The following is a 144179-nucleotide window of genomic DNA, read 5'->3' as shown; positions in this document are numbered from 1 at the left end:
CCTTCATGTGCTTATAGAGATTATGGAGAGATTATTATGTATACTAATCAATATTAGCTGTACACAGACCAAACACTTGCTAATAAATGATGACTACATTGAGATTGCACAATAGACTATTGGACTGCAGGTTGGTTATGCCTGTATAGATTTATAGCAATAGATTATCTCCTTATGCTTCAGTGCATAATTTATTATAGAAAATGATGCTCTAAAACATAAGGAGATAATCTATAGCTATAAATCTCTACAGGTAAATATATATATATATATATATATATATATATATATACCGCACAAGTATCCTGTAAATTATATCCCTATAAATAGTGCTTAGTGATTCATCAGTTGTAATCACTGCCTACTAAAGTAATTTTTAATCATGACTCTAACATTGTGTATTATAAAAAAAGAAATATAAACTTTCAGGGTATGCATTATTTACAGCTGCATTTCTGGGGCTGCTGCAGCCCCCTCACCTACTCCGTCCCGCTAACCTCTTTAGCATTGGAACTGGTCCAGGGGGGTGCATGGCTTGCATTCTGCAAATTCTGCATTCTGTACAGGTATTGGGCCCCTTATCTGGAAACCCGTTATCCAGAAAGCTCCGAATTATGGAAAGCCCATCTCCCATAGACTCCATTTTAATCAAATAATGCAGAATTTTAAAACTGATTACCTTTTTCTCTGTAGTAATATAACAGTACCTGTAATTTATCCCAACTAAGATATAAATAATCCTTATTGGGGGCAAAACAATCCTATTAGGGTTAATTCATGTTTTATTGATTTTTTAGTACACTTAGGGGCTGATTTACTAACCCACGAATCCGACCCGAATTGGAAAAGTTCCGACTTGAAAACGAACATTTTGCGACTTTTTCGTATTTGTTGCGATTTTTTCGGCTTCTTTACGAATTTTTCGTTACCAATACGATTTTTGCGTAAAAACGCGAGTTTTTCGTAGCCATTACGAAAGTTGCGTAAAATCTGGCGATTTTTCATAGCGTTAAAACTTGCGCAAAAAGTTGCGCTTTTATCGTAGCGTTAAAACTTACGCGAAACTTTGCACCTTTTAAGTTTTAACGCTACGAAAAAGGCGCAACTTTTCGCGTAAGTTTTAACGCTACGAAAAAAGCGCAACTTTTTACGCAACTTTCGTAATGGCTACGAAAAACTCGCGTTTTTACGCAAAAATCGTATTGGTAACGAAAAATTCGTAAAGAAGCCGAAAAAATCGCAAAAAATACGAAAAAATCGCAAAATACCGATCATTACGAAAAAAACGCAATCGGACTCATTTCGACCCGTTCGTGGGTTAGTAAATGTGCCCCTTAAGGTATGGAGATCCAAATTACAGAAAGACCCCTTATCTGGAATTCCATTGGTCCTCAGCATTCTGGATAACGGGTCCTATACTGTACAGGTATAGTATCCATGATCTGAAAACCCATTATCTAGAATTCTGAATTAAGGGAAGACCATCTTCCATAGACTCCATGCAAAATAATTTTTTTCTCTGTAATAAAAAAACAACAGTACCTTGTACTTGATCCCAACTTAGTTATAACAAATCCTTTTTGGAGGAAAAACAATCCTATTAGGTTAATTTCATGTTTATATTATAGTGGACTATCATATCTACTATAGACTTAAGGTATGGAGCATCTTGGATAACCGGTCCCATATCTGTAATACAGAAGTTTTAGTGAGTCATCTGATGTGAGGTCACTAAGCACCCATTATAATTATATCCTTATAATTAGTGAAAGCCCTCAGTTATTCTCAGCTATAAAATATAACACATATATGCAGTTTTATTTAGTGCTAAGACAGTACGCATATATATATGTTTGGGTAGGTTGTTGTAAAACAGGGTGATTATTTATATGTGAAAAGGAGGAATCCATATCCAGTGCCCAGCCATCTATTTTCAGGTGTAATCTTATATTTCCTTTTCCTAGCCTTGGGACCCCTGATTTCCCTTCCAGTGCCTGGAGATGTGATGCTGTGCAAGTACAGAGTGGAAGGGTACCCTGTCTCTGCAGAGGTTTGATAGACAGGAGGCGGGTAGTTCTCTAAGAGGGGTAATTGGGATAGTGACAAGGGGCGTGTTGGAATGTGGGCTATCAGATTCATTACTCATTAAACACAAACAATACCAGGCTAAAATATTATCCTGACAGACTGACAGCTTTGTATGTGAATTGTGCTTTGGAGTATTCTGGTGCAAACTTAAAAAGTGGAGGAGGGGAATGGATAGCCCAACTCCTTGCCTTCTGCTGCTACCTCTTTACTCTAGTACTTTAACACTGGCCCTAATAGACTACAGTATATCAATACTAATAATAGTGTTATTAAAATGATTGCTCCACAGTTCTGTCTATAACTATATTATCTTTTATTTATATAAAACAGGCATAATTCATATCACTTTACAGAAGCTATAAAATGGGAAATGCTGGTTTGTTAAATAGAATGCACTTTTTAGCAGTATGTATGTATGTGACATGTAATATGTTTCTATTTTTCTTGGGTGGCCTTTAAATTGCAATTTCGTCCCATGTGTATATTTTTAAGCTTGACTTAACTTGACTTGATATTTAATCCCATCTGTACCTACTGCAATGCAGTGGAGTTTGCAATCTAAAATTCTTTAATACAGACACACATATAATGTGCCAATTATTCTAACATTATGGGGGAGATTTATCAATCCACGAACGGTACATAAGGCTGTGTTTTCCGCGACTTTTTCGTACCTTGCATATTTTCGCAGATTTTTCCATTATTTAACGCGACTTTTTCGTACTGTGTGTAAAAAAACGCAACAAAATGGTATTGTCGCAATAAGTACGAAAGTTTCAGATTCATTCAAGCTTCGGTATCGTGACTTTCCTTGGGCCAGGTTGGAGCTGCAGAGTGCCATTGAGCCCTATGGGAGACTTTCCTTGGGCCAGGTTGGAGCTGCAGAGTGCCATTGAGTCCTATGGGAGACTTTCCTTGGGCCGGGTTGGAGCTGCAGAGTGCCATTGAGTCCTATGGGAGACTTTCCTTGGGCCAGGTTGGAGCTGCAGAGTGCCATTGAGCCCTATGGGAGACTTTCCTTGGGCCAGGTTGGAGCTGCAGAGTGCCATTGAGCCCTATGGGAGACTTTCCTTGGGCCAGGTTAGAGCTGCAGAGTGCCATTGAGCCCTATGGGAGACTTTCCTTGGGCCAGGTTGGAGCTGCAGAGTGCCATTGAGCCCTATGGGAGACTTTCCTTGGGCCAGGTTGGAGCTGCAGAGTGCCATTGAGTCCTATGGGAGACTTTCCTTGAGCCGGGTTGGAGCTGCAGAGTACCATTGAGTCCTATGGGAGACTTTCCTTGGGCCAGGTTGGAGCTGCAGAGTGCCATTGAGTCCTATGGGAGACTTTCCTTGGGCCGGGTTGGAGCTGCAGACTGCCATTGAGCCCTATGGGAGACTTTCCTTGGGCCAGGTTGGAGCTGCAGAGTGCCATTGAGTCCTATGGGAGACTTTCCTTGGGCCGGGTTGGAGCTGCAGAGTGCCATTGAGCCCTATGGGAGACTTTCCTTGGGCCAGGTTGGAGCTGCAGAGTGCCATTGAGCCCTATGGGAGACTTTCCTTGGGCCGGGTTGGAGCTGCAGAGTGCCATTGAGCCCTATGGGAGACTTTCCTTGGGCCAGGTTGGAGCTGCAGAGTGCCATTGAGCCCTATGGGAGACTTTCCTTGGGCCAGGTTGGAGCTGCAGAGTGCCATTGAGCCCTATGGGAGACTTTCCTTGGGCCAGGTTGGAGCTGCAGAGTGCCATTGAGTCCTATGGGAGGCTTCCAAAATCATGCACTGAAGGATCAAAGTTGGAAAGGTTTTCCTGCATTTTATGATCGTTCGGATACAAAGATTTCATGACTTTCGGATCGCAAATACGATATTATCGTGAGTAATACGATTTTTTTGTAAGCATATTCGTGATATTTGCGATCATCAGAAATTATCGTATCCAATCCGAATTTTTCAAACTCGCATTTTAATGAATCGGCCCCTATGTTTTTGGCATGTGGGGGGGGGGGGGAACTGAACCATGAGGATACAAGCCCCACATATATAGTTCCTCTTCAAAATTGGACCCATGGTCCTGCCATTGGAAGGTAACTGCACTAACCATTATGCCACCATAATAATCTGTGTGAATTTTATAAATATTTGACTGGAAATTACCCACAATCAAAAATACTGAAGAAGGTGTGGGGGCGCACTTGTGAGTAAAAGCCAATTTAATCGTACAAAACATTTGGATCCTGTATTACAATATTCGTACGTGAATGGCCACCTTTATAGTGCTGCCTCCAGAACTTGATCTGATTCTTTGTTGTGTACTAAGCTGAGAGCAAGTCTTACTTGGTTGATTCCTAATAATTTCCAGCTCGCTGTACACAAGACAGCAGCAGCCTTTTTGCTTCTCTAATCTAACCAGTACCCTATAATCAACCCTCAATAAAAACACAAGAATGCGTGACATAGGATCACACGGACATAGCAATTAGAATTTTTACAGCATCAGTTGAAAATAGCTAATTAACCAGTTTCTGAATCCCCAATTCATTAACAAGTTGGTCACAATGACACTGTAACATCCTTTGCTCTGTGCCAGACCCAAAGCACCAGCTAGTTTTTTTTTAACCTTTCTTTTCAGAGATGCATATTACTGGGTTATCGTGGCACGTTATAAAAAGGGACAGTCTAAAGGTGGCAATACTCGTGTATGTTAAGTTGGCCAGATGATCTTAGGCAATACCAGATATGGCCACATTAAATAGTTTGTCCCCTAAGGCAAAATAGCTTCCACTCACTGCCCCCTTATACCTGGAATGTCTAAAAACCCTTTCCAGCTGTGAGTGCAAGAGCTCTCGTCCTGCAGCTAGATCTGCTTAATAAAGCAGTACGTGTGCTCTTTAATAAGTCCTTGGAGGATCATCCATGAAAGCAAGTGGAGCTGCTCAGTAACTATTACTTTCCACAAAAATCACTTTCCATATAGGTAACAGCACATTAGTGCTATATGCAGGTTTGGTACATTGACATTATACTCTTTTTGCATGCAACATTCTTACGTGAAGCACATTTCTAGAAAGTGCAGTAATTGAAAAATAGGCTATTGTCGGAGTTGTATTTGTACCACCCCCAGCTCCACTGCTAGAATTAGCTGGGAAGTATCTGTTGGGAGAGATTTGTTTTTCCTTCAAATTTAGTTAACTATATAGTCAAACATGGGCTACCCCCTAAAGCTGCTTTCCTAGGTATGGAAAATATGGCTGAATAATGAATCCCCCCTTGCCTACACCAAGAAGCATTCAGCACACTTCTTGTGTGTCAGACACATTTTTAAGGTGCGTGTCGCACACTGATGCTAAAAGGTTTACATGTCACGCTAAATTGGTAAGACTTCAAACCACCCACTTTTGTCATCTTACGGTGACATGACCCACCCTCCTAATGCCACCCTTAACACTCCCCTGATCCCCCTATAGAAATTCCTGTATAGGAATTAAGATGAGTGAAACTAGAGCTTACCACACATATTTATAATAGGGGGAATGCTCACTTTTACCCATTGAAAATATGCCTTTAAAAATCCCATAGAAATGATTAGAGAGCAGTGGAATTTCACTGGATTGTGCTGAGTTCTAGTTTTTTATGTGAGGCTAAAATTTCTTTTTTGAGGAAAATGTGACACTGGTTAAATTCCAAGTAGCTATATATAATAGTACATTCTGCAATATTGCCATATAGTGCAAGGCATGTAAGCATGGGCACAAACTGAAATGCATTTCTCAAACATACTGTATATAGAACTCTAATCCTAATTTTAAGGGTTATGTTTCATTTATTCCAATGCAGTACTTTGTGGAGCAAAATACAGAGCAGCTACAGGATTGGATATTGGATACATCTGTAAGGGGCCCAAAAATCAGGGCAGGTTTAAAAATCCTGGTGGGATGAGGAGCACATTGATATGGTCCATGTCCGATGGCCTGTAGCCCGTCCATGTGATTTCATTCAAGCCCCTATAATAACAGTGTACTGCTCATATGCTCGAGGGCCAGCTTCCCAGATGTATTAGAATTCCTTCTTTGGTGGCAGAGAGGAATGTTAATTAGTAAATTAGCTTTTAATTATTTTTAATTTGCAAACTCTAGTTTAGTAGCAGCCCTCAAGAAAGGATTACCCTCATAAATAGGTAGTGTATTAGAAGTGATAATAGGTCGGTATGAATTTTTCATTTTGTATAATCACCGCAGAGCATGATAAATACTGTAATTCTTTTTGTTTTACATTTTGAAAAAGTTGTTATATAAATGTGAGTTTTGGAAATGTTTGATATAGAAGAATGCTGAATGTCTTACAATCAATACCACACACTGGGATTGCTGTTTATATGAGTAGATAAATTCTGCTTTTCAGTCAGTGTCCCACTGGGCCACCCCAGCAGTTGCAGTGTCTGTTTTCTCTATGATTAACTCCCCTGGATGCAGGTTTTTGGTAGCAAAGTTCCCTTCACAATCTATTTGATGTATTCTGCTTCTCAGAGAGGAAAAATGCTTTCACATCCATTCTGACAGTGATTCCCAAGATCACATTTGATTTTAAAAATGCCCCTTCTTGATGACTCTTGCACCTGTTGGCCATTACGAGTGAAACTGCCCTGACTTTGATTAGAAAGATCTAACAGGCTGGACAACCTCTCGGCTTTCAAGCTCTGAAAGAAAAGTTGCCGGGACTGTAGGAGGCCACGAGGCCTAGGCTCAAGTGACTCTCTCAGCACGGCCAGGGGCCTGACATCAGAAGGAAGCTGGGCCTGACAGCTTAACCACAAGGTGACAAAGACAAACATATGCCTTACACTGAAGAGAATAGGAGAGGAAAATAGCCAGCAAGTAGGGGCTACCCTGCAGTATCAATCAAATGAGAAAGCCTTTAATGTGCTCATATTAGTAACAGACCTTTTTGCCTCTCATCATTGGCTTGTCCTGCTGGGGAGCTGTGAACCTCCTCTCCAGGGGGCTGGGGGTACAAGAACAGTGACCAGTAGCAGCCTTTGCCCACGTGACCCTCCATCTGCATGTAGCTTCTGTATACATGCTGGGAGGTTTTTTCAGCTGGATGGGGGTATATACTGTTATCTGTGCATACATTTAGAAAAAAAGGCAACTGTATATTCTAATATATGCATATTTCTTCCAATGTTCAGTAACTTTCCCTTACCTAACTTGCATCTTAAATAAAGCTTATGACAAATGACAACCCTTATATATTGTACAGATTATTCAAGGTTTTTGTGTATACATCATCACCATCATGTATTTATATAGCATCAGCAAATTAAGTAGCGCTTTCCAATAAATTTAAACAAACAGGGATCTTAAAAGTTTAACAAATAAAGGTATACAGAGTAAAAATAGGATCTGAGGGCCCTGCTCGCAAGAGCTTACAGTCTACTGTACATGATAAAGTATTTATAGAGTCTCAAAAACAAACAAACAAACAAAAACAAAATATATGCCCAGTCGGGGCTGGGAAGACATTTAAACTGAGTCAGAGGGAGGTAAATGAAGATAAAAGCACAAAGGCCATATTATATTGCTTTACATTTGGTGGACACTTGGACAATATATGCAGGAGGCATGTCCAACCTGTGACCCTCCAACTCTTGTTTAACCTCAACTACCAGCATTCCACAGACAGCTGAAGCTGGACGGGTTGTTTAACAGCAATCACAGGGCCACAGATTTTTGATTGTTTTTTCCCTTTAAATTGGCTCCAGCCTTCCTGCAGTTACTGAGCCCCCATATATTGTATTCTCAATGTACAATGAAAATGTTTTGTCATTCAGATAAATGTTTGTACTTTTCTAGTGACTAGTGAGATTCTCCGGTTACAGACACTTAGCCATTCTTCTAATCAAAAGCAGGCATTTTCCAGTTTGGTAATAGCCAATGAAAAGCTTGGTATGCACCCCATCAAAAAAAATGAAAAACTTTGCCATGGGTGGATATATCTCCAACCAATCACAAGCTGAGGTAGGATGTAGCCCCCTTGCAGGAATAGCAGCAGTGCATACAGTATTTAATATTTCTGCCTTGTGTCTGTGAGGCAGTAGGAAGATAAACTGTTTATTTACTTTTTTTATGTTGTAGTTTGGACACATTTATATTTTTAATAGTTTTTTATATTATCATGCTTGATCTTATGACCTTCATGACAAACATTTTACTTTCTTTTTTTCTAAATGTTCTGTAGATTTTGAAGATTTTCTATAACTATAGGCTATTTATGCACAGTAGCCTTTCTGGAGGGCTCATGCGATGGCAGCTTGGTGAATAAAGCTGAGTATTGGGTCTAATAAGGACCTGACACTCACCCATACCTATTTCAAGGACTGATTTAAAGTCACATCACGGGGGCACTTGCAAAAGATGTTTTACTAAATGAAAGCAGTTTTTAATTCTAACTCTCAGCATAACTAGATGCAGGGTATGGAGAGTTCGGCTGGATATTGTTTTTATGTTTCATTGGCATTTAACTATTTTTGGTTATAATGGTTAAAAAAAAATAAAGCACAAAAATGCCTGAAAAAGAATGTTGAGCTCATTCACAGGCTTTTTTTTAGGCATTATTGACAATAACCCAAAACTATAAGGGGACTGATTGGATAGGGATATAACTTGATTGTTCTTAACGACCCTATAGCATTAGGGCAGGGGTAAGGATGGCAATTTCTGCAGACCCAGCTCCCATCATGTGGCCAATGGGTGGGAATCTGAAGCTGTGCCACCTAGAAGTGGAATAGGAGGAGAATGACAGAAAACAGATAAAGGCTATATATGTGACATCTAAAATGGATTTCGATCTTTATTTCAGAACAGACATAATGTTAATGCTCTAGATAAACTAATTAAATTGTACATAGTACAAAAAGTAAACAGTATTTTGACAGTTCTATTGCAGCAGGTAACAGATTGGTCTCATCATTTTCTTATGGAACACTCTCAAGGGGTCCTCCTTGGTTCCTGCTCTTCACCCTCTGTAGTCTCAGAATGTCTTTTGCACCTGTTGGTGTTGCACTTTGCTGGAAAATGTGCCAGACATGAAAGTGCTGGGTCGTGTCAAGAAGATGGAACTGTTTTGTTTGATCTTACGGTACTGTGTGTTTGTTTTTTGTTACAGTTCTCTAGAACTAAGAACACATAGCTAGATAGAGAGATAGACAGACAGACAGACGGACAGGCAACCAGGCAGGCAAAGAGAGAGACATAGACAGATGGGCAGATTGGTGGAGAGATGATAGATAGATAGATAGATAGATTGATTTCCGTGGCCAGAACAAATGATCTCATTGTTTTCATTTTCCATTTTGCACACTTTGTTATTAGTTCTAATTTAATATAATATAATAGTAAGGCAGGCCTGGACTAACCATGTGTGGAGTCTGGCAAATGCCAGAGGGGCTGCTGTAAGATGCCATAGACAGTCACTATTTATTGGGCTGGTGGGGGGCTGTTTGGGCCTCTGTGTACTTGAAATGCCAGGGTCTATTATGAATCCCAGTCCAGGCCTGCTGTAAGGTAAGGATCACAGGAGCAACTTAGCCACTGTAAAATAAGGCCCACAGGAATGCTTTATTCACTGTAAGGAGAGGGCCATAGGACCAGCTAAGTCACCCAGCAAGGCCCCAAATAAACTAGAGCTAGCTACAAACTTTGAGCTTTACAGCTGGTAGCTTACTGCCTATGATGATACCTAGGCAATAGAACTGTTACATTTACAAAATCCCAGCAATAAATCTCTAGCATTTTAGCCAGAACCTAATTTATAAAGCATCAGTGGTTCCAGCTTCAGCAGTGGTCAGGGCCGCCATCAGAAATCACGGGGCCCCTCACAACAAAATTTTCTGGGCCCCACCCACCCAAGCCCCCAATGGCCCCTCCCACACCCCCAATGGCCCCTCCCATCAATACAAGGGACACACAGGCATTGGTAGCGAGGGCCCACTAAAACCTTGGTAGCCAGGGCCCCACTAAAACATTTGTGGCCAAGGATTACGTTTTGCATTAGTGCCAGTGCCACTAAAACATTGCTAGCCTGCCCAGGGCCCCCTAAAACATTGGTGGTCCTCCCCCAGTGTCCCCATACAATGGCCCGCTCTCCGCTGCTTCTCGCCGCTCCCCCCCACCACCACCCCCCCACCCCACAGAATCCTCCTGCTTCTTCCAGGGTCCCCCAAGCATCCTGCTGCTTCCTTCAGGGGCCCCCCCAAGCATCCTCCACCTTCCCCAGGGCTCCCCCAAGCATCTTCCACCTTCCCCCAGGCCCCCCCCAAACATTCTCCACCTTTCCCCCAGGCCCCCCCAAACATCCTCCACCTTCCCCCCAGGCGCCCCCCCAAACATCCTCCACCTTCCCCCCAAACATCCTCCACCTTCCCCCAGGGCCCCCCCAAGCATCGTCTGCCTTCCCCCAGGGCCCCCCCAAGCATCTTCCACATTCCCCCAGGCCCCCCCAAACATCCTCCACCTTCCCCCCAGGCCCCCCCCAAACATCCTCCACCTTCCCCCAGGGCCCCCCCAAGCATATTCCGCCTTCCTCCAGTCCTTCCTTCCCCCCCCCCCTGCCAGCATCTTTTTGCATCCTCCGGCTCCTACTCCCCTCCGACAGTTGTCCAGGGCCCGGGCGTTTAAAGGGGGCCCGGCCGGGCTCTGTTACTGTTATTGCTGGTATCCGCTGTGATGTCATGAACTCGTCGCTACATGTGCGCTTTTATAGGGTTGCGCCCCGTGCGTGTGACGTCAGTACGCACAGGGCGCAACCTTATAAAAGCGCACACGCAGCAGGGAGTTCGGGACATCACAGCGGATACCAGCAATAACAGTAACAGAGCCCGGCCGGGCCCCCTTTAAACGCCCGGGCCCGGGACAACTGTCCCCCCTGTGCCCCCCTGATGGCGGCCCTGGCAGTGGTACAAGATGTGGTTTACACTCCACTAATGTTAAGAACTGGATAGTCAGATATGCAGGTAAAAACAGAAGAATTCTATCCCTAGCTCATGATTCAGCATTAACCCACTGCTGATGTTCGGGTGCCTTCAAAGGTGCCTGAGCAAAATTTTCCACCCTGGCCGATCGACAAGACCAAGAATTTTGCCTATATCGATTGGGACTATCAGGAACCACAGAGGAATGTCAAACTGGATAGTACAGCTTCTTGGCTTCAATTAGATCTTGGCAAAAGCATAACAAATATGACTTACCAATGGCCAGTATGTATGATAAATAGAGATGTGGATATGCCCATCTATAGGTAAATAAAGAGAGAGTTAAAATGGAAAGAGATCAACAGCATATGTGTATATTAAAAAAATGCATTGGGATTAAATTTTCAGCTTTAGGTTCCCCTTTAAAGGAATTTGTGCTGTTTCTACCATAGTCATGTTTAGACCTGATCTTGTAGCCATTAGCCCCTTACATTTTAGCTTTATTGTTCCTTCTAACCAAAACAAACAGTGCAAATGGCAGGTTAATTGTAAGGATATATTAGTGTGAGCGAATGCATCGCAGCCTGGGTGACATTACATTGTTTGCAGAGAACCTGTTATTCCTTAGCACTGCCGATGAAGAAAACAATGGTGTGGAGGAAACGTCGGCATAGTGCTAAGGCTTGTAAATAAAGAGAGGGATGTCAGGTGCAGGAAAAGGGGGGCAGTGTGGGAGAAGCAGGTGAAACAGGTTACTTCCTCTAATGTGTGACTCAGAGACAAGTGTCAGTTCCCCCCGTGGCTTTGTCCCTGGCCGAATAACTTGCCCTGACAATAATGATACATATTATGCAAGGTCTCCGTGCAGGTCCTATGTACAAAGTGCTGGAAGTCTCAACCAAAGCTCCGCACAGGAAAGGGGACGGAGGCAGCAAGCATGTGTCAGGCGGCAAAAATGCATTTTGGTTTCTATTATAGTTTTGGAATGGTCGAAAGTGACACAGGAAATTTTAGCTATTCACAATAAAATCAACAAAATGTAAAGGCAAATGACTTTAATAGAGAGTTAAATCCTAATTACTTCCCTATTTAACTGCTATAATGCTGCAAGAGGATCAAATGAGCGGAATAATGTAAAAATGCCCACTATTTCATTACATACAACAGGTGCATGGGCAAACTGTATCGGAACTGGGGATTATTGTAGGTTTTTTCATCATAGTATAGAAGAAATAGAAATAAAATTTGTTTGGGTTAGCGCAACACAAAAGAGGAGATGTTTATTATTATCCTCTATATTGCACCAACATTTTCCACAACACTTTGCAGAGATTATACATCAGTCCCTGCACAAGTGGAGCTTATAGGCTAAGGTCCATATCCAGGCCCATACTGTGTGGATTCTGGAAAATGCCAGAGAGGCTGCTCCAGCAGCGTAACTTGGTAGGGCCTGGCCCCCCTACAGAAAAATCTTTTGAGAGGGCCCGGCGCGACCAGTTCCTCCTTCCCCATGCACCCTCTTGGCCCTGACCATGGCGCACCTCCCAGCCCCAAACACATCGCAATATTTAAGGTAGGAGTGGGACCAGGTAGGGGGGACTAAGGTACAAGTTACGGCACTGGGCTGCTGTAAGATGCCATAGACAGTCCCTATTTAGTGGGCCTGTGGGGGTCTGTTTGGGCTTCTGTGTACTTGGAATGCCAGGGCCTATTATGAATCCCAGTCCTGGTCTGTTCGTATCACATTATAAGGGGACAATAAGCCTGCCAATAGTTCAGTGCTATGATTGGAATCAAGGCTAACCAATGACCTACCAAGTTGCCCAAGCACCTGATGCTCAGATGTTTGCTTCAAAACTAGGGATGCACCGAATCCAAGATTCGGTTCTGGATTTGGCCAAGTTTCAGCGTTTTTCAGCAGGATTCGGCTGAATCCATGCTTCTGACCAAACCAAATCCGAATCCTTAAAATCACATGACTTCTTGTCACATAAACACAGAAATTTAAAATTTTTCGCTGATTGCTTAACATGCGCCTGTCTCTTACCCTTCCTTATCCGTTACATGTGCAAATTAGGGTTTGGTTCGGTATTTGGACAAATCTTTTGCCAACGATTCGGGGTTTGGCTGGATCCTAAAATAGTGGATTTGATAGATCGGGTCGAGTTCCACGACCTGTATAAAAATTCTTTGCCTGTTTTCTTGTGTATGTTTTTGGTCATGTAGCTCCTCCCAGCCCATTGCTTTTGGTGCAAATGCTACTTGGTCGAGGATCTGACTATACAGTAGGCGGCCATACACGGGCCAATTCTAGCTGTCAATATCGGCCCTTTAGACCGATTCATAGTAACATAGTAATATAGTAAGTTGGGTTGAAAAAAGACATACGTCCATCACATTCAACCACAATAAATTAAGATTCAGCAGCTTATCTGCCCGTGTATTATTGGTTAAACTGACCAAATCTGGGCATGTATGGTCAACTTTACAGAACCTTGCATTTATAATTAATATGCAAACATATTAGAACATCTCCGAGCAGCCTCTTTTGTTCAGCAGGCCTGATTCCTGACCATTAATGGTCTGTGTGCTAAATTACATTAGTGCGGAAGTCAAAATACCAGACGAAAAGGAGCCAGTGCTGTTCAACAACTTTATACACAAAGCATACAATGAAGCATTGTATACAAATTATACCGTTGCCTACCATCAATCCAAAAGATAAACTATGTCACTTTGGCTAAGGAAAATATTTGCACACAATCATTTTTAAACAAATTCCTTATGAAATAGAAGGTTATATGTATGGGCATGGAACATTCCATCTCAGCATATTAAGAGAGGGAGATGACATATTGTTTCACTTAGTGTAAACAGGGCCTCTGTCAGAAACTTTGGGGCCCTATACAAGTTATTTATATTGGGCCCCCCATGAACACAAGTGCTCAGTACCAAATTGTTTGCCCACTGCAGGGGGCCCCAGAGCTATAGGAGGCCAAGTGAGACTGATAAACAGCTACAATATGAGACGACTGATATTCAATGCTCCTGCGATATCGGTTGTTTTGTCGATCTGCCATACACGCACCAATTACCGTATGAAACTAGGTTTCATACAGTACTATTGGTACGCAACAAATCATACTTGTCGCAGGCGGCTTATTTCCCCAATTTGACATCCCACCGGCGTGAATGTAAATCGCCGGTGGGATGGCATATGTGGCGCCGCTCGAGGCAACTTCGGTGATTTTGGCAAATCGACGGTGCCGCGTATGCCATCCAACTGGCGATTTACATTCTCGCGGGTGGGATGTCATATCGGGGAGGTTAGTCGCCCGTATTTATAGTTATATATAATACATGAAGTTAATGCTTAAGAGAATCAATTTGATGAGCTTTTTGACCTATACAGGTAGCACCTTAGTGCTAATTTTTTTTTACAGGCAGGTTTTTATACATTGCTGCATTCTGATTCTTGCTCTGTGCTGGACCATATGTGTAAGCAGTAGTACCGCATCTTGAACTGATATTTGCCTATGTAAACAACATTTTGGTATAGCTGTGTCTACTACTGCCCCTACTGGAATGTCTCCCTGGTCTTTACCCCTAAATATTATGTTTCCAAGTTCTGCATGCAATTTTTTTGTTTTTTTACATGCCTATATTCTGCTGTCATTGCAGGTGAAATCAGCAAAAAGGGGGGTTGGTATTTGTCTATTATTTTTTTATTTGTATTTTTACAGCTGCATCATCTCCAAGGTGGGCCCCAAACAGCCTTATGTCTTTAGTCTGATTCCACCTGCACAAAGCAGACCCCCTTAGAACAAATGATATATAAGAACAGCTTCCCTCACTACATTACATGAATAATGTAGCTTTCCAGAATCTGGAGTAGGGCAAACAACTTGGCTAAATATACTGGGACTCTTTGGAAACCCTCTGGGGGAGGCTGAGACTGCAGCACTTTAATGACATGTTTAAGACCACCTGTGGTCCTACTGGGAAATCTAATGTTCATGGTATAATAAAGGCTGGGCTATTGCGGTCACATGCTGTTTTAAGGGATATTTATGCAATACTGTTTAGTTGTTGTTACCACTACCTACATTCCATTGTGCTTTATGATCACCCTTGAACTCTGTAAATGCCGAAATGTCCCAGCCAGAGTATCTACTTAGGAACTATGCTGCAGAAGGAATTTGAAACTAACTTTGATGCCTTTGTTCATGACGCTTGCTGCCAACTGCCATCTGTATTTAACAACATGGGGTTTCTATTGCCTACCTGGTAACAAATACCTGTAAAATGTGCCTTAAATGTATGGATATTTAGCACCTATTCATTTTAAATGTACAATTTGGTGAGCTTCAGTTCTCTGTGGGATGGTATGTAAATACTAAATACAGAAATCTTCCACTTAATGATAAGATCCAGGCTCATAATGGCGATCTGTGGATTCTGACAAATGCCAGAGGGGCTGCTGTAAGATGCCATAGACACTCACTATTTATTGGGCCTCTGGGGGGCTGTTTGGGCCTCTGTGTACAGGTATGGGATTTGTTATCCAGAAAGTTCCAAATTACAGGAAGACCATCTCCTATAGACTCCATTATAAGCAAATAATTCTAATTTTAGAAATGATTTCCTTTTCTCTGTAATAATAAAACAGGACCTTGTACTTGATCCCAACTAAGATATAATTAATCCTTATTGCATACAAAACAATTCTATTGGGTTTATTTAATGTTTAAATGGTTTATTAGTAAACTTAAGGTATGGAGATCCAAATTACGGAAAAATCTCTTATTTGGAAAACCTCAGGCTTTCCAGATAACAGGCCCCATACCTTACTTAAAATGCCAGGCCTATTATGAATCCCAGTCCAGTCCCGACTGGATAGATCAATGGGAACAACTGGAGCACCTTTTCTGCATTTACATTTGATAGGATGCCTTGCAAAACCCTGTTTTTTAGTTAAAAATCACTTCTCCCAAATTAAAAAAAAAAGTTAAAAAGAGAAATATTTGATTTAAAATCTTGCAGTGAGTGGAATGGCCTTGGGGAATTCCTTTTCCTTGCCACCAAAGTTGTTAAAACACGTACAGCCGCAGAGGAAGATCGACATACAATACAGTATTACTTCCACCATTTAACTACATTACTGCCAGGAGGGATTTAGAGAAAGCCTCTATACCTTGTTTGACCTATTAGATGAAGATATAGATAAATACATTTTTTTAAAATTCACCTTATTGTATAATGTTCTTTACTGATACCCCATGCACTAAGGTTAATAAAGGTTAGCTTGATCACTGCAAGATATTGGTGTCACCCAGAAAGTACACAGTGGTACTGCATCATTACACATGGCACCTCTGCACCCTCATAGATCTCCATTGCCTCTCCTACCAGCTCCATTAGGGCATTACTTGGCATTTCAGCGCAGCGGAATATGTTGGCGCTTTATAAATAAATGTAAATAACAATAATAATTTAAGACACAATGGGCCTGATTCACTAAAGTGCGATAAAATGTGCGCTATTTTTAGCGTGCGCTATAAATTTTACCGCGTCTTAATTTTGGCGATTTTTCGCAAGATTCACTATAAGCATACTTGCGCTTTTTTACGCGCGATATTGCATGCGGTATTTAACTCGCAAACACTATTTCAATGCGGTATTTGTCGGTACATGCGCTAAATTACGCACGCGAATAGTCGCCGCATATGAATGGTAGCATAGAAATAGTGTATAAAAATTGTCGCCGCATATAAATGGTGTATATAAATATTAGCCACATATAAATGGTAGCATATAAATAGTAGATGCTTATAAATAGTAGCCGCGAAAAAATTCAACGCACATCCAAAAATTCGCTGCAAATCCATGCCTGGCGAAACATTTCATTACTTGTAGCCAAATATAAATAGTCGCGCAAATGAAGCACGCCATGTTAGCCATACACGCCAATACTTGCGGAAAATTACTGTATTAAAAATGAACATTTCGCTGCAAACTGGCGGCTGCGTCACTCTAGGGGAAACACAGACTTCAATAAATAACACTGCAAAGTCCATATTTTATTGCAAAAAACTAATTTACTGTACTTTTCTATAATTATCGCCTGCCTGTAGTAGGTGTTAATTTTCGCATAGCCGAATGCGATATTTAGCGTGCAAAAGTTATAGTGAATCATGTGATCATATTCTTTTCAGCGCGGAAATTAACGCATGCGGTAAAACTAGCGCGAGAAATACCGCATGCGAAAATGGCGATTTATCGCACGCGATAATACTATGGTGAATCGCGCGCAAATTATCGCGTCTTTTTTACCGCAAAAAAACGTGCGATAATTTTTATCGCACTTAAGTGAATCAGGCCCAATGATTGTTGGATCTCAGTCTAATATAGGAAACTGGCAACTTCGAAGTACTGTATAATTGTTAAAGGAAAGCACTGGCTTCATGCATTACGGTACCAACTGCTACGAGAGAATGCAGACTTCTCCCTATACAGTAAATTATTTCTCTGTCGGGGAATTCTGAAAGTTGTAGTTAACCAACAGCTGGAGAAGAGGGGTTTGTTTTATAAGTAAGCATATAAATAGTTAACGGCCACTGTGTCCTATAAAAAATTTAGAAATTTTTCCGTCCCCCTAATCCACCCCATCTCACCAAAACACATTGGAAATCCCACCTACTTCTGGGGCCTCACAAACTGGGACTGTTCTGCTAACCAATGAAACTTATGCAACTTTGCACTGACCCCCAGCCTGGCATGATAGCTCTATTCATAGTGTAGGAACTAGAGAATGAGGATGATTGGAGTCCAGTGTGGCTGTGCGTCCCTGGGTTAGTACCTTGGCGGTTCCATGGGCTTAGAAATTTTTTTAAAATGAGCCCAGGTATTTTTCTTTTATAGGGAATCTCCACCCAAAGCTTTTATTTACATTATGAAAATGTAATTAAGCAACTTTCCAATATAAATCAAACAAGGTTTGTACATTAAAGTTGTTTATTTGTAAATATAATTGCAGTGTCATCAGTAATTGTTTATCCCTTTTTGTCAAAACAGTTTGTGGTGGAGTTACCGTTTAAAAGTAATTCCTGTGAAGCACTGGAAAAATGTCAGTATGACTTTAATGAGCCTGCCGCTGATTTAAACATCACTTTGTATAAACATGACACACAGCCACAGGCCACTGCTTTGATATTAAATGGAAAGGGGTGGAAAAAATAATGAGAAAGGAATTAATGAAAATGTTGAAAATTAACAGGTGATCAAAATGAATTATTACTTAATTAATGCTAAGGATTATTTTTTTTTCATAAAGGCAGGTTGGACAGAGCAGCCCCTGGCAAGATATCATAGCTGCTAAGGAAAGTCTATCCTTGACATCAATTCCTGCAGCAGCAGCTGAACTACACACAGCTAAATCTATTTAGCTAAACATTTAGAATAAGACATTTTTCATGGGCATAATATTTAAATGTGTATTAGTCAGGGAGTGACTTGGGCACCCCAGCAGTTACATGGTTCCCTTATATTTATGTCCCTGTCCTTCACAAACTCAAGGGAGAAAAAAGGTAAAACTAGAAGTTTTTAAAGTGCTGCACCACACAATCTCTGTGGTTATTGAACATCAGTAGATCTATATTCTAATCAGGAAATGGGAAGGGTAAGTCTGCCCTCTACTGGACACATCATGTATTGACAATCTTCCCTGAAGACCCTGACACATATTTTATTAGTTTATTGATTTGTAAGTTACAAAGAATACAAAAAGACTGTATACACCAGGCCCAAACCAAAAAACAAAATACTGTAGGCTCTTTCATTTAAAGCACTCACAGCTCCTGTCTGTTTGTGCCAGAGAGCGAAGTATGCAGCATGCACATTTATTGTTGCCACCCAGCCAATGTAATTGCCGGTTTATTTGTAATACCCTATAAATCCAGCCAGTAAATCACCAGCTAGGGCTGGGGCCGGAACTACAAATTTACCGCCAATGCAATTGCAGTTTAATTTGTAATATCCTATAAATCCCTCCCTTCCCTGATCCTTTTCACTGCTGGATTTCACCATATAAGGATATTCCTGCCTATGTCCTGCCCATTTTCCTACCCAGTCTGCCAATTTCCTCACCCCCCCCCAAATTCAGGGACATGTCTAGAGAATCCAGTGCGATCACTGCAGCCCTGCAACATATACTTATTAGACATGCCTCTCAATTTTCAAAAAGATCGTTATTCTAACCCAGTGGCAAAACCTATAAGGCCAGAGGGGGCAGATATTCCAGTGGACACCCTGCAGCACTTCCTAGAGGCTTCCCATGCACAAGTGCATCACGTTGTTAGAGCAGGACCTCAGCATTATGTCCCCTGTGTCAGAAAAATTAGAATGGAGCCGTCTGAGCTCTGTCCATAAATACCTTCCCCTCATTCTTCTCATCACAATGGATGGCCTTTTGAAGGCCTATAATGGCTAGTGTCCTAGAGGGCTCTATTGTTAGGGCCCATTCTATTTGTATATAGAAAGTGCTCATGTTACCCTTACAGTGCCTCTTCTCCTCAAGAAACTTACACAATATGCAAAGCCTGTCCTCTTCACTGGAACCTTTTCATTAGGCTTATTAATTCACTAATTGGATAATTCTAGTACTTGTAAAGGCTGGGAATCAGCAGTACATTATGCAGCCAACAATACATCATGGAGTTAATTGTGCATGAAGGACCTAATTATAATTTGCTATAAAAAGCTTAGAAATCCAAGGGAGGCGAAGGTGCATATGTGTAAGAGTCATTTTTAGAATACAATAGGCCTTGGTATAAGTAAAACTGAGCGGACACCTGCAAACAACACTCTTCTCTAGGCAATGGGCTAAAATAGCTGTGATTATTCATTGTTATACCATCAGCGCCTCTGCCGTAATTATTATCTTACTGTGGCTCAAAGGCTGGCACGCGAGCAACACTCCAGACAGTTTAGACCATGCCCTGATCCATTGTGGCTCAGCCATCACCTGGGCCTGTGCAACCCTATTTACCCCACTGGGTGACACTGTGGGGGTGGGGAATGGATGGATTTAGGAAGGCTGTGGGAGCTATATTTTGTGGGAGCAGGGATGGAAGAAAATGCTTTGCTTTGTTTGGCCAGGTGGCTAACAGTGTGCCATAGGGAACAGTAAGCACCTGCCCAAATGTAGAGGAGGAGGGCACCTCCTGATAATACCTTCTACACCAGGGGTCCCCAACCTTTTATACCCATGAGCTACATTCAAATGGCAAAAAGTGTTGGGGAGCATTCCTGGGGTCACTATAAGAGCTATAATTGGCTATTTGATAGCCCCTATGAGGACTGGCAGCCTACAGAAGGCTCTGTTTGGCAATTACACTGGGTTTTTATGCAAGGAAAACTTGCCTTCTAACAAGAAATTAAAAAATAAGCGCCTGCTTTGAGGCTTCTGGGAGCAACATCCAAAGGGTTGGTGGGCAACATGTTGCCCCTGAGCCACTGGTTGGGGATCACTGTTCTACACTATGGACTATCACTGTCCCATATGGCCAGATAGCTACAGATAAATAACAGATTGCCTACAGTGCCAATTTGCCATCAGGCACAATAGGCTTCTGCTGGGTGGGAGAGGGCACCTTCTGCTAGTACCTCCTGTTCGCACTATTGGTTTTGCCTGTTCCACGCTGCCTTCCACTGACAGAAGTAGTGGTTACATGAAACCACATTTAAGCACAATGGCCATAAAGATCATGTATGTATGGGAAGTGTTATAAATCATTTAATTATTATCATTTTTGCACAATTCTCATGTCACTCCAAGGCCCAGCAATGAAGTTTTGCCAGATATGGGAAGCCCTTGAGCTATTCTGCTGTTGTAGTGGATTGCTGATGTGAGCTGGCGATTGTATATAGGAGAGAAAGGGGGTTGGCTGCTCTTCTAGCTTCAGATAACTGCTTGCCATTTGGGGTAAAAAAAATCAAAGCCATTTTGGGTTTAGCTCCCCTTTAATGGGATATTAGATTTAAGAGCTGGCAAGCAGCAGTTACACATGAGTATCATGGTATAGTCAAGTCACATGCTTTGTCACCCAAATGGGACATTGGCTCCCATAAAGCGATGTGCTAGTTAACCCTGGTTATGCTGCAAATGAGAGGCTATGCAGGGTTAGCTCAGGGCAGCGTATATTTGCCTCATTATTTATATAATATGTACTAAGGCTTATTTTATTTAGGGCAGGAGTACCTTGAGCAATGATAGGACAGGAAGAATCTAATGGTTCAAAAACATAGTAGTGAGCTCTACTTTCTATTTTTTGCTGTAGTTTATACAGGAGCAGTGGCCAGCTCCATGTTTTAGCTCCCACCCTTTCCAGCTACAGTCAGGTGATCCCATTGGAGCCAATAAAAGGGCAAACATTCGGGGGTTTTAACCTTGAAAGCAAGCAACTTATGGTTATCATTCCAGGGCCCTTTGAATGCTGATGCTTATAGCTATGTGACATGTTTAATAATACCTTATTGTAATCACACATCAGGTGCCCTTTGTATAATGTCCCATGATCTCTGCACTTACCCTCCGGTGTGAAACTGACCGAAACAAGCAGTCATGTGGGCCCCTGTGCACGAGCTGCCGCTTCCTCTCTGATAAGTGAGAATGAGTGGGTGCCTCTCTGCCGGCTTCCCCTTACGTTACAGCTGAACGCTGCTAGGGGGTTTCCAAACGTGTGTGTGATAGAAACTTGTTTGGCTTAAGTGCATTGAACCCATTAGGGCAAAACCATCATCCACATGTAGCTCACTTTTGTGACAGTGCTGCTACTGCTGATGCTGATGCTGTTGGCGCTACAGGAGCCCTGAGCCCCCGTTTACTATGGGGGAACAGGTACACTTTGTTGAATGGCGTGCCTCCACCCAGGGTAGGTATAGGTAGAACTATAGCTCCCCTCCCTGGGAAACTCTGTAATTTCCTCCTTTGACAGGGACTCCCTGCAACTCCCAGTACCTTGCCCCTTCCTTTGGGGTAGCTGCTTACCAGGCAGTTGAGGATCCTCTGGGTATGAATAGCCAATACACCGGTTGTGATGTTGAACCAGATGAACTTGCTTTATTGAGAGATTACAGGCAGAGCTTCCAGGTTACAGTGCATGGATAGTTACAGTGACCCTTCAACTTTAACTACTCTCTTAGAGAACCTCTCTCAGAGGGCTACTCACGGTACTCCCACCAAGTGATCCTATCTAGGGTCTCTCATACAGTTCTTGCAGTGACATAACTACCATACAGCAGGCTGTATGACTGGGGGGGGGGGGATATGTATAGTAGTCCCACTGGTAGGGGGGATAGTCAGTGGAGATGGTCAGAGGAGGAAGAGATTTATAGGTAGGGTTGCCACCCAAATTTACCGGCAACTCCAAAGGTAGGGTTGCCACCTGGCCAGTAACAGTGGTGCTAGATTCGAATGTCTCTAATAGTGAGAAAACCTAAAACTATTGGAAGGCTGGCCTTTTTATGCAGAAAAGGTTGTAACCCCACCCACAGACCTGCACAGAAGGGACTGTACACTCTCTAGAGCTCCAGGAAGATGTGGGCTGTGAGGCTTAGTAACTCTAACTTACATTGCTGGTTACATTTTTATTTTACTCCAGCCACTGGCAAAATATTAAAAGCTCAAACTATATGCACCTTGTAAAGACCTATTCAACAATGATAAGGAGTGCTAAGATTACTATGTATCATTTAAATAGCTGGACCCCACAGCAAAAAAAAAAAAATCAAAATTTTTAGGGACCCCAAATCTTGGGGAAGATGCTATAAATTCAGTTAAATTGTGCATCAGTTAGGAACCTCGCTGGGCTCTCTGTTTCTGGGTTCCCCAGCTTTAGCCAGGTCTGCTTTCTCTGTTGGTACCCTTGAATGCAGGTCATTAAATACTTGATGAAAGAACCAGATTGTTTGGGGGGATGTAAAGAAGCCAAAAAAAAAGCAAATATGAAGGCTAATTTATGGTATATTTTCCTTCTTAAATAATATGTACATAAATATTTACATTGATAAATGAATAGAGTGGGCACATTGTGCCAGGCTGCCAGTGCATGCTGTAGCCAAGTATTTTCTGCCTGGAAAATCTTTATAATGGTTTTTCTCAGTGATTATCCCATTGCCTGTAGAATGATTGTGCTTTCTAAAAGGAGAATGAAAGGGTTCATCACTGGGGGGTGATTATAATCAGTTACCTCAGGCCAGCGCTCATCTTCACTGAAAAAGGCACTACCTCAGTGAGCACCAAGCCACCATCTTCTTCCTGTCTCTGGGATCTTTGCTGCAGCTCAGGGCTGTGCACATACACAGTAGCGACAAATTCAGCTTTGGTTTTACACTTCTGCACCCAGACTCGCTGCATGGAATCCCTGGGACAAATGAAAAGATGGGGGTGTAGCACTGCCTAAAATAGTACCCTGTTTTTAAGTAAAGAGGAGTGTGCTGGCCCAGGGTGTGATGTATGCAATTATAATAATGGGGCATCCATAGCAAATTGGCCTTTTGTTCTTCTTTAAATACGTTAAATGGGTGGTTCACCTTTGCGTTAACTTTTAGTATGTTATAGAATGTCCTATTCCTAGCAACATTGCATTTGGTCTTTGTTATTTATTTTTTATAGTTTTTTAATTATTTGCCTTCCTCTTCTACATTTTTCCATCTTCCAAATAGGGGTCACTGACCCCGGCAGCCAAAACGACTATTGCTCTGTGAGCCTACAATATTACTATTGTTACTTTTTATTACTCATCTTTCTATCCAGGCCCTTTCCTATTCATATTCCAGTCTGTCATTTAAACCAATCCAGAGTTGCTAAGGTAAACATGACGCTAGCAGCCAGCCGCTGAAATTTTAAACTAGAGAGCTGCTGGGCAAAAAGCTAAAAAACTGAAAAACTAAACAAAATGAAAACTAATTGCAAATGATCTTAAAATATCAGTCTATGTCATATTAAAAGTTAATTTAAAAGGTGAACAACCCTATTAAACCAAACCAGCAGGAATGCTTAGCTTTCCCTGTAACTTAAAGCTTTCATTAATGTTTCCCATTGCCAAATGAGAGTGTACATGCATGATTGTATAAGACTGCTACGGAGTAGAAATGATGGACTCCTCCCTTGATTTCACTGCCTTAGGCGGACTGGCTGGTTCTGCAGCCACCTTATTGCTCCTGAACTTACAGGTTAATGCCAACGTTGGTCTTCCTTTCCTACACAGGAAATATACTGCAGAAGTCAAAGAAGTCAAGGCTATGAATGAAATTATAATCACAATTATAGAGTGAATACTTATTGTCTGATGAAAGCAGTGCTTAGTGTGGTCACCGGTTACATTAGCTTTGCCAGTGCTGTTGTTGTCAAGATAGATGCAATGTGCTTCCTCCAGATCCCAGATACGTACTGGTCCAGCCTGCAAGATCTTTAGCCAGTTTAGGGAACAGCAGCTAAAGGGGTTGCCTTTGATATACAGATGGGTAAGGCTCGAGGCCCAGGCTAAGGCAGCTTTATTATCTAACATACGAAGGTCATTGTTTCGAAGATCCACAATGTCCACATGAGAGCAGTATAAATTAGCGGGTAGGGCACGAAGTTTGTTATTAGACATATTCAGAAATTGTAATGATTTTAAACATGGAAGTTTTGCTTGGGATTCATTCATCTGGTTTCCTTGTAAAGAGAGAAACTGTAGTGATTCTTCCAGCCCTTCCATCGTACTTTCTTCAAGAGTCAATCCTAGATTTTCAGAGAGATCCAGTACAGCTAAAGGCGTATGATGGAAAGCACGGGGTGGAAGCTGTGTAATGTAGTTGTGACCTAAATTCAAATACTTAAGTTTGGGAGCCCTAGAAAAATTTGTACAGATATCGTCTTTTGATGAACCATTAATCATTTTGGGATGGCTCTGTGGGCGCAGAATAACATTGTTGCCTTTGAGATTGAGGTGTTGAATATTAGGAAGAAACTTGAACAACCACTGTGGAACAGTTTGGATAGAATTCCCTTCCAGATTTAGGACCTTTAAGGCGTTCAGTGTCACAGGTATGTGAGTCCAATCTTTTACCTGGCTGGACACAGTAGAAGAAGGCTCTTCCCTCATATATGTAATGCAATTATGAGCCAAATTTAGATTTTCAAGTCTGGTTGCATTAGAAAGGAAGTGAGAAGGGAACGAGGTCAGATGGTTATGGCTAAGATCCAAATCTCGTAGATGGGATAGATTATAGTTTGAATATTCAATAGCACTGAAAAGGTCTAAGCCTTCAGCAGCTTCAAACCAATGGCTACTTTCTACATTCTCCAACGTTGTTTCTGATCCTGGTGCCATTTCAACCAGGTTATTTCCAGAAAGGTTAAGATACTGGATCTTATGAATATTAGGAAGAAATGGGAAACGTTTGAGGTTATTTTGGCTGAGGTCTAAGGTACTAAGCTGATAAGGTGTTTGTGAGTCATTGCTGTAGAAGAACCTTAAGGCATTGGAACTGAGGTTCAGAACTTGTAGCTGTGTGAGATCAAAGCTAGCTATGCACTGGATGAAGTTCCCTGCAAGATTCAGAGTTCTGAGGTTTTGTAAGGCATCAAATGTACCTTCTGTTATCCCTGTGATGTCATTGTTGGCAAGATCTAACTCTGTAAGATGCAAAGCTCCATCAAAGGTCCCAGGGGACAGTGTTACCATCTTGTTACCTGACAGGTCCAGCTTTTTCAAAGAACGACTGCCGTTTAAGTAGAACGTTACCATTTTACTGTCCAAATGATTTTGTGCAAGACTTAGTATTTTTAGATTTGGCAGCGATGCAAAAACCCCGTCATGGCGCTGGTAGTGTTTGTGCAATTGATTAGCAGCAAGATTGAGAGTATCAAGTTGTGTTACAGCCAGGAATGCTCCACGGTCTATTTCTTCCAGCTGGTTGTAGCCTAAGCTCAGACTCTGAAGACTGTGAAGGTGGGATATTGGAGACACAGTGATTTTAGTGATGAGGTTGTGAGACAGGTCCAGTGTTTTGATGCTCCTTGGTAGGTTTTCAGGAATATCAAAAATATTGAGACCGCAGCAGTGAACTTCGGATTCGTTCTGAAAAAAAAAGAATTTTGAGAAAATAATTGATAAAAAGACATTTTCATGAATATATACCACTCAGTTCCGCAAAATGAATAATGAAGGAGGTACAGCCTAATATATATACACAGGGTCGGACTGGGGTGTGAAGGGCCCACCGGGGCTCCCATCCCAGGGGCCTTGCAGGTGCACTCAGCCGGGCACGTCCTCTAACCACCCCACCCCCCCCTGTAGGGGCCCCCCTAACCCCCCTCGCAGGGCCCCCACCCGACGTCCTCCCCCGAGTGCATAAATTTGACGCATCAGGGGAGGAGCGTTCGGGAGGGGGAGAGCCGGCAAGGGTCGGGTCTGGGCCGCCGGGGCCCACTAGAGCCGGGGCCCACCGGGATTTTTCCCAGTGTCCTGGTGGCCCAGTCCGACCCTGTATATACATTCTGGCATATATATCATATGTAAGTCATAAATACGTTCCACTGTGTTTTAATAGATTCATAATAAACCCAAAACAAACTTCTCAGTGTCCCAGCTTTAGACTAGCCGATGTAAGTTAACTCATGTGATGGCCATTTGTTCATTTCTGGTTGTATATATGTATGTGTGTATGTGTAAATGTTATCTGAAATGTAAACCATAGAAACAGATTCATGTAAAATTGCTCAAAGCAATCTTCTGAGCAGTTTGCACTTTACATACTTTTTTCAAGATATTATAGTTTTTACACTGCTAATATAATGCATTTGAAACAACAGCACCACCTGCTGTTCATTCAGACTGGACGCAATCATCAGGAGAATTGTAAAACTTTGCTTTAGTTTTGTATGTAAACTTCTTAAACACAACATTTAAATCATTTACTGCTCCACACAGGGTCGGACTGGGCTGCCACGGCACTGGGAAAAAACCCAGTGGACCCCAGCTCTGGTGGGACCTGGCGGCCCAGACCCGATCCCTGCGGGACACTGCACCGATCCTCCCCCAAAGTGCTGCAGGTAAGTTTCATTTAAGTGCACTAAGGGGAGGGGTGGAAGGGCCCCTGTAGGGAGGTGAGTGAAGGCCGCGGCAGGAGGCATTGGGGGGCGCAGGGGCCCCTGAGGCAGAAGTCCCGGTGGGACCTGCACCCCTCAGTCCGACCCTGGCTCCACATAACCCAGTATGGACCTGTCCAGTCTAATACAACTGACGCACTTTTCAGGTCTCATGACAAAGTAAGGAATGCGGCACATATTTCTGGCTGCACTAAAGCACCTCATTCATTATATGTTTTGGGCATGTGGATTTGGGGATGTTATAGCGCATGTCCCCATCCATTCTGTGAAGTCACAGAACTTGTCAGCTCCCATTGTGAGACGTGGCAGTGTGAGATACAGTGTGTATCCTATCATTCACCTATTGCACTCGAAATCTCACAGCGACCTGTAAGTTAAAGATCATTGATAATAATAAGCTTTGAGTCCAATCAAGTGAATAAACCTATAAAAAATGCATGTTAACGAGCCCAGAAATAGCTATCACAAATACAACCAAACTAATTTTAGCTGCTGTTCCTGTGTCATTCAAGAGTGATATCACACTTCTACATATATCCTTTTTCAGCGGGGGACTAAAACGGAAGCCACAAGCTAAAATATCCTGAGAAATGTGGTTGGTGACAACATGTCCTGTAGGAGCACAGGGTACATACTGTATTACAGAAAGGCAATATTATGTATGCCAACTTATAATAGATACTTATATTTGTGATTAAAGGGGTTAGCAACTACAAATAAACCACAAACAAAAAACCCACTAAATTGTAGTTCTTAACGGTGGCCATGGATTTCAGGTATCTCACAGTCTCAATCTAGCTGGCTGTATTTAATATAACAAATGCAATAGTAGAATACCACTATTGTCTTGTGTCTTGTGCAAGCAGTGGCATAATGTGAGTCAGCCGGACCCCTAATTCATAACATCAGCTATTGCACCATTGTGTGCTCAGGAGCTGCCCTTAAGGTGCTGATTAGACCTCCTTAGAATGATTTGGCAACTGATATGCCCATGTAGGGAGGCCTCCGATGGGCCTACTTGACCAATATCAGGCCAAAAACATCCAGATGTCCATCAGGCAGGTTTGATTTCCCTGCTGGATCAAGATCTGCATTGGCTCATTGATATGGTCCTTGCCCAGACAAACTGTATCACCATTGTTGTAATCGTGGGCATATCAGAGAAAGATCCACTTGTAGGATTGCCACCTGTCCAGTTGTCCAGTTATGATACAGACAGCCCCGTTTTTGGACGAGCTGCCTGGGTCAAAACTGCCTACTCGGTTTTCCAAATTAGGAAAATTGGACAGGAATCTCCATGATTGATGCAGTGATCCGCCGATTGCCACATCATAGCTCCCCACAGTGATGGCACCACAGCATCCCAATGACCAGTGATGAGCAAATCTGTCCCATTTCGCCTCTGCGAAAAATTTGTGAAAATGACAGTAAAATTCGCAAAACTGCAAAAAATCCGCAAAATGTATTTGTTGTGCGACTTTTTTGTTGCCCGCGTCATTTTTTTGTTGTCCGCTTTTTTTTTTTGACATGGCTATGCCCATTTTGATGCGACCGCGCCCGTTTTGACACAACCGCACCCAATTTGACACAACCGTGACCATTTTGACGTGACTGCACAATTTGGGGACCTTGCCAAACAAGCGAATGTTATAATGTATGGTCAGCGAGTAATGTATAGGGCTTTGTCTTGTGGCTAGAAACCTTTTAGCTTTGATTGCTTGTATTTCTCATACAAGTGTGTAGGCAAAACTCTCGTTCTACATTTATCAAGAGAAACTTCACTGATTACTACTAAACATTCCCTAACAGTAAATAAACTGCTGTCAGTTTACCCCACTATGGCTTTTGTTAGCTGTGATATATGTAAATGGGATTACTTTGAACATAAACGGAATGTAGAGACATTTCCCATCAGAATCTTCTAAAATGCACCTAAAAAATGTAAATCCCAAGTTCTAAAATCTGCCGGTGCTTTAATTGGTCAGTTACATACTTTGCTATCAAATGGAGCGTTAAAGGACCCCCTACAGAGCCCCCTTCTAGATATGTACCACCTATACTACTAAATACAGTACATGATCCTAAAAGAAAGAACGCGGCAGCTTGGGCGCTAAGCAGGAGCACGTGTAGTTAAAGTTGATCTAGACCTGCGTATATTCATGTTTGGCTATTAGTAATAAGCAACATTTTTTGCCAGGTTTAGCAAAAAAACCTTTATAGACTCCAATGCCCACAAAAATGTCACGCATTAAATACATTTACAAGGCACGGAAAAATGAAAAACAATGACCAAAAAAACGCCCATTGACTTTAATGCGTTTTGCAATTTTCTTGCAATTTTTTTGCAAATTGTTTGCGAAACGGAACAGGACAGATTCGCTCATCACTATTGACTATCAGTGTCAGGAAGACAAAGTGTCTCCAAGGGTGGATGATGCAGCTACAACGGGGGCCTCCGCAGGGGACCTTTGATATATAGAATACTTTAGTTCCACTTGAAGTTTTGCAGTGCTGTACATAACTATTTCATTGGCCCCATTTTCAATGCAATTTTTAGTAAAGGTGAGCTCCAACCAAAAAAATCTAATTTGTCTTTTGAAAATGTATTTCAAAGTTGCTTTCCAATAAATACAAACTGTAGCAATAGTCGGCTCTCCTTTAGCCAGCTCTCAAATTCTCACAATGCTTTGCACACTGCATCTGTGAGATTTCTGTAGGGGCTGGTTAAAAATGCTGGGAAAGGAGGAGAGTTTTGGCTGCAGAGTAGCTGACTATGACTGCTGCTACATTGTTTTACGTGTACATAGCAGTGCAAAGAATAGACCGGTACAGATAGATACTACTTAGCAATTGCATTTACAAATACAGGTATGGGACCTGTTATCCAGAATGCTCAGGACCTGGGGGTTTTCTAAATAAGGGATCTTTCTGTAATTTGGAACATCACCTTAACTCTTCCAACAAATAATTTAAACATTAAATAAAGGGTTGTTTTGCCTCCAATAAGGATCTTAGTTGGGATCAAGTACAAGGTACTGTTTTATTATTACAGAGAATATTTTTAAAAAAACTAAATTATTTGCTTATAATGGAGTCTATGGGAGATCTGCTTCCTGTAATTCAGAGCTTTCTGGATAACAGGTTTCCACATTACAGATCCCATACCTGTGTTTCTAAAATTATAAACGTTTTTATGAATTTATATTGGAAAGCAGCTTAGAATTTCCTATTTCCTATTTTCCTAGGACCATTTCCTATACTTTCATATATTTTTTATATTATTATTATTATTTGGGTTGCGTTCCACTAGCGCATCTTAAAGTGGTTGTTCTCCTTTGAGTTTACTTTTAGTATGATGCAGAGAGTAATATTCCATGGCAATTTGAAATTGGCTTTAATTTTTTTTTTTATTTGTGTTTTTTTAATTATTTCCCACTTTGTTATCTGGTTGCTAGGGTTCAAAGTACCTTAGCAACTAGGAAGTGGTTTAAACAAGAGACTGGTATATGGATAGGAGAGGACCTGAACAGAAAAATAAGTAATAAAAAGTAACAATAACAGTAGGTCACAGAGCAATAGTTTTTTGCTGCCGGGGTCAGTGACCCCCATTTAAAAATTGGAAAGAGAAGGAGAAGTCAAATAAGTAAAAAAAACTATTAAAAAAAATGACCAATTGAAAAGTTGTTTAGAACTGGCCATTCTATAACATACAAAATGTTTATGGATATGGAGAGGACCTGTATGGAAAAGTGATAAAAAGTAACACCCCTTCAAATGAATCCAGCAAATGGAAGCAGAAGCTAAATTGGAGATAAAATTAAACATTTTCTTGCATTCATATTGCTTTCCGGTTGCTATTGTAATAGGGTTTTGTAATAAAAGCCAGTCAGCTCCATGCAGGATTACTGCCTACTACATAATACCAATGATTGGGTCAATTCTCCAATTGATTATGCAATTGGTAAAATAAAACAAATATTCAGTGTGACATGTATGGGTTTACCCCAGCAATGAAAAAGTCAATGCCAAATGAATTTCATATTGTGATAAATGGTATTTCCATACATAGTAGCCACATTCTGTAGAACATACCTGCCTGCATATGCTCAGAGGATTGGTCGCAGGTTTCCCCCAGCATTGGGATAAAAGGAAATGAAGAAAGAGCAACATTGTGCGTCCCTGTGGCCCCTCATCAGCATGATACTCTGTGCCACACAGCGGCCGGCTCGCTCCATAGTAGTGCTGCTCGGCTGCAGGAAGGAAGCATGTCTGGGAGCATCACTAGGAGAAACATTATTGCCTTATGGGCAGCCCACACATCAACGAAGCAGAGTTTCTTGAGAAAAAAAAAGTTCTACTATAGAAAGGGACAAGGGGAAGACCAAGATGAAAGTGAAATTCTCAAACAGGTCCTTAAATGCAGGGTTACATGCAAATCTCAAACTGAAACTGCTGCAAATGTCAAGTTTATATGGTTAATAGCCCAATTAATGTGGCTTATTATAAGGTTCATAAACAGATGCATTTACCCTCAAGAATATCAAGTCAAAAATCTTTTATTGTAACATGATTAAAGTATATACTAACCCTGTGATCCCCAACCAGTGGCTCGGGGGCAACATGTTGCTCACCAACCCCTTGGATGTTGCTCTCAGTGCCCCCAAACCAGGGAGTTTGTCACGGTCGGCACCCTAAACCAGAACAAATGCCAAGTTCCTTGGTCTCGGCTCGGCTTCACCAGTAATGTGACCGCCTTTGGCTTCGGGAGGAGCCCTCAGCTACTCAGATGCCACCTGGACTTAACGAGAGGAACAAAGCGAGGAGTTCTGGCAAGCAAAGGGGCACGACTGTAGATAAAGTCAGTTAGGCCGAAGATCACGGTACAAATAGGGTTAAACAAGTTCGTCGTCAGGCAGGCTGGGTCGAGGCAGGCGGAAAACAGGGATCGTCAGACAGGCAATGGTCAACCAGATAATCAAGTAGCGGGTTTAGGCAAAATCGGAGTCAAAAGTACAAGCCGGGGTCAGGTTACGGATTTCAGGAAAGTCAGGAGCAGGCCGGGTCAAAACAGGAGAAATACTATCAGAAATACAGGAACAAGAATGCACAAGGCTCAGGAAGAAAAATATCTTTGAAATTCGCGCCATTGCGCGCTGACGTCATCACTCCAGCGCGCATGCGCCTTTAAATGCGGAAGCGCGCGCGCGCCCACTATGAGGAAGCCGGCGCATGAGGAGGACGGCGCGGCGGGCGTCCCCGCTGACGGCGGCGCGGCGGGCGTCCCCGCCGTGCCGGTAAGGCATTTTTTGTTACAGAGTTATTTTTGAATTCCTGACTTGAGGGCAAGTTTTGGTTGAATAAAAACAGGATTTCCTACCAAATAAAGCCCCTGTAAGCTGATAGTGTGCATAGAGGCTGCCTAATATCCAATCTTAGCCCTTATTTGGCACCTCCATGAACTGTTATGATGCTTGTGTTGCTCCCCAAGTCTTTTTACATTTGACTGTGGCTCACGAGTGAGAAACATTGGGGACCCCTGTACAAACCCCACAGATGTCAGCTTGAATGCTTTGGAAGGGTTTAAGGTTTGCAAACTCGATGTATATGTAAAAGCATTTAATTAGGTGTTTGGGCAGTGCTTATGATTGCTAGTTGGGTGGAGGTCAGTGCCAATCATAGTGGCACGATTTAATAATAACACATAATGCATGTATTAGGCTTTGCTGGGGATAGAAAGCCCCATCTACCCAGCACAATACTGCAAGGTGCTCAACTTCCCAAATAAATTTTGAAGTTTCTATGGATGTGAATGGAGGTTTAACCGCGTCAGAGGTGTTTAAAGTAGGGGCGCACTGAATCCAGGATTCGGTTCAGGATTCGGCCAAGATTCTGCCTTTTTTGGCAAGATTCGGAGTCAGCCAAATCCATTCTCCTGGCCGAACCCAATCCAAATCCTAAAAGCCACGTGACAGATTTTTCAGTATTTAATTTTGCAATTTCTTCATGTCCCAGGGTGCATAAACTTCAGTCACACTTTACTGCTGAGCTGCAAGTTGGAGTGATATCACTCCCCTCCCAGCAGCTGATCAGCAGAACAATGGGAAGGGAGCAAGATAGCAGATCCCAGTAGATATCAGAATAGCACTCAATAGTAAGAAATACAAGTCCGACTTGGGAGCAGGGCCGGAACTAGGGGTAGGCAGAAGAGGCAGCTGCCTAGGGCGCAAACACTGGGGGGCGCCAGGCAGGAACCTCTCCTGCCTACTCCTAGCTCCTTTTTCATTGCCCCCGCCGCTTGTCAATACGCGGTGGGGGCAATGAACTATCGCGTAGCCACCGCCCCCCCCTCCCCCAGAACTGCGCATGCGCACTGAAACGCGAGGGGGGGCGGAAGGTGCAGGGGCGAGGTGGCCTACCCGGTTGCCTAGGGCGCCCGGTCGGCTTGGCCTGCCCCTGCTTGGGAGGTTAGTGCACACTGGGCCCTTCTATAGATTTTCTTGCAGGGGTGCACGTTCCATGTCACAAGACTTTGTTTTTTTCACTGTGTCTAGTGGCCTTAATGGACATCAGGTGGCCATGTTTTAAATGTATTATATCAGCAGTGTAAAACTGATGATATCTTGAAAACCTGGAAAAAATGTATGTAAAATGCAATGTTTAAAAAAAAGTGAACAATCTGACATATATATGATTAAGGGTTCATTTTTCCTTTAATGGCAAATATTCAGATCACTTTCAGGAAATGCTCAGAGCAGAGCTATGACCACTATTTGGCTACTCTCTCATTGTGGTTCTAAATCATGCAGGTGGTTTGTAATGAAACTGACAGCTGTAATTAAATTTGCCCCCAGTGAATTAACCCACAGCAACCAATCAATGGTTTGCTTTCATTGTTCTGTTTACAGCAGACTTGCAGACTTATCAAAGCTGATTGGTTGCCATGGAGCTATTGCAGTGAGGCAACTGAACGCATGAGATTGGGGCTGTGCTGTGTATGATTTCACAATGGAACTCAGATTAGAATTCTAACACCAACTGCCAATACCAGTTGTGTAGAACACTGCCAAGGGCCCTGTATGCTAAGTCAACTTTAAAGGGATACTGTCATGATTTTTATAGTATACTTTTTATTTCTATATTACACTGTTCACATTGCATATAATTTACTCTGCCATTTAAAATTGTATTCATTTATTTATATTGGTGTATAGGCACCATCTCAATGCATTATGCCTGAGTCTGAGCTTTCAGAAGGAGCCAGCGTTACACGTTAGAACTGCTTTCAGCTAACCTATTGTTTCTCCTACTCCCATGTAACTGGAGGAGTCCCAAGCCAGACTTGGATTTCTTACTATTGAGTGCTATTCTGATATCTACTGGGAGCTGCTATCTTGCTCCCTTCCCATTGTTCTGCTGATCAGCTGCTGGGAGGGGGGATATCACTCCAACTTGCAGTTTGTGTGTGGGGGGGGGGGGGGTTCCACTTGTCAGATGTGTTTGATAGAATTTATTGAATTGCTTGGAAAAATCCCCTTACAGATAAAAGGGCCAAAGAAAGGCTCAAGACACTTGCAGGGATTATTATTAACATTTATTTATAAAGCACCAACATATTCCGCAGCACTGTACAATAAGTGGGTTTCATACATTGGACATACAGAGTAACATATAAAGCAATCAATAACCGATACAAGAGGTAAAGAGAGCCCTGCCCAAAAGAGCTCAGGATTGAGGGATAATGACAGATAGCTTGAATGGGGTTAAAAGGTGGTGGTAATAGGGGTCATGGGTGAAAGGGTACAACAAGACAGGGGTTCCAGATCTAGATATGGAAATTTAATACACATCATGGAACTCAGTAGTAATATCTTTATTTAGTTTTACATGGGGTACCCTGCTGTGTGATGTTGTGACTTTAAGAGGATTATTTCTTGAACAAACATAATATCCAAGGCTAAGATATTATGCTTGAGATCTACAGTTAGTATAGATATTGGTATATATAGTTTCTATATGTGAGTGTATAGATAGATCTGTATAGGTATGTGTATATATGTGCACTGGGGTCATTTGTGTGTATCCATGTAGTGTAGTGGTTGTCTGGCTTTTTCAGCTTATGCCACCCACCCCCCCAATGCAGAGGCCCCACAAACAGTGTTAGGGTCCATTTAAGTTTGGGTCCCAATCCCCTAGGTACAAATCCATGATTTAGCATCACCTGCATACATCCAACACGTGAGCTGAAATATTTGTTTTTCCTCTGTCCTTCAGACATGTAATCACTTTCTCCCCTAGGTCACTCTATATTCAAATGACTTTGTAAAGCCTAAATATAATAATATTATCAACTGCATTTCCTGAGCCCAGGTTACGGGTTCCTCATAGAAACTGAATGGTTTCATTCATAAAACCACAATGACTGTTATATTTTATTACTTTCACGTTGGCTCTTGTGCCTTTCCAGCCCAGGTCAGTTCCCTACTGCCTTGAACTTGCATTTAATGAAATAAATGCAATGCGTCATGCATACGTGGGCGCATATGCAAGGGGGGGGGGGTGCATGCATGCACAGGGGGCGAGTGCAGGAACAGGGTGCACAACTGAGATGGGGGGCCCCAGTCCGACCCTTCTAGCAAGTAATTGGGAAACAAACTAAATGGACATGCCGGGACACCTGCCCAGCATCTCATTCTGAATTCAAGGGTAATAAAGAAGAAGGAAAGGTTAAATAACATTTGGGGTTGCCAAATATTAGGGACCCCTCCCCCCAGGGATTATAATCAGTTACTTGATACCCCAGGCTTGTGATCCTGCAAAAAAACTGCCAGGACTTCTGAGCTAGCTTCACTGATCAATCTTCATTAGCTTCTTCATTTTTCATTGGCCTTGGGCCAGTGCAGTTTTCTGCTAACAGAAGCACTGACCCAGGGCATCAGGTAAGCCAGGGATCCCCAACCTTATTAACTCATCAGCCACACTTGGATGTAAAGAGTGCTGGTGAGCCACACAAGCATGAAAAAACTTATTTGGGGGTGCCAAATAAGGGCTGTGATTGGCTATTTGGTAGCCCCATGAGGACTGCTAGCCTACAGGAGGCTCTGCTTGGGGTAAAACTGTCTCTGTGCTTCCAAAACTTGCCTCCAAGCCAGAAATGTAAAAATGGCACCTACTTTGAGGCCGCTGGGAGCAACATCAAAGGGAGCGGTGAGCAGCATGTTGCTCCTGAGCCACTGGTTGGGGATCACTGAGGTACACTATTAAAATCAAAGGGGTGTTCCTAACATTTTGCACCCCCAATGATTTAACCTATTTTTCTATAATAATGAAGTTGGTTCCACAAGATGTTAGAATATCATTGGTAGTTGCTGCACAAGAGCATTAGTGAGATTGGACAATGATTTTGAAACCAGAACTCACCGCAATCCACCAGCCTGATATTCCTTTGCTCTTTATTCACTTCTACGGGGCTTTTAGGGACATATATTCATAAGGGTGAAAGTTCAGCCTTGAATAAATACAGTTCTAAGAATTCTATTTACACTCTGCGAGCTCCAGTTTCACTCTGTAATAAATATGCCCCAAAAAATTAGGGAATTCCCTATTGTCAAAAAAAAAATGTCCCTGAAGAAGTGGAGACAGGACATAATATATAAAAAGATATATTTTGATAAAATCAAAATCCCCTTTATAAATGGCAGACATGCATACTGTGGGTGCCCCGGCTAGAGAACTATTATCACATTATGAATTGACACCTCCGCTTAGTGCAGTGATGTTATACTCCTCCAAAATGATAGCATCTGCTATGATGAAATGTGTATCAGTGTAGTAATATGTGTCTCATCTCTTCTGAACACTTTTGCAATTTAGCTTAATTACTTATTTTTCAAGATTTTTACATTGCTAATAGAATGAAAGTGGCACAACAGCACCACCTGCTGGTCAGTTCTGCCAACCAGCCTGACAGTAGGGAGAAATTTTAAGAAAAAAAGGAAAGTCTTCTGATGTTAGATGCCTTTTCTCTACCTTCAGGTTTTGTTTTTTTGCATAGTTTCAGCTGCGAGATTTTCCCCACCTCACAAGCACTTGTTTAGCTGCAACCACTCCCCACTCCAGTGTCCTTTGACCTCAGGGAATCCATGGAAACGAAGAATTAGGCTGGGCTGTATTAACAGCAGGCACAGTCCTAGACACCTGCCTGCAACCTATCCCCTTTCGCTTGGTGCATGTACAGGACAGTCTTTAGTCATGTCCTAACTGGACAGGGGCAGTTAGGTGGGCTTAAGCTTAGGGCAACCTCCCCTGTTCCCCAATAAATGAAAAAACTTAAAGGTAAATTCCACTGACCCCCAATGACTTACTACTACATTGATTAACTATTTTATTAATTATTTATTAACTATTTATATATTATATGAATATATATATTTATATTCATAGAGAAACATTAGCTGTTTATATTGTAATGTATTTACTGAATTATGTGAGCAGTCATCTACATCAGTGCTGTCCAACTGGCGGCCCGCGACCCCCCTCTGTGTGGCCCCCCACCTGTCTGGCTGCTTTGATGGCTTACCTTTGTGTAAGCTTTAAATGGTATCAGAACTGTAATTAACTGCCCCCCTGCATGGTTCTCACCTCAGATTCAGGCTGTAATCAGGCTGTATTGTTTAAATATGTAATCCCCTGTACTGTTCACACCTTTTAATCTCTGCATTGTTCTACCCCCTGCAGTGTTCACACCTCAGGCTCAGGCTGTAATCACACCCATTGTTCACTTCTTCACACCTCAGGAGCAGTAGAAACCCACAAATAATCCCTGCACACTACAAAAAGAACATATACTGAGGTGGTACTGCAATTAAAAAGTTTTTTAATATATAGTTATTGTGCAGACTGTAGGAGCAGTGCCAGCATTGTGTCACTGTAGGCTGCCTGTGTGTGAGCATAGGGCAAGCAGAGTATGGCACACACAGGCAGGGTAGGGAAGGCAGAGTATGGCACACACAGGCAGAGTAGGGCAGGTAGAGTATGGCACACACAGGAAGAGTAGGGCAAGCAGAGTATGGCACACACAGGCAGAGTAGGGCAGGCAGAGTATGGCACACACAGGCAGGGTAGGGAAGGCAGAGTATGGCACACACAGGCAGAGTAGGGCAGGCAGAGTATGGCACACACAGGCCAAGTTTGGCACAAACCAGCCAAGAATGGCACACACAGTGAAAGTATGGCACACGCAGGCAGGGTAGGGAAGGCAGAGTATGGCACACACAAAGGCAGGGTAGGGCAGGCAGAGTATGGTACACAGGCAGGGTAGGGCAGGCAGAGTATGGCAGGTTTTTGCTGTACTACAACCATTAATATGGGTATGGTCATGTGATAACATGGGTGTGGTTTCAAGTGGGTGCGGTTTCAAAAAGGGGAGTGGTCAAAACTGGCTTCCATTATCGGCCCTCCACCACGTAGGTCGGAAAAATTCCGGCCCTCGGTACAACAGAAGTTGGACAGCACTGATCTACATGAACTTTCCAGCAGTGGAATGACTTGTTATTGGGCCCCACAGCAACATCATTGTGACTATAAATATTGGAAAAAAAGGCATTTTTCATAAACATAAACACTGACCCACCAATAGTTCCTGGGCTGCAGGGCCTGCTTACTCTACACCTCTGCTTTCACTAAAATGATTGGTGAGTTTGTACCGTACTAGCAGTGGTAAAAAAAATCCATATCCATCCAGTTCAACCTTTTGTCCTAGCAAAACCTACCTACCTGCTAGTTGATAGTTTGTGTAGCGCACGCAAGGGACATGGCCTAAAATTTCAGTATTTCACATTGCGTTCATGGGGTGGAATTATACATTGATTATATTTATAGTTTTTTCTAGTATTTGAGATATTAGCAGTTTTTGAACAACAACAGCACTCTCTACAGTTGGCTAAAAACGAATTTCCTGAGAAAGTAACATCTAATGATTAGAAAATGAAATGAGTGAGCAGAGAGGAGTCGTCTGACATTTCTCTCATCACTTCTAAGCAGGCAGCATCACAAGAGATTTCCTTTTCTTATCAAATTCATTATAAGCTGGCTGTAGGCAGACATGTGATTCCGTTATTTCAGATTTATTATATTGGCAGTTTAAAAACAAATTATATCTTTAAAACTTGAAAAACTGTCTGTAAATCTATCAACATATTGCCACAACTCCCAGCACTCGGAAGGCCATGGTCAGGACAGATGGCAGACAAATGCAACATCAGTGGGAATCAAGGGACAAACAGACCGGGTCAGAAAACACAAGAAGCAGAATCCTCAGTGTGTGACTTATAAAGAAGCAGAGAGTCAGGCAAGATGCCGGCTATTTATATGCCTGGAACAATAACACAGCTGTGCCAAAACGAACACATCCTCGGATAAGCGCACACAATGCCAAAACAATAACAGTGCCAAAGGGTGCAAAACAAGGCACGTGCCCTGTGTGAAGCTGCACAACCTCTGCCCATCTGTAAGTTTGTCATAAACAAGCCAGCCTAGCTATGGTTGAGTGAAAGCTGTCCCATTCTAGCCAAGGTTAGAATAAATCATAACAGGGCCTGAACTAGGATTCAAAATAGGCCCTGGCATTTCAAGTACACAGAGACCCAAACAGCCCCCACCAGCCCAATAAATAGTGAGTGTCTGTGGCATCTTACTGCAGCCCTTCTGGCATTTGCCAGAATCCACAGATTGCCAGTCTGTTGTTCCTCACATGCAGCCAAATATATTAGCTCAACTGGGTTTATTGTCAGAGACAATCAAGATGCAGGGTAAAGTAATATACTCACAATGCAGATACAGATGCAATAATGATAGTACTCTCTGAGGACAACAAGAGAGGATGCACACCAGTTTATCCCACCTCTTTTTGGAGACTGGGCAGGGTAAATGCACCTGGTCAGCTAGGCACCCCTATGGAAGTTAGTCTGGATAAATATTTTGACCTCAGGTTGAATACCTTCAGCTTCTAAAGTGCTACAGTCGACTGTGGATCAGGGTTTAGATACTGCCTGTCTCAAATGTCTTAACCGTGGCCCTATGCTAAGGCGACAGTGCCTGTATGGAAGGGTAATTCCAGCTATTTACCTTGGTGGAGCCAAAGCTGCTCTTGCTTCCTTCCCTCTCTATCTCACTTTCCTAGAAAGTGCTCCACAAGAGTAACTATCTAACTAGTCCTCGTTCACGGGGTCCCTGTCCCCGACTTCACTAGAGTAGTTGGTGACTGTAGGGAAAATAATGGCTTTACTGGGGCCCTGTTGATCCCAGGCTTAGTGGAGCTTCCACCTGAGACATAAAGAGGCAGCCAAAGAGGACCCAGTCAACTTGTAAACCAATAAGGCATAAGTGCATATCTCTAAACTGATACATGGGTCTTTGCCCAGTAACAGCATAAACTAGGAAGTTGTAGGGTTTAAAGTCATAGGGGCATGTTAACCCAATGGGTCCCTATGATACAATTATTACATGTCCATGTCAGGTAAGGAATAGAATATGCGAGAGAATGGCCAATAAATAGGTCTTCTATCAACAAAGCTTGTGGGAAAAGAGAGATTTTTGTTTCCACTGAAGAGAAAAAACATTTTCTTTTGATAAGTCATCTCTTTTGTCATAGCTCTATAAGTTGTCCGGGGGTACTAGCTGGGGCAACCATTTGCTGGATACAAACGGGAAGAATTCTATTGATGTGGAGAGGTTTAACAGTTTTCTGGGAATTTTCTGCCCTTATTATCACTTGATGAAATGACAGACTGACCCACTTTATCTGGTTTGGCATCTATGACATAGAACTATATAGTATATAAACGGGTTGACTCTGAGAAACCTTTGGTTAACCCCCATGCTCCATATTTAGTAATTGTTACTGCATAACAGCACTTCACTGGAATGCACAGCAGCAGGGATCAATTTCTAACTGTGTAATCAACTTTCGAAGCTAAAGCCATGGATGCCTAAAGCTGGCTGTACACTTACTAATAATAATTAGTGTTATTATCTGTGTGTGTATCCCAACCAATATCCATGTACTATAGAAATATGGCAGGAAATCTCATCTGTCAGTGCCTCATGGGTGTGCATGGTGCACCCATAGATGAGGAACAATAGAAAGGTGGCAATTCAATGCCTTGTCCCTGGTGCACTTTCTGTCCATTCTGCCCATGGACCATGGTCAGAGGCCCTATTGGCCCTTGTATGGCCTATAGATAACCTACATATATAATCATAATAATAACAGACACCAGAAGGCACCTTTGTTGCTTATTGCCTGTACAATACATTTGTCTTGAGTCAGGTATTTCATCTCAAAAATTAAATGTGAGTTTAATGATTTAATGGAACTTCCTTTGGTACTGCCCCCACCCCTTGCCCTTGTATGCCTTACAAACAGAATGAGGTAAACAGTACAGAGAAGTCTTTTCCCCATGGGACATATCTAAATGGCAAAATATTTGTAGTTAAGTTAGTAAATGTCCAGGGGAAAAGCATTGCAAGCGAGGAGACCCTCCCTATGTTTGTATGCAAAGCACAAGGAATCATGGGAAGGAAGTTCAGAAACCCTAAGCTACACTGCTAATAAACTGGACACCTGTCTGTAATTGGGATCTGACCAGTGCTGGAACCAGGAGTAGGCAGCAGAGGTGCTTGCCTGGGTGCAATCGAAGGGTGTAGGATTGAAGGGTGAGCAAAAAAAGGGCATGTGCAGTCTGAGCAGGTTGGGGAAAAGGCAGACAGGACACCAGGTATTACCTTGGGTGCAAATAATTATTGGCCTGGATCTGATCAGTAACTTCCTGACTGAGCTGTAAAACCCAGAGGGTAAACTTTAGCCTATAGGGCAGTGGATTGTAGGCTGTGGGACTGGCCCCTTTGTGGGGCCCAGATTGTTGCCCAGTTGAGGTTGGTAGAAAATGACAATTTTTTTTTTCTGCTACTTACTCCTAAAAGCCCAATTTAATGTTCTGCCCTAGATTTTCATGAAACTGTGACGGAAACAGCAAAGTATGACATATGTCACCTAGTCAAGGGGGGCCCTCACCAAATGTTCCACCAAATAGGGCTTGGATCATAAAGTCAGATAACCCCCTGCTACTATTAGGTATTCCATGAAAACTGACATTTTAGGTATAAAAATGTTACTTTCCCATGGTTTCTTCTACTTGTACACAGGGAATAGTTCTTGGCTACTTTTATATTGTTTAAAATGTGAACATAGTTATATATATATATATATATATATATATATATATATATATATATATATAAAGCAAAACAATGAATTGATAAACATCATATTCTATCTATACATATGTGTATTTGTGCTTCTTTTGGCACACATCTACCCAAAGCTGTAAATACCAGGAACACCATGCCAGCTGTGCCCCTCCTCATTGTGCCCCCAGTGTATGTACAGTATGTGTATCCCCTTCATTATATAATACCCAGGCTCGGTGCGCTTTTTTACAAGACCTGGATAAGAAGAGTTGTTAATAGGAGAATATCAGCTGCCGCAGTCGCTGGGGCTGTTTTCTGAGGACAATCACTGTAACCAGCCTTACAAATAAGCTACAGGGGGAAAAAAATGAAGTTACTTTGGAAATCTAAAACATATTTTAAAAATTGGCAAGTAAAACGTTTCTCAGATCAAAAAAAAAAAAAAGTACATGTACAAAGTATAACATTTAGGAAGCCCCCCAAGGAATACTTAGAAGTAAAATATAAATTGGATATTACAACATCTCTACCTCCTGAAGCAGTTTATTTGAACTAGTTCCTCAGCAACGGAATGGCAGTTACGGCTGCTTTGTAGCTACAGTGAGCACAATATCTGGAAGGAGGGTTATTGGATATCCATGTGTGCTATTTACTCCCGCAACAAAATTCTTCCCTTAAAGTCATACCGTCCAGCTTTTTACTCACTGGAGATGACCCAACACACCTTTTCCCATAGTGTAACCATAAACCTAGCGTAGATTGTACGCCACCTTCCTTGCCCATATCATTAGCAGGGATGGGGTTAAATGGGAGCCCATGTGATGAATCACATAATGACCCCATCATTCGTGCTTGGCACTTTCCGAACATTTCTCAGTAACCAACCGCCAAGCGTTTTTCTTTTTTAAACTTGACAAATATTCATCTTCTGGGAAGTGAAACCCATAAAAACCAAGCACGCCAATGCGTCCTATATGGAGGCGAAATGTCTCTGGTGAACACGGGTTAAGAAACTGAAATCACATAATGGGAATCATATTTCATTGAAAACAGTTGGGCTCATTGGCAAATGTTGATTTATCTTTGGAAGACGATCTTTGTGTCTGTAGATCCTTTTGTGATATGGAGAGAAACTGTTATTCTAGGCAGCACCATTGTAGTTCTTAGGCATGTGGAGGATGCAGGGAATTCTGGTTCAAGATACCATGTTACCTTACTATACTCACTTTCCCAAGGAAGATATATCTGCAGTGCTGTTTTATGTAAGAACCTTCAGTATACAGATATACCCAGCAAGGTGGGCAGGCCCAGACTGGCAATCTGTGGCTTCTGGCAAATGCCAGAGGGGCTGCTGTAAGATGCCATTGGAGGCTGGTTGGGGGCTGGTTGGGCCCCTGTGTACTTGAAATGCCAGGGCTTACTTTGAATCCCAGTCTGGGTCTAAAGATAAGCTGCCCTAATCTCACCAATTTACATTCGCCGAATGGGACTGTTCTCCCCACTGTACAATCACCTTCCATAATGGGTGCTCAGCTCACAGCTGTCCTCTTTATCACATTGAGATGTATATGAGAAAGACGACTCCTGAAGCTTTATTGCATTATCCTAAACTAGGGATGTTCTGAATCTAGGATTCGGTTCGGGATTCAGCCTTTTTCACCGGGGTTCGGATTTGGCAAATCCTTAAAATCATGTGATTGAAAATTTATCACCACAGATAAAGCACGTGGTTTAGTATTCGGCTAAATCTCTTGCAATGGATACAGGGTTTGCTGGATTCTAAAACAGTGGATTTGGTGCATCCCTATCCTAACCACTCTCAATACCAAGATATTGAGCCTAAGGCGATGCCAAGATATAGAGCCTACCCTTAGCGGGCAGGTATGTGTGAGGCCCAAAATGTGTTACGTTCTGTGCCCTGGTGTTCACTGTGTTCACAGGGTTATTGCATATACTCTCCTACAGATGGTAATTGATAGTAATACTCTGAGGACAACAAGGGATGCACACCAGTTTATCCCACCTCTTTTGGGAGTCTGGGCAGGGTAAATGCACCTGGTCAGCTTGGCACCCCTTTGGAAGCAGTCAGGATAGATACCTCAGTCCTCAGGTTGATAACCCCTAGCTTGAGAGTCCTACAGCCGACTGTGGAACAGTGTTGCCTGTCTCTTAAATCTTAACCGTGGCCCTATGCTGAGGCAACATTGCCTGTATGGAAAATAATTCCAGCTACTTTCCTTGGTGGAGCCGAAACTGCTCTTGCTTCCTTCCCTCTCTATCTCACTTTCCTAGAATGTGCTCAACAAGAGTAACTATCTAACTGGTCCTCGTTCACGGGGTCCCTGACCCCGACTTCACCAGAGTAGGTATTAATCTCTGGGGCAATAAGGCTTTACTGGGGGCCTATTTCTGATCCCAGGCTCAGTGGACCTTCACCTGAGCCATAGAGGCAGCCAAAGAGGAAGCCACACCCTCCTGCTAGAGGTGTGGTCAACCCCTAATAACCAATAAGGTATAAGAAAAGGGTAAACATACATGGGTCTTTGCCCAGTAACAGCAGAAATAAAGTAGTAGGGTTTAAAGCCGTAGGGGCAGATTAACCCTATGGGTCCCTACAACTGTTTTTATGGAGTGCCACTTTTCTGGTATCTTAAGGCGAGACGCCTGTCTCAGGTGGTTCTTTACCATCCCTGGCAACTTTAACAAACAAAATATTTTTTTTTTAAACCAGAAATTTATCCCTGTTTTTTGTAGACAAAGGACTGATGCCCCTGGTGATGCCCAGGGAATTGTATTTACTTCCCACCATATACAGCCACTCATTTACAGGCTTTACAACGGATGGTCCCACCAACTGCGCCACCATAAAGTCAGGGCTGTGCAAGTGGAATACAGTATTAGGCAATTATTTCTATTGTCGACAAAAGCAATATTTCAATCAAGTTAGAGATCTCTTTTACAAAGGTCTTTCCTTCTATACCTGTTTCTCTGCTGTAATTGCTGCATTTCTTCCTCGGTACAAATAATAAACAGAGTAATTAGGCTGTTTGGATGAAAGGTATTTGCCCTTGTCACAGGCAGCTGTCGCATCCAATTTATATCGTAATTACACGTCCCTTTGTATCTAAACTACCTGCGCTTGCCTTTTATTTCTGAGCCACCAGGTTGTTAGGGATACACCCTACCATTGCTCGTTTTCCTTTTATAGGGAAATCAAAAGCGAACAGAAAACAGGATATTTTGCCTTTTAATCAATGTAGTTAGAAGAGATGTAACGTAGATTTCTTGACAGAGTGGGCTAGAAGACTATCAATAGTATAGAAAGAAATCCTGTATAGCATTGCTAAAGAAACAATACAGCATTAGCACTGGGCAAACCTCAGGATTTCTACCCTCCTGTTTGCGTCTACAGCTCTCTACAGGGCAGGGACCTCCTTCCTTATGTTTCTTAGCACTTAATCATGAATGCAATTGTATTATTCTATTATGTTATCCCCCATCTATACTTTTAATCTATTTATTTTAGACAGCCCTGCCTGGCCTGGCAATGTGTGGGTTCTGGCAAATGCCAGAGGGGCTGCTGTAAGATGCCATAGACACTCACTATTTAATAGGCTGATTGGGGGTCTGTTTGGGCCTCTGTGTACTTGAAATGCCAGGGACTATTTAGAATACCAATGTGGACCTAAGCTCTGAGTATACATGTAACCCTGGGAATAAACCCAGCGGGGCTTGGCCCTAGTGGGCCCCGCAGGCACCGCCGACCCAGCCCGCTCCTCTCACTCCTGCTCCCCCCACCAGGAACTTAACGCATGAGTGCTCTGACCCAGATCGCAGTGGGGTACGGCATGTGGTGCGGGGGGCCCAGGCAGTGTCCCCAGAGGGCCTCTGCTACCCCAGTCCGACACTGACCCTAAATAAAACAAAGCATACAGTCGTAGCTCATCTACTAGGTTGGAATAATATAGAAGAGCCCCTAGGTGGCACTGATGGGCTGTTTTACTACTTGTGATTTGTCATTAGCTGACAATGGTTTGTGGATTGCACAAGAAAATGAAATTTTAGCTTTGCGTGGGGCATCTTAGGTTTCTACCTCTGGAGCAAATTGTAAAGCCTGCAATTTGTAAGATATGTATGAGTGTTTATTTCTATAGCGCTACATTTATTTGCAGCATTATGCATTAATACCAATCCTAGTACCAATAGGAAGCAATGTGATGTTAGAATATACAGTAAATGCAGTTCTATTCAGGGTTGCTAAGAAGCCAGGAGAGACCATAGGAGGGAGGTCCCGGTCCTGTAGAGAAGACAATTCAGCCTTATTTTTGGTGGCTTAATAAAATATTGAAAACTGAATGTATTTTAATTTCACTTAGTGTTCAATAACTCTATAAAGGGCCAGAAATGATCTCTGTGTCTCTATGAAGATTTTCATTCATCCAGGTCATGGTATATCTAGTATAAATAAATCTAAAGCAACTGGACTTGTTTGGTAATCATTGAAGACCCTGGCTGAGGGTTCAACGTCTTCAATGATTACCAAACAAGTCCAGTTGCTTTAGATTTATTTATACTAGATGATCTCTGTGTCATTCTGCAGTGACTGAGAGACCAAGAACAATGAACACTGCAGAGTGAAAAATGTATTTTTGTCTCCACAACCATGGCGGTGTGTGCCATTTGGGCGAAGCAGAGCTCTGGGCCCCCCTTCCAGCTGCGCTGTGGCACTGCTCCTAGGGAGGAGGAAGGCAGGCTACATGACAAGCAGGATTTTCCCCATATGCAAGTGGGGTGGGACTTGACCACTGGACTGCTGACCATTTTTTAGCCAAGATCTGTCGATTTCATGTGTAAGCCTGTAGCTGACCACCAAATAGAGTGATTAGTCTCATATGAAATGCCCGCCTGGGTGCTTTTAAATGTAGGTGTCACCTGCTTATTTTGTTCATGCCAACTAAGTGAATCATGGAAAGCAAAACAATGTTAATATGAGAAACAACTCCTACTTTATATTTTATTCTTGCTTCTCCAGTTTTTACCCCCACATCTAATATTGAAGTATACTGACCCCAGCTTCATAATGCTTTATAATGGGTAGCACATTCCTTGTACTGGGGTGGAATGGGGCATATTGACTGCCGTGAAGGTATTTCTTTCCTCCATCATATGCTGCGGGATATGGTCACTTCTGCAAGCTACTTTACTATTTTACCTTATTTATTTACTGCCTGCTAAGGTGGCTGCAATTTATCTCTTTGTTAGAGTTTTGGATCAGCAACCTACTATTACCTATTTTAAGCATCATCCAGCTGTACGATACTAAAGCTTTCCATTAGTTATGATATTATAGGGTGAGAGAACTCCTCTTTCTATTTTGTACTGGTAGCCAGATAACTTGCACCAATCAGATTCAGAACTACCTGGCTGCTTTGCCATATCCAATCTTCTTTCATGCAATGTTGTCAGGCTTGCTAATGGGTCAGTTTGATAAAGGGCTGGGTTGAAGCCCGAAACGTTGCCGTGTGCACTTGAGTAAAGTCACTTTTTTCTTCAACATTTCCGGAGTGCTGCTGTTTTTCATTTTATCTTGGATATTGTTTTACCCTGGCTGAGGGTTCAGCGTGCACCTGGGGCTACAACTAGCCGGTTTGTTCATTGTGTAGCACACCTTAATCAATTTGTTGCTAATGGGTCAGTGGGCCTATGGCCCCCCTACACCTGGTACCTGAGTGAATGAACAGGGTGAGCTCCTTCAGACTAACACACAAGCCTCTGGTCACTGCCCCGTGTTACATGCCAGAGAATGAAGCATCCTCATCACTGTGTCTCCTGCGGAAGGTGCACTACTATTTCCAATACACCAAGGGCTCTGCTGGTTAGTGATGTCATCACTTATAATTGGTGCTTAGTGATGTCATTTCTGTCACATGACTATTAGAAGTCAACTCGGCCTTTGGCTTGTGTTTTATATGGTCATGAAAATCCTTGGTGACTTATAATATCCTTATATTTTACAACAGGGGGCACATTATTCACTATATGCAGAACAGAAGCACCTTTTTCTGTATACTTTATGTTTCTTTCCTAGGGGCACAGGCAGGTGTTGGACCCAAGCTCAGATAGTTTGTAATTTGCACATGTATTAAACGAATGTGGATTTCTCCTCAGGTCCCACCTCACTACTGCTAAGGGATGTACCCCAGACAGGTCTAACATTCATGGCAGGAGGGAGTTGCCATGCACATCTTTAGAAAAAAGCCACTTCTTCTGAGAGGACATGATTATTCTTTACAAGGACAATATTGACCAATAGCAGAAGATCTTTTTTCCCATAGTAAAGCTCAACACACCAGAGGCCACCCCTTTAGTCTCGAGGAACAGAACTTCCATTTGAAACAGGGTGTAAGGAAGTGAAATACAATTTGTTTCATTACCTATATAGTTAAGCTAGGGCTGTGCACTAGATACCACCAACCAATAGGGTTGGGCTGTGGGGGAAAGTCCCCTTCGGGAGCATATTTAAAGGGGACCTGTCACCCAGACATAAAAAGCTGTATAATAAAAGTAGTTTTCAAATAGAAACCCAAATTCTTTTTTTTCATTAACACACCCATAACCATTATAGAGGCATTTAAAAATCCCAGCTGTCAATCATATATTGCCTGCCCCGCCCCTAAACCTTAGGCATATAGGCGAGGCAGACTATTACTTTCACTTTCTATTCAGCACTCACTTTTCCCCTTTTTCTTCACCATCTAAATGTGTATCCTGTGCATGGACATGGGCATCGGGTCCCCCATTCTGGCAAATAAACTAGATTTTGGGGTAATGGGGATTTCTTAATTACAGTGCCCACAAAATGGCACCTGCCTGCTTGCTGTGATTGTGTAATTCCAAGACTGAAGGAAACAAGACTTATATTATTTATATATTGTAAGTGACATTTTTTTTTTTGCTTGATAAACACAAGGACAGCCCAAGCCCCAAGAAGGAGTAAGAGTCTGGGGCAGAGCCCTGTAGCAAGTGTGTGCCAGGTAGGAATCCGATAGCATTCAGGTGTAGGTGAGTGTAGAGCCTATGAGTGAAGCATGGGCACTGTATGTGAGAACACCACAGAGAAAGGGGATAAGGTTTATAGAGACAGGAGAGCCCCCTGCACAAAGTCGATCAATGGACTTTTTAAACTGGTCAGGGAATAATTTTTGGAGAGGCTTTAGATGGGAGTTTTCTCCTTCCACTGAATCAACTCACAGTTAAGTTTTATTCAGTCAAAAAGTTTAAACGTTTATATTTTTTCAACCTACGATGTTCTAAGTTAACACAACTTCTCCAGGGAACACAAAAAAACCCCTATTTGCTGATATAACAGATTATAAAAAAACCAATAAAACAAAAGGTGGGCCTGTGAGTAACACCCCCTGGCAGAGATCACAGCCTCCAAATGTTTCAGCCAACAATTTGACTCTGTTCTTGCCGAGAGATGCTTTTCCCACGCTTCTAGGTCACAGATATTCTTTGATTGTTTTGGATGCGCTGTATGTTTGAAATGTACCCACAGATTTCTAAAATATTCAAGTCCGGGGACCATGAAGGCCATTCCTGAAGCCTTAATCTTTCATTTCTTGAAGGTGTTCATTGTTGATTTTGAGGCAATGTTCCCTGTAATATATTTTTCCTGCCTGTGCAAACATTAGGTTTTGTGCACACCTTTAAAACTGTTTGTGCAGAGAAGCAGGTGGGTCAGAATAAGTATAAAATAATGTATTTTCACAGAAAATTCTTTGTGCACTAGACTTAAATTGTGTGTGTGTGTGTGTAATGTAAAACATTGCTTTTGTACCCTCCAACCTCTACCCAACTATCCAAGCTCTTTTTGATTTCTCCAGTGACTGTGAAGCTTCCAGTATTTGTTGATACTTTTGTAGAATCCATTCTGTCCTCTACCCATAGAGGGTATGGAATGTGTGGATTCTGGCAAATGCCAGAGGGGCTCCTGTAAGATGCCATAGACAGTCACTATTTATTGGGCTGGTGGGGGGGCTGTTTGGGCCTCTGTGTACTTGGAAGCCCAGGGCCTATTTGAAGCCCAGTCCGGACCTGCTGGCAGCTATACAACACCAAATGATAAAAGATCCCCCAATGCCTAAGAACTGACGAGGTGATCTTTTCTTCAAATGCTTCTTCAAAAGGTGAAATTGCTCTCTACAATTATATCTAAGTGCAGGTGTTGCTTGTTAAGTTTTCATGGCTCTCTGCCAAAAGCTACTTATTAAATTAAGTTTGGGAAACATTGTATCCTTTTTAGTGTTCAGTGCATGAGACCAAAGGGAAATGAGAGATTTTTCAGTAAGAATCCGGGACTGCGGGCTGAGCTGTTAAAGGAAAAGTAACACTAAATTTTTTTACGTGAAAAAGCTATTCTACCCTGCACCAATAACTGCCCCATCCTGCAAACCCCTTAGTATTTTGAATGCTTTAAAAGAAAATACCTGTTAAAACGTGGCTTCCTGTCAATTGAACTAAGGCGATACGGCGAAGGAAGGAGCAGCATCCACTATGCGACGCTCGATTGATCGAGCCTAGCCTTCTTTCTGTATAGGAAGGAGTCTACTGGAGATAGGTCTTGTTCATCTAGGTCTTGTCTTGACTTCAACATGATGCCACCATCTTTGTACAGCTGCCCCCAGCTTTGTAAGCTTGTCCATCTGCTTGGCCATGAACGGTGAGTGTAAAGCTGCCCATACACGCACCGATGATATTGTACTGGGCTTCAAATAGGCCCTGGCATTCCAAGTACACAGAGACCCAAACAGCCCCCCAGCAGCCCAATAAATAGTGACTGTCTATGGCATCTTACAGCAGCCCCTCTGGCATTTGCCAGAATCCACAGATTGCCAGTCCAGGCCTGGCTGCCAGGGGCAAGATAAATATTATATGGGTAGAGGACAGAATGGATTCTACAAAAGTATCAACAAATACTGGAAGCCTTGAACATCTGTGGAGGGTAGGAACGATCTTTCGTGCCACCAATGGTCACACGAAAGATCGAAAATGGCTATGTGTGTGGCCAGCTTGAGATTAACTCTGTGATACTACAAGGGTTGGAAAATGCATTAAACCCTGGAAATGACTACATTTGACTTTGATTAAGACCTAATGATTAAATTAAGTATTAAGTATAAAAATAACAATGGATCGACTGGAAGGGAGCCCAGACATTTACACCACTTTTTATATTTTCCAATCTGTTGAATTCAGCAAATTAATAGCAACTGCACATTAAAACAAAAATGCACATTTATGTCATGTTTAAGTTTGGCTGAGGTTGGGGTAACGTCTTTTCATGAGTGATTAGCGGCGAGTAATTAGGCCAGGGCTGACCAAACATTTGATGGCTGGGTTCATTTCCCCTTTGGGGTGTATCCAGAATAAACAAATCTAACTGAATCATTTAACTGAAACCATCCATTGCCTTAATCAATTTGGTTGTCTTTTCCTTTTCAAACTTTCTTTTTTTTTGTTTTATTTCTACACTACAGACTGGTGGGACCAAAATAAATCACTATCCAGTTTAAAGTCTTATGCCAAGATTGCAGCAGAATATCTATATGAATATCTATATAGGAGGGCAAGTGTAGTTAAAATCAGGCTTATAAACTGCATAATAAAAGCTGGTCACAGACAACCAAAATCAACTGCTAACTCCAGTGCCAGAACTAAACAACGACATCAAATCTGAACTGTATAAGTGAATAATGCACCCCCTGTTGTAAAATATAAGGATATTATAAGTCAGCCAGGACTTCCATGACCATACAAAATGTATACAGGTCACAAAACTCATATCTAATATCCTTATATTTTACAATAGGGGTACATTTTTTTTTATCGTACACAAGTTCCAGTGAGTCATGTGAAATTACATCACTAAGCACAGGATAGTCAGAGCCCTTCTTTATTATATAGTGAATAATGTACCCGTTGTAAATATGGGGTTATTATATGGGGTTATGATAATTCACCATATAAAGGTACAAGGCTGAGTGCTTTTATACAGGCCATGGAACTGCAAGGTGACTTCTCATATTTACAACAGGGAGTACATTATTATAATACATAAGTGTCAGTTCTGTCATGTGATAGAAATGACATCATTGCTCTTATGTATTATATTATACATAATAAATATATAATACACAAGTATATTAGATTTCACCTCAGGGTTCTGTAACACTTGGGTGGCTTAATAGGGGCATTATTACCAGGCTAGTTTGGACTTAGAGCATGTGTTACATGCAACCCCCTTTCCCAGGATGGGCCTCCGCTATATGGGAGCTATGTCAGGGGCTAGACGGTGTTGTTGAACTACACCCACACTGGTATTGTGCACTATAATAAGTGATAGGACGGCAGGAGCTCTTGCAGAATAACTGGATAATACTTTATTTGACAAGGCACATACAGAATAGTGCAACATGGTATATACTCACAGCCACAGCAGTATAGGAATTGGTCACAATGGAATACAGCAGATGTGACACATTAGGAACAGAATATCCCACTTGGAGGATGCACAGAGGATTAGCTGATACCCGAGATATAGACCTTTCAGAAGGGAGTGTTCCGGCCAACTGTGGTCCAGGGGAGAGCTCCTAACACTGGTACCTGGCGTCTAATAAAACCGGTCCCTAAAGAAAGACAACAGAGCCGGGGTAGGCTAAACCCTTTTACAACTCCTGGTTGGGGCTATTAACTGCCCTTGCTAAATAAGCTGACTATGCTCACCACTCCTAGAGGGTGCTATTAGTAAAACTGACTGTGCTGGATTTACCTCGTTCACAGGGCCCTGTCCCCGACTTATCACTAGGGTATGAGGTCCCCTAGGGCCCAATTTGGCTTCTGGGCCTATGTCCGGTCCAGGCTCAGTTGGGGCTCTGCCTTGGACATAGCATGCAGCCAAAAGAGGAAGACACTCCTCCTTGCAAGACACTATACAGTCCCCAAGGGGAGTGGTCAACCTGGGCTAAACCTATTAGGGGTAGCCTAAGAACTGTAACCTGAGTGTAGAGGGCTCTGCCCTATAACAGTACAAATATCAAAAGTAGGGATATGAATCCATAGGGCACTTAACCCTATGGGTCCCTACATTCACCCGGGGGAAGAATCCATTCCGACCCGGCAATGGTAAATAACAATAAGTACACCTTTCAAGCAATAACAGTAGTGCATTGATTTAGTGCAAAAATACAGTACCCTTACATCCGATTCGGATACCCTCTCCTGAGGAGTATCTGGTACATTGGATAGCTGTAGAGAAAATGTTAAGACACAGAAAATATTAACTGTTTTGTTACTAGTTACGTTTCTGTAAACCATATACAATACATGAGTGTCACTATGGATCACTCAGGCAATTACTTATATAGATCCTTGAAATACCATCTGACTCTGCAACAGAGGTAAAACAGGCAAATACTTAGAGAACCTTGAGTCACCTTCCTGACCACTAACAGGGGTGCTCAGACACACACTTAAGGGATCCTGGATATACCACCTGTAATCTGCAACAAGGGTATAACTGGCATCACTTACACATGGGAATGATCCTGCCTTCATTCAGGTGTCCCAGGTACTTCAGCTTAAAGGAACAGTAACACCAAAAAATGAAAGAGCTTTAAAGTAATAAAAATATAATGCACTGTTGCCCTGCACTGGTAAAACTGGTGTGTTTGCTACAGTAACACTACTATAATTTATATAATAAGCTGCTGTGTAGCCATGGGGGCAGCCATTCAAGCTGGAAAAAAGGAGAAAAGGCACAGGTTACATAGCAGATAACAGATAAGTTCTGTAGAATACAATAGTGTTTTATCTGTTATCTGCTATGTGCCTGTGCCTTTTCTCCTTTGAATGGCTGCCTCCATGGCTACATAGCAGCTTATTTATATAAATTATAGTAGACTTTCTGAAGTAAACACACAACTTTTACCAGTGCAGGGCAGCAGCACATTATATTTTAGTTACTTTTATACACTTTAATTTTTTGGTGTTACTGTTCCTTTAAAGAGAAAAAGATTAGTGCAAACAATAGTTAACTCTTTAGACTTTCATGGCCCCACCCAAACCAACTTTATTAGTCCATTCCTTCCCACCCTAGCTCAGTGTTCATGAATCTCCCGACATGCACTCCGTAGGTGTGGATTAGGCAATGGGTCCTCCCTTGTGAGGTTGAGGTAGAAGTTGTAGTGAGGTGGGGGCCCAGCAGTCTTTTTAGAGCCAACTATGTACACAAATTAATGTCTCAGCAGTGCCTCCTTTTGGGAGGAGAACAAACCCACCACTGAGGGGTAAACGAAGGAAGATCTCTGTCTGCTCAAAACCTGTGAGTCCAGAGTAGGGACTATATCCCAATGCAGAATGAGAGTACTGGCCAGTCGCTCAGTCCCTATTAAATGTTCCTACAGTGCCCAGCCGGTGCCACTGTGGCAAAGTCATCTGGAGACCCCAAACCTTTTGAGGGTTTCATCCAACGACAGATAATAGGAGGGGTGAGGCTTGTCGATCCTGCCTCCTCCTGGGAGTTGAGCATTCATGCTGAAGTATTTATCCTCTTGGAATTTACCGCAGCTTTTTACATAGTGTTTGAGGATGGTCCTCCCAAACCACCACTCATGCATAGTGTTACCAATGAATTCCACATCACGGCTTCTCCTTTCGTGGTCGCTGTGGAAAACTCCTTCTTTTCCAATGTCAGCTCTCCGTATAATTTCGCCATACAGCCACTCCTGTACCTTCTTTTCGACTTCGTCGAAGACCCACTCTGGGGCATAAGGCATGCAGTATCCCCAGAGGTCCCTCACGCGTGTATTGATCATATGCTGAACGCGGGACACTGACCTCATTTTGTCAGGATCTCCCCGGCCTGGCAAGACCCAATAGGCCTGATTCAACCCAGGCACGGCCCCTCTTAGTGGCACAGTGGGTAGCGACAAGGCAGGCTCTGCAGGAGGCTGTTCCGGCATCAAGGTGGCATAACTAGGAGGTTGTTCACTCCTATCCACCCATATGGTGGTGGTCCCGTCGGTGGCCCATTCTTTGGGCTCCTCTGCGGGCTGTTCTTTAGTTGGAGGGGAAGGCTTGGTTGCTACACTCGGTACACGGCCTCTCCCCCTAGCAACCGACCTACACTCCCCTTTTGTGGTTTGGAGCTCCTCCCCCGAGCTGGCTCCAAGCGGGCTGCCTATGACTGTATCCCCAGCCGGGGAAACTGGCCCTACTGCCACACTCTTCTTGGAGGAGGTACTGCACCCCCCTGGTGAGGATGTTGGGGTAAAGGGCTCCGCCTCCGCGGAGAGTTCTGACCGACCAGATAATTTTGTTAACCCTTGTACAAAGGGTCCCGGTACTGGCCTCCCTTTAGGTGGTCTGGATTCCTGGTAGGGGCCTATCCAGCAGTCATAAAAACAGTAACTGCAGTGACTTCTGAAGTCTTTGGCCTCCTCAGTGAGGTCTGTGCCACACCGCCCACAAAATGGAACCAACTCCCTCACCCCCATATCGGTGAGTCTTTCACCATACGTGCCGCCCCATATATAGCGGGCACCCATATCAATCACTGGGGGATCCCTGAGGGTAAAACCTTTAGACTGTGGCTCATCCAAGACCTCCCAACCGTCCCACCCTTTGTCTGCCATGATGGAATAGACGTTGGGGTATTAGTACAAGTTCAGTACAGTTTATCTTGGCCGCAGCCGCAGGCTCAGGTAACAACTGGCAAAAGTACAACCACCCGCTCCAAAGAGAGCCGCCCCACTATGTGGCTTGGCTGGGCGCGGTGGTAACAGGCAGTCTTTTAAAGTTCAGCCGCAGCCGCGGTCTGAGTGGCGAAATGCACAAGTTGATATGCTGGGGTACACCCGCTTGGTCCCTCGCGTCCGCGTAGGGTAGGTGCAGTCCCCAAAAATGGCACAATCTAATTTTGGCCGGCCGCACTATTTGAGCCGCCCCACTATGTGGCTTGGCTGTGCGGTGTATATTATAGCAGGCCTCCTCCCCGGAGAAATTCTTACCCGCAGCCGCGGTGTATGAACTGGAGGAGTTTCGTGGCCGAATGCGCAGCCGCGCAATTTCTGTTAAGGTGTGGAGTAATACTGGATATCCCTCAAGCAGCCACTGGGGTTTTATCCGCACTGTAGCAGGAGCTGGAACAAGCACGTCCGCACTCTACTAAGACGCTCCACAAAATGGCGGCGGTGACGTGAGTCCGAGAGCCGCCCTTTGAGGTCTCGCATCTGGATCTTTCCTTCACACGAGAGCTCCCCCTTCGTGCCAAATGCCTCCCGCGTCACATAGAAAGTGCGCGAAAACAGCAGAGATTGATTGACAGCACAGGGAACCTATGGGAAACGGTCTAAGAGCTCCAAAAGACCGAACCCACGGCCAATTGCAATTTAGATTTTGCGATGCAGGCTAGCCTTTTGCCTCTCGGGTCCGGCAGTGCCTGTCAGTGATTTTTAAAGGCACAGTGCACACAGTGTTTCCTAGCCCCACAAATACATTGGGCGCCAATGTAACACTTAGGTGGCTTAATAGGGGCATTATTACCAGGCTAGTTTGGACTTAGAGCATGTGTTACATGCACCCTTTCCCAGGATGGGCCTCCGCTATATGGGAGCTGTGTCAGGGGCTAGACGGTGTTGTTGAACTACACCCACACTGGTATTGTGCACTATAATAAGTGATAGGACGCCAGGAGCTCTTGCAGAATAACTGGATAATACTTTATTTGACAAGGCACATACAGAATAGTGCAACAGGGTATATACTCACAGCCACAACAGTATAGGAATTGGTCACAATGGAATACAGCAGATGTGACACATTAGGAACAGAATATCCCACTTGGAGGATGCACAGAGGATTGGCTGATACCCGAGATATAGACCTTTCAGAAGGGAGTGTTCCGGCCGACTGTGGTCCAGGGGAGAGCTCCTAACACTGGTACCTGGCATCTAATAAAACCGGTCCCTAAAGAACGACAACAGAGCCGGGGTAGGCTAAACCCTTTTACAACTCCTGGTTGGGGCTATTAACTGCCCTTGCTAAATAAGCTGACTATGATCACCACTCCTAGAGGGTGCTATTAGTAAAACGGACTGTGCTGGCTTTACCTCGTTCACGGGGCCCTGTCCCCGACTTATCACTAGGGTATGAGGTCCCCTAGGGCACAATTTGGCTTCTGGGCCTATGTCCGGTCCAGGCTCATATGGGGCTCTGCCTTGGACATAGCATGCAGCCAAAAGAGGAAGACACTCCCTTGTGCAAGACACTATATAGTCCCCAAGGGGAGTGGTCAACCTGGGCTAAACCTATTAGGGGTAGCCTAAGAACTGTAACCTGAGTGTAGAGGGCTCTGCCCTATAATAGTACAGATATCAAAAGTAGGGATATGAAGCCATAGGGCACTTAACCCTATGGGTCCCTACAGTTCCATAACCTGTATACCTTTTATATGGACATGGAACTTCTCTGTGACTTATAATATCCTTATATTTTACAACAAGGAGTATATGAAACACTATGGATCAGGGGTGGCCAGACTTTTTTTGGTCACGATCGGCCAACGACCAGGGAATGCGGAAGTGCGGCGTGAATGTGTACATATGCAACGCAGCCTACGTACACATTCACACAGCACTTCCACATCCTGGCCTGATTACGGTCCACCAGGAATCCACGGGGGATCGACTGGTGGACCAGGATCAACGTATTTGCGACCCATGCTATAGGTTGTTCAGATTTGACATCACAGATATATATAAAAGAAATGAATACTATTTGGAAAGCAGGTGATAAAGAAAAGCTTTATTTGCAAGTAAAATACAGTACATTTATATAAAAATACATCCTAGTTTATATACATTCTATCTATATATATATAATATATTCAAAAGGCTGACTGAAGATTTACAAAACAGCCCAATATATATGCAGCCCAATGCAAAGCCGGCACAACTCAGTGGTTGGAAATTCAGTGCTGTCCAACTTATTATATGTAATGGGCCAATTATTTCTCTTACAGCACGTTGGAAGGCTGGATTAAATTAATATAATGATGTCATACAGTGAAGTTCATGGAGCCTTTAGCAGATTGGGAGGCATAAAAATCCTTTGGAGGGCCACATCTGGCCCTTGGGCATCCAGTTGGACAGCCCTGCTCTATGTGAAACAATAGCGTACACCTGGGCAGGCCACTCCACACGTCACTTAGTGGGGGGCTTGACTTCTAATGACAACCCTAAACCAGTTCAGCTTCCTCCTCCCTTAAATCCTTGGTGTGAGTATAAGCAGTCATGATGCACAGTGAATGAGGTGGGGGAATTAGAAATCCATTTACTGCAGTGTGGGAAAACAAATACCTGCCTTTCATATTTGTATCTTCCCTCCCTATTAATATAATTGGCATCAAGCATTATTTTTATTGGCCAAGTGGCAACCCTAGACTTGAAAGGAGAATTATCAGTTGGTTGTTTATTATTCTAATGTGGGAACGGTGATACAAGTTGGTGATTTCTATTCACTTCGAAGCTTAGCTTGTTGCTAGCGTTGCTCTGTATTGGAATGTTATTTAGCAACACTTAATATGGCTTTCAACAGATGATGCTTTAATTATATTTTGTTCATTAATCCATATTTGTCTTGCCATTAGGGGTACTGTGAACACACTGGACCCCCTGAACAATATACAAAAAACTAGGGGGGGGTGGGGTCTGGTGGGTCCCCTTCCCCGTCTGATGCCAACTGTTACCCACAGCAAAGGAGCAAACAGCAGCAGCAAAGTTGAAAGTGCAGGAGAGGGGAAATTCCCATACAGTAGACCCCACTATCCGGACCCCTTGTCCCCTGTGGGTCTGCTGTATGGTAGTGACCCCACTGCTTGCTGTCATTTCAGCGATATCTTGATCATTTACAAAAAAATGCAATATTTATAGAAGTTACACAGTCAAAACATAAGGTTCATATGGGGAAGAAAAGTACATTACTGCCAAGTATAAAGTTGGCATGAAGGCTTCACTCCCATATATGGCCTCTCTGGGTTCTCTCTTTAAATATGATTTACTGGGACCCACGGGGGTGTTTTTTACTTATAAACTGGAAATGTACCCACCACATAAACCTGAGATAAATAAGCAAAACCATCACAAATCCACAGTTTTAATGCTGGTAATAAATCTTGTGTTTGCTGCAATACCATCCTATTGCAAGGCAAATGAGGCATGTTAGTAAATATGATCATCGTGCCGCTACAAATTCACAGCCTTATCGGGACCATTCAAAGACAAGTTTATTGCAATTTAGTAAATAGACAGCTGTAACCACCAACCTGTAACCAAATATTGTCAATAATGACCTCCCTCTCACTGAAAGGGAAGCACAGAGGTTGTGAGAAAGATGCAAATAAATAACTTTGTTACGTTGTTGCAGTAATAATGACCATATTGCTACAGAGATGAGGGAATTGTGTCGCTGACATGTAGGGGCATGGAATCCCATGATGGTGGCCAACCTATCCCAGCACCTCTGCGTAGCAACAACAAGATCAGAGAGCAATAGAATAAGAGAGAAAAATTCACTGTTGCACAGGGAATATGAGGTGCAGCATTTACAATACAACAGCCTGAAAAGAGATGGGCCAAGTACAATGCTTTCCTTGTTTATTACATTCATACATTAGGTGAGCGGCACACAGTGTTGATGGATATCCCTACCACCAAATAGAAAGTACCAAGTTCAAATGCAGTCTCCTGCAAGTCACTCAAGTGCACCATATGCCATTGGATCCCCTAATCCTAAAATAGGTAAGAGCCGTGATGCCACTGGCCTGCGAGACTTCACCTTCCCACTCCCTTGAGTGGATTTTACAGCTGTGTCTAACTTACTTACAAATAGTAGAAGACCCTGGAATATAGCAAGATATGAACAAATATATTCATGTACAAAATCCCATTTACTCTCTGTATGTGGATGTGACACCTTATTGGCATGCCGGCAGTACAGGGAAGAATGCACTATTCTTTGCTTGACCTAGTGGAATGCATGGTATGAAATTAATTTAGCAAGGAGCAGTTGACACAATGGAATACCCAATGGGATGGCTTGCATTTAATTATATCTTTCACTTGGGAATGAAATTCATTAAAGCGGATCAGCCTCGCCAATCAATCCCAAGCACACATGTCACCGGTTCTAACTCAGGCATACAGAGCGAGGAGGCTAAGGATCGCCTTCACTTACAGTAAGCCTATACCCACTCACTTTGGTTTACTGCAGATCCACTAATGTACAGAGCCACATTTTTGGATGATAAATGCAGAACTGGTATGTGGGGATGAGATGAAACACACTCAGCGTACCGTGCAGAGAGGCAACATTGGCATATTAGGTCAGTGACACAAGAGCGGAACATTCCAAACACAGCCCGTGGTTTCGGTGGCACTGCAATGCTCCGCCAGTATGATGCTTGGATTGTTGTGTTTTCTTAAATGGCCATAAATGGAAACAAACACTATTTATAAGTATGGTTTAGCTTTCTTTACTATTTCCTTAAATAGACATAAAGTATGTGGGCATAGCTTGTTGTGTGCACAGGAGATTCCTGCTCTGCATTTATACACGTATATTTGGTGCAATCCTGCTGCTGCCAGCTGAGGCATTCCCCGCAGGCACCAAGCCCCATCCACTGCCTTTATACAGGTGCGGCTGCTATTATTGCCCTTAGCAGTGTTTCTCAGGCTACAGGGCTCTCTAGCAATTACTATACAGCCTAAAGGGTTTCTTATTGCCAATTTCCTCTATTCTACTGCTTGGAAATTACAAATTAATGTAAAATTGCTCAAAGCACTCTTTTGATCACTTCTAGCAACTTCATTCATTTTGGTTTTCAAGATTTTATCAGTTTTTATACAGAAAATATGATGCATTTGAAACAACGGTGCCACCTGCTGTTCATTTTGCTCCAAAGGAAAGTCATGTGATGTTACACTGCCCAGAAAATTAGGTTTGTAAGCAGAGAAGAGTCACCTGACCATTCTCTGGTCAGTTCTAAGCAGAACAACTTCGTGAGTTTCCTTTTTCAGCCAAAATGAAGAGCAGACGGTGCTGTTTTAACTTCTTTATATTAATGTATAAACAGTGTATTACATTGACAACTAGGAAACAAAATAACAATAATAATGTAAATCGAATAAGGGCAATATTACATTCATTTGGAGGGATTAGATTCCCACTTGTACATATAAATGTATGTATAAATGCAGATTCAGAAGAGGTTATATATAAGTATAGGTGCTAAGTTGCACAAGTGCAGTTGCCAATAGCAACCAATCAGGTGCTTTTGTTTTCTAACTTGCGGACTGCTTGCTATTGGCAGCTGCACACCAGCCCTCACACTGTGCTTACTGTAACCTAAATGAGGTTGTCCTTAGAACAGCCTGAATGGTGGGGATTTGCAGGCCTGGAAGCAGATATGATACAGAAGCTGTGATACATGCAAATCTGTATGTGTGAAAGAGGGAAGGGGAATGTAATAAACTGCCCCGCAGTCTCAGGTTTAATATTCACATAAATCTTCCGCACAGTTGGAATGATATCTCCAAATGAATATTCATGCAGAAAGCCCCATCCCGCCAAGAGAATGAACAATAAAGCGCAGGCTGGGGAAGAGAAGTATTTGCTTTTGGCTCTCGCTGCCTGGAATCCCTGCCGTTCCCAGTGTGGCCGCTAACACACACTCATGCTTTGCATCACTTGCCCTCCTACTAATTACTTTCTGTGTTTTACACAATATTTAAGAGGGCTGATCTCATAAAGTCGTGGAAATGACATGCGGGGCCCTAACACTGCTGTGCAGCTGCCTCATACACATCCCAGGATCTTCTGGGCTTCAGGGAAATGCTGGGAGCAGTTCAGCTACAGCTGGGGAGTCCTGACATGGAATGGGCTTCAGTTATTGGGTGTGGCAGGAACATCTGTTTCAGCTTCTCCCATGTATTGAGTCAATAATTAGACATACCACACAGTGACAGATGGTTGCCCAGGCGCTTGCTGGTGGTACCATAGGGCACAAGCAGAAAAGGCTACTAAATACCCGAGCATGGCCCTTAGCAGCTACTGCAGCTCATACCTTGCTAAGCATTCTCAGTGCAAACACCACATGGTTAAAGACGGAGCAAGTCTTATCAAGTTTTGCTTTCCCTTTAAACCTTGCTACGTTTGATGGTTTGCAAAGCAAAAGTGTAACATTCAAGCTCCTTATTTGGCAAAAGATACAAGAGCTCATCATTTAGCAGTGCAGGGTCAGGATACTAAGTATCATCAGCATTGTGGGGTGAGCTAGGGAACATGAAAGTGTCCCCCCAGCTTGCTTGTCATTCAAAGGGCCTCATTCTCTCAAGGGAATGTCAACGAAAGGTAATGGAAAAGTAGCCAGAAAAATGCGGCCCCAAAACTGCTCCCGTAAACTTACAGGTATTCTCAGTGCAAGTCTTAAGGTCCTCATACACGGGCCGTGTACCTGCACTACCAACGGGCCTGCCCAACCCATATCTGGCCTGAAATTGGCCAGATATCGATCGGGCAGGTTAAAAAATCTAGTTGGATCGGGGACCACATCGGCTCGTTGATGCGGTCCCCGAACCGACTTTGCCTATACTGACATCGCCAAGCGAGCGGATTTGAAGGTGTATGGCCACCTTAAGGGAGGCACGTTCTACAGCACCCAGCTCTCCAGAAAGTGCCCATGTGCCCTTATATATATTAACTACCTGGCATCTTTAGAGAAGGCTAAAGTTCACTTGAACAGGAAATGCCAGAAAGTTTAGGTACAATCCCTTCTAAAAGAAAAAAAACATTTAATAAAATGCCAGTTTAAGAACAACCCCATTAACACTGCAAGCTTCAGGTCTGAGAGAATAGGGAGAGAATCTGCTGGTGATTCCAACAATATTAAACAGAAGATGGTAACAAACAGAAGGAAATAGATCAAAGAAATAAATGTAATGAATGAGGAATTGGCTTTGCATCATTCCTTGCTGGTCCTGTGGGTAGGGGGTATGGCCTATACTGCCCATACCCGATTCTTACTATATTTACAGATCTCTTTGTACATTACAGGTAAAACAATATCAAAAAACATATATACAGAAAAATATTTACAACATAAATTGGCCAATTAGGGTGCAGATACTTCCTTTAAAGGCACAGTAACAGCAAAAAAAGAAAGCAAATAAAAAGAACTTTTACCCTGCACGGGTAAAACAATGTGTGTGTTTGCTTCACACTACTACTGTACACTATGAGGACTATTTATTATGCTGTGTAAAATGAAATTCACTGAAAAAAAATGGTACAAAAAGAAACAAATTTGTCACCGTATGCTACATTGCATGGCAATTCTGCCCCATAAACCTTACTACAGTTTATATAGAAATTGAGTTAACTAAAATAGGGCTAAATAGCACAACTTAGATAGCAGATAATCTCTGTAGAATACAGTGGTGTTTTACAGATCTTATCTGTTATCTGCTATGTAACCTGTGCTTTTTTTTTTTTTAGCTTTGAAAAGCTGCTCCATTGCTACACAGCAGCTTTGTATATATAAACTATAGTAGTCTTTCTGAAACAAACACACCAGTTGTACCAGTGCAGGGCAACAGTATTTTATATTTTAAATTACTTGAAAACATTTTTAGTATTACTGTTAGTTTAAATCTCCTTTTTAACTTTATGTACAAGGAAGTTAAGAGGATATGGGCAAGTGATAATGGGGGCAAAGTGATAATGGGGGCAAAGTAGAATAAGCCCTGGTCCCATAACCTACTGATTACCTGGTACACCCCAAGGCCACTGTGACAGGCAGGTCACATATGGGTTTGTTGCAGACAACAAAGCACAAGAAAATTAGTAGATTAGCCAAAATTTACAAACTATTACATGAAGTTCACATAAAAAGTAACTGTATTGTGATAATAGAAAACAGGGTTTTTTTGAAACTTTGAGGCCAGCCTCACATGTGAGCGGGAACAGTCTCTATATGCTTTATTGTTTTTGAATGATCAGTACTGCTTTCTACTTAATTATATTGAGATTTGTTTGTTTTTTATGACTTATCTTTCTGTTGAGGAGTCAGTTTGTGGTGCAGCCTCATTAAAAACACCACTGTGTGACTCTAGGGAACAGCTGTGCTGAACAAGTAACTAATGTTCTTAATGAAACAAAAAAGAGGTTGCTTTTAAATATAATCCACAGAGAGAGTTCATATGCATTATATAAGCATGAGGGCTGTGAAGCTTCAGTAGGCCCCATATTTTCATAGCATACAATACAGAAGCTATTCTCTATAGGGTGGTATTAGAGTAAGGATAAACATGGGTTAAATGGAATCCATGGCTCTCTAGGTAGCCATACAATGGCTATACCTCGATGGTATATTAAACTTATTAGCCAATGGGCCGAATAAACAATTGGCATATAGTAGCCATACACACATGCAGGGCCACAGTGTATAGTTTCTTTAATTTGGGCCAATGGCACACACATCAACAAATTACATTTTTTAACAGAACAGATCATTTTGAATGCATGCCCAGACAATTGGCCAGTATATGTCTGACTATATTGGGGCATTATGGCCAGGATGAATGTAATTTTTAGATAAGATAAGGTATAGTGTATTTGCATAAAACCAGATATACCCCCATATATACTATAAGGTACTACATTTGCCCAGGTGTAGTAACACATAACAACCAATAACATGTTTGGTTTTAAACAGGTGACCAGTAAATGCTGACAACTAATTGGTTGCTATGGGTTACTGCTCCTGAGCGAACTTAGTGCCTGTTATTACATAACCCCAATAGACTTTAAAGGTAGATAAAGTATATCACTTTTTGGCTTTACCAGTCTAAAATTGCAACAGGCCTACAGGTACATCAATGAAACCCCTGGATGAGCGCTGCTGAAACATTTACAGCATTCCTACTGTTGCAGTGCTATGAAAGCCCCAGGCGACATCTATATGTCACTCAACTGATCAGTTGTGAGTCTGAATACTCTCAGTGTGCATTCCAGCTTCTTAAAGATACGTGTGCTTTATCTGGGGCAAAGGAGCTGAGGCACCCTGAAAGGGGATGTCAAGCCAAAAATAAAATGTTGGTATTTGCCCATTTTTACATTTCTGGCTTGGAGACAAGTTTTAGAAGCACAGAGACAAGCAGAGCCTTCTGCAGGCTAGCAGTCCACATGGGGCTACCAAATAGCCAATCACAGACCTCATTTGGCACCCCCAAAAAACTTCTTTCATGCTTGTGTGGCTCACCAGCACTTTTTACATCTGAGTGTGGGGGCTGGGGATCCCTGCCTTAAGGTACAGCAAGGTGCACAGAGCCATTGTATCATATTTACGGGTACAGCCATGTACTTTAATACAGCACACTTGCCTTGGGGCAGACAGATCCCCCCCATTCTGTGTAGGTCAATGCAATGGCTCGGGGTTTAGGCACAAGGAAAGGGTGATGCCAGTGTAGGAGCTGATTTTTGGCCTGAGTTTATCTGCAAACTGGGAATCAGCCCTGCGCAGCAATAGCCTGAAAATGAATGGATTTTACCCAAAACATGTTGATTACATTGCCCAATATACACAACAGCCAAAAAAACTGTGCAGTATATCTGTTCATGACTGGTAACCTTGGAGTAGCCTAACCTGTATAAATAGAAAGGGATATAAGAATAAAACGGAGATTTTGCAACCTGTAGCAACTGTAATTTATTAAAAAAATAACCGATTTACTAAAACAAAAACCACGGTACAGTTTACGCTCAACCTAACATTTGTCCATGTAAACAGCAAAAGGAGTCTTGTGGAAAACCCTATGTATGACCTTACCACATTATAGAACATTAACAGGAAATATAAAAATTCAACGTAAACCATACTTACAAAATTGGGGGGGCTAAAGGACTTCTACTGAATGCTGTATAAAACAGTTTATAAAAGGTTTATCATTGGGCAAACATGTATATATACATGAAACTCACTGGTGACCAGTTTTGCATTCCTATAGACTCAATACAAAATAAGTGGCACTGAAGTCTTAAGTCGGCCATACACGGGCAGATTAAAGTTGCTGAGTTGGCCCATAGACCTCCCCTCCTCCCTATGTAAAAATTCTGTAGAGGAGAGTGTAAGGATTGTGGCACCCTGAATTGTAAAGCCAGCGTCACCTCATGCTTAAAGGACTGAACTGGGACGGACATTGGTGATTGTTACAAATTCAAATGTAAGTATGTGAAGTGTGGATGATTAAAAAAACAGAAAGAAAAAAATGCCCATATGTAGGGATGTGTGTGGGGTAAAATCACACTTATATCTTACCTTTATTAGCAATAAGCAATAAATGCAGTTAATATAGCAAATGTTGGTTAAATAAGGAAGTCTACACAACTGTGCAAAAAGCTGTGTAATTGTATTGCAACTGCATTTACATGGTGGCTGAATAGTAGTTGTTTTGGGGAAAACAATAGAGATACAGAGCAGAAGGGGTTATCAAACATCAAAGCAAGTAACACCTCTGTTCCAATCCTGTAAAGAGTGATTTTCCCAGGCAATGTGTGGATAAAAGAGTGTTCTGGACTTAAGCTGGCCATACAAATTAAGATTTCTCTCTCCCTAATGACCAATTTCAGTATGATCCGACAAATCTGTCAAATTATCGTAAGGTTAGTGTGTGCCAAACGATTGTACATCTAGCAAATTTTCAGCAGATATCAGGCAATGAAATCTGCCCCTTGCAGGACCAAGCAGGTAGCTTTCCTGGCTTCAACTAGGAGATATCGCTTGAAATTGTTGTTTTCGTTGATGGTTCATTGATCATTTCAGGATAAACTTTGTCCTACAATAACAAAAAGATCTTTTTAAAATCTTAACATGTATGACCAGCTTTAGTAGTAGGGTTTAGGGACAGTGTTTACCATCTTTCTGTGCTGGCTCCCTGTGATACTATATCATGCTATTGACCATCTATACTGTCCTTTACTGGACACAGCAATAAATATACTTTATTTTTGTATAAAATATTATGAGCCTGAAGATCATTATCATACCCCTAGACACACACAGTTTTATGCTGCTAAATCTGTAAGCAGTAGCCTACATTTCTGACAGAGAGGAGCCCTACAGAATTTCTCGTTGATGTGGACATCTGCTGACAGCCAGCAATAGCATCCACTATGATCCAAATGGCCCCTATTTGTTGGAACATATCTGGCAAAGATTCACTCATTTGGCAATCTCACCAAGAGAGCGGATCTTCAGGTGTATGGCCACCTCTATGGCAACCTGATCTATTACTAACCTTCCTTACTTAACATTATTATGACTCCCAACACCTTGGTTCTGGTGAACCTAAACAGACCTCAGAAAATGGGCTGTTTTTGTCTACATGAATCTGGGAGAAACCCAGGGTGTCAGATGCACTGCAGAAAACTAGGAGAAACTATGAATTTTTTGCACAACTCCCATACCCATTACACGTTCTTTAAAGGAGAACCAAAGCTTAACTAAAGATATAGGCTAGAAATGTTGTACATTATGTTTTGGGGTCCTGTACCAGCTCAAAGAAACCACAGCCCTTTAGCAGGGAAGATCTGTGCCCCTAAAGATGCCCCAGTAGCTCCCCATCTTCTTTCCTGCTGATTTCCATGCTCTGTGCTACTGTCACTTACTGAGCTTAGAGACCGACACACAATATACTCCAGAATATAAATGTAACCGTATAAGACTGATTAGTATTTCGTCCAGATTCACATTATATGGTAGCTCTGAAACCAGTGCAATTAGCATTAGAATGTAATAATCAGCCCTGTAGCATCAGTTTATATGACAGACCAGCCTCATTTTCCGCTTGATAATTTGAGACGACCCCTAAGCTCAGCTTCTCAGAGCATACTGAGCAGGTGCACTGTCCCGGACAGTTCTAACAGAATCCAAGATTGGGAGCTCCTGTGGCAATTGTAACGCCCTATATCATTACTACTATGGCGATGCTGAAACTTTCAGCTAGTTCAGTCAGTTTAGTATATAAAATATGGCATTTCTAGCCTTATTTATCTTTAGGGTTCAGTTCTCCTTTAAATAAAACTTTTCTTAAAGACACATATACTCATTCTTTTCTGTAAAATTTAGTTTTTTAGTTACTCACAGCAAAAGAAATATTCAATTATGTGATGGTGATAGCTTGGCCAAGGACAAATACTTTATAAAACCAAAATAAATATTAAAAAAAAAAATGTAGGTATTTTTAATGTACACTAAAAAAAAAACCAAGGCTTTTAGTACCATAGGTTTGATATCTGCACTGTTAAATCTGAGCTAAGGATCTTCCTTTGGTTTCAGGACTGTAGAATACTAAAGCTGAACAGAGTGAGTATTGATGTATATACGAAGCATGAACGCAAGGGGCGACACAATAACTCAGGTTAGTATCCCAGTGACTATCGGACAAGTTCACCAGCTTCCATGTTCCGTTTGTGCCAGCCAGCTAGTGCAAGAAACATCACATCATGTCTTTAGGAACACTGGCAGAAAGGACCTGCTTCTGAGCAGAATGTTGCAGCTGCTTCTTACAAGGATTTGGGAATCACAGTGTAGCAAAACCAGAACAGAATTCATTGCATTCTTCTCCATCAGGTTTATCTCACGGGCCGGATTTCCTTATATGATCCCGTGAACGTTTTTGTCTCACGTGACAGAAGGACTAACTCCCCAGGCATTTTTGGTGGTTCGGAGAATGGAAAAGCAATCTTGGGGCAGCAACCTCGTGCAGTTATTAATAGGTTTGTGGCTGCCCTGCCAGCCTTATGATCCAGGTGCCTCTCCCAAACGGATGGCTCCAAAGAAAGTTGTATGTTTGCTCATATTAATGGATATATCTGCATGGACCATCTTTACTGCGATCTTTTGCTTGGCCTTTAAAAGGCAGACCCCGGCAGTGTAGCAGGTATTGAAGTTAGTCTTTCCAGGCTCAATGCTGCGAGTGCATTGGAGAAAGGGCTTCTCGTCCACTACCACCTCATAACTTGCTAAATCTGTGAAGTTTATATAGTAAACCTGCCAAAGAGGAAAACAAATCATCCTGTTAGTACATCCAAATGGTTGCTGGTTAAAGCAGAGGGAAGTTCTAGGAAAAATTCCTTTGATTGAGAACAGCGTTTCTAACATAAATAGAGTCTGCGCGGAATTTAAAAGGACATTATAAAGTAAAAAAAAATTCATTTTGCCTGAAATGGTTTAAAAGCAAGGAATTTACTTATAATATGTTCATTATTCCTGTCGCCCAACTGTGGGAATCATTTTCCAATTGGAGCAATGCTGTACTCATTTTTGGCCTGCTGGCCCATTATATGATGATATGACACAAAGAACTCTGTGGCCCTAAGAATCTCCCAGAAGCAGATGGTACAGTGCTAGCAAGTTGCTTTATGGACAAGCTGCAGGTACATTTCTAACTGAATGGAGTTTTTTTTCTTTGGCAAAATTCTAAGAAAATCCTCACAGATTTACCTGGCAAAACTTTATCTAGTGAGCAAACTGGAAGCAAAGCAGATTTTCTTGGTAAAAACAGCGCATATACAGAACAGTTCTGTGGCCTTTGGCACAGCAGAAAAACCACAACGATCTAATGCAACTGCAGAAGTTAGAATAGAATAAGGTTGGCAAAATTTCACGAGAAATCTTTCTCTTTGCTCAGGGTTCACGCTTCATTGCAAAATGCGTTACCACTGGGTGAAGGTGGCCGAGTGCATTTGTAACAGCAGATCTGCTGGTGCTGTTAATGGGGAATTCACACCAGTACCCCTCGCTGTTTTGAGTTGAGAAGATTATATGTAGACAAAACATAATGCAAGACATTAAGTAAAACATGCATACATAACCAGTTACCTTCATGTAGGTGCCTGTTAACAATATAAAGATGAAAAATAGGAGCTAGGTCCAAGACCGTACTCACTTCTACCTGACTATAGATGAGGTAGGTACCATCCACCAACACCTCCAGTTCACCGCTTCGGGTGTGCAGCTTAAACACCCTGTGGTTCATGGCAATGCGAGACCAGTCATGGAGGATTCCACCTGAAAGATCTCAGTGTGAGAGAACGGTAGTCACTCAGTACATGTTATCAAAAGCCAGCACAAGCAGCAAAATGAGAGCACATCATGCAATATACAGTTTGGCTTCAAAAGCTTAAGCATATTACATATACAAAAAAACCTTAACTAGAAATCAATTAATATAATGAATTGTATCAGTTATATTTCCTCAGGAAATTGATGGTATGAAGGAAATATGGCTAACGTTGCCTATTCAGCATGATACCTACTGCTAACAATAGTCTAACGAATATGCATAATGCCCTGGCAGATATGGTGATTAAATCTTTCAACCTGCCCAATTGTAGAACCATCACATATCCCTAGTGCAGGGCTATTGGGTGGGATCGTGGGACCACACACACCAAAAACCGCACAATACTTCACTTCATATGATCTTATCAGTAAAAGTATGGCTTGCTTTAACCAGCTGTGATTGGTTGATCTTCAGTCTAATGAACTAACTGCAGCAACATGGCATTATTTGTAATAATCACAGATATGCACCAATGTTTGCATTTATGTTGACTAAAAATATTGCCAAAAGTTGCTCTTTATTTAAAAAGTAGTTGGCGTGGGCTTGTCAAAGCCTAGTTTTAGATTTCCTTTTTGTGTGATGTAGGCTGTGGTATTTTAACAATCTGCAATTTTTTTTTTTTTAATATTTACATTTTTCTGCTGCAACTCTCACACTTGTCATTTCAAATGTTATTTGGTTTCTGGGATTGCTTAACCCAGTGCTGTCCAACTGGCGGCCACCTGTCTGGCTGCTTTGATGTCTTACCTTTGAGTAAGCATTAAATGGTATCAGTACTGAGATTAACTGCCCCCCTGCATGGTTCTCACCTCAGATTCAGGCTGTAATCCCTCTGTATTGTTTAATCATGTAATCCCCTGTGTTTTTCACACCTTTTAATCTCTGCATTGTTCACCCCCTGCAATGTTCACACCTCAGGCTCAGACTGTAATCACTCCCATTGTTCCCTTCTTCACACCTCAGACATAGGTACTGTAGGCAGAGTATGGCACATACAGCCAGCATAGGGCAGGTAGAGTATGGCACACACAGGCAGCATAGGTCAGGGAGGGTATGGCACACACAGAAAGGGTAGGGCAGGCAGAGTATGGCACACAGAGTGAGGGTAGGGCAGGCAGAGTATGGCACACAGAGTGAGGGTAGGGCAGGCAGAGTATGGCACACAGAGTGAGGGTAGGGCAGGCAGAGTATGGCACACAGAGTGAGGGTAGGGCAGGCAGAGTATGGCACACACAGGCAGCATAGGGAAGGCAGAGTATGGCACACACAGACAGGGTAGGACAGGCAGAGTATGGCACACACAGACAGCATAGGACAGACAGAGTGCTGCCTGTGTGTGCCATACTCTGCTTGCCCTATGCTGCTTGTGGGAGGTGAACCTGGCAGGGGTTTGTTGTGGGAGTTTGTTAGCAGTTGGAAATAGCCATTAAATGGTCCCAAAGGTGTGTAATTATGTACTGGGGGTTGCTGTGCTATCCACAGGGGAGGAGGAGGCATATGGAATTTAAGGGTATATCTTAATATGACATAATTCTTTCACATATGAATGATGGTTGATATCCCCACAGTAAGGACCAAGCATTTGGGATTTTGCTGTGAACCACCATTGTGATAAAATAGGTGTGATTTGAAGTGGGTGTGGTTTCAAAAAGGGGAGTGGTCAAAACTGGCTTCCATTAACGGCCCTCCACCATGTATGCTAGAGAAATTCCGGCCCTCGGCACCATAGAAGTTGGACAGCACTGGCTTAACCTATTAACCAGGTAACAGTTTGGAAGTCAGAAAACAATAGGACAGGGCCATTTAAAAAAGTTAGGTAAATGAAAAGAAAAAAATTATGCATCACAGATTTTTTTTCTTTTTTTAAACAACAAGAGAGCATTAATTTTCTCTTGAAGACTGAGAACAGGCAAAATATGTCCGGTAATAATTTAAAAGCCATATAACAAAGACCAACAGAGAATCTGCTTTCACTGGGTCCTTCTAGATTCTAGAACAAAGTAAATGTTGATAATAAGGTCAATCTGCCATTTTTTCAAGCAACACAAGTGTCACAGAAAAGATCCATTATTGAGCCACTGACCAATGTTTTTATAGAGGAGCGACTATCACATTCTATCAAGGGGTTTCCAACTTTGCAAAGGCTTTCTGTGCCCTATAATATTGCCTATTAAAATGCACCTGAGTGTCATCATTATGTAATTAAAAGCTTACTACAGAATTACTGAGGCATAGCAAGGTCTGGCGGAATCCAGTGAATGACTAGAAAATAGAAACAGGCAGAAATCCAAGGCAGGAAAGACCAAAGCTACTCCTTTGGTAAATAAAGTCTGGTATATGAGGCCCTCTGTGCTAGTAGGCACAACTAGAGAAGATATTAATATCTGCAGAGAGAGTCGCTGTGACTGTCACCCTGCACCCAGACTGTCACCCAGAAAGAAGGACAGTGAGCTAGGCCCAGGCCAGTAACCTGTGGGATACAGGGATAAAACTTTACATTCTAGTTCAGTGTGCAGAGCAGTAACAAATGTACTTGTTATATTGGGACACAATGGGCTTATGTTAGCAGCTAACCCCAGGCTATTTTACTTATGGAACCAAGGATGCCGGGAGATATACTGGTTATAAACACAAATTTAACACTTCTGCAATAAATATGCACTGTATAAATCTCCACTGAAAACATCATACCTGAGACTGAAAGGGTGGGTATTTGTTTGGACAAGAGTTAAAATATATATCTGCAAACATATGAAAATATAACCAGCAGGTTGCAACAACAAATACATATTTTCCATTCAAAAAATAACATTAGCTGGATAAAAATAACTGATACGTCATTTAAATGAACATTTTTTATAGTTAAAGCTCGAATGAACTCCTATAGGGTGAATTGGGATGCTGACTACAAGCCAGGCCTGGTCACCCAGCATTAGTGCCTGCACTGAGCCCTGACCATAACCCAAATGACTGCAGACTTTCCATAATTAATGCCAAAAAAGTTATCATGAGTTTTATCTGTCTTCTTAATAAATAATGTTATTTTTAATTATAGTGTATTACCCACTGTGTATGGCCCTTGCTTTATGTCCTGGAGCTTATTGTGCTGAAGCAGAAAAGGACCCTCCCCAAACTGTAGCCACAAAGCACGGCATTGTGTACTGCAGAGTTAGGTTGGCTTTTACTGGAAGCAGGGGCCTAGCTCAAACCATATAAGACAGTCTCAGACCAAGTCATAGAAGTATGGTTTATCATTCCACATGTCAATTGCTACACTGTCCAAAAGCGAATAACCTTTACACATCTTCAGAAGATGTTTTGCATGGTGATGTTAGACCAATAAAAACTCCATGCTCCTGACCAATAGTCTTGGCATTGCTTCCAGAGACAGTTTGGAACTCAAAAGTGAGTTTTCCAACTGAGACATCATTTTAGAGTTCAAGTACAGAAACGCTTGCTCTAACAGAGACATTTTTTGACCCCCAATCCTATGTATTTCCTACAAAAGCCCTAGAGCCAACCTAAATCTTCTGGTTTCTTCCTGTCATTACAGCATTACTTGGGTGGGTGTGGTCTGGAGAAAATGTGGGAGTGGTTTAGAAACAAATGAACTGGTAATGCTACTTGTAAGTTTGCTTACACCCAGATATCCTGCAATCAGGGGAATTAGGGATACAATTTTACCAGGACCTGTTTAGGTCATTTTATTAATTTTTGGTGGCAACTTGGTATGGGTATGGGGCGAGATTGCTTGGGACCTGGTGTTGGATCTTCATACTTTAACTCTACTAAAATTAATTTAAACATGGCTTTCCTGTAATTTGGAGCTTTCTGGATAAAGTATCCCATACCTTTATGTGTTTCCTTTTACATGCAAGGGGGATCCTGGTACATCTGACTGATACAAAACAAAAACCCAAACAAATTCTGACAAAGATCCAAGGAACAAATGAATGTGTAACTGTTCCACAAGACATATGGAAAAAAAAAAATACTAGTTCTTGGGAACAATGTCTAATATTTATTAGAGTTATTTATGCAGAAAATGGCTTACAGGGGGACACAGAGGGTCCCTGATAAAAGACTGATGTTTGGCCTGGCTATTAATGCATCTGGTGAGTAGGTGATTCAGCCAGAGTGTGATATTTAGATCATCTACACAGGTTTGCATGGAAAAGATCTGAGCACTTACATTTTTAAGGGAATGAAGCAATAATATTGGCACATTTGCACTTTAATCTAATTTATTGAAGGTACAGAGGTAGTGGTTTGTTTTCTGCGCTTCCCTACAGAATTGTTGGCTTTACTTGGAGGATCTGAATCACTTTCATGGAGGAATGTAATCCCTGGTACTCGTGTACATAAGAACTGTAGATCTACAAATGTATTTAAGATTAGAATCAGTGTCCTACAACAATTCCACATCAGTTAGAAAAAGTGTTATTTTAGGAAGAATGGATATACTTAGATAGGGAAATATGCCCAGCACTAATCAGTAGTAGTGCATAAAAAAAAGAAACATTTTGGGCCAAGACCTGGTCAGTGGAAGAATCGGCAAACTATCTACTACATGTAGGAAGGTATAAAGGGAAAGTGAATGCACAAGTATTCCTGCAGGCACCACCCAATGACTGGCTGTCACTGAACAGCAAATGGGTGGCCTATCACAGAACTGGGGCTAAAAAGTAGGCACTGCTTAGGGATACCTGGCAATCCCCAGCGGCAAGCAAAGTGTTTCTTCGAGAACATGGCAGTGTAGGATACATTTATAAATGTAAGTGCAAACTGTTTGAATAGACACTACACTAAAGAGCCCACTGACACTACTCACAAAATGACCTGTCCCAATGCATTCTCTCGCTAATTTGTTTAGAAAATCAAACTGTATGTATATTATGTTCTAAATAGTCAGCTTTTTATAAAAGGAAGTTGTCCACACTATGACCCCAAAGCTAAGTTACAACGCCCTACAACACCCAACACACTTGAGCTAACCATACACATTTTGGATGCTTAAATCTAAAATTCTGCTGTGGCAACTGGTTTCTGCTGGCTGCAATTCTGACATTTTCCAAAGCCTGTCCACTTTAGTTTGTTCTGCTGGATTAAAACAATAGGCAGAAGTATTTAGAAAAGCACTAGCACTGAAGGACTCCAGATCAATCAGGAGCCAAAGCTCTGCCAATCGCTTTTTCTGTGTCCCACAAAAATATTCAAAATAATACAGACTGTGCAGGAGTTATATGCAACAGTCCATGGATTCTTACCATTTTTAACTTGTATTGCAGAACCTTGCCCTTGCAGATGCACAACAGCTGGCTGTAAGACACCAAAAAGAAAAACATAAGTAAATACAACAAAAAGCAGAAAAAAAATTTGAGGGGTTTTTTGTCTAATGGAGGGGTTAACCTGGAGGCCGACAGGGACATTGCAGTTCTAAAACAGTAACAGTGGCACAGGTATCTTAGGAAGTGAGCTAAATGCAATAAATGTCTCAGGATGAAAACACAAAGCAAATGGCCTGACATAGCAGCTGAGGTTAAGGGGGAACTCTGGCTTCTAATCAAAAATTTGTTAAAGAACCCCACACAACACAGAAACCCCTAATATACTCATCACTGTAATCTGTTCCTTCAAAAAGTATAAATAAATACCATTTTTAGATGCTGAAATCCAGCTGCAAACAGGTTCTCTCGTTCTGAATCATTTGAAATCCTGGCAGGGGAGAAGGGACTAAAACATTGATGTTACAAATTGTAACAACTTCTCCACAGCTTACAGACAGCATGCAGGAACTACATAACCCACAATGCATTGCACTGTAATGTTCTTTTCTTTATTGACATCACGTGTGCAGGAAATTGTGGGATCTGGAGGATTCAGGCTGAAGGCAGGCTGAGGACAGTCGACTACTGTTGCATTGTATTTGAGCGGGAGAACAGGAGGCCCGGCTTAGGAAACTATTCCAAACCATATTATTACATTAAAATGAAAAAGCTGCATATTTTTTAATTGATGTATATTGCAAAGTTGCTTGAAATTATGTTTATTTTTAAAAAAGCTAAAGTTGTGTTTGGGCGGAGTTTCGCTTTAAAAAATTCATCATTTTTAACTTTCCAGGATTCCAATTCTAAACGGATACAGAAGATGGAAATTGAAAAACCTACAGAAGGCATTAAGCAATGACGGCATGTAAGGTCACCAGCCCGAGTAAATGATCCCTGCTTGCATATGTGACCTACAGCGCATACTTGTAGCTTGTTAGTTCAGCGCCCTGTCGGAATATCTGTAGCAACATCTTACACATATTACTGGAGACTGATGCTACAAATGTTCCTCCCTCTCCCTATGCACAGCCTGTAAGGGATTCAACTAAATGGCTTTATTAGTTCCATGTGGCAGTCATGCACTATTTAAAATCCATTTAGGGTTATGCAATTGAATTCTTTTTTTACGTTAATTAAACACAGCTCCTGAAATAATTGAGAATCAAAGGCAAGTAAATACTTTTTTCCCCCTTTGTTCTTGCATTTCCTCTCAGATTTATGGTGATATGATGTTCTTGTTGCTTACAGTTTTCTTTTTGTGGTCGTTGGCTAGAGAATGTGACATGGTTGCTATAAAAGTATGCTGCAAATGTGACGTATGCTTCCGAGGGGTTTATGTTCACCTGCCAACATATTACTGGAATTACTTGCCCCCTGCAATGAATTACAGGGATATTAGTAGCCACAGAGGCAATGTAGAGACTAAAACCAGCTATAGACCCTCAAGGCTCTATTTTTAGTAAAGGAACATCTACCAGCCCCAGTCTTCCCTGCGAAATGATTACAATAACAACTTTTCCCCTTTGTATAAATAAACTGAATATGGAGTAAACACTGTAATTAAGACATGGAGAAAAATGTTTAAAAACAAAAGGTGCGGGTAAAAGAGAGAAGGCTCAACTCCCCCTGGTGCAGAAGGCATAGGTGCACAGACCTTCAGCCACTTTTGGAGGCCTTTTTTGTATTAATTTAGTAACTATATGTGCATTTCTGTAACACAGAAGTCTGCAGGCCCTTCACTGCCTTGTGACTCCTTCTGCTTAAAATTCCAAAATAAATACTAGTGTTAATAAGGAGTGCAAAGTATGGAGAAAGCACAATCTTTCATTCAGGTGGGTTTCCCAAGTTAAAGGGGAACTCCACCCAAACACAACTTAAGCTTTTTGAAAACATAACTTCAAGCAACTTTGCAATATAAATCAATTAAGAAATAAGCAGCATTTTCATGCTTTTTAATACAATAATATGGTTTGGAACAGTTCCCTAAGCCCCGCCCCCTGTTCTCTAGCTGATCTGGCTGACTACTTTGTGACTCAAAAAAACAGTAGACGACTGTCCTCAGCCTGCATCCTCTGGATCTAACAATTCCCTGCATTTGTGATGTCAAAGGAAAGGAACATCTCAGTGCAATGCATTGTGGGTTATGTAATCCCTGCATGTCTGTAAACAGTGAAGAAGTTGTTACTATTTGCAACATCAATGTTTTAGTCCCTCCTCCCCTGCCAGGATTTCAAATAATGCAGAAAGAGAGAAACTGTTCTGCAGCTGGATTTCAGCATATAAAAACTGTATTTATTCATACTTTTTGAAGGAACAGATTACATTGATAGGTATATTAGGATTTTCTTTGTTGTGTTGGGTTCTTTAACAAATTTTAGATCGGAAGCCGGAGTTGCCCTTGGTTGGGTCATGTTGGGTCAAGTTGGGTCATGTTTTAAATTTCCCAGCCTAAGGTGACAAAGAGATGCGACCATTAGCAAACACTAGAAAGGAAGCACAGCCATGAATACTGCTGCATTAGTGGGTTATTACAGTGATCCTGGGATGGAAGTCTGGGTGAGCTGGCCTCCGGCTCTGCAGGGTGCAGTTTTAATTAGGGAAATTAAGTATTTATAGCGTTTCCAAGGGGGAGGAGAATCTCATCCAATCCACTGGTCTCAAACTATAATGTGAGGACAGGTTAGGAAATATTTTTTTATATATATCAAAAAAAGGAACATTAGACTCAAACAAATGTCTCCAGAACCTGGTGATGAGGCTGCAGTCATTACAGTCACAATTCAACATCACTGACAGCCTTAGCCCCATAGGTAATAAAGGGCACTAAGTTTGCCAAATGCTACTTGCAAACTTAGCACCTTTCATTACATAATCCCAGTAGTATCTATACTGATGTGCAACATTAATAATGGCAGCAAGACACCACCAGTGGACAGTGAAACGAAAACAGAGTGGGAAAAAGCACATCCTTAATGGCCTACAGTGCTGACAAACACCATTCTATTCATACTTTGAAGGCAAATTAATTAATAGCAATAAACAGGAGTATGTTACATACCTGGGTCTCCCTAGGTCCTGCTTTGTCAGTAGCACCTTAAGAGAACAAATACAAAGTTCAAAAAGAAAGTAGACATTTCCTAAATTACTAAATATATTTTATTACATGAAAAACATACCTGTTGGGCCTTGAATTCCAGGGGGGCCTTGCAGCCCTGGTGGTCCTGGAGGTCCAGGTGGTCCCATCACTGCTGTGCCTGGGATTCCAGGAATACCTGGGATTCCTGGAGGTCCTGGTGGTCCAGGTGGCCCTGTGGGCCCTGGTGGACCTATTGGCCCTGGAGGCCCAATCTTCTTACCTGAGGACAACAAAAGTAATCAGGTTTTTACAAACTATTCAGATTTTTTTTTTTTTTAAATTAAGTCATGGGTTTGCTTTCAAACTGCTAAATTGGCCAGTTGCCAAGAGACCACCCTGGAGGTCAGTGGCAATTTTAATTAAATTAATTTTTTAATAAATATTATTTTGTATTATTATTATTTAATGTGAACTGGGTAAGGAAATCTATTCCTCCACTTATAGTGAGCACGTGTGTAGTAAATATAGTTGCTGGTATAGTGTTTCAAGTGGAACTACCCAATGAACAGGAATGGACCCAGGGGCATATTTATTTTAGTGTGTAAGCCAATATCACTGGTGATGTTGCCCATAGCAACCAACCAGCAATTAGATTTGAACGGTCACCTACAAGCAAGAAAACAAAAGCAAAAATGTGATTTATTGGCAACATCACCGGTGATATTAAATAAATGTGCCTCATAGTGTCACCACAAAGGGGCAACCAGAACTATATTTCTGCTAATATATGAACAATAAGGTAATGGGAACCCTGATTAGGACTTAAACACTCTTTATCAAACTGAAAATATGAAACAGTGACAAACAAATTAAAATTACATAAAATATGCAACAGCCATTTCAGGACAACATTTTGGTGTAAAATCAAGAAATAGAACCAATTTTGTGGGAACACACACACAAAAAAAATGGTGTAAAATGAAGAAAAACTTAAAATCAGGGGATATTAGGCACCATGAGCATGTAACACTCCCAAACCATTAGTAATGTTATGGTCACCCAGAGTACAAGGCAAGTTATTCACATCTTTAATATATGGAACCAACATACCCATGTAGGTTTTTTTTTTTTATAAGGGCTATAAAAAGGAGTAAAGGGGTCTCCTTCTTAACAAAGCACTGATAATTCACTCTCTTTAATACAAAGATTTGCAGGTTTGGTCTACAGTACTCAAAAGAAATGTTATTAAAATAGAGAAAGATAAAAAAAGGCTGTCCAAGTTGGGATTACTATTCTTTGTACAGAGTTGATCCAGGGATTGGTCCAGTTGCCCTACTGGAGAAAGGATCCCACCCTCCATCCATTTTTGAGGTAAACTGGAGTCTGTATTGGGGGTGGGGGAGGTCACCATCATCTTCTTGCTTTAACTCAACTAAGAGATTTACCTGAGTATTTACAAGAGCAAAAACTTAACCAGTTATGTAGTTCTTAATTAATGTGTATATAGTTCTATATAATCTTATTAAGTAAAACACAGTATTTCCCTGGGTTGGGGTGGAGAAGTTGGTGACCTTGGCTAGGCAGCAGCTAGGTCTCTCTTACCTGAGCTCTCCTGTCATACAGTGCTTTAGGTATGGGCCCAACCTTAAAGGAAAACTATACCCCCAGAATGAATACTTTACCAACACATAGTTTGTATCATGTTAAGTGACCTATTAAACAATCTCGCCACACTGGAATATATAAATATTGCTCTTTTACATCTTTTCCCTTGATCTACCATTTAGTGATGGGCTGTGTGCTCCCTCAGAGATCACATGACCAGAAATAATGCAGCTCTAACTGTAACAGGAAGTACTATGGAAGCAAAAGACAGAACTCTGTCCATTCATTGGCTGATGGGGCCTATAGCATGTATGTGTGCCTTGGCTTGTTTGTGTGCACTGTGAATTCTATGATCCCAGGGGGCGGCTCAATTCTTAAAATGGCAATTTTCTATTTAACAGTACCCAATATCACATACTAATAAAAAGTATATTTTTAGGAAAATGGTTTATTTAGATGAAACAGGGTTTTACATATAAGCTTGTTTATGCAATATATTTTACGTTTATAGTTTTCCTTTAAGGGCCATGGCACAAGGGGTGTTCATTACTGCCATGTTTTGCCTTCATAAAATGTTCCCTCAAAACACTGCTAATTTTCCTCCATTGCTTTCGATGAGAATCCACTAAAAATGGCATCACGTGGAGATGTAAGTCATACTGGAATATAAGGCTGTGTGTGTTTTTGGTTAAGAACACCACATCAGTGTGTTTTTAGCATTTTTTTCTCTTATGTTTTTACCCCAAGTACCCCCAATGGGAAGGGAGCAAGATAGCAGCTCCCAGTAGCTATCAGAATAGCACTGAATAGTAAGAAATCCAAGTCTGTGTTGGGACTCCTCCAGTTACATGGGAGTAGGAGAAACAATAGGTTAGCTGAAAGCAGTTCTAATGTGTAGCGCTGACTCTTTCTGAAAGCTCAGACTCAGGCACAATGCACTGAGATGGCGCCTACACACCAATATTACAGCTAAAAAATACATTTGTTAGTTTTATAATAAAATTATAAATGGTAGAGTGAATTATTTACTATTAAACTGTGTAATTAGGAGATAAAAAGATAAAAGTCATGACAGAATACCTTTAAATATATTTCCTTAATTGACACACCAGTGCATTACCTGTTTTTTCTGCATGTCAGGCAAGCATTATTCATGGAGGTCTCTGGACAATTTTAGGCAATTTTTTAAGACAATCGTATCCTTTAATGTCATAACCATCTATTTAAAGGAATGGCATCTTTCTGAGATAATAAGGTTGGACCCCTTTCCTGGTACAAACTAAAATAATTAGTAGCTGGGGCAGAAATCTCATACATCAACTCTAAGGAAATGATTTCCAGATAGGCAACAGGAATTTACTAGCTTACCATTCCTTGGTTTGCACAGATTTTTTTGTTTAGAACTTTCCTAAAATAAGGTGCATGGAGTTCATTTATATGGAATTGCTATTTATTTAGCTGCCCCAAACATGTGATCAAATTCCTTCGAAAGCAGCTATTTACCTAAAAATGCAGCATTACAAAATACTTGTTTGACAGCATGAAAAAGCCAGTGTTGACACTACAACGCGAGGCATCTAAGACTGCAGCAGACTGACGCAATTTACACATGTGCGAATCAGACGTCTCTATAACCAGCACAATGCATTTATTTTATTGCCTATTTGCTTGTGGTATTGAAAGGAGCATCTGAACCTCTTGTATTGTGCTCATTAAAGGGCATCTATCACCTAAAATTTCCTTTCCCCAGTGTAAGTGCAGGCTGATGGAGTCGGCCCTCCAGATAGGAAATTCAGGATTATTTGGAGTGCTTTGTCGTACTTGGGCACACACACAGGCATAATAAGCGAGTGCCCCAGCTTGCTCATTAGGCACAAACCCCTGATCCTATATGACACACATGCAAGTAATGAGCACGCTGAAGCACTTTCTATTATATATAAGGGTGTGCCCCAACATAACTGGCTGCACTGGGAGCTCCACCTATGGGGGGCAGGGTTATAAGCCCACAGCCTGTCTAGGCCTAGGGTTGCCACGTTTTTATAATATCTGTACCGGCCAGGCGGGGAACTGGCACAAAAGTGGATGGCCCGTAACACAACTGGGCAAGGTTATCGTGCCACATGGGGCAGCGACATCAAGGGAACTGAGTCTCAAAAAAAGTCATCCAAAATGGAAAGCTGGAAAGGGAAGAAAGGGCCTGAAATTTACTGTAAAGTACATTGCTGGTAAATCTGTAATACTGGCCCCAGCCATGGCTGTCATTTTACCAGCTAGCCCGGTAAGATACCAGCCAGGTGGCATTCCCACCTTGGACCTCCTGGAAGTTGGGCCCCAACAAATAATTACAAATAACAGGACTAATTATTGCTCCTGACTATGTTCCCAATCAGCGCAGAACAAACCACTCAAATCTGTCAGGCACCAAATGGCAAGAAATTAGAGTGTGTCTGCATGAAAAGGGTCATAGCACAAAGGTATTTCCTTACTCACACAGCTTATAAAGCTCATTCCATTCCATAACTCAAAATGCAGGACGGTAACCTGCACTGACACATATAAGTATCGACAGCTTATTCTGTGAGAGTTTCTGTAGTGATCAGAAGTGTATACATTCTGCACCATGATGCATTTAGATTTGATGGTTGGATGGAATGAGCTGAAAGATGCCGGGTCTTTTCCTTTTCACTTTCAGCCTATATAATGAATATATATTATCACTGTAATGGAAGTAACTTAGAAAATGGAGTTACCGTGTACAACGAAACCTTCTAATGTGTCCCACTAGTACAGTTATGGGATATATTATCTGCAATGATTGCAATTTTTTTCCATAATTTAGATCACCATAGTGCAGGGCTACTAAGAAACATCTGAACAGTAGATAAACCAAGTAGAATTGTTGTGCCACTAATATGGATCAGTGCAGCTTAGTTACGATCAAGTACAAGGTACTGTTTTATTATTAAAGAGAAAAAATAATTTGCTTAAAATAGAGATGGCCTTCCCATAATGCAAAGCTTCCTGGATATTGGGTTCTCGGAGGTGAGATCTCCTGTAAATGTAGTGCTATAAAATAATGTTTTACTATGAATTCTATTAAACACTGAACACATACAGGGCTGCCACCAGGGAAGGGGAGAGGGGGGCAGTTGTCCTGGTGAAATTTTAATTCAAATGTGGGATCTGGCTGTTAAAACTTCCTCGACTTGGCAAGAAACCTTCGTATAAAGAAATAACAAGGCAGAGTAGTATGCCAGGGCAGGTAGATGGGCAGAGTTTAAACATAGGGCACACTCCACCACTTAACCACCAATGACTTAAAAAACTTAAGGTAAGTCAGTCTATTTAATGGGGTTTGGTGGAATTTACTTTATTAGCAAAAATGATTAATTAATGTGCTATTTATATGAACTACTGTATGTACATATAGTATAGTAAGCATCTCATACATGAACTTTCCAGAAATGCAATGACTGGTTACTGGGCCCCACAGCAACATCATTGGGCCCATAAACTTTGGGAACAAGACATTTTCCCCTATAGTTCCTGGCCCTCAGCAGTTGCAGGGTCTGTTTCTAGTTATACCCTGTGATTCTGTATAACTATGTGAACTTGTATCATTGTCGTTGTGGTTAAAAAAGAAAAAAAGTTTTAAAAGGTTAAACTTGATAGGTGAAGTACTGACTGCCCCACCAGGGAACCAGGAAAAATCCTGGTGGGCAGCTCACTTATGAATTCAATGGGCCCAGGTACCAATACTGTGAATAGGCACAGTTCATATTAAATGTATGCTGCTGGATGCTGCAGTGCTAAGGCTATTTATGCTTACTACCTAATGTAGCCAACGGTGACCAGAAACTAACTACATGTTGCAGAGTAAGCACAGTAATTACTTGCTGAACAAGGAGGCAATGCTGTAAAGCCAACAGAGGCTGGCCGCCATCATAGGCTAGCAACACGTTTTATTTTCCAGTTCCACATGATAGCCACAGAAAATCAATCTATCTATTTACAGCAGAAAAACAAACAAATCATGACAGCAAATCAGGGGTGCCCGAGACTCCATGCCCGCTTCAGAGGTAAGGTAATAATTGTGCTTTAAGTACCGCCACACTGGTAATTTGTTAAGATAAAATATGACAGAAAATCTGATATCTACCGGTATATACATTTTGAAGTATTAGAACTTACCTTTTTTCTTGTTTTTGGATGAACCTGGATCTGCAAAATGATGAAAAATGTATTAATTACCAAAAGGTTACACATCTACTTACACTGACTTGGCTGCATGCAATAACTCTCGTATGAATTTGTATTGCATTAAATCTGAACAACAAAGTTCCACTTAACATTTCATTATCTCATAAAAATAGGAAAACTGAGACCAACAGTCAGTTTATATTTGGGTTACTTTGTTAAATGTAATCTGAGATCCTCTATCAAATCTACCCCTATGTTATACTATGCTTACAAAAAATAGGCTATTCTATTGTAAAGATCTAAAAAAAAAAAAATCCTGCAAGACTTTAAAGAGGAACACCGGCTTCTGAATGTTCCTTTCCTTACGGACATCACATGTGCAGGGAATTGTGGGATTGGGAGGATGCAGGCCAGGGCCGGAACTAGGGGTAGGCAGAAGAGGCAGCTGCCTAGGGCGCAACGATTGGGGGGCGCCAGGCAGGAGCCTCTCTTTGTCATTGCTACTTTGTCATTGCCTCCGCCGCTTGTCATTAGTGGCGGAGGCAATGAGCGATCTAATGGCACCGCCCCCCCTGCACCTCCTCCTGTGCTTTGGTGCGCATGCGCCTTTCGGGGGGGCGGGGAGGTGAGCGGAGTTGGCCGACAGGCTTGCCTAGGGCCCCCGGTCGGCTTGGCCCGCCCCTGATGCAGGCTGAAGGCAGGCTGAGGACAGTCGACTACTGTTACATTTTGTTTGAGTCTCAAAGTAGTCAGCCAGATTAGCAGAACAGGGGCGGGGCTTAGGGAACTGTTCCAAACCATATCATTATATAAAAAATTATGAAAAGGCTGCATATTTTAATTAATGCATATTGCAAAGTTGCTTGGAATGATGTTTCTCAAAAAGCTCAAGTTGTGTGTGGGTGAAGTTCCCCCTTTAAGGCTGATGGCCCAAGGAGCGAGTTAGTTGCCCAAGATAGATCTCCCCATGGCAACAAAAGGAGTTGCCAGTAAAAAGGTTTAAACCCAAAATATCACCATAATTAGCTAGGAGCATCTAGAAAGCCAGCTGGAGATCTTCACAAATCTCATCTGGCCTTCACCATGCTGGTTTAATGCAGTGATCCCCAACCAGTGGCTCAGGAGCAACATGCTGCTCACCAACCCCTTGGATGTTGCTCCCAATGGCCCTAAAAGCAGGTGCTTATTTTTGAATTCTTGGCTTGGAGGCAAGTTTTTGTTGCATATAAAACAGTTGTACTGCCAAACAGAGCCTCATTTAGGCTGCCAGTCCACACAGGGACTACCAAATAGCCAATCACAGCCCTTATTTGGCACACATGGGAATTTTTTTTGTACTTGTGTTGCTCCCCAACTCTGTTTACATTTGATAGTGGGTCACGGATAAAAAAGGTTGAGGACCCCTGGGATTAAAGTATGACATGTGGGGCTGTATTGCTGTGTCTATCTGAAATCAGAGGTATGAAATGGTCTCCAAACCAAGGCTACTACCTGCTTACTGACTGCAATAAGTTACAACAACTGGGCAAACTTTTTCATTACCCCATATCCACCTGTGCTACAAGTTGTGTAGACATATCTCCCCAACATACAGGCATCTTCAATTTGGAAAATCACACCCCAACATAATATGGTACTGAAAGGATTTTTTAAAATAGTCCCAGTCATTTGTATTTGCACAGACAAACTCCTATGTGAGACCCAAAACCCATTAAGCTATTCTGTACCTACAAACAGCAGCTACTCTTCTCAAGGATAGGAGGGAAGGAGCCTGACATACACTTATGGTTTTATACATTTTTATACAGTATTTTTCTAAATCGAACTCGCATATCAAATGTTCGCTTATAAGGAAAACCCGTTTGAATAAAAAAAACCTCAAATACCTTGAATTGAAAACATGGTTTGTATGTGCCTAGGACAACTCCCATTGACATCTACAGAAACTCGCAAGCTTTTAGATGGCGAATGTTTACATTTGGGTTTTTTGCACTTAATAAATAAAATAAAAGTTTTAGAACCATAATTCGAATTCCAATTTTTTTTTACCTAAAACTTGAATTACAAAAAAACCCCCAAAACTCAAATGTTGATAAATCTCCCCCAAATTGTGCAAATGTATTTATCTGCACAACCCCAGACTTGACTGCTCCCTACAGCACAGAGCTAGGGATCACATGTATTCTTAAAACATCTTCCTTTTACACGAGCAAAGGGACAAATTTATAGAAAAAAACCTAAGATATTGAATTATTTTAGTAAATCTGGATCCAGTCAGGCATTGATGGAATGCGCCTTTTCATGATGTATTTTCATTCTGCTCCAGACGCTTGCTAGGTACCTGTGGTTCCAATTAGCATGTGAGTATTTGTATAAATTCCTTTTCTGAGGGGTAGCAATCTATCATATATTGTGCATGGGTATTGAGAATTTACCTCACGTTCCTTTTAACGGATTTCCACACAGTTTTGATTAAGCAAAAACTACTCTGGGTTTTGTAAGCTATAGCAACCAATCAGCAGTTACACACTTTTACTACTTATTTTGCTTCTCTAGTTCCATTAAAGAAGAAGAGGATTTACCTCAGTTTACTGATTAAACCAAAAAACGAGCTAATTAACCACATTGGTAAGTGCCAGAAGCCAATGAACTACATGAGAGTATGCACTGCAGCCTGCCAGATTGGCCCTTAAATTAGGGCATGTTTGAAACCCATGTAACTAAGCTTAAATATCACAATCACAACAACTGATCTGTGGTTCCATGTCATCACCCTTTCCCTGTCCTAAGTTTTATTGTAGGCCTACTAATCAACCATTTTATTTTTTTTTACTTTTCTACATCTGCTTCTACCTTCAGTTTATGTTTGCCATATTTTTGTCTAATCTTCCCTTTAGTCATTTGCTTCTTCCAGTTTTCTCTCCTAACATGCTTCTCTAGCCTTTTTTTCTTCTTGTTCCCATTTCCTTAAACGAGGACTAACCCCCCCCACCCTGCCAAAAGCCGCCATCCACTGAGCCTCCATCCTGCTCCCTATCTGCAGAGTCTATTACAATGAAAAGTGGCACTGTTCGTAAAGCTAACCTATAGAGGCAGAATAGTGCAGTGGAGGTCAGATTTTCCATGCATACTGAATTAATTTGACTACTGGAAGATCTGTTATCTCCTAGCAGGGGGCAAACACCCAACAATGGTTTAACAATTCAGCCTAACCACCTTTATGGACATATCAATTTACTTGGGCTCATGTACATTTGCAGTTGAAGTCCCCCAATAGTCAGTTGCCAGTAAAACATTAAAGGTACAATAATGTCAAAATGCTCTTCTTGCATTTCCATACAGTTGCACTGCTGCATCAACTGATGCAGGGGATCCACCTCCTGACCAGGCGGTAGCTCCAGGGTTCCTATCACACCCAATGTCAATAGGCAAACATGCCTAAAGAATTGGCACAGACATCACTTGCAAACTGAAAAAAATAAAATGACACACAATTGCGCACAATTGGCAATAAGGACCACAGTTGCTGTAATTTTGCAGAATTGGATGCAGTGCAATTGTGTACAGATTATCAACCCTCTGTGACCACAATGATATATGTGCTTCTTTATCTTATAATTAAAGTAATTGTGAGCAAATGAACAAACATATTTTAATTGTAATATTTTTTAACCTATAAATGATAACTGTTCAACCAGTTTATTAATTAACCGCTGCCAAGTTATCCAACAAACCGCTACTTGCTGAATTTTTGAGAAAGTGAACATTTTACAAGAAAGCCTTCAAAAGCATGAATTAAATATTACATTGGTTTCTGAAAAAAGGGGGCAGTTTTTACATATACTGCCATATCTCTAAGAAGCAATAGAACATTGCCAGTATCTGTGATGGTGTAATGTATGGTGATCCAAATACAGGAAAACCCCTTATCAGAAAAACCAGTGTTCCAAGCATTGCGGATAATGGATCCATTACATGTACTTAGATATTATTCGGCACATTATGCCAGTAGAATGACAACAGATCGAATGGCTACTGGGGAACACCGAAGTATAGAGAACTTGTGGGACTGCACATCTCATGCACAATTTCATTACTGGTTGTGTGTGAGCCAAAACCATGTAATCTCCCCGCAGTGTTGTAGGGATGAGGGGAGCACAGGTTATTGTGGAAATCTAGTCATGTCACTGCCACTGAAAAGTCCTGCCAAACCATATGCTGCTCAGACTATAATGTCATTAGATCAAAAACTAGCAAAACTACTAATAACTTCAGCAAAGTGAAATTTAAAAAGGGAGGGAACCAATTAGCTTCAGAGATTAAAAAGAGGAGCATTAAAAAAAAGACATGTCAAATTTACTAGAAATGCTGTTACTAAGTATCAGGAAAATTAATTTTATTATTGCTGTTTTACAACAACAAGGCTGAAGAAGCGGAGAAGAAAAAATAAAATCATATTTGGTTCCCTTTCACATCACTCACCCGGAATTAGGAGTATATGGAAAAACTACATTTTGGAATCAGGCTGGAATTTGACAGAATTCTAAGATTGTCTGGATTTGGCCAAACAGAATTAAATACCTTTGTGTTGCAGCATTGTCTTGGCACGTTAATAAAATGATTCTTTCTACTAAAATATGGTCCATCTATGTTTTGTTGGAATTGTTTTGGATTTTGACAATACACAGAAAATGTGACCAAATGCTGAATCTTCTGCAAGACTTAAATATATTTGGCACCGCTGTACTTGACATAATCATCACCATCCACAGACCCCTCCTCAAGCTTGTATAGCTCCTGGGTGCCCATGCCACTGCATGTACCATCAGTTGTTGCACTGTTCCACCTAATTGGTCCAATAATTTAGGTTGCAAGCTAAACTTTTATCAAAACCAGTTTTCTAAATTTCTAAATCTAGTCCAAAAACAAAAAAAAAAAGGCTGGGTGTGACTGGGCATGTCCTATATAGGTATGGTAACACATATAGCATATTTCCTTTTGGGAATGTTGGCACTGCCTTAGAAATTTGCCTGCATTGCAATAAATCACATGTGGTTTTCATTTTCTATTGCTTTTTTTTTTGGGGGGGGGGGGGGAAGCATAAACTACTGAACAAAACTTGAAATCACGCCATGTTTACTTTCCTTTTTATACTGCAGCATGCTTTGGAAGAACAGAAGTATTCTAAGCATTGTTGCCATGTTAAATGCCTATACTTCACACTAAAAGTCTACCTTTATCAAGGTTAAAAAAAAAATATTTGCATTATACTAAATATCGCCATATTCGCCAATTCTGCATCTGCTGATCAACTGAGAAATACAAATAATAATAGAAATGGTGAGAAAAAAAATTCAGTATGGACAGACCAGCTATTGGACTACTGAAACTACCCCCTTTAAGGTGCCACACACATACCAAGATGGTCAGGAGGGAAAAAAACTGGCCAAACTGCCTAAACAAATCTAGACAATTATTGTCACCTTCATGTGAAAACAAAAGTATAAACAAAAGCCCTGTAAAATGTGCTTTGGCTACAGTGGAACATCTGCATCACCGCCAATAAATAAGGTTTATCCTCTGTAAAAAGGCTGAAGGCTTTTATTCATATTGTATGCCACCACTAACCGCTCGCTTTAGGTTTTTCCTAAATGGGACCTGTTACCCTAGGGAATAATTCCAAATTGTTTTGTATTGTGTTCATCAAGCAAAATAAACCTTACATACACTATAAAAATTATACACATGCCCATGCACTGGCTACACAATTAGATTGTGAGGAGGGAGGGGGAAAGTGAGTGCTTAATGGAAAGTGAAAGTAATTGTCCAATGCATAGAGGCGGGGCAGTCAATATGATTGACAGCTGGGATTTTTAAATGCCTTTATAATGCATATGGATGTGTTAATAATGAAAAGGAATTTGGGTTTTATTGTTTGAAAAGGACTTTTTCTATACAGCTTTTTATGTCAGGATGACAGGTCCCCTTCAGGGACTTTGACTTGGCTATTCCAGAACATTCACTTTATTCTTCTTCAACCATTTTTTGGTAGAACAACTTGCACGTTTAGGATCCTTGTCTTGCTGTATGACCCACTGTCTCTTGAGATTCAGTTCACGGACAGACGTCTTGACATTTTCCTTTAGAATTCCCTGGGATAGTTCAGAATTCATTGTTCCGTCAATGATGGCAAGCCGGCCAGGCCCAGATGCAGCAAAACAGGCCCAAACCTGAACACTCCCACCACCATGATTCACAGATGGGATAAGGATCTTATGCTGGAATGCAGTGTTTTTCTTTCTCCAAATGTAACGCTCCTCATTTAAGCCAAAAAGTTCTATTTTGGCTTCATTTGTCCACAAAACATTCTTCCAGCATTCTTCTGGTTTGTCCACATGATCTTTAGCAAACTGTAGACGTTAGTCATTTTGAAATTCCTTTCCACCAGGAAAAAAGGCAATTGCCAATGGAAAGGCCTACACATTGCTTTGGTTTTCCAAAGTCAGGTGAAGTTTCCTTCTCTGGCAACAATGGAAAACGCTAGTCAAAAGGCATTTCGGAGGGATTTGTCACCCTAATCTAAATCACTCTTTGGGACATCGGCCTTATGTACATCAACAACTTTCTTTCTGAAGTCCTCAGACACCTCCTTTGTTTGAGCCATGATACATATCCACAACTGTATTGTATATGTGACCAGGCTTTGCTTTTTCTTTAAATAAAAGAGGGTCTCTTGCTCACACCTGATTGTCATCCCATTGACTGAAAACACCAGACTTCAAATGATCTTATAATTCTAAGGATTCACTAACTTTGGCCACACACAGATAGGTTATTGGATCTTTTTTTTCCCAATAAATACATGATCAAATAGAATAATTTTTCATTTCTTTAAAGGGGATATATACCATACATTTTTACAATGCACTAAACCATGTCAAATAACGTAAAATAGAAGGAAGTGCTTTTATTTTAATACCTTTGGGTTCAAATATGTCCATAACTGCTTGAAAACTGTGCTCTAAGCCAGCTTCCGGTTTAGACTCTTCAGTATATCGCTCAGACCCGCCGGCCCTCATAGACTTCTATGACACCCTCACCTATTTAAAATGAAGTGAATATTCATAGAGTGGGCGGGGCTTAGCGAGCTCACAGACAGTCCATTCCTGCTCTACTCGCTCCTCTTCCCCCCCCCCGCCGCAGCACAAGCAGAGAGACACAGAAGGAGGGAGGGGTTTTCCCTGCTGCTGCTGAGTAAAGCCAGTCAGTGAGGTTGTGTATGCAGCTCTCATATAATGACAGTTTTAGGAGGTAAAATGCTTTCAAAACATCTTTCTTTCTACATCATTTCACATTTTGAGGGAGAATGAATATCATAACTGAATATGAACTTTATATAAAATATCTCCTTTAACTAGTATTTCTTCATCTACTTTTAGGACTTGTTTAAAAATCAGATTTCAGGTCACATTCATATAAAAATATAGAAAATATTAAAGGGTTCACAAACTTTTGAAAACCACTGTATATCTCAAATCAACCATAGAATGTGAAGCTGATCTGTATGTGACTATGTGGCTGGGGTGCAAACTGCTCCCGTATGTGGGGGCCCAGAAAATCTTTTTACTGGGGGGCCTAGATCCTTATATTATGCCACTGGACGTTAAATAAATAACAGATCATTTTTATAAACCATGGGAGAAAGCTTTGAATTTTGAAGCCAAGTATGTCTCTCATTGTGGAGAGAAGAAAATGTTCCCTGTTGGCGAATAAATTCATCCTGACCCAATGTAGGGCTGCAGAAAATAAATTCAAGACAACCATACAGCAAAGCCTCCATAACTTTTGGTAATGCTCAGACAGGCAGAACACTAATCTGTGAAGTCTGCTCTGCGAGTAATTTATGAAAAGCAGACAGCGCCCGACTCTGCAGATTCACCTCTCCCGGCCTTTGCATGGATCAAACACGGAAAGCAATGAATGCGCAGTCTATGCTGCTCAGAATCACTGAAGAGCACGCAGGCAAGCTACTTTGAAGTTTACATCTACATTTCTAAAAACACCAAATATGGATTCTCACTAAGCATAATCTTGGGGCTGTAAACAGTGTAGCAAGAGCAGGGCAGGCAGACTGCAGGCTAAGTTTTGTTTATACTCCAGATCTCGTACTTCTATGATGAAAAACAGTCAAGTGGTGCCTAGGCCATAACTACCTGTCAATTGGAGAGGAGTAAGATTTAAAAGGCCAAGCCAAGTTCAGGTACAACCATGCATTATTCTACTTGTGACACATACAACTGTATCAGTTGGTGCTCATTATGCCACATGTGACCTATAAAAGCAAAATGTTATGGTACAGGTATGGGATCCCTTATCCGGAAACCCGCTATCCAGAAAGCTCCGAATTACAGAAAGCCCGCATAGACTCCATTTTAATCAAATAATTCAGAATTTTAAAACTGGTTTCTTTTTTCTTTGTAGTAATAACACAGTACCTTGTAATTGATCCAACTGAGATATCAATAATCCTTATTGGATGCAAAACAATCCTATTGGGTTTAATTAATGTTTTATTGATTTTTTTAATAGACTTAATGTATGGAGATCCAAATTAGGGAAAAACCCCTTATCCGGAATACCCTTGGTCCCGAGCATTCTGGATTATGGGTCCTATACCTGTACCACCAATTACTAGGCTCTGTACAGTTGCACACTGAGGTGCTGGCCAAATGAAAAGGAAAAATAAACTGCCCTGTTTGACAAGAACTGAGTTAATGCAGAAAAGATGCATAATCACTATCTGCACTTCCAAAAATAAACACAAACATTATCCCATTCCAACACGCTGGAACTTTTTTGAGCAGTTACAAGAACTTTTTGGTTTTCATGGTCAAGCAACCCCCTCCCTCACTTTATTCCATCGTGAAGTGATGGATTCTGGGAATTGAAGCCCCTCTGCTTTCCATAGTGGGTGGTGCATAGAATATCTTGAAAACAGAGGGAATTCAAGAAAGCTAGAATTACTGGGTCCTTTGATAAGCAACCTCCAGTCACTCTGTTTACCTATTATCCCAGGCCAGCACTCCTCTTTCCTACTTCATCATCCCCTACCTACCCTTGCACCTCTTTACATTGGGCATGTGTAGTACAGAACAGAGCAGAAGCACCAGCCTGGGGTAAAAGGTAATCAATTATCATTGGGGGGTTGCCAAAACAAATGGGCACCTAACCCCATTGACTAACACTGTGCTTGTCAGGAAAAAATTCCTGACAGTCAAAAAAGTTTTTTATTCCTTAAAATGTATTAATTTGCTTGAACTTACCCAATTCTTTTTTTCTATTGGGGAGTAGAATTCAGCTGCTGCAGTGAACACCTGGTAGTTCTGTTATGTCCCCAAATTGAATAAGTATTGTAATGTAATGCAAATCTAAGGGAGACCTGATGAATATGTACAATTTTCCATGTACTCTGTGGTAATGTGGAAATCTAAACTTGTTGTTTCATTTTTCTAAGCAGTAACCATCACTTAAAAACAAATACTGTTGAGCTGCCCTTAGATCTGGGCCCCTTGAGGAAAGGTTAAAGAAATCCAAATCAAAGAGAAGTAACGAGTGACATGTTCCATAACTGAATTTTGATACATGGATTATCTTCCATCTGTCTCTCCTTGAATATACAGGTGCATATTATATGGTATTGAATGAATATTCTTTCTCTGCATCTTTCCATATTTTGCATTTACAACTTAAGACCTCTTCCAAAACAAGAGGTACTAATATGAAGTTGTTCCATCTTTCTATTAGATTAGGCCTGGCTTACAGATGGTGTTCAGTTGCGTTAGGTTTGGCTTCTCTGCAGACCAGTCAATTTTTCCCTCCAATTTCAGAAAGCCAATTCTGTACAGCTATGGATCAGTTATCCGAAACCCATTATCCAGAAAGTTCCAAATTATGGAAAGCCCATAACAGAAAGCCAATTATTCTAATTTTTAAAAAACAATTTCCCTTTTCACTGTGATAATAAAAAAAGCAACTTCTACTTGATCCCAACTAAGATATAATGAAGCCTTATTGGAGGCAAAACAATCCAATTGGGTTTAAATGATGTTTAAATGATTTTTAGTAGACTTAAATTATGGAGATCCAAATTACGGAAAGATCCCTTATCTGGAAAGCCCCGCGTTCCAAGCATTCTGGATAACAGATCCTATATCTGTACTTACCTATCACTGTGAACACAGGGAAATATCATGTTCTAAAGTTTCTTCTGCCACAAAGTAGGAAGCACCAAATTATCAAGAATGCCACCGTACACTGTAACACTAAGAGGCCCATTTAGCAACATTCTGATTTTAGTGGTTTTAAAGTTTTTTGAAACCATGAAAAAACTAAATTTCCACTAAAACCACAAATGTCTAGTTATTTATTGAAAGATCTGAACTGAAAAAGCAGGAATGAATCAAAATGCGTAACAAAAATATAAGAGCACATAACCCACAAATTTTTTGTTTTGGTAAGAATTTCAGGCTGCCAAATGGGGGCTACCAATTTGGGGGCTGCCAGTCCCCCCTGGGAATTTTTTTTTATGCTTGTGGAACGTAGGTAAAAAAAAGTTTAGGGTCCCCTGGTCTAAACTGTTGGCAATATTACTACTTGGTAAAATCTGTCCCTTAATCTGTAAAATTAATTCTAGTATGTGCTTCTTGGAGAAGTCAATTGAGAGCAGACATATTCTGCCCAGATTTTCCCTCTGAACATGAGGTCTGGTTAGAGTCCAGAACGTTAGTAATTATCAGCAGCAGGTTTGTGCTGTTTTTTGGATGACCAATTAAGCACAACTTTTCCATGAAAACTGGTTAGCTTTTCCCTTATGTAGCCCACATAATTACGGTTTCTATTCCTGGATCATTAAGAGTTCAAGCCAAAAGACCTGTTTTTCATCCACGAATGCCTCTCATTCTGAAAATGTAGATATTCTCACAAGAAGTTTGTGATTTGACTTGCTTTTTTTCTCCTTTGGTTTATCATTGGCACCTAAAGTGGCCTTGGCACATAATGAGACCTCTGCCTGCTTGCTGATAACTCACATTCTGGCCTGCTGCCTGCCACCACCATCTCCTACTGCAGCCTTTGAAATGACTGCTGTTTTTCTGCTTTCATACCCTACCTCAAGTCAGTTTCAACTTCTTGCTTCTAACCCTGACCTGTGCTTGCTCCTGAAGTATACGGCTGTAGAAAAAATTCCAGAAAATTCCACAAGGCAGAATTGTCTTTAGATAACACTGGATTCTTACACTTATGTTTTTAGCCAGTCACCAAACCCAGGTGAGACTGGTTAGATTACAGTAAATAAATGATTGAAATGTTCTAATGTAAGGCTCTGTCCTAATCTGGATCAGAAGATGAAGACGTGTCTTAGGACCAGACATAGTTCAGATATGATCAGAACCAGATTCCTTACAAGAAACACACGTGGTTCTAGACAAACTACAGGGAAATATTTCATTACAAATGAAACATACAGAAAAAGGCACAGGGTTATTAAGGGGTTTGAAGATTTGTGGTTTTCACAGAAGCAGAAGTTGAAGGTCACATGTAGAAGACAAAGGGTAATAGTTCTCTGAAGAGAAGGCTAGGGTTCAGCACATAGACTTGCTGTAAATAGAGAATTAAATAAGAAAGATTACTATGCAGTCTTGACAGTAAACAAAAATTAAAATAAAATCCTCCTTCTGTCGTGAAGTCTTGTCGGTATTGATGTATTCTGGAAATAACTATTATTAATAGTTTAGATGTGTTAAGTTCTTGCAGTGAGCTAAGCTACAGGGCAGATTTTAGATGCCAGCTTGGTCACTCCTGTTCTGTGTCAGCAACCCATGAGCCATGTCACACATAGGGTTTTCTCCCTGGACAGAGAAACACCACAACTTAATAGGCTTTGTGACATGTTATCACTTATGGGTACGTACAAACACATTCAGTTGTCTTTCTGACTGGATAAAATGCTTGTTGCAGTTGAAGCACAGAAGCATAGAAACAGGGGTACCATAAATTATTTGAGTATGTAATCCCCTGGGTTGAAGAGAAACAGATTTTTTCCCATGTTTTTGTGCTAAACAACTGAATGCCGGGTCCTATGTTTTTTAATTCAATGTCATGTTTGCATAGTTGCTAACAATTTAAACCAGATATCTGGAATGTTTTAGGCCAAGATCAGATCCTTCCAAGCCATGTCTGGATATGCCTCTTATATGCCCAAAACTCTATCCTTTTATTGCTGGAACTGTTGCGGCAAATTAAAATCAGTTGGCGAATATTTTTTTGACACACTAAAAGGCAGCCAGTGACATCTCAATCGATCCCATTCCCCACTCAAGATGTTTTCCTACCAATCTTGCATGCACTGTAGTAGAACAGCAGAGATCTTCTAACCATATATATATTAGCAGGTAGCCTTTAATTTCCTATCTGGCAGAATTTGAAGTACAAGAAGTACTTAGTGAGCCTAGTCTTAACTGCAATACCGCCTTCTGACTTGCTAAGAATTAGCCCTGGAAGTCCTTCACTTCCCATGGAATGGCTAACAGTGTGTTCTGAGACAGCAAAGTAGTATCTGAAATAAAGCAAGAGAAAATTTTGAGTGCTATTGATGTAAATATGCTAATTTTTAGTGAGGTGTTTTGAGACAAACATAAGGATTCAGTAAAATTTGACAAACTGCTAGATGTAACACCTTTTTAAGCCCTCTCTTGGGGCTAGAATTGAAGGAGGCACAGTGCTGTGCTCCTTTCATCATGCTATGCACTGCCCGAAATATGACTGCATCTTTTAAAAGGCACCTATAAATTCAGCTTGTAAAAGATGAAATAATACATCAGCATCTTGCCTTAATTTGTGATGTCAAACTGGTATTTTTCCAAAAGCATCTGACTCTACTCTGTCCCCAAAAAAAAGCTTTATATCCAATCTTCAGAACAAAGAGAATGTCAGAATTAATGGTGCCCACTTGCCATCAAGCCACGGGCCTGTCATTATTAGGGTTTCTGCTGTGCCTGTTTAAGGTTAGCCACTGGAGTGAAGTTTTTGAAAACATACATAGAATTTTCTTTGCTTTTAGTGATTATTTCCCACATGGTCTACTGCAGAGAAATCATGAATAAACCAAAATACCGTTTTAAAGATATTTAGCGACAAAGGGCAAACATAAAGCCTAAGCTCCCTGACAAGGAAATTGCACAATTTGCAGTTACCATTATATACTTTCCCCCTGAAATATGTACGTGGCACATATTAATAAGGAAACATTACTTATTTAATCGGTCATTTGTATTTTTAAAACAAAGTACGTGTATGTGGGGCACTTTCTGAAATGCTTGGGGAAATTATTGTATGTATTTAGTTTTAATTAGGGATAAACTGAATGCATACATTTTGGCTTTGGCGGCACCAAATTATCCACAAAAGGTTATGCCTAACCCTATTCCAAATACAGCACTCCTTTTTGGTAGCAAAATCTCAGGAGCATTTTTTTCCTGTGCAACAATCTAGAGTCCCCAACCAATGGCTCGTGAGCAACATGTTACTCACCTTAAAGCAGGTTATTATTTTTGTATTCCTGGCTTGGTGGCAAGTTTTGGTTGCATAAAAACCATGTATACTGCCAAACAGAGCCTCCTGTAGGCTGCCAGTCGGCATAGGGCTACCATTGGCATGCCAGGAACTTTTTTCATGCTTGTGTTGCTCCCCACATCTTTTTACATTTGAATGTGGCTCACGGTTAAAGGTTGGGGATCCCTGATCTAAGGGTTTCACTTCAGTAATAGCTTCTATCCCTTGCTGTTTACCATATATTGCAAGCTAGAGTAAGGAGGTCTATCAGTAACAACAGAGTGCATTGGTAAACTCCCTTTATAGGGTGTTTTGTGCAATCTGTAGTCTTGGTCAGTTAATAAAAGAGAATATTATATAGAGTCCATTTTCATGAAATAATTATATATATTTTTTTTAAAAAAAAATCTTTTTTTTCTCTGTAATAATAAAACAGTACCTTGTACTTAATCCCAACTAAGATATAATTAATCCATTTTGGAGGCAAAGCAAAATCTGGTATAGTTCATGTTTACATTATTTTTTAGTAGATGTAATGCATGGCATTCCAAATTATGGAAAGATCCCTTATCTGGAAAACTCCAGGTCCCAAGCATTCTGGATAACAGGTCCCATACACATAGTATTATCCTCTGTAACAAGTTATATTATTTTCAGATCCTGAACCCGTTTTGAGCAAAAAAGCTGTATCCTCCAGCTGGACTAAATTTAGCACAAGAATGTTTGCAATTAATAGCCTAATCCTGATCATGATGTGCAATAGGCAGTCACATCAATATAGAAGTGCATGAGATTCACTGTTAGAGGCCACTCACAAATGTGCATGACAGAAAACACACCCTGTTCTGCTTTTACAGTTCTACCCTTGGTATCACCTACAATGACCGATACTTTACAGAAAGACTTCCACATCAGTGACTAAAGGAAGCTGGCCTAGTTATGAACCCTGGGCTCACCCACTAGCTACACTACATAAACCCATTAAGCAAGCATTTGCAATAAATCTTTCCTCTCCTTTAGCCAGTTCTGTACCCATGTATACATTTTATTAGAAATTGTTTTATAGTCTAAGCATGCAATACACCATAACCCATATATTTCATGCATAGCTTTCATGAAGTATATCCTAAATAATGATGCTGCTTTCTATTTTCTTTTAACTCTACTAAAAAGACATCCATAGGCAACCCCATATGGTATCGGATCAATAGATCCACAGGCCAAAGGATACTTACTATACAAAGGGCCATACACAGGATAGCCTGAACAATGAGAACCACAGTGGATGAAGGAAAGCTGCAGCTATCCATAGCCAGTTCAGTAAGCCTGGTCTAAAAACGGCTACAGTTTGATACATTAGCTGCTAGCAGTTCATAGTAGCTGTTTTAGCCTCTACTGAGTGCAGCATATGACTGAGCAATTGGTACACTTTGATAAATTAGTTGCTGGCTTGTATCAGCTGCTGCATAGTTAAGAGTCAGTGACCAGGCTTACTGAGATGCTACAGGAAACATATGAAAAATGAAACCAATCCATTTTTAATCCAATTTTTTATAAAAACTTTATAAAAATTGTACAAAAAAAAATTTTAAAAAAATTAAGCAAATCAAAAGGCAATATTTGTGTTTTATAACCTGAAAATCAGTTTGTGAAGATGAACTACCTCTTTAAAAATAAGTTTGCTACATAATTATCCTTTTTGAATCCCACTCTTACAATACTTTGGTGTCTTTAGGAAAACTAAATCTTAAAAAACAGAAAGCTAGAAATTGCTGCACATATATTTTGGAGCTTCTGTACCAGCCAAATGGCAACCACAGCCATTTAACAAAGGTGCCCCCAGTAGCTCCCCATCTTCTTTGTCCCCATGTTCTTGCTGTCAGTTACGGAGCTTAGGGACTCAAAATATATTGTATATGTTTATATAGGTTATAAAGTTATACTTGACCCGCACATCTCAAAAGCTTCTCAGAGCACACTGAGCATGTGCATGTGACACTGACACTTCTAACAAAATCCATGAGAAATCTAAGGCCTGTATCTTACTACTATAGAGATGCTAAACTTTTAGGCCAGTGCATAAAATTCAATATATAAAATATTGAATTTTAGGGTTAGTTCTCTTTTATTAGCTGTGCCAAACTATTCAGGACCAAGGGGGTTAAAGGACAATGAAAGGTTAATATAAATTAAAAAAGTCTAAAGGCATTCTTTTTAAGTACTTACTGCATATCTAAATTCCCAGATCCCTGCTTGCTTCTCTGAGATATGGTGCTGGCAGCTTACAGCAGTGTGAAGACGACAGTGACATCGCTGAAATATCTCTCTCCCCTTCCTGTAGGCTGCCAGTGGCAGCCTTCCTATTCTCTGAGCATGTGTGTAACTTGATGCTCTCTCCTGTTCTGAGCTATACATACCCACCAGCCAATCAGAAGCGGATCTGCCAGAGGGGAGGGAGGGGGAAGGATTGAAACACATGTGCAGTATGAAGCAAGGAGGGAAAGGAAGGGAGAATACCTTTTTAGAGATGGCTGCCTGTTCTAGAAAATGTGAAGTAAGTGTGACTGAGTAAATATTTGATTAGATGAGCCTAAAGTGTGGCGTTTTTACTAAACAATAGGAGGACTATTGGGCAGTATGTTTTTTAAATTTTGACTTGCATTCTCCTTTAAGAGCAGTCTAAAGAATACATTTGCATTCTTTTGGTCCTTGCTTCACTGTACTTTGTAATTAAGTAGTTTATTTCTTCCTTCCAAAACCAAATGCATTCTTAGCACTGGCATCTTGCCATTCTGAAATTTTAATCATACTATTAAAAGGCACCCACACGCCAAAATGGTTTCCACCATTACTTGCTGCATAACTCAGGCCACTCTCCAGTTGTGGGAAACAATACTGTTGATGTCACCAGAGTTTTGCTTGGACCACCACAGTCTTGTCATGGTGCAAGCATCTATGTCAGTGGACATGTATATGCAGAAAATGCCCCAAAGCCAAGATATGCTCATTAACCTGAAATGGCTGCACACAGTAATGTGCATATCCAATGAGTATCCTGGCTCTGAAGCATTACCTGGATATGTACCAACATGGCTGTGCACACTGGGATATCTAATCTGTCAGCTGCCCCAGGCAAAACAATGACAGTAATATTTCCACCAACTGGAAAGAAGGCTTTGTCAGCCTGTAGCTCCAGTGGGGAAAGCAATTTTGGGCCGATAGGTGCTCTTTAAGGTTGACTTGCTGTTCTTTTGTGAGAAGTTATTATCCAACAATGCTGAAATGTAAACCATTTTAGATAGATTATTCCTCCTTCAAGTTCTGCAAAGGCATGAAAACTTTTAAAGTAAAAATGAACGAATGTTACAAAATAATCTCACATAGCTTAGGTATTCCTTAATGGTCATTAAGGAATCATTAAGTGTCATGCTGAACAGCATGTTGTGCTTCTGTGAAAGGCCACACTGTAAGACTCAAATGTATGTAGAAGTTTACATACCTTAACAGGACCTAAGATAAGAGACATAGTCCATACTGTTTTTCAGCAGTCTTGGGGACTCCTTTTCAACTTCCAAACATTTAACGGACCCCCAAATGCCACTAGTTGTTTTTTGCAATCCGACTGTGGTACCACAGACCAAACTAAAAAAAAAATTAAAAATAAAACTATACATGCATGACTATAAAATAAAATCAAGAATATGAGTTTAGAAAGTATGCTACCTCTGGTCAGGTTTGCAGACCACCTGGGGCCCACATACCTCCTTGTTATCACCACCTAGGGCAAGTGTGTATTAATTAAGTCAATGAAATCTGCAATATTTATGGAATAAAATATATGTAGTAGGGTTAGCAGCTGATAGGTATTCTCTCCGTAAATGACCAGAAAATACTAACCGTTGAACAAATATAAAACTCTATAAAAACTCACTCCGGCCCCATTTCTATTTTTTCTCCCAAGTTGGGCCCTCATGTAGGCTTTAGTGAGACCAAGATTTATGTATAACAACCCACCCTCTGCAGAAGTTAAAAACTGAAATGCGTGACTATTTAAACAGGACAAAGCATCATGAACACATCTGCCACTGCATTGTACGCAAAAAAAATAAATTACATATTACATTTTGTATTGTTTTAATAAAAATCACCCCCAAAAACCTTGCTATGACCGGCCATTCATTTTACTTCCTGATGGCCAGTCCATCTTATCTCAGGGGAGTACAGCTACCAGTTTTTAATAGAAAGGGCACTAGTCAAGTAGTGATACAGCAATATTTTGATAAATCTATACCCTATCACATAGGGGGGTCTCAACCAGATGCTGGACCTCAAAGGAAGACTCACAAATGGCCGAAGCACTGCTTTAAGGCAGCAGAATGCAGATAAGCCAGACCTACTACCTGCTATTGCTTAGGCAAACCTTCTAGTGCAAGAAAGATTACAGCATTTTAACCTGAACGAGTTGTTTTTATTTATATAGTTTTGGATATTTTACCCTAAGGATAAAAATTATAATTGTGACCCTTAAATACACCCTGTAAACTGAAACATGGTATAGCTTCCACTCTGCTATCTCTTAGAATGTGCTTAAATGCAAAATTACAAGTTGTACATATGGTCAGTTTTAAGATATGATTGGTTGTAAGGAAGTGCTTACAATACTATAAGAAGGAGCATAGAATATGTTTTAACATAAGTCCAAAAAACAAGACTTGGCCTTGAAATGGATTGAGTTTATAGCATTATTAGAAAAAAATAATTGTGGGAGAAAAATTTAGTGTAGCTTTTTGTTCTTCAATTTGATGCAGAACTAAAATTCACTGCATTAATGCTACTTCAATGGACATGCCAATTAAGGATACACCGAATCCACAATTTTAGATTCCAGCTGAACCCTGAATCCTTTGCAAAAGATTTGTCCGAATACTGAACCAAATCTGAATGTGCATATACTAATTAGGATACTGAAGGGATAAAGAGAACCGCACGCTAAGGGGCTGATTTACTTACCCACGAACGGGTTGAATGGAGTCCGATTGCGTTTTTTTCGTAATGATCGGTATTTTGCGATTTTTTCGTATGTTTTGCGATTTTTTCGGATTCTTTACGAATTTTTCGTTACCAATACGATTTTTGCGTAAAAACGCGAGTTTTCCTATCCATTACGAAAGTTGCGTAAAAAGTTGCGCATTTTTCGTAGCGTTAAAACTTACGCGAAAAGTTGCGCATTTTTCGTAGCTTTAAGTTTTAACGCTACGAAAAATGCGCAACTTTTCGCGTAAGTTTTAACGCTACGAAAAATGCGCAACTTTTTACGCAACTTTCGTAATGGATACGAAAAACTCGCGTTTTTACGCAAAAATCGTATTGGTAACGAAAAATTCGTAAAGAATCCGAAAAAATCGCAAAACATACGAAAAAGTCGCAAAATGTTCGTTTTCAAGTCGGAACTTTTCCAATTCGGGTCGGATTCGTGGGTTAGTAAATCAGCCCCTAAGTGTGTGGTAAAAAAAAAATTCAACTTCTATATTTATGTGACAAAAAGTCACATGGTTTTAAGGATTCGGTTTGGCCAGAGACATGGAAAGCCTATTAAAAACACTAGGCCGCCTCCAGAGGCCTTCCTTTCCTCACCTGAACTTTACCACAATGGTCAATGGTACATCTACCAGAGTATTGACCTATTCCTTCTTTGGGTGCTTCCTATTGCTTTTATTGTCCAGGACACAGCATTTTGGTACCTATGTGAACGATATGCATTTGTATATGTTATATTCACTTAAATGCTGCAGAACCTAGTTACTTTTTGTAATTTGGAGCAACATCTAAAAACAAAAAACAATACAATTGTTTATCGTCATGTGCCGGTCTATCAATTACAACGCATCATATTATTATAGAGAATCAGAGATTTATATAAACAATATGCTGTAGGTGGTGGAAAAATGTAGAATGTCTTTTATTCCAGCACTGCCAGGGCACTCTGGATAGCTGGTTTTTGAATAATGGATCCCATACCACACTCCAATGTATATAATCCTTCAGGAATCACTTATAATTCTTTCACAGCATTGCACTAATCAGGACATGTTATTGCTTAAGCCCTGATATCCCCTCATGAGTTAGGAAAGCAAAAATCCAGAACATAAAGTCTAAAGCTTATTTTTTTAACAAATAAAACACCATTTGTGTATGCCACATTTGTATTAGGCTCATTAGGGGACACTTCATTGCCTACACATGCTTAGTTTGCAGTGAATCAAACTGGACTACGTGCTAGCACATCACAAATTTACAGTATATATGAACTAAAACATCTTCTGATTTAACATTAATATTGGCTTGGAAATGGTCGGGAAAGCAAATACACTTTAGCGCTAGTTCTGTAATGTCTAATCCTTGTTCCTTGAATAAACACAAGACATATGCTTTGAATCTTCTAGTATAATTATTTAAATACAAACAGCATTATCAGAAGTCATGCCAATATCTTTTGGAACACCGCTTTGTATTTACAAAACTACATAAGGTATAGCACATATACGGTAAAGAAGCAATTTCTCGGTTTCGTGATCCTGGGTTCATTAACTTTCAAAAACAAGCTCTGAAAATGAACACTTGGTTAATGTGTAGACTTGAATTAAACATTCAGCCATTCTAAGGGTGTCTGAGAACGCAAGGATTCAGTGCAAAGGCAGCAAACCTCCTGATCCTCCTCTAGCCTCAATCCAAAAACCAACTCACTAAACTGGCCACAGGCCACTAACAGGGCAGCAACCCGAATGACCTATGTGGCTGCACAACCAACAAAGGGGGCACTACACTTAATATAACCACCCACTGTGAATGGTATCCACAGTTTTTCATCCCGAGAGTTAGGAACCAAAAATTTAGTCAGGCCTGGAAAAAGACATTTGGGGACTTGGTATACTTTTCCTTGGTATACTGTATTTTGTACATGAGTGGGCTTTAGGCAGAGACATTTGGATGACGTGTCAAAAAAACCCCAAAAAACTTCTACACTGCTATAGCATACTGCATTTCATTTATTCAACCAATATAGCATATCACATATAGGACATAACAAGTCTCTGCCCTTTCTGCACCATATGTAGCAACTTAAGGGTTCTCCAAAAAAAAAAAAAAAAAAATCATACAAATGCCAGACCATCCTCTTATCAATATGTGCCCAAAAGCATCCAGTGCAATAACAGTAGTCTAATCTTACCTGAAGCAAAAAGTATCCTTAAAATCACTTGCTTCCCTTTCCTTTTTACCCAGCTGAATGAACTGGCATCATAAACGCCCTGGAGTAAAAGCAACACTTACTCTCAGAGCCTTCACTGCCTTTGTTCCTTTTTGTCCTCCGTAAACGCCTGCTTTCTTCTTCCAGATGCGATTTCACTTCAGCACTCAAGCTATTTAGCAGTGCTACCTGCAAGGGAAAAGGTTAAGGACCATAGTTTAATGTGGACCTGAGACAAAAGATAAAAAAAAAAAACAAAAAACAAACAATGATGGCACCAATGGCAAGCATATGCCAACTGCTTTTAGTAATAATAACAGTCTTTAAACATAGGACTGTGTATATATATAATAGAAAGAGTGCCGCACACATAGGGACTTGATACAAAAGAAAAAGTGGTTTTATTGAAAAAATTCCATTTGGAATTTTTTCAATAAAACCACTTTTTCTTTTGTATCAAGTCCCTATGTGTGCGGCACTCTTTCTATTATATTTTTGTTTTTTGACCTGCACCAAGGGCATTTGGACTTTTATAGAGTGTGCTCCTCCCTGTATAATATATATATATATATATATATATATATATATATATATATATATATATATATATATATATATATATATATATATATAGCTGTGCATATACATACATAGGGTACATATAAAGTACATATAAATTAATGCAATACATTATGATCATTATTTGCTTTCTGTACTTCTGTCCTTATTCTTCTGTCCTTATGGTGCAGGTCATTCTTTCTGGCATTTACCAGAATCCACAGATTGCCAGTCCGGCCTTATGATTTTTGATCAGCAGAGTCCTTATGTCAGTCACAAATTAAAGCCTGGTTGCTACTGTAACTGGACACAAGCAGTGTAAACTACATTAGTAGGGAAAAAAGAAAAGATGCTTTTTTTAAAATAAAAATCATACTAGGGAAGTTGACAAAGCTAGAAAACCAGTCTCTTCAAATGCTAAATAACCCTAAGGCTATTTTGCATCATGCAATGGGCATATGCTACTTTTCCTGTCCCTTTCATGGATCTGATGAGGTGTGACTCAAGATGATGAGGTGCGACTGCAATATAATGAAGGTTACTACCTAAACAGAAACCCTGCCTACTAATATGCCACTCTCTTCCGCTGCTAATTGGCTTCCCTAACACGAACTCTTTTGAAGAAAAAGTTGGCAAAGACTTCAGTGAAGAAAGGTATGAAAGTAAAAATGGCTGTATGGACAAGCCAAAGAGCTCTTTGTCTGAGGGTTTTGCACCTTACATTAATGTATACCCAAAGCAACCAGCAATATACAGTAGCTTGATACCAGAGTGTATATAGAATAGATACAGGTGCGGGATCCCTTATCCGAAAACCAGAAAGCTCTTAATTTTGGAAAGCCTATCCCCATTTTAAAAGGGAAGGAAAGGTAAAAACTAAGTAAGCTTTATCAGAAAGGTCTATGTAAATCCAGCTATAACACTCACATAAATGCTGCACTTGAAAAGAAACACAGGATTTCTTGTCTTCTTTTGTGTAAACATGTTCTTTGGTATCAGACTTTCTCTCTCAGAAAAATCCTTCATTCCCTGGGCCATAGTCTGCAGTTCTCTCCTGTCTCCCCCCTCCCATCAAAATGTGTGATCTGAGCTACCAGCAGCCAGAGCTGCAGCAACGAAGCTACCGAGACCAAGCTAAAATGGCAGCTGCTATCTTAAACAAACAGAGTGAGCTTCTACAGTTGTTTGGTATGGTAAAGCTTTCTGCAAAATAAATAGTGTTCTAGCTTGCACTATTGTGGCTAATCTATTGGCAGTAAAATGCCAAAATGCCTTTCCTTCTGCTTTAATCAAATAATTCTAACTTATTATTTATAACGTATTACTTGCTTTTTCTCTGTACAATTGAAACAGTACCCAACACTGGGTTTATATATCTACTTTTTTTGCAGCAGACTTAAGGTGATCCAAATGATGGAAAGATCTCTTATACGGAAAACCCCAGATCCAAAGTGTTCTGGAAAACAGATCTTATACTTGTATTAGCATTTATGCTTGGGGGCTATAGAAAAGAAAAATTACAATATTAATGGGCCACCATGAGGGACTGTACTGGTACAATGGATTATCTGGCATAACTTTACTGTATGGGTATGGGACCTCTAATCCAGAAAACTCTGAATTACCTTGTACTTGATGGTATCTAAACTGCATAAATCCATATTGTGGCAAAAAGATACTATTTCTTTATTGTTTAAATGTTTTCAGTTGACGTAGGGGCAGATTTACTAATCCACGAATGGTCCGAATGCGTTTTTTTCACAATGATCTGTATTTTTGCGACTTTTTCGTATTGTTGCGCCGAGTACGAAAGTTTCGGATTCATTCAAGCTTCAGTATCGTGACTTTCCTTGGGCCATGTTGGAGCTGCAGAGTGCTATTTATTCCTCTGCGAGGCTTCCAAAATCATGCAAAGTCGGAAAGGTTTTTCCGCCGTTTACGATTGTTCAATACGATAAAGTCGCGACGGCGCCAAAATAGTTACGCAAAATACGATAAAGTCGCAACGGCAACAAAAAAGTCGTGAAAAATACGCAAAGGCGACGAAAAAGTCGCCAAATTTTTGTCGCCAATACGAATTTTTGCCATTCGGGATTCGAATTTGTGCTTTGGTAAATCTGCCCATTAGAGGATGGTGCTCTGTTACATTTTTAACACACAAACAGAAGGTCTAAGGGAGGTTGTGTCCAGAAAGCCCAAGACAATGGCAGCAAAGGCAAAGCTTAAATGGGATATCCATCTTTATAACAGGCTGAGAAAATAAACAGATTTGCCCAATTAAAGGACAAAGAAAGGTAAAAACTAAGTAAGCTTTATCACAGGGGTCTCAAACTCGCGGCCCACGGGCCATTTGCGGCCCTCGGTACAGTATTTTGTGGCCCGCACCAACGCCTTCTCAAAAGCAATGAATGGATCGCGATTTTTATTGCGATTCAAGGGATAATGCAAGGCACGGCGGGCGGGAGCTGCTGATTGCGGAAATGACGTTATGGCCATCATAACAGTTATTATGGGAAGACGTTCTGTGTGCACAATTAGCTCCTTAGCAGCTAATTGTGCACACAGAACGTCTTCCCATAATAACTGTTATGATGGCATAAGTCATTTCCGCAATCAGCAGCTCCCGCCCGCCGTGCCTTGCATTATCCCTTGAAAGCCAATTTTTTGTGAAATCCCTTATGCGGCCCAGCCTCATCCTGACTTTGCCTCCTGCGGCCCCCAGGTAAATTGAGTTTGAGCCCCCTGCTTTATCAGAAAGGTCTATGTAAATACAGCAATAAGCAGCAAAAAGCTGCACTGAGTTCTCTATCAAAAGATTTGTTGTGTCAGTTTTCCTCTGCCAGAGACACACAGCTTTCTGCTCTCTCCCCTCTCCTGCAAGAATGCTAAGAACTCACTCCCCCCTTAGGAATGTGGATCTGAGCCAATCAGCAGGAAGCTTCAGCATAGTCTAACTAACTGAGCATGTACACTGGTCTGGGTCTCTGTGCAGGAGCAAGGCATTATGGGAACTTCCCATAGCTCAGTGTTTTTGTCTTCCTGTTTGGCTTCTGATCATCTGAACAGGTGAAATATGGGGAGACATAAGGGCACTATTGAGAGAACTAAAGGTATGCCTGCAGCTTGAGATTAACTCTTTATTAGCCTTTCCTTCTCCTTAAAATATCTGTAATGTGGTTTCATAATATATGTACGTTTCTTTATCAGAGGATATATATACGAGTCCCTGGTGCTTATTAACTACAGACACTTGGGGTATGAAGGCCTGTTTACATATAATACCTGTGTATAATACTCAGAATTCAGTACAATAAGGCAAGGTAATCAAATCTATTAAGTACCTGGTGTTTTCAAATGTGAAGTTATTTTATAATTCAATAGCAATATGAGCATGGGCTTTTGACAAGGAAGTCTTTATATACGAGTCTTTATTGCTTATCACCTTAGTATAAATGCATTAAAATGTAGTTACATTATATTTTTAGCTATACTGAACATAGAACATTATATTGTGTTTACATGTTTAACATCCTCTTTTTAATATAGTTGTGGGACAAAAAAAACATTATTTTGCATGGTTATCTATTCAGGGAAGCTGCAAGCTTGTATGATTTTTGTACTGAAGGAGAGTTCATAATCACAACATATATCACTTTCAAATAGTAGAACACCAACAATGACTACAAGGTGTTTAGCTACTTTAACATTACTCTAAAATTAGGTTTCAAAAATGTATTTTTTGTATGTGTGTTACAGATTACAGAGTTTTTAAGCAATTAAAATTTGATACAGTCATTACAATACAATTTTAGTAGCAACAATCAACTATAATGGGTTCTAGCTTACAAGCCTAAAAGGTCTGGGAGCATGCTCAGTAGGGGCTGCAGCTGAGCAATATATCAATTAATGTACCAAAGTGTGACAATTTAGAAAATCAGTATCTGACTTAGTGGGGTGCTCGTTATGTAATGTGTTTTCTTTTGGTTTTACAGTTATCCAACTGTAACTTCCTTGCACACAAAACAAACATACTCACAGCATTTAGCATTGAATGTGTCCTTTGGTTATTATACATTTAACTGGCACTGCATTTACCCTATTATGTTCTTGGGAGTGTTATACATTGGAATTGTATCTCGCCCTGGTGGCAATACATGTTTTTTTATTTTGTTTTCAAATTTTTTTATTGCGTTTTTGCAATAAAACATATACGATTTCTTTGTGAATGGATATTATAACAGCATTGCTCTACAATATGTTTAATTCAGCCTCAGCTAGCACAGATATCACCCACCACCAATGGTGGTGCTCTGTTCTCCGTGCTGAGACCATGGGTGTAGATCAAAGAAGTTTTATGACTGGAAATCAAAATTTTGTGGAGATGATTATTTTGGCTGCCACTTTAATCCTGCAGATTAAATAAAAATAATAATTTATATATTTTAAAATTCCCAAAACAAAGACATTCACTAAAATGAATCCAATAACATCACCAATAGATACTGCATTTTTCAAGGCAGCTAAATATTTTGATTAATGACCTCCGAAAAAGTTAGCTATGTGTAAAGGGAGACCTCTTGTGGTTGCATATAAATCAATAATCAACCAGGGGTTTTAATATTGATGCCCCACATAAAACTAGAATCACTTACAGATGTGCTAGACCAGTTTTTCCCAGCCTTTTCTCTGGGTTCCCAGAGTTAGCTTGGCAGTCAGCCCCAGGGTAAGTTTGGCAGTTTTTATCTGCAGACCCATTAGAATCTCTATGCAAGACTAATGTCAATCAACAACAAAGCCATTATTCAAATAAAATTGAAGAGGACACAAATTAAGCGAACAGCAGCTATTTCAGCTGTTAGGAAATGTGAAGGGCTAAACCTCACCTAAATGGAAAATGAGATGTAAAAAGTAAATCAATTTACTGTCTTCAGTCAAAGTGGAGAGACTGGGACTGGAAGCGGTTCTTTCAGTGAGAGACTAAATTGTGCACTGCAAAAGTAAATCATAGAAATTGTACTAATTGTATGGAAAAAGCATGTCGCTGCTTGGCACATACACACCTGTATGTATTAAAGGAACAGTAACACCAAAAAATGAAAGTCTTTTAAAGTAATTAAAATATAATGTACAGTTGCCCTGCGCTGGTAAAACTGGTAAGTTTGCAACAGAAATGCTACTATAGTTTATATAAATGAGCTGCTATGTCAGCACGAGGGCAGCCATTGAAGCTGGGAAAAAGGAGAAAAGGCACAGGTTACATAGCAGATAACAGATAAGCTTTGTAGAATTTAATGGGGATTTATCTGTTATCTGCTAAGTAACCTGTGCCTTTTCTCCTGTAAATGGCTGCCCCCGTGGCTACACAGAAGCTTTATTTATATAAACTATAGTAGCCTTTCTAAGGAAAACACACCAGTTGTACCAGTACAGGGCAGCATTACATTATATAGTAATTACTTTTATACATTTTCATTTTTTGGTGTTACTGTCCCTTTAACATACATGGATCAACTTCTGTATCCTGCTAGCAATGTGCACTGATTACATGGGTTATTGCACTTGCATGATTATAGCCTCTAGATCAGCGGTTCTCAACTTGTGGGTCGGGACCCCTTTGGTGGTCGAACAACCCTTTCACAGGGGTCACCTAAGACCAAAAAGAAAACACATATTTCTGATGGTCTTAGGAATAATTTTATGGTCACCACAACACGAGGAACTGTATTAAAGGGTCAGGGCATTAGGAAGGTTGAGAACCACTGGTCTAGATTTTCCTTCTGAGGCAAAGGTTCATCGCCTGTTTTTGTATATCTTCCCTTAAAGGGACAGTATCCAGCAAGCAATAACAGATACCCAGGGGAGTAAAAGGCTGCTTCATTGCACTCAAGGCAGCTAAGAGAGACATCCTGTAGCCCATTAAAAGGGAACTACACCCAAATACAAATTAAGCTTTAAAAAAAAGTAAACATAATTTTAAGCAACTTTGCAATATACATCAATTTAAAATATGCAGCCTTTTCATGATTTTTTATATGATAATATACAGTTCCCTAAGCCTGGGCCCCTGTTGTGTACTGCTGATGTGCACCGACTGCTTTGAGACTCAAATAAACTTCAAGGGTGAAGACACACAGAGCTGCTAGTAGCAGCTACTTGTTGTGGCTACTAAAATAGACAATGCTGATCATTTACTGAAAATTGTCTCTACGTGTGTTTTAGCAGAGGCAGAGACTAGTAGCTCAGTGCGTCTTCACCCTGAGGGCCGTGACACATGGGGAGATGCCATCCCACCGGCTAGAATGTAAATCGCTAGTGGGATGGCATAGGCAACGCTGCAATTTGCCAAAGTTTCCTTTCAAGGCGACTTCGGCAAATTGCAGTGCTGCGTATGCCATCCCACCCGCGATTTACATTCTAGCCGGTGGGATGGCATTGCGGGGAGTTTAGTCGCCCGCGACAACGGAGATTTGTCGCAGCACAACTAATCTCCCCGTGTGTCACGGCCCTTAGGGCAGTGGCACACAGGGAGATTAGTCACCCACAATAAATCTTTGCTATAGGAAGGAAACTTCAGGCTTTTTCGGAAAACCGAAACGATGCGTATGCCATGCCACCGGCATTTTAAATTCCCGCGGGCGACTAATCTCCCATGTGCCACTGCCCTTAGAGTAGTTGAGTGTCCTCAGCCTGCATCCTCCAAATCCCACAATTCCCTGCACATGTGATGTCAATAAGAAAAAGGAGCATCACAGAGCAATGCATTGTGGGTTATGTGGTTCCTGCATGCTGTCTGTAAGCTGTGGAGAAGTTGTTACAATTTGTAACATCAATATGTTAGTCCCTCCTCCCCTGCCAGGTTTTTAAATGTTGCAGAAAGAGAAGAACTGTTTTGCAGATTATTTCAGCATATAAAAATGGCATTTATTCATACTTTTTGAAGGAACAGATTACAGTGATTTATTAGCTGTTTTGTGTTGTGTGGGGCTTTTGAACAAATATTGGTTCAGAAGCCAGAGTTCCCCTTTAAGTGTTTTGGGCAGGAATGTAACAAATGGGCAAAGCCTGTTCACACAGCACAAAACAATACGTAAGTTTGCACTGTACTGGGTTTTATGTGTAAAATTGAGACCAATCGCAGGCAACATTTGCAATATGCCAAAATCCTCTAAGGGATCCATCCCTCAGCAATTGCTGTATACTACGTTCACCACTTATTTCCAGCTTCTAACTTTTGAACTTTTTCCAGAGTAAGAATATCCAAGCAGGGAACTGCTTAAATATGATGGGAAGCTGCCTCCTAAGACAATATCTTTGTCAATTTATCAAAATGCGTTTCAACACCATTCTGTTCTATGGAGTAACAGTGATCAGCAGCACTGATCAGCGTCTGTCCGAATCCTAGCATCCTGATGCTTACCACATGCAGGGAGAAAGCATTATAAGCAATCATTTTTCATGCTGGAACAAATATTTTAGCTGTGAAATAGAGGCGTTTAAATCTAAAGGGATTAGTAAAGTTTTACCAAGTGGCAAGTAACTTTTTACAGCTAAGTAGTTTACTAAGTAATAATAACTTTGCTCTTATGTTCCCATTTATTGATTACATATAAAAACACCAACAACTTCAGCAATCCCTAGAAATAAATGTTAACTGGATGGAACATTTCGATCTGCAGAAGTACAGTTTGGCAGTGGTCGTAACAGCAAAGTATGCACAGCACCAAATGATCAGATCAATCTAATATTGGGCACTTAAAGGAGGGGTATATCTGATAAATATCCACTTGTTTGGCGACCCCTCCAACGAGCAGATCTTTTACTGTATGACCACACAGAGTGGATTTTGGCATGAAACTGCTGGAGAATCCAATTCCACACTGAAAGCATCTATGTGTGCCTGCTCCTGGCCTGTCACAATAGCTCTGCATTCAGGCACATTTAGAAGCTTTTGGGAGCCTAGGGGTGGTCCACCATGTGTGGCAGGAGTCTACGGGGGGCTTTACAATCATTTAAACAAAGTTTAAATTATTTTTAGAATATTTAAGGTCTGTTGATGCAAATTTATAGAAAGATCCCTTATCCAGAAAACTCCTGGTTCCAAACATTCCAGATAATAGATCCCATATCTATTTTACATTCTGTGTGTGTGTGTAACAATTACAGTGCAAAGAGTCAATACACCTTACACCAATATGCCTATTAGCATCTGAAATTCGGATATCCATACTATTTCTGCCTAAATAGTGTAACAATCACATAATATAACTTAAATCTGCATACACTGCAATTACTGGGTTTTTTTTTCACACAGTTTTTACAAAACACAAAGCTGCAGAGACAAATCTGTAAAGTCGGATCATGAAACGGAATTTGACAATGTGTGTACAGAAAGTTATCAAAATGCACTTTTAATGCAGTGTTTATATTCGAAAACAAGTTAGAATGAAAGATTTAGAGCTGTGGCAGCAAACTGTAAACACAGCTGTTAGGAACTATCCCAGGGCAAGGGCCAGCAATCCAAAACACGTAGATTAGCACACAAAACAATGCCAAATGCACTAACATGTAAGGATTACGTACTCCACACGCTACAATTAACATACTGAAATATCCCATTTGGGTTAGACAGGTTATGGTGAAATACGATCTAGTGCGAGTAATGAAATTAAATATCTCCTGGAGTGAGATTACTAACAGTGCTGTCCTCGGGGCTGACATTTTGCTCAAATGAGTTCCAAACCTGGGTAATACAATGAGTTCAAGTGCCTGCAGAACATGTGTTGCAATGCCTATAAGAGCGCAGAGGGTGTGCCTCACTCCGGGATTAGTTCATGCCTGTGGAGAGACTAGTAAGGTCAACAGTAGTGTTGAATAATGTCACACCTTGCCAAAAACCGATATTACATTTACTACTGTCATGCACTGGATACATCTAAATAAATATCAAGTTACCTGCAATGACATAAAGTGAATCCTGAATTTTACAGTGTGATTTTAAGTTTTCCTGCATTTTACACCATTGTTTTGTGGTCCCACTAATATTTAACACATAATAAACTTCCCTGATTTTACATTTTCCCGGATTTTGCACCATTTTTTTTGGTCCCTTGAAAAACTTAATATGGGAGGGTTCTACTGTATTCATACATTCAAACATAAAAAAAACAACAGTACATCATGCACAGATTAAAGGCAACAAGTCATCCAGACATAAAAAGCTCTATAATCAAAGTTATTTTCAAATTAAACCTGAAACCCAAATTCTTTTTTCTATCAAAACATCCGTACCTGTTATAAAGGTATTTCAAAATCAATTATGTCTGCCCCTCCCCTATGTCATTGCACTCCTTACAGTTCCCCCCTTATTTTGCTTTACTAACATCATAGACAAGGATTTGGAATAATTTCTTAGGGTAACAGGTCCCCTCTAAATTTGCTGATTTTGACTACATTTCCAAAAATCACCATTTTGCAGCATCTTATTTTCTACATATCATTAGGTAACCATATAAAAACACCCTAAATATGAACCCCAGAGGTCTACTGGACAGTTTGATGCCCACTGTACATAGGTGTATCAAAGCACATGGCACTTAGAGACCCCAAAATATACCTTGTGCACACTAATTTCATAGCTTACCTTTACTTATTCATAAACACATGGTAGTTTTAAGTGGGGTAAAAGCTGCAAAAAAGTAGGGGGACCCCTAACCATATATTTTTGAAAAGTACACATTCAAACAAATCCAAAATGGCTGTTTATTTCTTTCTGCCCCAAACAACCAAATGGCAAAGCTTTCCTAAAGTTAGTGGTTTTTACAGCATTTCTGAAAAAAAACTAAAAATGTTGCAATTCGCCTAATTTATCTTGTACAGTGTTTTACATACAGAGGCACATCACCCCAAATAGTAGCACAAGAGGTCTATTGAACAGTGTGATGCCCAATATGCATAGATGTACCAAAGTATGTGGTATATATGGGTATATATGTGGTATATATGGGTATATATGGGCCCTAAAAGCGCAATTGATTTTTTTTAGCTGCTAACTCAGCTTGTGTAAATAAGACCCCCTGTTGCATATTATGTGTCATTAGACCCCCAACCGTACAGTGACCCCTGAAAACCATATTTTTTGGAAGGTACACATTCTGATTAATCAACCACGAGTAAAGACTCCTTTCAACTCCAAAGTACCAATCTGCAAAGCTTTCCTAAAGGTAGCGGTTTATCATGACATTTCTGAAAATTGCCTACAAATGTTGCAATCGGACTCATTTATCTCACACAATTTCTTAGATACAAAGGCAAATCACCCCAAATATAAATGCCAGCGATCTACTGATTAGTTTGATGCCCAATATGCGTAGATATACCAAAGTATGTGGTGTACATGAACCCCAAAATGAAAATAGTGAATATGAATTTTCTTGCCTCCCAACTCCCAGCTTTCGCAAACAGAGCCCCCTGGCAGTGTATTATGTGCCGTAAGACCCCCAAACTATACAGGGACCCACAGAAAACTATATATTTTTGAAAAGTACACATTCTGAGCAATTCAAAAGAGGTAAAGATGTCTTTCTACACCACAGTACCAAACTGTAAAATTATGTTATAAAATAGATCAGGAACAATAATGCAGGGACAAAAATGCAATAAAACCACAAAAATTGTGCAAATCAATGAAATAACAAAATGCGAAGGTGGAAAAAATAACCACAACAAAACTCGTGCAACTTTTCTTCTCTAATGCTGGCCTATTTTAAGAAGAAAATGCGACAGAATATTCCTGCATGTGCTTTGTTCTGCACGTTGGTAAGAATCACATTGTGCCATTTATTTTCAATAACTTGAAAGCTTTAATAAACTGGGAAAATAAACAAATAAAGCTGTTAGAGACAATTCCTATTGACTTCTACTAAATCTTGCCAGCTGTTACTTGGTGAGTCTTTTCTGGTGACTTTCGGTGCATTTTTTTCTTTAATAAATACCAACTGTTTGTGGTTCTTATTAATATTTTAAATCAGACCAAAATATCTGACAAAATTTATGTGACTGGTTACCTCATATCCCGTTTTAGGTGATAACATACCTCAGTATTTTATAAGCTGGCCTATTCTTAGCAGTTACTCACAAAGCAAGCATTTTGGTTGAGAAGATACCCTACTCATTCCCAGACAAAGCAGAAGGAATTCTGGGAAGAAAGCCTAGGATCTCTTGTAAATTTTCCATTTACATGGAATACAATAGAGAATGAAGCTACCTGCTGGGTTTTAAGCACAACCTGGGCAGTATGCCAATGAGATTCACACATTTTCGGATCATTCCTCGCCTTCCCTTTCAAAATGCAAGATTCACGGACACTCTTGCTCCATGAAGCACTAACTGTAGTGCTATAAGCACTTTTCACAAAGATGGGCAGCCTTCCCTTAAGAACTAAAGGGAAAGCACGCTTTGACGTTTATGCAGTATTATATTATATTATTATAGACAGAGCGATTCTAAACAGCCTTTCAATGAATCTTCTTTATTCATTTTATATGTTTTCACTTTATTAGCTTTCCTGTTGTTTGTTGACTGCAACTGAAATTCCACAGACCCCAGCAACCACAAGAAGAGAATGACTGTGCAGTTTCCTTTCATTTCTATTTTAAAGGGTATTTAAAATGTATCTTTTTTTTTTATTATTATTTTTGATTTGCATAGAAAACCAACAAAATAAGAGAAATAATCAACATCTGGTTCTATAGAGTCTCTGTCATTGTTAAATCATTATACATCAGCAGTGCAGTTGCTGTTTAGTCCTTAATGAAAAATAGCCTTCCGGTAGCAGCCAATAGCTTATGTGAGTTCTGGTGTCCCAGGCGTCTAGAAGTTAGGGCCAAAGGTAAGTTTGGGTTGGTTCCCCCCCTTAGGCAGTGGCCAGCCAGCACCTCCACACCTATGATTTATCTTTTATTTTAATACTTCTCTGTTTGCTAGTGTAATTAATCTAGTCAGCAACTAGAAAGCTAATAATTGGTAAGTGATGGTAATGCCCCATCTAGAATATGCAATACAGTTTTGGTCTACAGTGCTCAAAAGGGATATTAATGAATTAGAGAGAGTCAAAAGACGGCAACTAAGCTGGCATGGAAAGTCTCAGGTATGATGAAAGACTAGTCAAGGTGGGGTTGTTTACACTGGAGAAGAGGCGCTTAAGGGGTGACATGATAACTATGTATAAATAATCTCTCTAATGCTTTGCTTACCAGTATGTTCATCCAGCAGACACAAGGGCATCCATTTCGACAGACCCCGGACTGGCATTCTGTCATTTCTGGCAAGAAGTACTGTAACTGTTACTGGAAGTAAGATGCCATAGATGGTCACTATTTAGTGGGCCTGTATTAGGCCCTGGAATTTCAAGTACACAGGGGGCCAATTTCAGTCCAACTCTAGGACCTGCATTCCAATTAGAAAGAGTACTCTGAAGAGCTCCTTTTCACTAGACCAACAGATCCTCTTTATTGGCAAAAAGGAATTCAAGCAATTATGCTATCAATGGTGTGGGAAAGAGAATCCGTTTGAGGTTCGAGTGAAATAAATGTAAGATGTTAAAAGTCTACTTTTAGACTTTAGATAAAAGTTTAGTCTTAGTCAAATCACATTCACTTAAAGCATTCTATCATCCCCCCGAACAGATTCTTCAGGTTTCTGTTTCATTAAGATGACTACAATAATCTATCCATAATCCATTACAGAACTGGAGCTGTGAGAAAAAAGATAAAGCCCTGTTAGAGTCCCTACACAAGCAACAGTTTCAAAATGTAAGTATTTAATCTTAAAAAAACTGAACCACACTAACGAACAGCCTTGCCTTCTGGCACAATCACAAATGTAATATTTTTACTCAGCTCTCTCAACCCTGTAAGTGCCAAAGTACCATTGTGCACAAAGTAGGAGGAAGCTAATGACGACATAACCATAACTTGAAAAGGTAAAAAATCTGGAAAATGTTTTATTTGAATAAAACAATAATCAGTTATAAAAATCACTGATGCAATCAGTCCATTTTTGGACAAATGTCTGAAGATGAAGGGCAGAGACACACAGGGCGATTAGTTGCCATGACTTTTAATTAACCCAGTCGTGGCGACTAATGACGGCGACTTTTCGCCCCTAGAGTATAACTGCATTGTGGTGACTAATCGCACACATTTTCGCCGTGTGGATTAGCCGCCACGACTTTTCAAAAAGTCCCAAAGCCTAATCGCCTAAACCCATGTGTCTTTGCCCGAATAGAGCTGTGCAAAATTATTTCTGGGCCATCCCAGGGCAGATAAAATGAATGGCTTAAATCCTTGTTGACCTAACCAGATAAGTCATAAAGAAAGGACTTAAAAGTTCTGGGCCAACCTTCCATCCTCTGCCCTTATGTTCTGCGCCATATACGTCACTTTTCTTTTTTGGCTTTAGTTTTTTAGATTCCTTGCATGTTTTACATTCAGGGCTGGATTTCCAAACTGGCCGCCCTGAGGCCGCCACTGATCGTCGCCCCATCCAATCCTAATACAAGCATTAAACATGAAAAACCTAGATTATAGGATTCAGCGCAGGCCTCATAGAGCCTTTATTAATTTAATTTCTCATGCAAGTATATTATCACTGTAAACACCCACCCTTATGGCAATACATATTGCTTGGACACTGACCCATTGCTTGGGCACTGCCTAGAGATTGCCTGGAAAGTGGAATAAAATCCTTCACTTACCATGAGGTTTCTTTTCTGGTCATCCTGGCATTGCACCCACTCAAGTTATATAATGGGTAAAGCTTGGGACAAAGGGTGGAGGGGTTGGTCTGAGATGGGATTTACCCAGTGTAGGAATTTTCCACTTTAATGTTCCAGAATGCTCTTTGAAAGAACAAGGGCAGGTTTCTTAAAACCCCTTTCTTGTAATTATTATTACTTTTCCATGTTACTTTAAGGAACATCATGCACCTTTTTTCCAAGCAAAAGTTCACTTACACATTTCACAGATCGCACATTCCTAAGAGTGGTAATAATTGTCTTCTCTATTACAGAGTAAGCTTTTGCAACCCCATAAAACAATTTAAGACATGAAAATGCCAAAATGTACTGGCAATTTTAAAGCAGCACTTTCCCAGTGAATATAAGCCAAATACATCTGTTGTCAATAGATTTAAAAGACTGGGCAATATATCTTAACATTTATTTTCATGGATACCTATTGCTAAAGCAAGAATTTAATACGAAATATGAAACTGATAAACAGTTATGATAGAAGATATAAAACTAGTACACTGGTTTTAAAGTGGATTTAGAGTACATTACATTTTAAAGTTACAGTAATATTGTGCTTTTTACTGATGTAAAGTAACAGCAACATAACAAATAAAGCAATGGATTAAAGAGGGGAGGGAGAGTGGTCTTACAGGATAATTTGGTTGTCCGCGTAAGCATGTATACAAACTGTAACACAACAGCTGATTGTGTCTGATGATCTGGGTCTGATGATCTTCAGACCGATTTGGCACCTTATCTGCCTCTGTATGGGCACCCCCACGGGCCTACCTGACCAATGTTTGCCATAAAATTGGTCACGTGTGATTATCCTGTTGGATTGGGGTCCACATTGGCTTATTTATGCGGCCCTTGGTCGGACAGCACCTTTTCCCGCCATTTTAATTCAATCATTTGGCCCTAGGGCCAAACCTTAGGTGGACATATTGGAAGAAGATCTGCTCATTTGGTGACCTTGCCCAGCGAGTGGATTGCAATGTGTATGGCCAGACCTCAAAAAATCAATAAGCCCCCAACCTCAAATCATAAAAACTCAAAACTATCATTCATTTTTACAAACTCAACAAAACTCAAAAATAAAATAACTCTAATAGACAAATACACCTCCCATTGTAATAGACCCTTGAATAAACACACGCTCTAAACCTGACTTGTGTTACCCCACCAAATTGTAACTAGAAAGTTGGTGTGTTTATTTAGTGTCTGACTGTATGGGTTTTTATTTTGTGGGTTTTGTTTATTTTTCTTGTTTTGAGCAAAGCTTTAATAAAACTAGCTTTGAGTTAAACCTACTGGTGATGTGAAGTTCTCTCAGAGAGATGTGCTCACTCTCAGAACATGTGTTAAGCTTTACTCCAGGGTAGGATCTAAAGAGAATGTGCTACACTGGGCACCCTGGCTAAAGCCCAGCTTTAGCTGAAGTTCCCCTTTAGGGCAGAACTACACAGGAGATTTTGGTCAGATTCTTTAAGTCAAACTCTATCTTGTCATGCAACAGCACTCAACCATAGGAGATTTTGAGGGATACTACAAGTTAGATGGATTTTTGTTTTCATGCATCAGACAGTCATTGTATTGCAACGAGAAACAAAAGACTACCACACTTCATTTAGTCGGATGCAAATACAGCATGCAGCTTTCTCTTCTGATACTCCTGACAAAACAAAAGTATGTAAAAGCCATTATTATGAATGTAGTCTTCCTAAGCGTTTCTCAAATGTTCAATGAAGACAAAATGCTTTGCTACAGTTTATAGGTCTGTATGGTCTCAAAAGTGATCACTTAGAGAAAATATTTCTACAAATACCAGAAGTAACATCTAACTTGTCCTTACATATAAAACTTTCCTGAAATGTGAATTCAGGCTAATATTGCCAAGATCAAGTATTTTTCTATAACAACAAAAAATACCAGGCAATCACAGGCTTTATGTTTGACTTGATGTCTATCTATATTCATTCTGGTGGAAAGAGTTTTCGAACGTCCCCCAGCTCTGTTTTAACTGACCGTCTAACTAATATGCAGCAGCTTAGCACGTACATCTACTCGTGATTAGAGCTAAACAACAAAATCAACAGATTATAGGTAAATACACTCTATTTTAGCCCTCATCTATCAGAAAGGTACTGCAGTGCAAGAAGTTCTATCCACATATGGTGGTAATCCCAAAACCAGGTACAGATTCTATTCAGCTTTGCAACTATTGTCCCATTTCACCAGTTACATGTCAAACTTTTTGCTTAGAGAAGGATACCCAAACCAGATATTATGCTTGTTCAAGAAATCATCCAAGCCACTTATAAGGCTGATGTCCCACAGAGCATGTTAGTTGGTCTCATTAAATCTCTGCTATAAACCTTGCTCATTTGGCATGTCACCAAAGGAGCATATCTTCTCCCGATATTCCCACCCAAGGTGGGCGATATCCGGCTAATACAATCGTTTGGCCCTAGGGGATAGGCGCTGTCGGACAGAGGAATGCATGAATGAGCCAATGCAATGCATCGGGGATCAAATGAGAAAATCAAACCTGTCCAATTTTAGGCCAGATGTAGCACAGGTAGGCCTGTCGGTGCGGCAGATAAGCTGCCAAACTGGTCTAAAGGATCAGCAGCTTAAGGGCTCTGGTACAGGGGGAGATTAGTCGCCCGCGGCAAAACTCCCTGCTCGCGGGCGACTAATTTCCCCGAGTTGCCTTCCCCCTGCCATCCCACCGGCGAACATGTAAGTCGCCGGCGGGATGGCAGACGCGGCGGCGCGATTTCGCGCAAAACGCCGAAAAAGACTCGCGAGGCTTTTTTGCCGATTTCCCGAAATCGCCCCGCCGCGTCTGCCATCCCGCCGGCGACTTACATGTTCGCCGGTGGGATGGCAGGGGGAAGGCAACTCGGGGAGATTAGTCGCCCGCGAGCAGGGAGTTTTGCCGCGGGCGACTAATCTCCCCGTGTACCAGAGCCCTAAATGTACCACCTTCACTATGGCTAAGTTTAGACACCAAGGTGCCTATAATTAGTCACTTGCTGATCTTTGCATTTTGTGGACACTGTTATCAAAGCAGGCATTGCATCCTGCCAAAATCTTGTTTTGTGCCAGTATGGGTGGACCTGATGCCTATGTCCATACACTGGTTACAAAATTACATGGTGAGGAGGGCAGCAACATCTAGGAAGTTCTGAAAGTAACTGTCTTCCCCACCTCTATGCCTAAGGCATAGAGGCGGGGCAGGCAATATATGATTGACAGCTGGGATTTTTAAATGCCTTTATAATGGGTAGGAATGTGGTAATAAAAAAATTATTTTGGGTTTCTTGTTTAATTTGAAATGGGCTTTTATTATACAGCTTTTTATGTCTGGGTGACAGGTCCACTTTAAGAGAGCAAAAGACAACAAACATGTTTAGATATATAAAAAAAAGTAAACACCTTATTTCTAGAAAATGATTAATGAGAGGAGCTACAGAAATGTGGTTTTAAGTGAAAGTAAAAAAAGAGACTTTTTATATAAAGCCCATATTAGGATATATTAGGTTTGTTTACCATTTATGCAAACAGAGTACCATTTTTTTTTAATGTGAAACTGATGACACGAAATACTACTTTTAGTTGATATAACAAAGCAGAAATGTTCATGAACAGGCTTTTATTAAATGGAAGTAATCCAGCCTACATCACAGATAAATAAAACAGAACAAAGAAAGCAAGCCACTAAATTCTTATTTGGAATCAGTTTGTCGGGTTTTCCTATGGCAGTAGCACGCAGAGCATTTCGATGCCAGAACAAAATCGGGCTAAATGGCGCCCAAACATACCTCAGCACTACGAGAATTGCCATGTTTAAAGAAGTCAAATTGCCCAACTGCACAAATATCAGAAGAAAACAATTGTATTGCAACAAGCAATTTCTAGTCTTTGACATGATTTATGGTAGGTGACCCCATTTGCCATTAAAGGGGATCTGCCAACCTAAAAATAATTCTAAATCATGGTGGTTGAGCAAAATAAACTTAACCTACACTATATAAATCATTTAAATGTTGTTTCCTTCAGTCTTGAAATTCACAATCACGGAAAGCAGCAGGTGCCTACCTGGAATAAGGGAACGGATGCCCATGCACAGGATGCACAATTAAAGGAAAGGTAACACTAAAAAATTTTAACTAAAAAATCTATTTTACCCTCCCCCAATAAGTGCCCTATCCTGAAAACCATTTGTTATTTTGAATGCTTTAGAAGAAAATACCTGTTAAACTTGGCTTCCGGTCATTTGAACAAAGTCGATACCGGGGAAAGTATCAGGGGATGCGTTAACTATGCGGCGATCGATTGATCGAGCCTAGCCTGACTCCTTCCTATACAGAAGGAAGGCTAGGCTTGATCAATCGATCGCCGCATAGTTAATGCATCCCCTGATACTTTCCCCGGTATCGCCTTTGTTCAAATGACAGGAAGCCAAGTTTAACAGGTATTTTCTTCTAAAGCATTCAAAATAACAAATGGTTTTCAGGATAGGGCACTTATTGGGGGAGGGTAGAATAGATTTTTTAGTTAAAAATTTTTGGTGTTACTTTTCCCTTTAAAGACCGTGAGGAGGGCAGGGCTGTGACATCTAGGAAGTACTGAATGGAAAGCGTAAGTAATTGACTGCCCTGCCTCTATGCCTGAGTCATAAAGAAGGGGCAGGCAATATATTATTGACAGCTCACATTCCCAAACATATTTATAACAGGTATGGATGTTTTAATTAAAAAAAAAAAAATTTAGGTTTAATTTGCAAAGGACGTTTATTATACAGCTTTTTGCATGTGGCCGACAGGTCCCCTTAAAGACTGGGAAATATCCATATGTGCAAGTCACATACATTAACTATACACAGTTGTTTCTTTTTGACATGTCACGCAACAGTAAATTATCATGAAATTATCATGACGATCATCCTTCCAGACAAGCTGCTAAATGATATGTTCAACATCTTTTTATTACATAATGACAGTATTTGTATGTTATTGTATAAAGGTGTGGTTGGCAAGAATTTCTGGCACCTAAACTAGCTGTTTAGAGGTACAATGTATAATGCTTAGAATTAGAAATGAGCACAATATAATACCAAAAACTGTTTTATCTCAGGGATTTAGCAAAATCATCTTAATGGAGAAGGAAAGGCTAATAAAGAGTTAATCTCAAGCTGCAGGCATACCTTCAGTTCTCTCAATAGTGCTCAAGTCTCCCCATATTTCTCCCGTTCAGATGATCAGAAGCCTCATATGAAAAAAAAACGCTGAGCTCTGTAAAGAAAGTTTCCATAATTCCTCGCTCCTGCACCCAGACCCAGTATACATGCTCAGCTCGTAAGACTATGAGGAAGCTTCCGGCTGATTGGCTTAGATCACACATTCCTAAGGGGGGGAGGGAGTTCTTGAGGCAGGGGGGAGCAGGAGATGGGAGAGAGGAGAGAGCTGTGTGTCTCTGGCACAGGAAAACAAAGAGACAACAAATCCTGTTTCTTTTGACAGAGAACTCAGTACAGCCTTTATGATAAAGCTTACTTGGTTTTTACCTTTCCTTCTCCTTTAACATTGAGTGCCATCTGAGGACATTTATACAAAATACCAAGCAATCAATCACTATTAACAGCTTTTATAAATGGAGGGGCTTGCCAGAGTAGGCCATACATGGATCCACTTGCTTGCGTCAATAGAGCACGATTGGCTCATCATAATGGTGCTTTACTGTAGATCCACTTTAAATTAAACTGATAGGGATCTAGGAACACTAGAGAGAAAAATCATGCAGCAGGGCTAGTGAAATCTGGTTATATAGTGGGCTTCAGATGGGTAAGTGTAGATACTGGTAAAGATGTGGGCCAGGCCCCTAGGCTGGTTCTTCTCCTCCACACATACCACCTTCTCTGTGTATAGTGCAGTAGGACTGAGAGGGTAAAAACATGGGTCGCAGGTTCAGGTCCACTTAGGTCGAACACATACAGGTCTCTACTAAAGATTATGGGTATTATGCCAGAGGTTCCATAGTACATAAAAGAGTAAATAATGCCTTTGGCACATGGGTCGATTATCAGCATAATATTCCCTGGACTACTGCTTGCCACATAGGCCTTAGAGGGCTTGGCAGGAGAATTCTGCTTCTCCATCACCAAATGCTGTGTGATGCTGTAGGGCAGGGGTCCCCAACCTTTCTTACTCGTGAACCACAGTCAAATGTAAAAAGACTTAGGTGCTAAATAAGGGGTAAGATTGGCTATTAGGCAGTCTCTATGCACACTATCGGCTTACAGGGGGCTTTATTTGGTAGTATTGTTTGTATTCAATCAAAACGTGCCAAGTCAGGAATTAAAAAAAAAAAACTACCTGGTTTGGGGGCACTGAGAGCAACGTCCAAGGGGTTGGTGAGTAATATGTTCACAAGCCACTGGATGGGGATCACCGCTGTAGGGGATTCTTCGATCATGTTTTAAAGAAAATCAGCCCCCCAGCCCAACCCAACAGGAACATGCTTCTGTGTTTAGGCATTCACATATGCAAATGTCCACAAAGCATGCTACATTATAGCTCTTAATCATCATCATGTATCAATAGACTTCTAATATTCTTTTATATAAAATAGAGGACCCAAATTCAGTTTTAGAAGGTTTAGAACCAGTTAAGCACTTTGTTTATTTGCTCTTTTCTACAGAAAAGCTCAATGTGAGATTCCTGACATAAAGAGGGGAAAAGAGCCTTTTTTTTCCAGAATGTTTTCATGACTTAAAGACAAATAAATTGGCAAAAAGCATTTCTTTGTATCTCTGGAAACAAACTTGGCAGACATGTTTTTGCATTGGACTGACATGAAAGTACATCATTTTTTCATCCTAAATTACTGTTACTATGTTACCCCTCAACAACAAACCAGGCATTGAAAGTGTCTCTTTGCTGTTATACCAGCTAGAAAGCTGAAACATACTGTATACAAGGGTCTCAGCCAACACTTGTCTGGGTTACTTGTTCAGCACTGTCAGCAAGATCACTGCTAAGATTATTACTGATGACTGTTCTGCAAAGCTGTACCTTCAAATGCTGGTTACTGATCACCAGTGTTCCCTTTAAATGATCTTAAAGGCATATTTTCATATAATTGTGCCCCTTGTTATACTGAACACAATACCACAATAACAAGCAGCTTATCAGTTCCTATTTAAATATAATAGTGAGCCACTTCTCAGTACGCAGAATTCCCAGCCTTTACTGGGACCAAAGATGCGCTCCACAAAGCATCCACAGTGTCGTCTTAACTTCAAGCCAAGGCACCCTTTCACCAGCAAGTATGTGAGTTAATAGCCAATGTGTCTGAGTCCACTTCCTCAGGGGTGTAAATCATAAACCACAAAAATGGGAAATAGCTTCCAACTGGAGACCAAGAGAGCTGGATATTAGCAAACAGGCAAATGCTTTCAGCCTGGCCAAAGACTGGATTCTGAAGTAAAATCTGAGCTTTACTAGCGTTCAAAATTAATCCTATCATGGTATCAAATTTTACAAATTGTCCCTTCTTGCGCACAAGATGGAGAGGTGCAATTAAAAATGAAAGATATAGGCCCATTAAATGCACAGAACATCCCTCTCAGACTCGGATGTGCAGAAAGTTCATCATCCAATGAGAGACCAAAGTAAGAATTTCCTCTGGGAGATAATTTGGTCAGTGGGCAGACATTTAAAGGGAACCGTCACTAAATGATTAGCAATGCACGCAAACCCACCTCTCCATTTCCAGTATTTATTAAAAACAAACGGAGAGGAAAAAAAATGCAAAAACTGCCGGCATAAGCATTAATAACAGTGCCGCAAAACACTAATAGTGCATTCCGATGGAGAAGATTAACATCTGGATGTCATTTTTTCTGTTTATGTAATATTTCAGAGCTGCTAGTAAGTTTATAACCAATTTGTGTTCTTTTAATTGGTTGTTCCTCGGGAACCACTGTATATGATGATGCCATCTATAAGATATATATGAATTTAATTAATATCTTGTAACAAGAATTCAAACAAAATATTATTAAAAAAATGATTAGTATACGTAATCCTTTCAGTGCCACAGTCGGCTTTTTTAATTATGTCTACACATGGCATAGATCAAAGGGTAGAACGGAAATGTAGAATCTATGGCTCTGTCTCCGGAGTCTTTTTATGTGGGCAACATTGATTCTACAATTGAGAGAACTTATGGGTTTAAGCGTAATAAGGTTGTGCACATCACACAAACATTTAAGTCCAATGTCTAGTCCAGTTCTTAATCTAATGCATATGTTGTGAAGTCGTCTGACAAGAAGAAGTTCTATAGCATGCCATGTTCTGAAATTAAACTTGAAGTCCCTATGGTTTCCATGGTGGGAAGTGAAAATTCCATGGAAAGAAGAATAACTTCAAGGCTCAGAATCGGTCACTTTACCGTGAAACCGTGACAGAAGGTTGGATTGACTATACCAGCCTAAAGAGGGTAAGGGAATGGCCCATTCAAGACAGAATGATGTTTTTATAAAAGCATTATTCAGTTAATTTGATGGATCTGTTTCGACTACTACTCCCACCAATGTTCTCATTATACATAGCTAATGCATGATTAAATGTCCTATCAAGCAAAAGAAACAGGCTCCTGTTCTATTGGATTGGGTAGATAAAATATTGGTTTTGTCAGCAGAAGGCACATATTGTTTTTCTTGCTGATTAAAAAAAATCTCATAGTTCACAGTTGCTTGGTTGAGAGGTTATTGCTTGCTAAAGCTATCATTTCTCCATTTCCCATTTAAAATTGGCCACCCAGGTCACAATCTTATTAAAGTCAATGAGAAAAACAAGAGGTGAAAGAACTTTAGGGGATAAGTACAGTTATCCCTCTGTGCACAGTGATCAAGCAGTTCTTTATTTTATACCAACTACATTGCATGCAGTTAAAGGGTATGTAGGACAACATCTCTGACCAAACCCCAGAAACCGAGGAATATGTACAATAGATTGTACGGAAACTAGCACTGTGAAAAATGCTGCAGTGACTTAAAGTGGATGAAGCTAGACTTTTGAAAATAATGCTGAATTGTGAGGAGAGACTTCTGTGCCTTTTCTAAACTATTTGCATAGCTCCTATTAATAAATGACCACTAGTACCTATTTCCAAATTAAATATCTGTGACCACATCTATAAATGAAAAACATTTTTTCTACTGCCTAATACAGCAGTCACACAGAGTGCTAGTACTGGTGATTTACTGCCTGTAAATGCTCAAAATGGTGTTGCTTCAGCATAATAAGTTCCAGTTCAGTTGTTTTTTTTTTATTAAAGCAAATAGGGATGGTTTCCTTTTGGATGATAAAAGCCCTAATTTGCCAATAACCTCCACATAAAATGATTGTATCGTTGATAACACATAAGTTTAGAATACAAACTATGGCACACAGAAGCTTGCTTATAAAGGTATGGGACCTGTTATCTAGAACAACAAGCCCGAAACGTTGCCTTTGGCACTTAGTAAAGATTCACATTTTTCAAAACAACCGGAGTGCTGCTGTTTTCTTCATTCTTGAATTTATCTGCCCGGGCAGTGGGTACAGCGTGCACCTGGGGCTGCAAGAAGCTATTTTCACTGTGTAAGCACATGTTAACCAATTCTATTTGTTATCTAGAACAACTGGGACCTAGTTTTCCCCCACATTTTGTAATTTGGATCTCCATACCTTAAGTCTGCTAAAGAGCCTTTAAAATTAAATAAACCCAGTAGGATAGTTTTTTCTTCCAATAAGGATTAATTATATCTTAGTTGGAAACAGGTACAATCTGCTGTTTTTTTATTAGAGAGGAAAAAGAAAATCATTTTTAAAAATCTAAATTTTTTTATTAAAATGGTTTCCAGATACCATACCTGTATTAACTATATATAAGATATATATGAATATATATGATCATTAATTATATATAATCATTCCTATCACCTGCTGCATCAATGGAGCTTACAATCCTTCTGTATAGCATTAACATAACACACACACTAGCGTCAATTTCATCAGGAGCAAATGAACCTGCCTGTATGTTTTTGGATTATTTGGATTTGTTGCTATTATACAATATATAATACAACATATAAGTCACACACAGACCTTTCACTCTCAAGGGAAAGAGGTGTGTAAGTGGAAAACTAATAGATCTCAGCATAATTGCAAGAGGTTTAATTCAGCTAGGCGTAATTAATCTGACTCATATTGGAGCTCTTAGCACATTTCCTATAAAATTGCCCCAGGCATTACTCATCACACTACATGCCTATCATAATATTTACTTACTAATAACAGGAGCTTGATACTGCAGCAGACTGCTTTGCTTTCCAAGTCAACCAGAACTGCAACTCCCACAGGGCACAAACTTTGTATGGTACTACTCTGGATCCTAACCACAAGTGAATACTAACCGCAGCAGGGTGGAACAGAGGATTAATTGCAAAGACATCACAAAAAAAACTGCAATATCATGAAAACACATGGTTCAACATAAATTTCTACCTCTAGGTTTCCAGCACATTATAAAGAAAAGATTCCCTTGCACCTTCACGTGTTAAGATGGACATACAAGGAGTGATAAAAGCTGCCATCTTGGTCCTGGATAGAGTCAGCAAGGGGCCTAAATCTGCCCCAAATCAGCCAGATATCAACTGGTCAGGTTTGACTTATCCTTCAACAAAGCTTGGGACCATAGGCCCCTATGTATGACCAGATTTGGCCTAGTCTGTGGGTGGTAAATAAAGCCCAGTTTCGTTTGGCAGTTTATGGCCAGCTTTAAACTGCACCACAATCAATCATGACAATAAAAATAAGCTAGCCACGGAAACTATCAAAATGAGCCACAGAGAAATCAGGAATTGACTGAAAGCAATAGCTGGTCTTATTACAGGGAAGAAATTAAATCCTGGTACTTAAATCACATGCAAACACACTGACACTGAAAAACAGCAACAGAGATTCCTGATCATCTTTACTAACTGGACTGCTCTGGACTAGAGAACAGACTGTTAAACCCTGGCAGGAAATTGAATATAATTGTATATTTGCCTGCTGACTTAGTCCCCTTCCTCTGTGGTTTCACTTGCCGCATACTTTCTCTCACCACTCTTCCACTTCTTTTTCCTCACCTCAGTTAAAATGAACATTCAATGGCAATCCTGGCCCCTAGAAAACGTGCCTTGTCGAAAGAACAACCTTATTGTCCTAATTTCTTTAAGTCTTAACACCACTTTTCACTTTGTCCTGTTTCCTGCATGCATATATATTGATTGCTATAAACTGCCAATAGTGAATGTAGCTCTATATGTGTAGCCATACCATATACAACTTAAAGGAAAACACAGTTCACATTAGCAGCAACCAAGCTGTGCCATCACCTTTACTACCTATTTGTTTACAGAACAGGGATTGCTGTATCTTAGGGTAATATCAGATGTGTGTTTTCTCGGCTGGCACAAAAATGCCAGCATGGAAGGCAACAATACAACCAAATCTATCACTTTTACCTGTCCAGAGCTTCAAAGTGCTGATTGTGAGGGTTCAGATAAGTTTCAGCTGCACACTTAAGAGTTGTCCAAATCGAAATCCTGCAAACAGTGCTGGGAATAAGCAAACCCTAAGCCAAATCCTGGATTTAGTGCATCCCTTATAGGCAAGGGGAAGAACGAGAGTGTGCCTGCTCCCTTGTACTGTTACGTGACGTCCCCGATCCCAGGCAAGGAAACCAGTGGCAACACTGCAAGTTTATTTCTGCTTAATGGACTTAAGTCAATGAGAAAATTGCAGGTCATTTACTTTCACTGCAATCAAATCAGGTGACTAAAGTCAGGCTGTAAGCGCACGGGAGCAGAAAATATAAAACATTTGCTGACAAGTTTAAAATAACAGCCTCCAAATCCTAGGACTTTGTTTAAACTTACCGACAGTGAAATTGTGCCTTTTAGCGCTAAAGAAGCCTGCACATATTCATATAACCAAAGCAAAAACCTTCTTTACATTCAGTCAGCTCATCCATACACAGCTACCCCTCATTTAATGTGCTTCCACGACAGTCTGCAAGGGCGGCACTTCAATACAAAACATATTAGCACATTCTAATATTGTCATTTAAAAGGAGTATGAACTATAAAATAGCAGTGCTTTTCTACAATGCAATAAAACAATAAAACCTCGCTATATACAGGGTGAGTCCCATTTTATTTTATTATTTGTATTTAATGGAATCCTGCAGCTCCAGAAACTTGTTTAATTAGGAGACTAGAGAGGAGGGGAAATGTGGTCACAAGATTTTACCTTGGAGCTTGCCAGGGAGGCCCTGTACCACCTCTATCTATAGTTACTACAGGTACAGGATCTCTTATCCAGAAACCAGTAATCCATAAAGCTTCAAATTACAGGAAGGCCATCTCCCATAAACTCAATTTTAATCAAATAATTGAAATATTTAAAAATTACTTCCTTTTTTTCTGTAATAATAAAACAGAACCTTGTACTTGACCACAGTTAAGATATAATTAATCCTTACTGAAGGCAAAACACTACTATTGGGTTTAATTATTGTTTAAATAATGTTTTCGCAAACAAGGTATGGAGATCCAAATTGTGTATCTGGAAAACCCCACGTCCCAAGCATTCTGGATAGCAGGTACAATACCTCAACTAGCACATAGAATAAATAAACCCTGCCCATTTATCCTCCTATATTCCTTCATAAGTTATAAATATGTAGGCATAGCCAAGTATTTTGGCATCCGCCACACAGGAGGACATATTGTTTTGTGACACAAATTACAGGCATGACATGATGTTGAAGGATGTTTAGTTCAAGTGACATTAATTGTCTTACTTTATCCATGTGTACATAAAGCCCCTCTTAAATTAGTTTTGCAGCGTGTAACATCTTAAAATAAGGGAATGTCAAGTGGGGGGGGGGGGGCTATAGGGAGCGCTTGGTTCTGTAAACAATAATAATCGGACCAATCGACCCACACTAGAATGCAGTCCATACCATAATGAAGCAATCATGATGGTCACTGGTGACTAAAGGCATCCTTGGCCTTCTACAACCATAAAGCTACTGCCACCCATGGTGCTTTCTCCATTGGTGTTAAAATGCTTGGGGAGAAAATGGCAAGTGTGGTCTTTTAGTACTGCCATCATGGCATCCACTCTACCTGTTAACATGCACACAAGGTGGCTCACCTTTCGAAAATGTCCACTTTTTGTGCCATTTGTGTCAGTGATTAAAGGCTAAGGGGTGGTTCAAAGTGGGCCATAACGCCATAATTGCAACAGCTTAGGCCACCACCCACACTTTATTAACAGTGTTATGTATGCTGCATTGTATCAGTGGCTTGATAAAAGGTCTATGGTAGTCTGAGATCATAGCCCTATATTATATATTTTTTTACATACACACCCACATTTGACAATCATCTTTACACGGCTATATAAAGGAAATACAGGCACAAACTCCAAGCTTTTATAGTACTTGACACATTGTAAGGGGGGTCCTCTAATACTACTGTTTCATTCTGTAACTCTTGCTTGTTAAAAATATTATCGTAAAATGATGCTCAAAATAGGATTATACCCAACACGTTATCCATTTCAGTAACATTTCTCACTTGATATTTTATTTACCTCCACAACTTTACTAGTGCACCTGGGAGAGGACAGCAGAACGTATTAAAGCAACCAACCAAATATCGATATATATTATAAAGGGTTAAAACACTTTCCTTGTTGCAGAACAAAATTTTTCCCTGCATAACCATTAACTATTTGGTACACAGGATGTTTTGTTGGTAGCATCTGTATTGCAGAAGCGCCAGAAATTGTCTTCCCCTGCATTTTCTAGCACTTACACAAAGGCTTTTCCTCCAGCTAGGCCCAAGGACACCAATGAAAGGGTATCTTAAGGGCAAGGGAACAAGAGGACATTTGCCGACACTGAAAAAGAGAAAAGGGCTGCTCCAATGTAAGGGCAATCAGGTTATAAAATTCCTTTCCAAGAGAGGAATTCATTAGTAATTGATAGAGTTGGAGAAGCTTCTGTCAAGAAAAGAAGCATTAAAGCAATAAGCAACAGACCAATGCCCAAAATATTATATAATATTCTATTCAACTTACATCATATACTAGGGGGCAGTTATCAAATGTACCTAAAAACCATTTACAAGGGGCTGCATTCAAGACTGCACCTCTTCCTGGACATCCATGAAATATGGCTTACCGCACCAGACGGAAGTCAAAGGAGCCCTATGACAGTAAGGCACATAGGTCTGAAGTTGTCTCCATTAGCTAGTTACCTTTTTGATGATACCTGGCCCTTTCCTTGGCACCTGAGACATAGCAGTCTAACATACAGTCCAAGTTAATAATGGATGGAATAGTGACCCCTTTACTTATTTTCACAAAAGCCTTGTATAAAGCATCCCATGGCACAATGAGGCTGTGCAAGGAGTCTGCAAAGCCAACCAAGACCCTGCAGAGAGCTACTGAGAACAAATTTGCAATCGGAAATCTTCACTGTACCTTTTGATGATACAATAAGCCCATAGCAAAGTGCATGTATATTATACACTCCTTATGGTTTAAACAGAGACTTACTTAACTGAAGGTTTCAGTCAGGACATCATATATTATTTTTATGTGTGTGTGTTTCCCTTACCTCGATACATTTTACTGCCCAGTAAAGATTCAGTACATTTTAGAGAAACAAAGGAAATAAGCAAGTCTTAGTATTGCAACAAGATACATCAATGCAAACATGTGCAGCATTTGTGTTACTGGAAGTCTATAAAACAAGTTTATTGCTGTAGTACTGTGCGCATAAAACATACTTTTGCTCTTTATCCTCTTTATTTTTAGGACTGTAGAGGTTTTTAGAAGCCAAACTGCTAAAGGAAAAAAAGGAGATAAATGTAATAGTATCAATGATTCTAGTATTTCATTGTCCATTGTAGGAAGGATAAATGGAAGGGCCCCTAGGGAATATCCTTTCCTTTACTGCACACTTAAACTAGAAGCTACAGTTGTAAATTGTTTTACAGCCATTACAGCCACCGTTTGCTAATAACCTTCTTCCACACACAGTGAGCTGACGTATGAACAATAAAACCAGTGGCATTTTTACCGTGAGAATGTTTTCTGACTTAAAAAGAACATGGAAATCTATACGACAGCAGTTTTTAAATTGCTGTTTCAGAAAACACAATGACCTCAAAAAGGGTCTAATTAGGTATTGAGAGAAAGATCTTCAAAGTATACAAGAATCAATTGTCAAACTCAAGCTCTGTGTCTGGGCAATAAAGTGTTTTTCTGCAGCAATTACAAAGGGGGGTACTAAAACATGAAGTTACCACCTTATCTAAGCCACTTTGCAATCTGTGTATTATTTACTTTCAATCCTACTGAATCTTAAGGGTGAAGACACACTGAGCTACCAGTAGCAGATACTTTTTCATGGCTACTAAAGGCCAGAAAACACCATAGACTATAATTAGAATTGCCTCTGATAAAACACAGACAGACAATTATCAGTAAATGATCAGCATTGTCTATTTTAGTAGCCACAAGTAGCTGCTACTAGTAGCTCTGTGTGTCTTCACCCTTAATGTTTCTGAGGATTCTAAGTCCAGTGAACCCCTGAAGCTGGAAACAGAATGAGAGTGGGAATCTCTGTCTGTGTTTCAAATGAAGAATGGGCGTGTCCAGAAGCACAGCAGGAGTGGGATAGCCAATCACAGCCTCGCACTCAAGCAAAGACAGGCTTCAGGTCAGCCTAGCTGCCGATTGGTTCCTATCCTACAGTGCAGTGTACTGAGTGCCGCTGGCTCCCCTGCACATCCAGAGAATTCAGCCAGCAGGAAGTGAAACAGATGGGCAGTACTAGTGGGGCTTTGGTGGATTTTCTCAATAAATCAGTCTGAAACACAACTTTTTTTAAGCACAATCCTTCTATATTTAGAGGAGTATAATGCACTGGTACATTATTAATTTTTATATGATATGTCTCCTTCCACACTCCAGAGTGTGGGCTTTATTAGGCCACACCTTTGGTGGAGGAAACAATATATTAGTGACAGATGCCCTTTAAGAGCAGCAGGTACTCAACCCAATGCAGAATACCCACAAAGTGTTTATGTTTCAGTGAGAAAGTCTTGGCCATGCGAGCTGTCTTTGGACACCCAGTGGGTTTCCCATGTAAGATTCAGTCTGTAACCCCCCCCCCTTCCTGTACCTTCTGAGAAAAAAAAAATTCCCGACCTGGTAGATCTGCCCCTGGTGTGATCTCATTTCCGCTCATTTTGCAGTTTAAGGGTCGGTGGGTAAGTAAACCCAATGCGAGTAGAGTTAGGTAGTGGGTTTGGATATAATTTAATAAGATGGGCAGAGAGGGTAAGTTGATACAGGAAATCAAAAGGAAATAAGTAGTTAAGAGGTAACATAGTAACATAGTAAGTTGGGTTGAAAAAAGACATACGTCCATCAAGTTCAACCATAATGCCTATACCTAACCTGCCTAACTACAAGTTGATCCAGAGGAAGGCAAAAAACCCCATCTGAAACCTCTCTAATTTGCCTCAGAGGGGAAAAAATTCCTTCCTGACTCCAAGATGGCAATCGGACCAGTCCCTGGATCAACTTGTACTAAGAGCTATCTCCCATAACCGTGTATTCCCTCACTTGCTAAGAATCCATCCAGCCCCTTCTTAAAGCTATATAATGTATCAGCCAGTACGACTGATTCGGGGAGGGAATTCCACAACTTCACAGCTCTCACTGTAAAAAATCCTTTCCGAATATTTAAATGGAACCTCCCTTCTTCTAAACGGAGTGGGTGCCCTCGTGTCCGTTGGAAGGACCTACTGGTAAATAAAACATTAGAGAGGTTATTATATGATCCCCTTATATATTTATACATAGTTATCATGTCACCTCTTAAGCGCCTCTTCTCCAGTGTAAACAGACCCAACTTGGCCAGTCTTTCTTCATAACTGAGACTTTCCATACCCTTTACCAGCTTAGTTGCCCTTCTCTGGACCCTCTCTAACTCAATAATGTCCGTTTGAGCACTGGAGACCAAAACTGAACAGCATATTCTAGATGGGGCCTTACCAGCGCTCTGTAAAGGGGAAGAATAACCCCCTCCTCCCGTGAATCTATACCCCTTTTAATACAGCTCAAAACCTTGTTTGCCCTTGCAGCTGCTGCCTGGCATTGCTTGCTACAGCCAAGTTTATTATCTACAAGGACTCCAAGGTCCTTCTCCATTATGGATTTGCCTACTGCAGTCCCATTAAGGGTATACGGGGCTTGCATATTTTTACATCCCAGGTGCATGACCTTACATTTATCCACATTAAATCTCATCTGCCACTTAGCTGCCCAGATTGCCAGTTGGTCAAGATCCTGCTGCAGGGATGTCACATCCTGGATAGAATTGACTGGTCTGCAGAGTTTTGTGTCATCTGCAAACACTGATACATTACTCATAATACCCTCCCCTAAGTCATTTATGAACAAATTAAACAAAAGTGGACCCAGTACAGAACCCTGAGGGACCCCACTGAGAACCTTACTCCAAGTAGAGAATGTGCCATTAACAACCACCCTCTGTACCTGATCCTGTAGCCAGTTTTCTATCCATGTGCAAACGACTTCACTAAGACCAATAGACCTTAGCTTAGAAAGCAGTCGTTTGTGGGGAACGGTATCAAATGCTTTGGCAAAATCCAAATAGATTATATCTACTGAATCCCCACTGTCCAGCTTCTTACTTACCTCATCATAAAAAGCAATTAAATTGGTCTGACATGACCTGTCCTTCATAAAGCCATGCTGATTACTGCTCATAATGCCATTCTCCACTACATAATTTTGAATGTGATCCCTTAACAAGCCTTCAAATAACTTGCCCACCACGGATGTCAAACTTACAGGCCTATAATTGCCAGGCTGAGATCTTATTCCCTTTTTAAATATGGGAGTGACATTCGCCTTTTTCCAATCCCTAGGTACCATACCTGATGAGAGCGAGTCTGAGAATATCAGAAACAAGGGCCACTGCAATTCTGCCCCTAGCTCTCTCAGTACCCGAGGGTGTATTCCATCTGGCCCCGGTGCCTTGTTTACATTTATCGTGTGTAACCCTTTAAGCACCATATCCTGTGCCAACCACTGTGTAGTTGGAGCTGAGGCAACAGTGAAGCTATTGGGTGGGACTTGGCCCACTGGCTCCTCTACTGTATACACAGAAGAAAAGAACTGGTTAAGCACATCTGCCTTTTCTGTATCCGCTGTAACCATATTGTTATTATAACTCAATGGGGCCACACCCTCAACCTGCATCTTTTTACTATTAATATACTTAAAAAACTTTTTGGGGTTAGTCTTGGCCTCGGCCGCGATGCGCTCCTCATTTTCTATCTTTGCCTTCCGGATTGCTGTTTTACAACACTTGTTATAGTGTTTATATTCATTAAACGCAGCTACTGTCCCCTCTGACTTATATTTCTTAAAAGCTTTCCTTTTTTTCCCTATTAACTTCTTTACCTCAGAGTTAAGCCACATAGGGTGATTCTTAACACTTCTACTTTTTCTTATTAATGGAATGAATTGAGAACAGTAATGATTTAATATCATTTTAAATGACAACCATTTCTGGTAGACAGAAACCAAAGGTGTATGGGCACCTTTACTGTTGCCCTGTATAAATCACAGAGTAAACTGTATTGTGGGCAAGCCCTGCTTCGATCTTTTGGGCAAAGACATTAGTAGCAGCTCTTGTCACGGCTACTAAAGGCCAGAAAATACCATGCCATAGACCAGTGCTGTCCAACTTCTGTTGTACCGAGGGACGGAATTTTTCCGACCTACGTGGTGGAGGGCCGATAATGGAAGCCAGTTTTGACCACTCCCCTTTTTGAAACCACACCCATGTTATCACATGACCATACCCATATTAATGGTTGTAGTACAGCAAAAACCTGCCATACTCTGCCTGCCCTACCCTGCCTGTGTGCCATACTCTGCCTGCCCTACCCTGCCTTTGTGTGTGCTATACTCTGCCTTCCCTACCCTGCCTGTGTGTGCCATACTCTGCCTGCCCTACCCTGCCTGCGTGCCATACTTTCACTGTGTGTGCCATTCATTCTGTGTGCCCGCGGGCCGCCAGTTGGACAGCACTGCCATAGACAACACTGAGAATTGCCTCACTAAACACACCCAGAGACAGTTATCCATAAATGATCAGCATTGTCTATATTTGTAGCCGTGACAAGTAGCTGCTACTAGTAGCTGTGTGTGTCTTCATCCTTATTGTCGAGCCTTGGGAAATACTTGGTCTACGACTTTTAGTGGATGTGTGAGTCGGCACACCAGTAGCAGCATTGCTACCACACAACCAGGATATATTCCGCTCTTAAGGTGCCCATACACGTGAAGATCCGCGAGCGGATCTTCTCCTGATATCCCCACCTACAGGTGGCCAATATCGGGGAAAATGTAGGCTAATTCGATCGAATTATAAAGGCGGCAATGGGGCAATCGGTTCGGGGACCGCATCAATAAGCCGATGCGGCCCCCGATCCAACTAAATCTTTTAACCTGCCCGATCAATATCTGCCCAATTTCAGGCCAGATATCGGTCGGGCATGCCCCTCGTTCCTGCCCCTACATGGGCCGATAAGCTGCCAAATTGGTCCAAGGAACCAATATCGGCAGCTACAATCGGCCCGTGTATGGCCACCTTTACTCCTTTCTCCTTATCTCTTCTCTTTCCTTCTATACTTACTTTCTTTATGCAATACTTACTACTTACACACTTACCTTACACTCCCTATTTTAAACATCTTCTATTCCTTTTCCCACTTACTTCCTATTTACACTAATTATTAGTCTATCTAATAAACATTCCAAGTGGAAATGTGGCACAGTGGGTTGGTGGGTCTATCAGGTTACTGATCAGCTGGTCCAGGTCAAGCACGGGGCTGCCCAAAGAGACAGCACAGAACTCACGAGGCTGGTAACCACCAAAGACGACAGGTAAAATATCATCTCTATAGCAGCAATGATCCACAACTTCAAATTTGTCATGGGAGCTCCCTTGGAGAGAGTCTGTGACACTCACATGCTCAGTGTACTCTGGGCAGCTGTTCGCCGGTGGGATGGCAGGGGAAGGCAACTCGGGGAGATTAGTCGCCCGCGAACAGGGAGTTTTGCCGCGGGCGACTAATCTCCCCGTGTGCCAGAGCCCTTAGTTCTCCTTTAAAGTATCAGTGCCTACGTTACTTTAATTTTAAAGTGAAGTTCCCCCTTTAAAATATTACTATCTGGCCACACGCAGGCCAAATTTCTATGGGCTGACTAATCAGGCTGAATGTGATGCAACCACAAAAAAACAAATTGCCCTGATTTGATAAGTCAGCCAGCAGGATTGCACAGGGTGAAACCCCTTATGCTTCCTGTGGGCCAGTGACCTACCACAACTCCAGATTGTGATGGGCAGACTGCATGTTATCACAGCTAAACTAGCTGCAATCCAATACCATTTCAGTCACCCAGAATGGCTGGCAAAAGCAGCAATCAGATAATTTCAGTCCATAAAGAGAAATCCACCTGCACTCAATAGAGCTATGGAGAAATTAACAAGAGAATACGATACCTGCCAAATTCACAGTCATCATCTGTGCACCAACACCCAAGGGGCAAGTTATTCCATTCCAACAGAAAACTTCTAAATAGTCGGGTCAGCTGTTAAGCTCTGGTTCAAGAAGAGTTTATTTTTTTTACTGCATTATATGGCAGTTGCACGAAAGCATTAGGGAAAGAGGTTTCATTAGTTACAGAACAGACATATCACACAGTTTCGCCAGGGTATGAGATTTAAAGCAAGGTATAAGACTTGGGTACATCTGGTCTTCATCTCTGTGTATTTGGATCCTGTTTGCTTAGAAATAGTCTGTATATTTCTGTTTATCGAGTTTGCAACTAAGCAAATCACGCCATCGCCAAATCAACGGTTTTCTAAGTAAAATCAAACTCATGTAGTGGATTCTGGGTATTACTTAGAATAACACTACAGAGTTGAATACAATGCCCCTGTAGCTGGGGGGCAAATGAATGGTTTCTACTGAACTGCAAATTCACACAAACCATTGGCAGTCACACAAAAATAATTGCGAGACATGCTGCGGTTCAGTGATTCCAGTACAACTGCCTGAGGGCCAGTTCTAATGGTGACCACAAAAGGCAGAGAATTAGTTCACTGGTTGGCCATACAAAAGTAAAATTTAGAGATGTATCAAGTTGTCCAGGCAAATATTCTTCAACTCATGTGGCTTGCTGAATAGAACTGCTCATTTGTTTGGCAGAGCCGCAGTCCCACTCTTTTCCAAATCTACTGCATTCATGGATAGCCCAATGGCTCTGATTCACTAAATGAGCTGTGTCCCATCTCACTTCCAAAACTGCCACTGCCTCATGTTCATTAACAAGAACCATCACATTTTTAGTCTGGACAGACCAACTGCAATTTAATGGAATTGTAGGACAATATGTTCTAAAAGCTGCCTATACAAGCACAGTTGGCAATACCAATGCATGCATGGCAGCCATTACTGTAAATAAACCATCTGCATTTACAATCCTAGGTGATACCCTTATACCAACACCAAACAGGGTTCCATTAATTCACGGACAGCAAACAGCAATGGGGCCAATCTAATATACAATTTAGCAGTAAATATTAACATGGCAAGAAGAATAAACTTATGTAGTTCCATTTGGTTTGTTCCATTCAGATGCAAAAGGCTAAGTTTGCATTCTACTAGACTAAATCCACTTTTCTCTCTTGTAACAAAGGACAGGAGATTGTTCTTTCCATTACAACAGTAAGGTGTTTGCTCAGTCCACTACCACTTATATATATTATATTTTCCATGCTATGCAAATACATACAAGAGCTTGCCACCAATGCACACCATACATAGGCTCAACACAGCAGAATGATGGTATCATCTGATACAGGCGCTAAAGGGGATGTAAACCCAAATATAATTTTGCTTAATTAAGGTACTTGTTATGCAAAGCAACCCTCCAATATATATGTATTGTATAATTGCTACAGAGTGCAGTCCCTTTCTATTCTCTCTATCTCTATTGGTATTACTTTTACAAATAACTTTGAAATCATTGACGTTTAGAATGAAGGTATATTGGAAAGCTGTCTATGAAGATTTTCATTCATCCAGGTCATGGTATATCTAGTATAAATAAATTTGAAGCAACTGGACTTGTTTAGTAATCATTGAAGACGTTTCACTACTCATCCGAGCAGCTTCTTCAGTTCAACTGAACTGAAGAAGCTGCTCGGATGAGTAGTGAAACGTCTTCAATGATTACTAAACAAGTCCAGTTGCTTCAAATTTATTTATACTAGATATATTGGAAAGCTGTTTAGAATGACATTTTCTTTCATTAAGCAAACTGATAGCTTTGGGTTTACATCCTGCAGCAGTCAGTGGGTGCCAGAGGTGCTGGAAGTTGCAGTTAACCACTGTAGGATGTATCTCTTTAACATGCCTGTAGACAATGAAGGTAGCAGTGAATTGTTCAGATAAAGCACACATTAGTAAGCTTGGAATCCCCATAACTGATAAGCACTGATTTAGCTGCCTGATAAGGAAGATAATGATTGACAGTTTTAGGTGAGCATCTCTAGGACAGTGGTCCTCCCCTCTGTATGTCCCAAAGGGTACCAGATGGGCCAGCTTCCAGGGCATCCTCACCACTGGAAATCCTGCCGGAGCGCTACACTGATCATCTAAAGTGATGCCCCAGCACCCCCTGGCATGCACTGACAGCATTCATGTAACAGCTGAAGAGTGACAGGTTGCTGCACATCCCTAAACACATCCCATTGCAACTTGAGGCACATCTCTCCCTGCAGAGGCCCCTGGTGCTGTTGTGAAACTACAACTCCCAGAAGTGGAGTAGGAGGGGCTGAAAGTTGTACTTCTGTAAATATTTCTGAATGACTTCCCACTAAATGAAAGAGTGGAAGGTACCTGTCGCCGGTCGTTGGGCTGCTGCATGTCAACCAGTCGCAAAGCAGTCCTCCACTGCTGCAAAGTCCCTACCGGAGCTTCACTTGTCCCCGAACCCCTAGACAGCTCCCGTCTTAACTCCGAGCGCAATTCCAGATAGCAGCAAATGGTCACCAGGTGTAAGGACAATGACAGGACGAAAAAGCCCAGAAAGAGCCGGCAGCTCCCACAACGTTTCGGACAGGCACATGCAGGCTGCTGCTGCAGGGAGGAGTCAGAGGAGTCCATGCCACGCTTGTCCGAGGAACTCCGCGGTGCCATGCTCGGGAAAGGAGCGGCCCCAAGGGCGCACTGGGACTGTGGGGGGGAACTGCAGCCACTAGAGCGCCATGAGTGGCGGCCGAGGCGAGCCCTACAGATGCTGGCGGAGAGGAGACGCGGGAGGGACGGGACAGCAGGCGAGCTGCCCAGTTCTGCCACAAACACGCCTCCAACATTCAAAGCCACCGCCCCCCTAAGCCCAGCATTTTACACTGGCCCCGCCTACTCGCCCCGCCCACAACAAAGCAAAGCTGGGAACTCTTTTCCAGATAAAAGTGCGCCTTATCCCAAAATGCACTGCGTCTCATCTCAGCGACTCCTCCCCAAGATCACATGCGCAGGGTGCCATCTGTCGGAAACGCAGGGAACTTCAGCGCCCTGTTGTGAAAATATGTTTGACAGCTGAGTGATGTTATGATATATGACAGTACACGCCGCAGGTTATATTCTGTAAAGCTATACAATTTACAATACTATGTGGTGCCACAACGTATTTGTCATTGTGCATTAATATTCTTTTTAAAAGGTGCATGGTTGTTGCCTGTACATACTACTAAACTACTCTGTCCTTGCAGCTGGCAGACATATCCCCAAATGCCTGGGTGCAATAACCCATAGCAACCAATAAGACTTTTGCTTCTAAACAGGGTGCCTGCAAGTGA

The 144179-nt window shown here is 41.0% G+C and overlaps 2 protein-coding genes across 5 annotated transcripts; both read right to left on the bottom strand.

Moving 5' to 3' along the window:
- Nucleotides 1-23836: 23836 nt before the first annotated feature.
- Nucleotides 23837-27449, bottom strand: lrrc32.2 (leucine rich repeat containing 32, gene 2). Its single transcript, XM_031891687.1, has 2 exons — nt 27387-27449; nt 23837-26156 (listed from the first exon to the last, which is right to left on the bottom strand). The coding sequence occupies exons 1-2, from the start codon at nt 27447-27449 to the stop codon at nt 24171-24173; spliced, it is 2049 nt and encodes a 682-aa protein (XP_031747547.1). The 3' UTR covers nt 23837-24170.
- A 41218-nt stretch (nt 27450-68667) lies between these two features.
- On the bottom strand, nt 68668-143747 carry eda (ectodysplasin A). Of its 4 annotated transcripts, none has more exons than XM_004916809.4 (8): nt 143218-143747; nt 105823-105928; nt 84877-84906; nt 79178-79357; nt 79060-79094; nt 75942-75993; nt 70498-70628; nt 68668-69599 (listed from the first exon to the last, which is right to left on the bottom strand). In XM_004916809.4, the coding sequence occupies exons 1-8, from the start codon at nt 143515-143517 to the stop codon at nt 69348-69350; spliced, it is 1086 nt and encodes a 361-aa protein (XP_004916866.1). In that variant the 5' UTR covers nt 143518-143747; the 3' UTR covers nt 68668-69347. The 4 variants fall into 4 exon arrangements, with proteins under 4 accessions (XP_004916866.1, XP_004916867.1, XP_004916868.1 ...); XM_004916810.4 differs by having other exon boundaries at nt 70504-70628; XM_004916811.4 differs by having other exon boundaries at nt 70498-70619.
- Nucleotides 143748-144179: the final 432 nt, after the last annotated feature.

The sequence above is a fragment of the Xenopus tropicalis genome, chromosome 8 (assembly GCF_000004195.4).
Source record: "Xenopus tropicalis strain Nigerian chromosome 8, UCB_Xtro_10.0, whole genome shotgun sequence".
Classification (NCBI taxonomy): domain Eukaryota; kingdom Metazoa; phylum Chordata; class Amphibia; order Anura; family Pipidae; genus Xenopus; species Xenopus tropicalis.
The sequence above is the reverse complement of the archived record's forward strand: the minus strand, read 5'-3'. Positions and strand labels throughout refer to the sequence as shown.

What these genes read in the sequence shown, in the direction of transcription:
- lrrc32.2 (XM_031891687.1), bottom strand. Translation starts at nt 27,449, where the DNA reads ATGGATGGGGACATGCGCTATAACATCCCCAAATCCACATGCCCAAAA. An exon ending in CAAAACATATAATGAATGAG is followed by an intron (nt 26,157 to 27,386) that starts GTGCTTTAGTGC and finishes TTTTTTTTTCAG; the next exon opens with AACGAATCCGAAGTTCACTG.
- eda (XM_004916809.4), bottom strand. Translation starts at nt 143,517, where the DNA reads ATGGCACCGCGGAGTTCCTCGGACAAGCGTGGCATGGACTCCTCTGAC. An exon ending in ATCCAAAAACAAGAAAAAAG is followed by an intron (nt 79,358 to 84,876) that starts GTAAGTTCTAAT and finishes TGTTGTCCTCAG; the next exon opens with GTAAGAAGATTGGGCCTCCA. An exon ending in TGCAATACAAGTTAAAAATG is followed by an intron (nt 70,629 to 75,941) that starts GTAAGAATCCAT and finishes TCTCACACTGAG; the next exon opens with ATCTTTCAGGTGGAATCCTC.